This window comes from Malania oleifera, chromosome 1, assembly GCF_029873635.1.
Source record: "Malania oleifera isolate guangnan ecotype guangnan chromosome 1, ASM2987363v1, whole genome shotgun sequence".
Lineage (NCBI taxonomy): Eukaryota > Viridiplantae > Streptophyta > Magnoliopsida > Santalales > Ximeniaceae > Malania > Malania oleifera.
The window spans coordinates 3,868,391-4,012,569 of NC_080417.1; the positions used below are offsets into that span (position 1 = coordinate 3,868,391).

Below are 144,179 nucleotides of genomic sequence, written 5' to 3' on the forward strand. Positions count from 1 at the left end.
ATCAATGTATATTTATTTTAGAGGAAGGGAAACGACGTATGTATTTATATATGACTTATTTGCTGGATTTCTATATAAAGGGCTCTTGGTCCCTCTCACCACTCATTAATTAAGTTTGGTAGAATCTCCATTGCTAAGTCAAATATAAGAGTGAGAAAATATCAAGTAGTTTTCCGCATAATAAAGACTTGATTAACAGGAATAGAAGGAGATAAGAGCTAATTGTATCGAAATTCAGTTGTCTCGGTGGAAATAGGGTAATGTATATTTTGAATTGCATTTCTTATTCTTTCTTGGTTATGGTTCAGAAAATAAGCTGAAAAACCTTCTTATAGAAATTTATTTTAAGCTATAAATAAGAAATCTATAGATAAGCTAAAGCAAGCTTCCTTCCAATAATATCTTAAGGCTTATGACACCATTATTTCTTTCGAAGGACATGATGATGAATGTTCATCTAAAGATGGTGGGAGCGAGTTTGTATTTTTAATTTTATGTATGGATGGTATTTCTTTAATTTCTAAGAATTTTGTAGCGGAAGACATAAGAGATGCATTGTTATGTTGGACATTGAAATTTTTCATAGTAGGTTTAAGAGAATATCTATTTTTCTATAAAAACCTATATTTTAAATAAAAAGTTCTTTTAAGGTTTAATATTTAGTCCCTATAATGAAAATCTATTGATTAATTGAAAATCAAAGTTTTGTCAATGAAAGTGAATGAAAGCAAATGAAAAATATTTATATGCATTTTTTGCTTAGAGCATGTATTATGCATACATGTACTTGCACCAATATTTGTTATGCATTGGGAGTTGGAATTATATCATTGCCTCCCAAGTAATTTGGTTAAGGAATTTCATTTGGGACTTCTAGTGAATTTCATGTCAAGAACTATTAAAGTATTATATGATGATTTTTTCCCTAAAAAAACAACAAATATTAAGAAAGTCAAAACGCATAAATTTGAAAAATATTGTTGTTAGAGTGAGGGTGCGTGGTAAAAGGTGTTGATTGAATACATTAAGTGGCAAGATAATATTAGTAGACCCATTAATTAAAGTGTTGGCATGCATAATGAGCATATAAATTCAATGGGTTTGATTTATGTTTATAATTTATAAATGTGTTCGTTATTGATAATGAAAGATGATTGGAAAATGTTTATGGTGTTGACATTATTATGGGACTAGTTTATGATATGAACAATTTTACATAAAATTGTCATGATCCATATTAGTAATTTGATTGATTAAGAGTATAGTGAATGTTAATCAAATTAAAAGGTGCATGATTCTCGATGTGATCATTCAATCAAGTAAGAGAATGTTGAATATTTATATGTGTGTATGCGCATCTTCATGATCACATAGTGTGTGCCCTACATATAAATAATTAATTAAGTATAAGGCTATATATTAACTAATTAATGCATATATAAAAGTACCTTGACTAAAGTCAAATGCTTTATTTATTGGTATGTAAGACACAATGACCAAAGTCATGTATTTATAATGGTTAATAGAAAGCTCCCCAATCAAAATACATTGAAATAATTGAGAATTAAATTTCTATAGAATGAAAGTAATATTTAAATTAAGAGTAAGTTGCATGGCAATTCGGTTGTCCTAGTAGAAATAAAGTAAGGTATATTTAAATTATATTCTTATTCTTACTTGATTATGGTTCATAAAATAAGTTAAAAAGGTCTTTCCCATATAAACAATTACCAAAGCCTAATCCCTTCGTTGTAGTTCTTGTCAGCATGCTGCTTGCTGGCAATGGCGGTTCGCGCAGCACTCGCTCGCTCCGCTTCCATTTCCATCCGCCCAGTCCTCCGCTGCTCTCATTCGCGTTCCGTCATTTCTCCCAAACATCTTCTCAAATCCCGTCTCTGTCCCCTCTGGTCCTCTTCCTTCTCCTCCTGCCTCTCTTTACACTCTCCGGAAGTCCACCACACCTCCTCCTCTCCACATTTGCTCCTCTTCTTCCTCCGTCGCATCCACGGCCGCTCCCACCGTCGATCGCCCCGATGAAGGCAATCCTCTCCTGCAAGACTTCGATTTTCCGCCGTTCGACGCCGTCCGCGCCGACCACGTCGCCCCCGGGATCCGAACCCTCTTGAAGCGACTCGTATGATTCGATTAATCTCATTTGTGTTTTTGTGCGTGTTAATGCGATGTGTTGCAGGGGAGTGAGCTGGATGAGTTGGAGAGGACAGTGGAACCGTCGTGGCCTAAGTTGGTGGAGCCGTTGGAGAGGATTATCGATCGGTTGACGGTGGTTTGGGGGATGGTCAACCATCTCAAGTCCGTCAAGGATTCGCCTGAGCTTCGTTCCGCCATCGAAGATGTGCAGGTATATTCGCATGTTCTTAATTTATATGTGCGCGTCTGTGAAGTTTGATTTCGTATTTTTCTTGTATCTGAGAAATAACGGTGCTAAGGACAGAGAATCTCTAAGAGGAGCATATTGGCTATACCCAACCTTTTTGCCCCCACTATAGATTTGAGTACTTAGGTACCAAACGGAATATGGTGAGAATGGAATAGCTATTGTGTCAGGGAATAACAATTTATGAAGTGAAGCTGGTACCTTTTTAAGGTGAATTACTGCCAAAATTTATGATAGTCCAGTCTGTAGGGAATAGACTAATAACTATTTCTGAATTTCATCATTTGGACGTCTAAATCTTATGTTTTTTTCGTTTTTTGCTTTTTTTTTTTCCCATACAAAAAAGGAAGAAAATCTCTATTTGCAATATAGTTATACAAGATTTTATGTGTGAAAGATTTGAGTTTTCATATTTATTTTGTTTTCAAACAATTTCTTAGCAATAACTCACATTATGTGCGAGTAAGCCTCTGAAAGGGAGAATAATATTGGTGAAATTAGAAGCTTAAGAAAAATTGGGGACTGAAATCTTTTGTTTTGTCATGAATTCGTTCAATTTAACTTAAAACTAATGAAATTTGTATTCATCATAAGTGAAATTAAATGTTTTAATGGATGTCCATTAATCTAGTTGGGGTTTATTCTTTTAGATTAGAATTTTTGATGGTTAAGAATATGGTTTATTGGAAGATGATTTTGCGCATGGTTTTTTTGTTTCTATCTTGTTTTCTGGTTGTCACAATGCATTTTTTTTTTAATTTTTAATTTTTAATTTTCTTGTGCAGCCGGAGAAGGTTGAGTTTGATCTAAGGTTGGGGCAAAGCAAGCCTATTTATAATGCATTTAAAGCCATTCGAGAATCATCCAATTGGCAGACTCTGAGTGATGCTCGCAAACGTATAGTGGAATGTTGGTATATCACAAATTTCTTATCAGCCCTGTATTTGTAAAATTTACAATGCATATATGTTCCTTCTTGTTGCCTCTGATTGATTGAGTGGGTTATTGTTTTATGATTGGTACACACATTTGGAACGTGGTACACACATTTACTGCATTTTTTTAATTTTTTGGGTGCAATATTTTGTGCCTGGACAGCCTTTATTTCATCCATTTTGGTTTTGCCATATTTTGGCTTGGTGTTGAACATGGTTGTTAGAATCTTACGATTCTCAATTCGATTCATATGATTTGTATGAACTCCACACTAACTTGATTCGAATCTTACTAATGAATCTAAAAACTACTGAATTGTTGCTGTAGACACCTCGTTTTGTCCGGACCAAATATAATAGGATAAAATTATTATTATTACTGTGCATACAACAAAAAAAATACAAAAAAAGAGAAATACATCAGAAAAATAAAAAACATCATAAAAAATACAAAAAAAAATTAAAATACAGAAAAATTAGATAAAGTGTCTTGGGACTTTGCCGGTTCTTGCACACCTGCATGCCTGCACAAGAGACGAAAAAATTAATAGTTAGGAAAATCAGCAATAAATGAAATTGTTGGCTGATAGATAATTAATGAGCCGATGAAAATTGGCTGGCTGGGCGGTGAATTGGTTGGGAGCTTGAAATTTAAGGCTGGTGGCAAGTTGGTTGAGAGTTTAAAATTAAATGCCTCCCTGAGCTTATAAATTGGGATTCAAGGGAAGCAAAAATAGGGTGGGACATTCAGAATATTGAGAGCAGACAGTGTGTGAAGAAATTCGGTGTGAGAGCTATAGTGAGGAATTTGCGAAGTGTGAATTGCACACAATATTCATAAAAGCGATGAAGCATTTCGGTCACACACAAGTTCCACAAAAGCAAGGAAGACAACTTTCACATTGCAAGGAATTTGCACATAGCCAAGAGGTCATTCAAACAATTAGAATTCATAGTTGTTACTGATCGTGGGATTTTAAACGGGAATGTTGAAGACCGTAGGAGTGTGAAGACTGAGGTTAGTTTTTATTTTGTTTTATTTTTTATTTTATTTTAAATTACACAAATTTTGAAATTAAAATTCCATTTGCTTGAAATGAATATTTGTGTTTAAATTGAAAATTTTGATTCCAAAAATATAATTTTCAGGTTGTTTGGTTAACAAGAAAATTTGGGAAAATTTTTCTGAGAAAATGTAAACCAACTAGGAAATATAAAAAAAATAATAAAAATAAGGGAGCGAGGAACTTATTTGTTCAATCCGTTCTTGAAATTTCCTTTGTGGTCTGGAACCGCAAGAAATGAAAATAAAATATGAGATTAAAAAAAATAAGAGACCCGAGAGATGATTCAGAGAAGGTGAAATGAAAGAAAGAAAAGAAAGGAAAGAAAGAAAATAGAAGAAGATCGGAGAGAGAGGAAGAGCTGAATAGAACAGAGAAAGGGCCACAAGAAAAATACACGGCTAGAAGAAGAAGAAGAAGAAGACGAGGAGGAGGAGGAAGAGATGGGGAAAGAGAAAAAGGAAGATAAAGAAACTCTTACTCACACTTCCATATATATAATATCTCTCCACTTACATTCTCTCACTTACACACACCCACACTTCCATATATATATATATATATATATATATATAATTTCTCTCCACTTACACTTTCACTATATATATAGTTATTAACACATCATCATATTTATATATGTGTATTTATGAGCGTGTATATGAAGGTGTATTTGGTATGAGTATATATATATATATAATTGTTTGTGATTAATGTAGGTTCACTATATATACATGAGTGTTGGCATATGTGTTTATAATGCATTTAGTGTGAAATATATGTAGCAGTATGTGTGTGCTTGAAAGTTGTTTTTCACTATAGAATATAAAAATATAAAAATTAGAAAAAAAATCAGAAAAGTTTAAAAAAAATATATTTTAAGATTAGGAAATTATTTTTATGTACTTTTTACTTGGAAAGTAGAAATTGAGTTCCAAAAAATCTCCCAGAAAATTTTGAAAATGTTGTAAAATAGTTAGAAAAATTCTATAAAATTTTGAAATAAATCTGTGAGCTATTTTCGTAAAAATATTTTCTTGATTTTTAGAAGGGGTTTCCCCATAATTTCAAAAAAAGGGCATGGGCTTTTTAAGCCTCACATGTCTTAGCTCTGAGGGATACCCTATTTTGGATATATTCTAGGATAATGTATATGTTTGTATGCTTAATTAATTGTATATACTTTAAGCAATTTGTTCGTTTAAAAAGGAGTAAAATAAAGGGTTATTGAAATTAGTTTGGGATAATTTTTAATTAATTAGGTACTTTTTGTAGAACGGGTGTGTAGGGGGTGCTAGTATCTTCTCCTCACATAACCGAATTCTCGATTTCGATCATGGTATACACAGACTGATTCTACCCTTAATTGGGTAGTAATCATGTGACGCCCCGATTTTCATACCATTTTTTTTCCCTCTTCAATAAATAACAAATATTAATCAAACATCGACCACGTTAAAAACTCTGATACCATTTAAACATGATCCGACCCAAAGTGGGGTACAAGGTAATCAGTTCACCATATACACGCATTCTTAACAGCGGAAGTCAATATTTACAAACCATCTGGAATACAAATACCTAGAGTTCTATACAACCATATACATCCCCAAAAATCCACAATATACACTAGGAATCATATATCCCTAAACAAAACACTCACCCTGTCTATCAGGGTATTAGTTCCCCTCTATCACGGAGTTCTATCACCTGGTCTGTCACGGTTTCCTGAAATATTAGATATTTGGGTGAGACATATCTCAGTAAGATGGAATAAATTATTTAAAGTGTGTGACAGTATGAGTTTCGTTATATCATAATATACTCATTTCAGTGATAATACCATCTGAGAAAAATATACAAATTCATATTCATAATCATATAGGTATAGAACACAATCTTTTACAAGTTTTATTCCATTTCTCAAATCATGCACATGCAACCCATATTTATCAGCGAAAGTTCTCGATGATAGGGGAGATTACACGCCCAGACATGTAGCTCCCCTTTGCTCTAATATCGTTTGTAACCTTGCCAGAATAGTTCAGGTGCGGTTACAACTGATACTTATCAAGGCACTCATCCTACTTAGTAAGCCCTCAGGCGGAGAGTTTTACTTCGCCCAAATTATTTATGTAATTAAATTAACACTCTTTCATTTCTCATTTCCATTTCATAATCTAGCTCATGAGTGTCCACTGTAACCCATCCATTTGCTGCCTATAACTCATGACTGCCCTGAGGATATTCACCACGCCATGCTTCCCCCCATGGTCAGGGTTGTGCGGCCCGAAGATTGGATTTAAACCGCGGTTGGCCTACTCGTTTAGAACACAATAAGAAATCAAAATACAAAATCCATCGTTTGTAGTACGATTGACCTGCCTAACCTTGGTCCAGACTCTAGGGGGCAAAACTACTCTTCTCACTAACTCAATCGACTGCCATGCCACACTCTCCACGAGACCGTGTGGTTGCACTTATCATCCCACTAGCAACGGTATCGTGCTTTCAGAAATACTCCAGTCCATCAGGGTTCTCATTCCCACATTTCTATTTTCACAATTCAGTATTCACGTTCCATTATTTACATTGCAGTATTCACGTTGTAATATTCACATTTCAGTATTCACAACATACTATTCACATTATAATATTCACATTGCAGTATTCACATTTCAGTATATATTTCATTTCACGTATTTCAACATTTCTTAATAAAACATATCATCATTTCATATTTCCTCATTTATCATAAAAAACATTTCTATATTCATATTTATATTCCATCACTTTCCAGTATACATGTTGGTATAACATAATTCATCATTCTCAATAAAACAATTTTATTTACCACTTTCCATCATTTCCCATATTTCAAATCCCAAAACATCACAATTCAGTATAAATCATATGCCACACAATTTTATTTGATATTCGTATCATAATAATTTGAGGCAAAATATCATATTCTCATTTTCACGTAATAATTCAACCAGTAGTCCTCAAAATAGCTGTTATAATTTATTCCCCTTACCTGACTTACTGAGAGGTCTGCTAAAATACCCAATTCCACGCCTGCGGCATTCAAAACTCAAAACCCTGAAATTCACATTTCTCCCAAATCAATCAATTCAATTCCTAGAATAATAATTATTTTAATATTTCCTAGGCCCACACACTCCCAATACTAATTAAACTTAAAAAATAATTAACGGATATAATTCCATGATCCTATCCTAGCCTTGGAGTTGTGTCTAGGAAACTCAAATTAAAAATCTACTCTGATTAAAATGACGAGGATCAGAGTTAGGACCCCGTGGTGGTGTCTGATTGTCGATTTGACTAAAAGTTTAAGGAGAAATTGCGGAGAGAGTGAAAGGTTACCTTACCCTAGAAGTGTTGCCTACGTTGCTCGTACGACAAATCCACTTTGGTTAAAATGTTGGTGGCGGAGAATGGAACCCAGGGGTATCTTCAGTTTTTCGATCGGCGCCCGTTTGACCGAGGAAATCGAGAAGAGAGAGAAGGAGGGACGGAGGAGTGAGAGACGAGATTGGCGAGAGAGAGTGAGAGACGGAGAGTACAGAGAGAGACGTCTTTGTAATTATAATTTCAAGATTGATTATATGTGTATATATATATATTATATTATATCATATTATATTATAATATTATAATATTATAATATTATATTATATTAATATATTATTATATTAAATAATTAATTAATAATAATTATCATTTAAAAATAAATAAATAAATAAATAATATTAATTATTATTATTATTATTATTATTTTACATTTCCATGCATATTATTTTTGGGGTCGTTACAAATCATGTGTTCTAACCACACCCCAAAAGGTTAGTGACGACTCTAATACCCAATTTTCTTGAAAATTAAAACTATTATTTTTTATTCGCCACCCCGGGGCATCTTGCTCCCAAGACATCGTGACAGTTGCCAAATCTGTTGATTCACCTTATTAATCTAATGAATCGATCTAAACCTATCAATTCACATGATTCTAGACCTATCATATCCTAACAAACCCTACTTGTTTAAAACCTCCAAAGTAACATTTCTTTCTTTCTTCTCGCTTTTTTTTTTTACACGAATACCTTCCATTCCTTGTCTATGTTAGTTTTGTGCTAAAAAAGAGAAGAATAATGGAACTTCACATCTTATGTTGCCTTCCCAAATCCATTCTTCCCTCTAGGAGTATACTATTATGCTATTAAGAAGGGAAAGAACTCTCATTGGCTGATGTGGTACTCATGTTTCATTGTGTTAAGATTCAAGAGTTGGTTTTTGTGTTAGTTTGTTCAATTATTATCATATTTTCCCTTTTTTTTTTTATTCCCTCCTTTAAACAGTATAAAATTCATTTTTTACTGATATTTCTTGGCTCTTTGTCTTAGTTTTCATTTTCTTAGGGAAAACATACAAATGAAATATGATTTTTTTTTTTTTATTATTGTCAAAGTTTAAATGCACTTTACCATTTTGCTTCTTGATTGTATATCAATATATGCATGTGTTGGGGATGTGACTCATATTTTGAGTGGAACACATGCATGGGGGGAAAGCATCGTGAAGCGAGGAACAAGGAGAGAAGGATGCAGGAGGCAAACCGTCGACAGTTTTAGGGTGTTTTGCAGGAAATTGTTCTCGGGTTAAAACCGTCAACGGTTACGCTCGCGGACGTCACGGATTTTTGAATTGGAGATCAATAAATTGGGAGTTTTTGGAGGATTTTCCTCCGGGGGATCGCTACAGAATTGTTTTAGATTAAGTAATATTTAATCCTTATTATGTAACCCTAGTTTGATAAGCTTGATGTAAGCTTCATTGAGATAGTGAAAAACAGCCGCTGCTCCCGTGGGTGTAGGCAAATTGCCGAACCATGTAAATTCTTGTGTCTTTGATTGTTGCTTTCTTTTATTCTCATTGTTGAGTGATTGCTTGTTTAGTATATAGTTCATCATCCAGTGTTTGTCTTGCTTGTTCCATTCATTGTTTAGTGAGTTCGTGTAAGGTCTTCCGCTGCACACACTCGGCAACAACAATTGGTATTAGAGCACCAATTGTTTTCACATCAACATGTCATTTAGAACTAATTTTGGAAATTGTACTGAATCTTACGATTCCTTTCGATTCTCAATTCATATAATTGAAATTTTGATTCACGATTTGAACCTCCATTAGACAACTATGGTGTTGAATAACTAGACCACTTACACCCTTCCGTTTTAGTATGAGCATTTTTAGACATTCAAACAGAAATATTTTAATGTATATACCACATGATTACGTATATATAGATATAAGACTGAAAGTAATAACTAATAAGGAATGGTTTGATGCATATAGTAGGCATAAAATTGAATCTAGAACATCCATAAACCAAAAGAAACAAGAACTTATTACATCGACCCAAAACAGTGCATATAGAAGGCCAATTGAAGTCTGTCGCGTGTTATTGAAAAGGTCCCATTAATTAAACTTAACACCAATATGAGGTTCACATGTCTTACTTAAATGTAAGGGGAAATAAAGGTTTTCCAAATATTTTGTGCTTTATTGAACGTCATGCAGTCAAGTCAATATATTAGCAACATGTGTAATCCGTTCGTAATGTATCACAATTGGCTGAAAAAGCTTTGACAGGTTGAAGCCCCAAAAGCCCCTGAAAAATTTCAACCTTCTAGGCGTGAAGAACATCAAGAATTGGGCCTCTCAAGTGCTGAACTTCTAGTTTCTTTGTGAATCTCAAGCTATGTCAATCTTTTCTAACCAAAGGGCAGGAAATCTTTCTGCTCTTCCAACATCAAGTCATTCAGGCTCTTGGTACAATTTTTTAAAGAAGAAAATAATCTGAGGATACTACTTTTGTAAAGAAAAGTCCTGAGATTCTAAGTGCATTCCCAAAATCGGTAAAGCAATGTTTACTTAAATTCCTTGTCTACTTTGACTTCAAATTTTGTTCACAAAAATGTCACGTCAAATTAGAAATGCCTTAAATCTTTCAAAGGACAATCAACAGTGAAAGATTTGACAGATTCAAGCCCCAAAAGTCCCAGCTAACTTCAACCTTGAAGCCCTTGAGCCCTTAAGAACATCAAGAAGTATGCATCTCAATGCCGCACTTGAGTTTGTTCATGAGTTTCAAGCTACTTCGATCTTTTCCAACCAAGGTATTTTCAGAGATTCCAATCTCATTCCCAAGGTATTTTTCTTATCTATTTCGACTTAAAATTAGTGTGTACATAGGGGTCTCTTGATGGGTCAGTTCCTGATGAATCATATTGTATCATGCACATTTGGTTTCCTTTGTTTACTTTGTGTCTTATAAGCATGTTGTTTTACATTTGAATAGGTTGACTTTTGCCAATTATGTTTTCTTTTGATTTCAGCCCAAATAAAAGGGGCAGTTCTTAGTGGTGTTTCTCTTGAAGATGACAAAAGAGACAATTTCAATAAGATTCAACAGGTGTGCTTCGATATGAACTAGAGTGGCTGGATGCACTAAACTCGGGCTTCTCATGGACCTTATCTTGTATAGAATCCTCTCAAATTTTCTTTTATCTCGTAGTTTTTCCTTGTCATTTCATGGTTTTATTGGGGAATAAATTCACAATTTAATTGTTGTGTGAGATTTCCATTTAATCAATGAGACTGACCTCCCTATTTGTGTGCATGTGTGTGTGCGCGTGCATGCAGAAAAATGCATCAGGAAAGATTTTTGAAGAATTGCATGGAAAGACCAATTATTATTATTATTATGGAAATCTGTTAATCAATAGTATAGATGAATGGGTTTCATCAAGGAAAGAGAGGTTAGAGTTCTTTTGGAAAGAGGGAGAAAGAGAGGGTGGCTTGAAAGCCATTTGTTAAATGTTCAAATTGATATTGTTCTTTGTATGCATCTTATAAATTTTTGAGCAACAGAAACTGACTATGTCCCCATCATGGTACATGATTTTGCCTGCAGAGTGCAGATCGAAGATGGGAAAACAAGGGGCCATAGCACCAAATGAAAAATATTTGATTTGAACTTTGTTCACTTCCATAGTAGGGAGTTAATTATGTGTCTAAACCTTATGCATATTATATGTATAATAGATAGAGATTTAAGATTGTTTTAATTTCTGATTAATATTCTGCTGATTAATATTCTGCTTATCTATACAATAATTTACCTAAGTTATTTTTCCTGTCTTTTTGGATGTCCAGAAAGATTAAATTAATAAAAAAAAATTTAAATATGACCTGAAACTTGAGTCTGAGCATGCCGTGGGACTCTTTTTTTTGTTTGGTGTTTGGAGAGGGGTGGGCGAAGGGAGGTTAAGGTTGGCTTCTATAACAAGAATTTAATTATGAAAGATGGCACAGAACTATTTCTTTTATTATCCTAAAATTTATGAATAAGAAAAGCAAGCAGTAATCTTCTTGCATACCTGTTTTTCCTCCCATTTCTCCCCCCTTTTGTTCATTGTTAATTGAAATTTGTCATTTTTATTTAATTTATGTTTTTTTTGGCTGAAACAGGATGTAATCTTGGAAAAGGGTTTTGATCATCTGATCTGTGATTGCTTACTTTTCACCTTGAGTTGATTTGCAGGAGCTGGAAAAACTTTCAAAAAAATTTGAGGAGAATGTTTTGGATGCCACAAAGAAGTTTGAAAAGTTAATTACAGATAAGAAAGACGTTGAAGGGTTACCTGCTACTGCTCTTGGGTTGGGTGCACAAACAGCAGTGTCTAAGGTATTATTTGCTGAGACCTAACAGAGGATTTTGTCTTGTTTCGTTCATGCCTCAAGTCAGATATTGGCTTTTTTGTCTTGTGTATTTTTGTTTTATGCATCTTTGTAAATCCAACGAGGGGCACCGAAATGCTACTGCCGAAAATGGTCCCTGGGTCATCACATTGGATGCACCGAGTTTTCTATCTGTTATGCAACATGCTCAAAACCGGTCTTTGCGTGAGGAAGTTTACCGTGCTTATGAAACGCGTGCGTCTAGTGGAGATCTGGATAATACAGCAATTATTGATAAAATTCCTAACCTTAGATTGGAAAAGGCTAGGCTTCTTGGCTACAAGAACCATGCTGAGGTATAACTTATTGTATTCAGCATACTCCTCTTTCATGGACAAACTGAGGTATAATTTTTTGTCAGGTGAGCATGGCTACCAAAATGGCCACCATTCAAAAGGCGGAGGAACTCCTAGAAAAGCTTCGAAGTGCTTCCTGGAATCCTGCCATTCAAGGTTGTGCATTAAATATACGTTCTCTAAATTAAGACCCCATATTGTGTGAAGTGGTTACTTTGACAATCTCTAGGATGTTAAATGGATACCTTGTAATGGGGCTGCATTTGGTGGAAATGAATCTTGATCTCATAGTGCTTGCTTTTGTTATATTTTTAAACATTTTTATCATATGATAGGAGCATTGCCAACATAATTTAATTGTTATGTTGCAAATTAACTTCATATTTAGTAGCATGTAATGAAACCTTGCTATTGGCTAGGGCCGCAAATGTGCTGTGAGCTTGAATATGCTTGCTCAAGCTTGTTCATTTATGCAAGCGCATAAGTTGAGGAGCCCTTATCGACTAGAGCTTCTGAGATGCTCATTAATGGCTTGATTTTTTGGAACCTATCACTATAAGAGGCAAGAGGCTCTTTAGGTAAAAGGTAAAAAAGAGGCTCTAACTAATACTGTAATAGGGTTTTTTCGTTTCCCCCCTCCCCTCCAACAAAAGAAAAAAAGAGGCTATTGGCCTTGCACATTGGCCCTATCACCAAAATTCAAGTTTTCGAATTCAGCCTAAACATGAGGATCCCCATGCCAAGACAGTCCCTGCTTTTAAGCCCACTACAGTCTATTGAGCCTAATTTGACCTAATTAAATGAGCTGATAAATGAGCCTAATCAAAGCTTACTAAACGAGTCCAACTGAGCTTGTAAGCGAGCCATCCATTCATCTTTAGGTTCGACTTGTTTATTAAGCGAGCCTCAAAATTGGGCTTGAGAATCACTCATTTATATAAACGAGCGAGCCTGAACAGGCTCTTACTGAGCCGTTGGTTGTGTTCTCTATTACTTATGTTACTTCCTTTCTATTTAGAGAAAACTCTAGAATGGCTAATTTTCTCCTAAATCTAAAATGTTTTATGTTTTTAAAGAGAAGTGTTTGCTTGTATTGATACTTACTGTGGGCAAAAACTCTGTGTGCTCCACTACCATCTTAGACTTTCCGTTTTTCAGAGAAGGATAGAGGCTATGGAGAGTTAAGGAGATAATAAGAAATTATAAAATTTTTTGAGAAATTTAAAGTTGAAATTATTTTGTTAAATCACTTATGTATCCATGGTTTGTAAAGGTTGTAATTTAAATGATAACTTGAAAGGTTGAGAGCATTTTGGAAACAATGAGGAGGGAAAATGCTTTTCTTCCTGTAATTAATAGTGGAGATATTTCTGTTATGCCTGCTCCTGCATTGAAATTTTTTTAGAAATAGATTTTAGTAAAGTTTCCATTGTCCAATTTCCCATTTTTCAAATTCTTTCTTGAACAAATTTCTGTTGAACATGAAAAGCATTTGAGGACCAGGTGGGGCCTGATATTTACTTTGACATTTATAGATATGGAAGACCTTAAACATTTCTCAAAAAGTCAAGGAGCATTAGAAGCTAATGATTTGAACCATTGGGATTTAAGCTTTTGGAGCGAGAGGCTTCGTGAGTCAAAGTATGATATAAATGAGGTTAAATCTCTCTCTTCCCCTCTGCCTCTCTCATTCACGCTCACACGCACATTCTTACTTCAAACATCATACTCTATGGATTTGATTGTGTCCAAAATTTGGTAATTTAAATATCCTTTATTTCTGTTATATGTTTTTTTGGTTAGTTACTGTTATTGCTCATCAAATTTGATTATGTATCTTTTTTGGATTGAAAATTTAATTGGCCAATTGTTATGTGGGTTTCGTTAATAAGTTTTCCTTTTGGAAAGCCTTCGTTTTTGCATGGAAAAATTTATATGGTTTGGGAAAAAAATGCAGGAAGAACTACGCCCATATTTATCCTTGCCAAAAGTTATGGATGGCCTCTTCAACCTTGCAAATGAGATTTTTGGAATTGATATTGAGCCAGCCGATGGTCTAGCTCCAGTAATATATTTTCGCTGGTTCATTTGTGTCTCGTTGTTTTCTTGTAGGATAACTAGATGGTTTTTGCATACTAATAATTATGAGCTTCACTTAATAGGTCTGGAACAATGATGTTCGGTTCTACTGTGTTAAAGATTCTTCTGGTAATCCAATTGCATACTTCTATTTTGATCCATATTCTCGTCCATCTGAAAAACGAGGAGGTGCATGGATGGATGAGGTTGTTGCTCGAAGTCGTGTTATGTCACATGATGGTGCATCTGTGAGGTTGCCTGTAGCCCACATGGTTTGCAATCAAATGCCACCAGTGGGGGACAAGCCAAGCCTTATGACTTTCATAGAGGTAAATTTAATTTAATTTAAATTTTTTTTTTTTGATAAGGCAACTATATTGAAGAGGCATCAAGGGGATGCCAGCCCATGCTACACTGAATCATGCACCTGAAGGGTGTCACACAAATCAAAGATTACATCGAAATCATTAATAATAGTCCTATTTAATGATATTAAGGGAATTTAATTCTTATGCTTTATATTATTAGTTACTAACAACCTAACATGGTGCTAGCTGAGAAATCAGCAACTTGGCCTTTCCGGTCTAGGTTAGGATTGCCTTGGAGAGCCTTTGGGTCTAAATGAACATATATTGGTTAAATTGACGTTCACATCCTGGGACAAAATTATTGATTTGTGAATGTCTTGTTGCATGTACTGATTTTCTAGGTGCAATGAGATTGTTTGAATTTTGTATATGTTTGAAAGGCTTGAATGTTGAGGTGAATTTTATAGTGAAGTGCTACAGATTTTCTGGTGCTTGGAAACAAAGAAACCTCTGAAGCCACTTTAGATTAGTAAAGAGCCGTGGATTACTGCAGTTTCTGGCGGGCATAGTAGGATTGTATTGAATGACCATAATGTAATTTTAGATTTTTGTGACATCCTGCAGGAGGGATGACTCTGTAAATCTGGGTCGGAATCCCCTTGACACCCTTTTTTAGTAAAATCATTTTACTGATAAAAAAAAATTAAAATTCTGAACTGCGTTTGTCAACAAACATGAATAAAGGGGCTTTAGTCGACCTCTAAGTATTCTGAACTTGAGCAGCTATGATTCAGCCCTTAGCTACCATACCTCACCTTCTGGACCCAGTTAACTTAATTGCAAACCAATTATTGTACCAAATTTTATTTTTTATTAGTAATAAATTGGTTAAGAGGCACCCTTATTAATGAGTAATAATTAACTTAAGGGTGCCAAAAGGGGCTTAACCCATGTACATACCTGAACAACTCAGGAGCCAATATCAAGATGCTCCAAAAAATCTAGGAGGGACAATAAGTGCAAAAAGAGTTCCGAGTGGACAAAATACACAAGAAATGGAATCTATTAATGTAGCTTTCAGAGCATTTCAGCACTTCTTTTATGTCCAGTAACATTCTTAAATTTTCTCTAGTAGTTTTCTACTTTTTTAATGCTCATACAAATTTTAATTATCTTTAAAAAAAAAAAATTATCTGGAGCTGGTTTTTCTTCGAAAAATAAAAAATAAAAGGCATTGGGCCTGTTTGGTTGTGGTCTTGTGGAACATTATTTTCATTTTTGATTTCTTGTTTTCTAAATAATTGCAAAAATGGCTTCAGTTTTCTAAATTTCCAACATTTGTATTGGAAACTTGGAAGATATCTTTTTATTGTTTTTCTATTTACTCCGTGTGAATGTTGGCGAACTGAAAAGCAAGGTGGATTTTTGTATTTCTATGGAATATTGGAAATGGAAAATGAAACTGCTTTCCACCGCCAAACAGATCTATAGCTTTTGGTGACCTGGGGCCAGAAAAATGCCTTGAGGAAGGCTGGAGGCTGGTTGATCGTCATAATATTTGATAATGTACTGCATCGATCTGGTCAGAACCTCTACTCTCTTTAACTTCCATCTATGATTAAGACCTGTTGGCCCAAGTGGCAAGCTTGGAGGGGAGGTGAATTGGGTGTAACAAAATTAAAAACGCTTGATACAAAATTCAAGACAATTAAGACAATCAAGCCAATCACACAAAATGAAAGCAATTAAATCAAAGAGAGAAGGGAAGAGAGTTGTGCGAACTCTTTTATAGTGGTTCGGCAACCGGCCTACGTCAACTCTCTCAAGACCAACAGTCTTGAGGTTCCACTAATTCTCCTTGTTTTTATAGAAACCAAGGAAACTAATACAACCCCTAGTTTTACGGAGACAAAGCAACCACAATCATGGTTTTAAATAAAGGCCGAGACCGTTACGTTTTGGGTTATTGATACCGTTACACATTGCGAAATTGTTGAGAAGAAAAAATCACGGCTGTGGGGGCCGTTACGGACCGCAACCGTTACGTAAAGGCTGCTACAGCTGTTACGTAGCTGCTACAGGACTGTTACATCAAAAAATTTATTTTCTTTTTTACTTTTTGTTCTCACTTTTTCCCTCTCATTCATAAATCATTCTCAATATACCGTATTGCGAGAGGGGGAAAAGATTATAATGAGAATGACAATGATAGAAAATTTACTATTTCTTTAAATACTTACAAGAGATGCATTAATTAACAATTTGAAAAATACTAACTTAGGAAAATATTTTATTTTGACAATATTAGTAATGTGATATTTATGTTCTATATTTTTCAACTTCAACCTTCTTTCTTTTCTAACTATTTTATATTGGTATTATTCGTTTGTCTTATGTGTCTAATAGATTAATGGAGTGTATAATGTATTATATTTTATTAACTAATTTAGCACACATAAGAATTTATCACAGATAAGAACAATGAGAAGTATAAATACGTACACACACGTAATTTTTCTATCAATGGTGGTTTAAAACAAATGTAAACTTGTTGCCCTTACCAAAAAATTTAGTTACTCGAACTGAAGGATCCAAAATACACTAAAACTCTTTCTAAGAAGGGCTAAAAGCTTAAAACATGCAAGTACGCTAGTATGCACAAGGTTGTGCGTGCTTCAAAAAAATTCACGGTCATTATACCGCTTCCCGTTATGTAACATTTGCTACTCCCGCTTCCCGTTACACCCGTTACCGTTATGCTACGCTACCCGTTACCGCGATTTAAAACCATGACCACAATACACTCCTTGTTTTCTATAGAGACTATTGAAACCAAATTACACTCTTTATTTTGACGGAGATCAAGGAACCAATAAAAGAAAATTTTACAAACTCAAATTCCTCTCAAGAGTTTTCTCTCAAGGATGGGCAATTAGAGCACAAAGAAGATTGAGAGAGAATGAAAGCAAGAGCACTTGGATTTTCAGTTTAACGTTCTCAAGACTTTGGAGGGCATATATATAGAGTTTGGTTGAAAGCTAGCCTTTTTATGCCCTTTGGAGCCTTTTTGGCTTTTAGACCAATCGATCACTTACAGGTTCTAATGATAGCTTAATAGCCATTAGAGACAAAAAGAAGATCGTTGTAGGCAAAACTTGCCAGACCGGTCGACTGCCTTCAGCGACCACCCCTTGGCACAAGGCCGGGTTCGGTCTATGTTTTGTTCTCCTTTTGGCAATTTTGGTCCATTAATGCCATGCCTTATATTTTCTCATGGTTTTACAATTTGATGTACAATACAAATGAGAGAGACACTACAAACAAATTACATTATGGTCTTCTACTTCTCTCAATTCTTTAATTTCAATGAATTTAATCTTGTAGAGTACAACTTAATCACAAAGCTATTAATACTCATAGTTTGTTATTATCAAAATCAGGTTAATGAAACATTAGGGCTAACAATCTCCTCCTTTTTGAAGATGACAAACTATTCATTAAAATATGAACAAATAATACAGCATTTAAGTCAACCACAAGTTCTTATTTTTCCTATGTTGCCCCCTTTGACATCATCAAAACCAAAATAAGAGGGGTGAGACTAAAGATACTAACATTTAAGCACAATGTTTCATTTATATAAAAAAATGTTCATTATAAAAGATGTACCAATACGATCCACACATAAAAAATTAGCATGGTAAAAAAATATGACTATTGATGATACCAAATTTAATGCGTGGTCATATCACCCTTCAATGATACCTATGAGACTAGCGCATCGTTTCCATTGCTGCACCCCCACTAATGAGCTGGGAGTCCTGCTTCGGTGACATGGTCACAAGTGAGAGTTTCCATTGGTGCTCAGCCCCAAATAACGGTAGGGGTTAATTAGTTGTGATACTAATTGTTGGCCTAAGTGGTAACCTAAGGCGGGGGGGGGGGGGGGGGGGGTTGAATTGAGTTTAACAAAATTAAAAGCGCTTGATACAAAATTCAAGACAATTAAAACGATTGAGCAAATCACACAAAATGAAAGCAATTAAATCAAAGAAAAGGGAAGTGTGATGCACAAACTCTTTTATAGTGGTTCGGCAACCGGATTATGTACACTCTCTCTAGACCAACCGTCTTGAGGTTCCACTAATTCCCCTTATTTTAATGGAGACCAAGGAAAAAAATACAACCCCGTGTTTTATGGAGACAAGGCAACCACAATACACTCCTTGTTTTCTATGGAGACCAAGGAAACCAAATTACACTGCTTGTTTTGATTGAGACCAAGGAACCAATACAAGAAAATTTTACAAACTCAAATCCCTCATAAGTAAGATACATAATTAAAGCTTACACAATAAAATCTTAAGAATAAACAATTGAAAGCTCAAGAGAATTTTTTTTTTAATTTTTATTTTATTTTATTTTTTTAAGGATGAACAATTAGAACACAAAGAGAGATTGAGAGATAATGAAAGTAAGGGCACTTGGATTTTCTATATAGGTATGTTCTCTAACATTGTCAAGGCTTAGGAGGGCACATATATAGAGTTTGGATGAAAACTAACCGTTTTCTACCTTTAGGAGCATTTTTGGCTTTCAAATCCGTCGATCGCTTACTAACCGTTAGAAACATAAAGAAAACCGTTGCAAGCAAAACTTGCCAGACTGGTCGACCGCCTTTAGGGGCTGGTCGACTGCCTTTGGCCTCTGCCTGGGCCAATCGACCATCCGCTGAGGCCGGTCGACTGCTGCTTGGCACAAGGCCAGGTTCTTTCTACTTTGTCTTTTTTCCGATTTTGGCCCATTGGTGCTATGTTTTATATTTTCGCATAGTTGTACAAGTTGGAGTACAAGTGTACAACACAAATGAGAGAGAAACACTACAAATAAATCATATTAAGGTCTTCAACTTCTTCTCTCAGTTCTTCAACTTCAATGGCTTTAATCTTGTAGAACACACCTTTAGCACAGAGCCATTAGTACTCAATATAGTTTTTTATCATCAAAATTAGGTTAATGAAACCTTGGGCTAACAAAAGCGACATATACTTGTCACTGATTGTATGTTGTATTTGAAAAAGAAAAGTCATTTTCTATTTATATGATTTTCTGGGTTGTAGACTGGTTCTGTTCTGGGAGAGTTGTGGGCTTGGAGGGTTGTTGGAACAGAAAGAAAGAAAATCTTAGATCTGATCCTCCTGACCTGTTTTTTGATGGTTTGGAGGGAGAGATCATGGAGCTTTTGAAGGATTATATACTTCTATTAATATCATAAAGAATAGATGGCTTGCAACTTCCTTTTTTGTTTTGTTTTGTTTTGTTTGTTTTTGTTTTTTATTTATTTTTTAATTTTAATTTTAATTTTTGGTTTGATGGTCAACACTTTGTTAATGTTCAGGCCCCCATTGATTTTGTTGATACATTCTTCTTGTAATATCTGCTTCTGTAATTGGCTTGTGCTATTGCACCCTTTTGATGCCCTTCATGTCTTACTTTCTTTTGCCTATCCTAAAAATAAAACAAGTTTATTGATTTCTGAATAAAATATGTTTTTTATTTTTATTTTTATGTTTTGTTTTGTTATTTTTTTTTTCTTTGCAGAAAGATCATCATTTTGGGCAATCTTGCTTCTGCAAAGTGGGTGTTGCATTCATCTTAATTGACATCTAGATTTTTGTCACTTATTGCAGGTTGAGACTGTCTTCCATGAATTTGGTCACGCACTTCAGCATATGCTAACCAGGCAGGATGAGGGTTTGGTTTCTGGTATACGGGGGATAGAGTGCGATGCTGTTGAATTACCTTCCCAATTCATGGAAAATTGGTGTTACCAAAGGTAATTTCATCTAGCTAAAACCTGTGTTATAATTTCAAAAATTTTGCAATTACAGAAGTGATGCGATGCACGCATAGATTCAGAATTCATATTTTATTAAAATTCCAGCTTTTAAATGTTTTTACTCGTTAGATTACTCTGAAATTTTTTGTGGCATGTATGATCCTTGGTAACTACATGGGTCTTGACATAGGCCATGGGAATGGGTCTGCAAATGCTTGTAATTATCTTTATGCACTGTTTCTCCAATATGCTAACCATCTTGCAGGTGTCTGAAGAAGTGTCAAAAGATCTTGGGATTTACTTCTCTAAGAATGGCACTGTCGGCCCGAATAATAGATAATTTAATTCTTAGGATTAAATCTTAGGCTGCGGGTTCAAATGTGAATGTGGCATATAGCATTTGCTATAGTATAAATAATTTATAGTCTATATAATTAGAATAAAATTATTATATTTTCAAAAGTTATGAATAATGATAGAAAATATGTGTATGTACAAATTGTTATATAGAAGATGTGGTTACCACTGAGTATGGCCAAGGCTGCAAAAGAGCTAGCTGTTCATGTGCTACTCGGTGCTTGGCTTGATGATAGCTCATTCGAAATCATTACGATACATGAGCCAACCTTGAGCTTAGATTTTGAGTTTGAAAATTGTATGCAATGAGCTTAAGCTAGATGATACTTGGCTCCTAAGTTCACAAGCTAGCTTGTTTAACTGGCTTGCAACTTGGGTTGTTTATAAACTCAAATAATAGGCTTGTTTAATAGGATTAGGAGTTAACTAATGAAGTAAGTTCATTAACTTATTAGTATATATGGTCAAAAATAGATTTTTAGTATATATGATCAAAAATAGATTTGCCTATCCAACAACAACAACAACAACAAAACCAAGTCTTAGTCCCACGAAGTGGGGTCGGCTATATGAATCATTTTCCGCCAATTTATGCGATAATGTCCATTTCTTTTGATAGATTCAAGGATATTAAATCGTTACTCACTATCTCCTTCCAAGTTATTTTAGGTCTACCCCTATCCCTTCTACTGCCCCCCATAGTAATTAAGTCACTCTTCCTCACAGGTGCACTATAAGGCCTACGTTGCAAGTGTCCATACCATTTGAGTCGTCCCTCCCTTATCTTATCTTCTATAGGAGCTACACCTAACTTACCGCGGATATGTTCATTCCTTAATTTATCTTTCAATGTTATACCACTCATCCATCTAAGCATCCTCATCTCGGCAACTTTTACTTTTTGGATATTATGTTTCTTCGTCGCCCAACATTCTGATCCATATAGCATAGCTGGTCTTATAGCTATCCTATAAAACTTCCCTTACAATTGTAAGGGTATTCTACAATCACATAGAACACTTGAAGCACTTCTCCATTTTACCCAACTTGCTTTAACTCTATGCATTAAATTTCTCCTTCAGCTTGCATAATAAATCCAAGGTATCGAAATCTACAAGTGCCATTTATTTCTTCATCATCAAGTTTAACTTTATCTCCAATATTCCTCCTATCATTACTAAAATTACATTTCATATATTCTGTTTTATTTCTACTTATCTTAAAGCCTCTAGATTCCAAAGCTTCTCTCCATAATTCTAACTCAGCCTCTATTCCATCCCTAGTTTCGTCAATTAATACAATATCATCTGCAAACAACATACACCATGGAACCTCCTTTTGAATACTCTTGGTCAATTGGTCCATCACTAAAGCAAAAAGATAAGGACTCAAAGTAGATCCTTGATGTACACCTATGGTAATTGGAAATTCTCTAGCTTCTCCATCTGTAGTCTTTACATTAGTCATTACTCCATCGTACATATCCTTAATGACATCGGTATACCTACAACATACACCCTTTTTTTCTAAAACCCACCATAGAACTTCCCTAGGTATCCTATCATATGCTTTCTCAAGGTCAATAAATATCATATGCAAGTGTCCCTCTTCTTTTCCCGAACTTTTCCATTAATCTTCTTAAAAGATAAATAGCTTCTGTGGTCGACCTCTTTGGCATAAAACCAAATTGATTTTCTGAGATCTTCGTTTCTAACCTTAATCTTTGTTCAACTACTCTTTCTCATAGTTTCATCGTATGACTCATAAGTTTAATTCCACGATAGTTATTGCAATTTTGAATATTTCCTTTATTTTTGTATGTAGGTATTAAAGTACTTTTCCTCCATTCATCTGACATTTTCTTAGTTTTTACAATTGTATTAAATAAATTAGTTAACCATATAATTCCATTATCACCCAAGCATTTCCAAACTTCAATTGGGATGTTATTTGGTCCCATAACTTTACCATTTTTCATCTTTTTTAGTGCAAACTTAACCTCGTTAACTCTAATTTTGCGAATAAATCTTATATTTTTAGTCTTTTCCTCATTTGACAATTCCAAATTTAAGCCATCTATTTGGTTTTCGTTAAACAACTTAATAAAGTAACTTCGCCTTGTAGAGACTTATTTATATTCAATTTGTCTATCTGCATGTCTCTTTTCTCTTTAGTTACCACTAATCACATAGTTTTGTTTATCTTTTAAAAAAATTTAACAACAAATTAAGATTTAACTTTTATGTTTTAAATGATCTGAATCATTTGTTTGTTTATATCAATGAGCAATTTTAGATTTAATTTTAGAAGTCATCAATATATAATCAAAACTAGTGAGATTTTGATTAAATGAATGACCTAACTTGAAGATAGGTCTCTCCTTCTATTTATAATACAAATCAAATACATTTTTAAGACCATAACACCCTTTCTAACTCTCACTAGTTAACATACTAACACACTTAATAATAATAATTCTAAAATATTTAAATAACCTTTAAAACACCCCCTCAAGTTGGAGCATAAAATCATATGCTACTAGTCCCAGCTTGTTACAAGTAAATTTAACATGAGCACCCCCAAAGCTTTGGTAAAAAAAATCAACAAGCTACATATCGGGCATCACTTAAGTGGTGGTAATGAGCTTTTGCACAAGTTTCTCGTGAATAAAATGACAATCAACTCCAATGTGCTTCGTTTGCTCATGAAATACTAGGTTGGAGGCAATATGAAGAGCAACTTGATTATCACATATCACCTCCATAGACTGAGAATGTAGAAAACCCAATTCTTCCAGCATGTTCTTCAACCAAACAAGTTCACAAGTAGTGTTTAGCCGTAACTTTGTACTTTGATTCAACATTTGACTTGACCACCACAGTTTGTTTCTTACTCTTCCAAGAAACCAAATTACCGCCAACCAAGAGACAGTACCCCGCTCTGCATTTGTATATCCTCGAATATAAGCGTGACTCCGATCTAGATATAAAATAGCTATACCAGTGCACCTTTGAGATATCTCAAGATGTGAATTACTGCGTTCTAGTGACTTGTCCTTGGAGAATCCAAAAATTAACTTACAACACTTGTTGCACAAGATATGTTCAGTTGAGTTACTGTGAGATAATTCAACTTTCCAACAAGTCTCTGGTATTGTGTAGGATTAGCCAACAAATGAACTATTTCCAACATTAACTTGCTGTTAGGATCCATGGGTGTATTAATTGGTTTGGATCCCAACATAGGACCATAACAACGATATCTTTTTTTTAGTATATGATTAGCCTAGAAAGACACATTTTATAGCATAAGGATCCAACTTATCCACCTCGAAAGTTAGTTGATGAACAAAGGACTCACACCAGAATATACGAGGAGGTAGAGAGAGTAGAGGTGAATTACGAAAAAGAATGGAGTAGGGAATTTCATCACTAAGAATAGAGGATGACATGCATTTTATAAAGTAAGGTGTGAATGATTTCTAGTGTGAGCACAAGATGATTGATGAACAATACCAAATTGAGTCAAGTAGTGAATTGAGTACTGAAATACTTTTTGGCATTATCACTCCGAAGCATTCGAAGTGCCAAACCAAATTGAGTCTTTATTTCAGAACAAAAGACACAAAATATATGGGATAAATCAGAACAATCTTTTATTAAATATGGCCAAGTCATTCTTGAATAATCATCTACAAAGGTTACAAAGTACTAGAAATCCAACTTGGACACAATTATACTTGGACCCCAAACATTACAATGGACTAACATGAAAGGGCTTGCAGCCTGTTTATTGACTTGTGAAGCAAAAGGACCCGATTATGCTTATCCAACTAATAAGACTCACAATCAAGACTAGACCATGGTCTTAAATTTCTATGAAATTTTTGAAATTTTCGTTGAAATTTCCGATTTTCGTCACCCTTGAAATCAAAATGGAAGTCAATTTCCACCTTGCATAATTTCCATCAAAATCTCAACAAATCATTTGAAATTTATTGAAATCTTGAAATTTTAGCGAAACTTGTCAAAATTTTAACTATATGATGAAATTTTATTAGAATTCAAATGAGAAATTTAGGAGTGATGTGAAATTTTTATCTTAATTTGTTTTATTGATTTTATCGAAACAAAAGATTATTACAAGTGCTTTTGAAATTATATGGAAAAAAAACTTATAGTAACATTTTATTTAACCATTCATGTCTAAACTATCATTATTATTTGTGTACTAAATAATATTTAAATGATCTATGAATTTTATTTGTATTAATTGAATATGTTTAATGTACACATCTTACAAATATGTTTGATACCCATACTATTTTACAAGTTTTCCACCTCCTACAAAACATAGATGTATTTAATTTGTAATATATTAGTCCTAAAACTTATGTCGTTTTGTTTGCTAACCATTTCTAAAGTTTCACAAAGAATTCCATGCTTTATTACTAATTTCTGTTATTTTTTCAAATCGAAATCGAAATTTCTGTTGAAATTTTCATACTTTTGGAGCTTCAAAATTTTAGTCGAAATCGAAATTTAAGACCTTGGACTAGACATAGAATTCAAATAAGGAATTGGATGCTTCAACTTTTCCAATGAAGGATGACCGAAGTGACAATGAATTTGGAGAGGTGTGGCAGCAGCAGTGTAGGCGGTAGAAGGAGATAGCAGCTCAAGGTGATAGTCCACCAGCTTCACGCCATGGTTTTAAATTGCGGTTGTGGGTAATGTCTCATAACAGTTGCTGGATGTGGGAGAAGCGGGCGTTACATAACAGGAAGCGGTCATAGCGGCCGTGAATTCTTTTTCATGCATGCATAGCCAAAATTGAAGAATAAGCATGACTCCTTTAAAACATGATTTTTAATGAATTTTGACCACTTTTATTCAACGAATAAACACTTTTTAATATGCAACATGATTTTTATACTAATTTTAGTGCATTGTTTAATGATGAAAAAAAATTAGAAATGTAATTGAAAATGAAAACGAATTAATTAGAGACATAAAATGAGTCAATATACTATTATACCTACACAATATATTCATTAGTATTAGTATGTGAAATAGTTACATTTAATAGTTCCATATAATTTTCTCGTTTTCTAGAAATTTAATTCTAAAATTTTACTATTCAAAATAACGAGAAGTCAATAACGAAGCAAGCATAAAAATTTGGGACATTAGGGGTTAGGCAATTCAGGCCCATTAAGCAATTTAAAGACTAAATAGATAGTAGTTTCATTGTATTTAATATTTAATAGTTTAACATATTCTTTTATATTTTCTAACAATTTAAAATTTTAAGTTCTAATATTCAAAATTTCAGTAGCTATGCATAGCAATTTAGGCCATTAGGGATTAGGCAATTTAGACCCATTATGCAAATTAATTAGTTAAACTATAAGCATAGCAAATAAGCAATTAAAAGTATAAGTAACTAAGTACTAAGTAGTAATTGGAAATAGTTAAGTTATAAACATTGCATAAGCTTAAGCTATAAGTAGCAAATTAATTAATTAAGCACTTAAGCTATAAGCATTGTTTAAGCTTAAGTCATAAGTATCAAATTAATTAGTTAAGCTAATAAGTTGCTTAACTTGCTTTAGCAAAAAAGAAAAAAAGAAAAAAAGAAAAAGTGGGTGGAATAAATTGTTCATGCTAGCAGTAGGCAGACCCATGAACAGGAAGTCAGGACTCAGGAACTCACGAACACAAAGCATCTCCCATTCCTGAACCCTGTTTGAAGCTCAAAGCCTCAAATCCTCTTCGGATCTACCCAAATCCCAAGTTTCTAGCTTGATTTCTTACTCGAATCTACCAAATCACTTCCAAACTCAACAACTTTCTTCCCAAATGGATAAAATTTCGAAGGGAAGGGGGTGCAGTAGATCGCCTTCATATGGGGATTTCAAGCACAAAATTCTGTTTTGGCGGCCATTGATTACTGGATCTAAGCTAGACAACCTTGGGGAGAGGGAGAACTGCAGCAAAGCTCAGAAAAATCAGGAACAAATGAGGTATTTTTCAGTATATTGGACTGTTTGGCAGGGAACGATGGTGAAACGGGGTGTAACAACCCTTAATAGAAGCGTAAGGACCGCTATCGGCCGTTTATGGCCGTGATTTTTTCCCTCACCACTATAGCAGCCCATATCAGTATCGAGGCCTTGAAATTTTGTTATGTAAAGGCTATTACGCTACGTAACGGCTGTTATTTAAAACCATGCTTCATGCCCTCCGCCAATTGTCTTCTTCATCTTCAAATTCTAAATAACCACAGAATAAGGGAAGAATGTTACTAAACAATTCGTGGGTTTGGTAATCTTGCTAACGGACATAAGATTGAAAGGTAACTTTGAAATATACAAAATTGAAGGAAGAGAAATAGAAGAAGTGAGATTTGTTGTCCCAATTCCCTTAACGGCCGTGGTGGATCTATCAGCAAGAGTAACACAAGATAAATTTTTTAGGATACTGAAGAGTAGAGAATAAATTAGGTATACCTATGATATAATTAGTGGTAGAGAAGTCTATAACCTAAGGACTAGGATATGTACTAGATGATAGGCATGCCATGGGATTATCTGTTTGGGCAGGAGATGCAATGGGAAGAGAAGCTCGTTGTGATGTTTGATACTGTTGGAACTTGGAATACTCTTCCTCTAATATGGATGTGATATGTTGCCTCCCACTTGACCCCAAAGATGTGGAGTCAGTGGTGGCTGCATTGGCAACATGTGAAGGTCTACTGTGGAGATCCCAACATTGCTCAATAGTATGATTACCTTGTCCACAATGAGCGCACTTGCGAGGAGTGCCTCTACCTCGTAAATCTCTACCACCATGACTGCTTGGACCACCTCAACAACTTTTGCAGTTGTTTGGCAGAGAACTAGAATCACCATGTTTAGCAAAGGCTATTCTCTCATAGCTATTAACAAGAGTGGGACAATGTATGCTACAGGAAGCACGAAGGACACAAGAACAAACATCGGAAAATGATGGCAGTTTTGCACTACTAAGTATCTGGGACCAAACTGCTTCAAACTCGAGTTTCAAGCCCACTAGGACTTGCAGAGCTGTCACATATTCCCTCTGCTTTTGCATATCACGGATGTTGGCGATTATAGGTTGCATGATGTTAAGTTCCTCATGAATATGTTTCGTCTCTCCAAAATTATCAGCAATGCTTCTTTGTATTGTAACTGAAAGTACTCTTGGGATAAATCATACATGTGATGTTACTAGAGTACTGAAGCTTGACATAATTCCAAATCTCCTTGCGATATGCGGCTCCATTGGATTCGACGAAAGGGAAACAATCAAGGCATCTTCCTAAGTCCACACTTCTTTTTTCCTCTCATTAGAAGGATTAGATTGGAGCAAGTGGTTAGATTTTTTTAATCTTGCTAAATAAACCTGAACAACCTTAGACCACTAAATATAATTCTTTCCATCCAACTTTTCAGTTGTTATGTGTGGCAGCTATGAAGGAAACATGTTTTTGGGATTCATAGACTCCATCCCAACATTCACAAACTAGAAACCACGCTAATGTCAAACAAGAAGAAAAATCAAAATGAATTGGAGCCATAGTTGTTAGAAATTTTTGATTCACGGATCGATTCATATGATTCTCATCAATTCCACACCAATTGGTTCGAATCTTACTAGCGAATCTAAAATAAACTAAATCGCTACCAAATCTATTGATTCAATTCGTGAATCTAGCGAATCGATTTGAATCTATCAATGTACACAATTCTAGACCTATCATATCCTGACTAGCTTGACTTGTTTAAAAGCCCTTTTTAAAATTTAAAATTTTTTTTTTTCACATGACTAGCTTCCATTCCTCGTCCACATTAGTTTTTTGTGCAAAAAAAAAAAGGAGAACTTTTGGTTTAAAAAAGAGGAGAACTTTAGGTCATATGTTGCTTTCACAAAACCATTCTTCATTTTTTGAGTATAGTGCTCAACCAATGAGAAGAAGGGGTAGAACACATACTCACAATTTGCTATGTTGATAAGATTCAAAAGTTGGCTTTTTTTTTTTTGGTATTTTAAGTATATTGTTCAATTATTATCATTTTTAAAGTTAATTTTTTTTTCTTTTTAATTCGTGAAAAAATATGGATAAAATGTTTTTTTAATTGTTGATAAAAACTATAAGTTCAGTTTTATTTTTTTATTTTTTTCTCTCGATTCCTTCCCTTAATATTTCTTCCCTTAATACACATGAAATGTGATTTTTTTTTTCAATTGTCGTATTGTAAATGTATTGTACAATTTTGAGCCAAAAAGCAAAATATTGGCTAGGGAATTAATCAGAACATGATGGAGGAAAAAAAATCAGAAAAAGGTGGCTGGAATCTCTCACATGCACTAGTGCGTGGATCTGGACTGCCGGAATTCGGCTGGCTTACAGCAGTGTGTGGGGATGTTTCTGGCTATGGATTTTGTAGGGTTAAGTCTTAGAGGGTTTTGTTTTTGGCTATATGGTTGGTTTTGTGAAATAATGAAGGGTTGAAGTGGTTCTAAGAAGTGTGGCGACGGGAGGGTGTTTTCTGATAATGGCTGAGTGTGATAGGGTCTAGGTTGGATCATGCTCTGATGACTGATACCATGTTGGATTATCACTTTACCAAAAAGCTTAAGTTGTTATTTTGTGGGCCAACAATGTATATCAAGCTTTAAAACTCTCATGCAAGTGCAGCTCGACAGCTTGTAGAGCGATAAACACTTGATAGATTAACACTCTTTATAGGGAATACAATCATTTTTTAAATACTGCACAATAAACGTGGGTAATGAGCTAGAACCTAGGACCTCTTGGTAAGCAGCTCTGATATCATGTTGAGATTTTGATTAAGTGAATGACCTAACTTGAAGATAGGTCTCTCCCTCTATTTATAATACAAATCAAATGCATTCTAATGACCATAATACCCTCTCACTAATAAACATACTAACACACTTAATAATAATACTAAAATAATAAATAACCTTTAACAAAAACTTTAACAAGATTAGTCTTGGCTTGGTTAGGTTCGTTTTGAGCTTGATTAATAAATGAGCTGTACATGAGCAAGGTTGAGCTCGGCTAGTTTAGTTAACAAGCCCAGCTCAAGCTCATTTTTAAAGAATCATTTATTAAGTGAGCCAAGCTTGAGCATGCTAAAGCTTGGCTCGGCTCAGCTGAATTGCAGCCCTGGTATGGCTAACATGTTAATAGAAACAATTTCAAATTACCAAATCTTAAAAGGAACTTTATATGTTTGACATTGGCTTACAACATGATGGAAGATTTGTCAAAATTATCAAAGCTTTGTTTAAATTTTAAACACTCAGAATTGCCCAAATCAATTGATTTATTTAATGAAACTATTGTTTTTTTTTTTTTTTCAAAATTTTGTATGAGAAATATCAATTCCTAAAAATTTCTATCAAATTTTATAAAATGGTACTATATTAAGTTTTAGTATTGGGGGAATTTGAATCGCAATTTTTAATTTCAGAGAAATTTCATTTCGTAGTTAAGATTTCAAAAATTTGCGTCAAATTTTTGCAATCGTGATCAGTGTCAGATGATTTATGGAAATTTTGTGAGATTGAAATTGAAAGCTGTTTCAATTTCAAGAGTGGTGTATAGTGGAAACTAAAAATGGAATTTTGAAAATTTTTGTGGAAATTTAAGACCATGGAATGGCCCTTGTTCTCTTGGATAGTTTCATGAGTAGTTGGGTACGTGCATTTCATGGAATTTTCTTGACAGCATTCACTATTTATTTGGTTTTTCCTTGATGGATGCGACAGGGATACCTTGCTGAGCATTGCCAAGCACTATGAAACTGGTGAGAGCCTTCCTGAAGATGTGTTTTTGAAGCTCCTTGCTGCCAGGACCTTTCATGCAGGTTCCTTAAGTCTTGGCCAGGTTAGTGTTATGGGAGTGTTATTGCTTGTTTTCTGTTTGATTAAGCTATATATTTTTGTGTTCTTGATGTGGTTTAATTTTATTAATGAGGACATGTCTGGGCTTTCCCTAGGAGTTCCATTATGCATGTCCTTGTGTTGAGATGATTCACACACTGAAAGTACTTAAGCTGTTTTTAGCTCTATCCATTTTGTGCATCATTCCTAGCAGAAAAAGTTTTGTGCAACACTTTTTCCCTGGAAAATGATATATCTCTAGATTAGATATCGAGGCTTTGTTGTAGGATGGGACATGTATGCAGAAGTGTGTGTTTCAACACCCTGGACAGTATGGCTGTCCTGGCTATTGATTCTTGTGGTGCTCATTTTTTCACTTGATGGTTTGCTTGGAGGATCTAAGAAATGATGGTCTGATTTGGACTGTCAGTTGGTGTTTTTTTTTATTTTGCCTATTTGTACTTTCTCGGTAATCAAATTCAGTAGATTCCAAAATATATTTGCTACTTTAGCTATGAACATTTTGAGACTCTGAAACGAGCACATTTTAATTTTGGAAAAGTTAGGGGAGGTCACATTGGTGACAAGGCCTTCAGTTGTCTGGTGTAAAAATTGACATCAGCGTGCACTTCTGAGTGGAGCTTTGCATGTCCAGGGCACAATCACCTTGTATGACGTCTGAATACATGCTGAACTTGCCTTATATGCATTTGGAATTTCAAATAGATTTTTGACGTTGTGCAGGTGACAGACGCATCAAATGTTTGGTGATGCATCCAAACTTTTGATTTATGTAGGAAAGGAATTCAATTGTTAAGTAAAAAAAAATATGGAAGGACAAGATGATGGAGGTTTTATGTGTCGGCTTGTGTAGTTTTAGTTTATGCATATACTTATGATTTATTGATGTGTCCCTGGAGTGTCCATGATTTTTTTTTTCAAAAATCTGAGTACATGTGCCCATATTTTATCATTTTCATGTCCTGTATCCATGTGCATGCAATGTATTCCAGATGCAAGTTGTAACTATATCATAATACCACACGAGCAATTCTATTTGGATCTTTCACTTCATGCTAGAGTACCTATATCCGATGCTTGGATTTATTCATGAAAAATTCATGAAATAGGCAAACCCAGCACTTGACACACACATCCCACAGCTATAACTGAGTCTGTGCTGTATAGCTCAAGGTAGTATTATTTCAATCATCAAATTTTTGTGATACACAACTTGGGATTTGTTAACCTTCAAATTTTGTGTAAAGAATATCCGACTTAATTTCTTTTAGTAATGGAGAAGATGCTGTCAATTAGCTTGGCTACTTTGGATGCTGTAGTAGTCCTACCCACGGTCCTGGGTGAGGTGGTCCACATAGGCCCTGGGTTTGAACCAAGTAGCTGTGCTTCTTGAGGCACTTAACAGTTTATCCTGGCTATCCCCACCTCTGAGCTGCCCTATTTAGTTTAATAAATGGCTTCATTCTAAATTGTAGCATGTCCACACCTATAACAAGTTATGTCATTTTGGATGCAAGGCAAAGTAGTAATTAGGGGTGGAATAATTGAATTTTCAATTCTATGAATGCTACAATTTATAGTTTTCTCCCATGGTGTTGTAATATTGTAGATAAGATTTGCAACTGTTGACTTGAAGCTGCATACTGAGTATGTTCCTGGTGGCTCAGAATCCATTTATGATGTTGATCATAGGGTTTGTGAAAAAACACAAGTGATTCCTCCACTGCCAGAGGACAGATTCCTTTGTAGTTTTAGCCACATATTTGCTGGTATGCTATTCTTATTGAATTTTCAGGATTTTCTTCAGTGTTTCTGCTCCGTCTGCAGAACTTTTGCTTTTGCCAATTATTCATTCACCAATTTTTTTTTTTCATTCTCAGGTGAATATGCAGCAGGATACTACAGTTACAAGGTAATATATATTTTTTTCTTATTCTGCTGCTCTACCTCAATGCAGCTGTATATAAATGAACTGCAGGCATAGAATGTATTACTGCTTTCCATATCATTTCTTTTTACCACTATTTTTTGACAAAAAATATTCTAATTTTGCAGTGGGCAGAAGTGTTGTCTGCAGATGCTTTCTCAGCCTTCGAGGATGCTGGGTTGAATGACAAGAAGGTATTGTTTGAAGGGCCAGTCTGAATAGACTGTCCCTTCTTGTGTTTTTGAGCGATTTCTCTTGATTTGTTTCAAAGCGTAGTGTAACGGTCCTAGACCCAACTCCAATGAGGTATTATCCGCTTTGGCCCACTGGCCTCACGGATTTGTCCTATAAAAGGCGTCTCGCATAGTTGGAGTCCAAACCATCTTTATAAGCCAAAGATCTCCCTAGTGTACATCCGATGTGGGCCATGATAGGTTCTCCCGTCCGATCTCTGACGTCCTTGTTAGAGTGGCTTACACCTTTGTGTAGGATCCACCCACATGATAGTATCCCTGGGTTAGCTCTAATATCGAATATTAACGGTCTTGGACCTAACTCCGGTGAGGTATTGTCCGCTTTGGTACATTGGCTTCACTGATTTGTCCTATAAAAGGCGCTTCGCATAGTAGGAGTCCAAACCATCCTTATAAGCCTAAGATCTCCCTAGGACACATCCGATGTGGGACCATGACACATAGCATGTTATAGCTTCATATATGAAAGTTATTGCATTAATGAAAGGGTTATTTATACTCAAGGCAGATCCATTTTATATATGTATTGCATTGTATTATGCATTTCAATCATGGAAATTGAAATCACTAACAAATAATATTGAATCATGGAATGGCTTTGTTGTAAGTTAGTGATGGGAACAGTTGTCCCTTTGGAAATTGTTTGGGCCATACTATTTATGCTGCTGTTTAAATGAGTCTACTTGTCTGTGCCTGTCTTGTTTTGCTTTGGTGCATGTTTTAATTTTTAATTTTTTCCCTTTTCCTGTTGTGCCCCCTTAAAATTGTGTAGAATAGGGGCAAACAGTGAAAGAAGAGTTTATGAATTCCCACTAATTGTGAAATGTGGCTTTGTCGAGTTGACTTGTAGTTTTTTCATCTGTGTCTTCTTCTTCTTCCCCCCCCCCCCCTCCCCTCCTCTTTTCCTGTTGTGCCCCCTTAAAATTGTGCTTAGAATAGGGGCAAGCAGTGAAAGAAGAGTTTATGAAGTCTTACTAATTGTGAATTGAGTTTGTTCATTTGTGCTTCAACACCACCCCCCCTCCCCTACGCACGCAGAAATGCGGCTGCTACTGGGGGAGGTAGCTTAAGATTTGAACCAAGACCTTCAAAGTGGAAGTCCGAAGCAATCAGTGTTACGTCTCCTAGGAGACAACTTATAGCATGTTAACGCTAATATGCTCTTTTCTTTTTGCCTTTTCTATAAGAAAATTTAAAACATCCCATATTCTAATAATTATTGTTGTGTATGTATGTATATATATTTTCTTTTTTAAAGGTAAAAAGGAGAGTCATTTTCTCGTCAACTGTTGGTCTTATATTTTTTTTGATTAGCAAAGAAAGTAGTCTGGGTGTGATTTTTACTTCTTATAATTATGTGCTTTCTATAATGTGAGATTTGCTTCATTGCACATCGTTAACATGCTCTGTTTCTGTAATTTCAATCTTTGTTGAAGCAATTGAGCCATATTTACCCTTATATTTTTCCAAAATTATTTATCTGTCATGTCCCACAGGCTGTAGAAAAGACAGGTCACAGGTTCAGAGAAACCATACTTGCTTTAGGAGGAGGAAAAGAACCTCTGGAGGTTAGAGATGATAAACCCCTGTACATGTTTCCATATTTGCTGTTAATATTGTTGTATAAATTTCTTGCTGGAGGTGCTTTGATTGCCCTAACTTTTTTGGGAATATGCTGCAGTAGTTTTGATTCATGTTAAGTAATAAATATCTACGGAGTGTTCTTGTTGAGATTTAATTAGGGTTTGTTAGGATCAAAGATTTTGATTGGCGAAATCGAAGGAATTGAAAATAAGGAAGAAACTCATTTTTATTTTTGTATTTTTTTTTTCTATTAAATACTATCAAAAAGGAAAAAATATTTTAATATGATTGAAAATTAAGAAATTAAATATAAATGATGTATAAAATTAAAAGTTTGTTCATTAATTTAGTATATTATTTATTTATGTACTTTCTTTTGATGGATTTTTTTTTTCTTAATATTTTTCGGCTGCTCTTTAATGTGATCTCTCTTTCTGAGCATGCGGAGTTGATTTTTGTGAAAACAGGTATTTGTGGAATTCCGTGGGCGTGAACCTTCTCCGGAGGCACTGCTCAGGCACAACGGCCTATTACTAGTCACGGCCTCTGCATGAGTTCTAAAGATCTCCTTTCACAAATTTATGTGATGTTGTCCTGTGCATTCTTTACTGTATAAAAAACTCATTTTCGAAGGGGTAAAATAATAATTTCATGAAGAGAAAATTGTCACAAGGGCGCATCGACCATGAATATGTATATATGTATATAGATGATGACGTCAATATTAGTTCTTTCACTATTCACAAAGTACATAACACCAATGCTTTTACTGTTTAAATATTATCAACAATAATACGAGAGTAACATGAATTAAGAAACATAAATTAATTTTAATAAATAAAATTTTATTGAGTGGATGATAAAAGAGTTGTAGAATGGAGAGTAATGGCATCATGAATTTGTTGAGAGTAGATGTGTTAATTAGAAATAATAAACATAATCATCATTAAGTGAATAAATAAAGTATAAGCAGTGGAAACATATAATAATGAAGACGTGAAGAAGGGGAGTGCCAAAATTGAGAGAGAGAGAGATATGGCCCAGAGGGCAATGATGAGGGTTGAGGGTGAGAGTGCCCAAAATCATGTATTTCAAGCTCATTCTTTACCCAAGTATTTCAATCCAATTTCGATCTCAAATCGCTCTTGATATGATATCATGCCCCCTCCCCCTCCCCCTCCCCCTCCCTCTCCCTCCCTTTAAAGTTGCTCCCATACCCGAATCTGCGTTTTTTGATCCTGAAGCTGAAGAATCATTTCTTCAATATTATATAGCAGCATTTGATTGTTGAAACTGTATTTCTGCACCTTGATCTGGTTGAAGTTGCATTTTTCTACAATCGAAAATGCAATCGATCTCAAACTCACCATCTCTCGACTCATAATCTAACAGGCCTCTTAAAGTTGACACTGGTTAATTGGTCTTCAATAGCATTACTTCAGAAAAAATTTTACGAATTTTCATTCTTGATAGTTTTTGGTTGTGGCCTGTGTTTTGTTATTTAAAGTATAATTTTTTTACTGTGGTACTTGATCTGGGTATGAACTTTGATTGATTTTAATTTCACTTTTGCAAAGTTGTTACAAGTAGTGCAAGCTTTTGTGGCATACTGGGATTCAAATATGAATTCACTAATCATGTCATGAATTCTCTTTCAGAGGCTACAACAAAGAAAAAATTGGCATCATTGAATGAGAAGCTTGATACCCTGGAGCATCGTTTAGAGCTCCTTGAAGTCCAAGTGAGTACTGCATCGGCCAACCCGTCACTTTTTACATGATGCTTACTGGACCATGTCATTGTATAAAGTACTTTATCAGTAAGCACAAATTTATCTACATTTGTGAAAAGAATACTTGGTTTTAAAAACCAGTTTTGAAAGTTGGATGTCCAATTATATATATATATATAAAGCAGTAATACATTCATATAGTTAATGTGCATGTAGAATGTTTGAAAAGGGCGTCTGCTATGTTTTAGGTCTTTAAGCTACCTCTACAGATTTGGAATAAGGATTTTGGCATGTTTATGAAAACAGCTACATGTGCATTACTATTGACTGTTGAATGACACTACGAAATTGTTAATGAAAGGTTTTCATGAGATTTATGCAACTTTTGATTAATCATTCTCCCACCCACTCAGTATTAAACTATTTGGATTTTCTCCTCTTGTTTTTTTTCACTGTATCTTATTGGTTTGTATAATGATGGGCAACCATTGTCATGTTTTGACCAATGTGTTCTTGGCCTCCCCTTTTCCCCGTAAATCTGTCAAGCAGAATCATATCAATGTTTACCCATGTTATCGTCAGTCTTTCAAAATTGCTGAAAGCCTCGGACAATTCAGGTGATTTTTCTAGTCTCTCCTTCACTGGTTCTACCTCTTATTCATTGCAAATCCATTTATTTTTTACTTTTACCATTTCTTCTCTTGAAATCTTACCACTCATTCTCTTTATCTGGTCCAACATTTTTGTATGTTAATGCATGAAAGGGGACTGTTAGCACTGTAGTTTCCAGAGAATTATATACCCAGGTTGAGATTTAGCCCAAGGTCTAATCTTCATGAAGAGTGGTCTTTATAATACTACATAATTTTCATATAATTTTTCATTCCATTTCAATCTCAAATCTGCTTCGTTTCATTATACCTAATTATTAGATTATAATTTAGAGTTATAATAATTTAAGATTACTATTAATTTGATATTTAATATTTAAATTCTTATCTTGCACTATAATTTAGTCATTAAGTGTATGCTCAAACCTTATCATTCAACGCCATCATCTAATAATGGTTTAACAAATGGAGTTTTTTCCCATTTTATTATTAACGATAAATAAAATATTAAATAATACTTTGATTGGGAAAAAATTTCCCAAAGTAATGCTCACGTAATCTCGCAGCTTGATGCTGCGAGATTTAAAGTGATGGGCCGCTGGAAAGACGACGTGTGGCAAGGAGAGAACCAAATCTCGCAGCTTGGAGCTGCGAGATTTAAAGAGAATAGCCAATGGGAAGTTAACACGAGGCGCATAAGGGGAGAAAATCTCGCAGCTTGGAGCTGCGAGATTTAAACAGAGAAGCCTCCCGCTGATTGAGTTGCAGAGAACTTAACTGGATGCTGCCGGAGGTGGGAGAAGGCTGGAATGCGACGGCGATGACGGTGACGATGGTTGCCAAAGTTGTTTGCAGTTGTGTGGTGTCGTGGCCAGATCTGCTGGTTCGTCGGGTGAGGTGGTGAAGTTGCCGCAAGGGAGGCTGGGCGAGTGGAGCAAAGAGCGGCAGCGGCGGCGGCGGCTACTGTTGCTGCGAGTTGCCGAGAGGTGTGGGTCGTCATTGGAGTTGCAGAGGCTTGAACTGACGGCGAGGCTCGGCTCCTTTAAATCTCGCAGCTTGGTGCTGCGAGATTTTCTCCCCTCCGCCACATGTCACCTTCTCATTGCAGCAGCCAAAGAGGTTGAGGCCGGGCTCGGCGATGAGGTGGTCGAAGAGGGTGAGGTTGAAGTTGCCGGGGACAGAGAAGACGTCGTTGATGCCGATTTCGACGAGGTGGCGACCGAGGGTGGCATCGGAGGACGCAACGACGGAGGGCGCTACGGAGCTGTGCATTGCAGTGGCGGAGCCGTTCGGTGGGTTGCCTACGTCGCCATTGTTGGGATTGCAGGTGTCCAGCGCGCAGATCTTCGAGTCCATGGCCGACAAGAAATTTTTTCCACGCGTCACCCTAAATCTCGCAGCTCCAAGCTGCGAGATTTGCTCCCTACCACGTGTCAGCTTTCCAATGCCTACTTTCTTTAAATCTCGCAGCTTGGAGCTGCGAGATTTGGTTCTCTCCTTGCCACGCATCATCTTTTTAGTGGCCATCAATTTAAATCTCACAGCATCAAGCTGCGAGATTACGTAAGCATTAGTTTGGGAATTTTTTTCCCATTCAGAGTATTATTTAATATTTTATTTATCGTCAATAATAAAATGGGAAAAAACTCTTAACAAATGGGCAATAATGTCACATCCAATTATAAGTTTCATCTAAAAAATTTTGAAAAAAAAAAAAATTAGTGAAGGGTTGCTACTTATTATGTAAGAACTAGAATTAACTCACTTTCAATCACTGATGTGAAACTTTTGACTTAACATATTCAATCCCTTACTTTTTCTTTTTTTTTTTCTTCCCTCTATTTTTAGTTACTGTGTGAATGAAATAAGAGAAGTGGAATGAAACTATTTTTTTCTCGTGTCTTTTCTTTCAAATTTTCCCAATCGAATGCACCCTTAGTAAATTATCTTTTTTCTTATTACATAAACATTGGACCCTTTGCTTCTACTAAGGGACATTTTTGTCTAGAAAACTTCAAGGTATTTTTTTCATCATTCCTTACCATGTCCACTTGCCACCTGCTGTTTCTTTCATTTTTGGTTGCATTTTTTTCCCCTTTTCCGGAAGGGTATTTGCCCTACTTTCTAAAAAAATAATTAAAGACCTGAATTTTTTTTATTTTAATTTTTTTTTCATTCTATTATGATTATTATTAGCACGCCTTTCAACAGTCATGAATTTGTCACTTGAGCAACCTTGAGTCCTTTCTTTCTTTATTGGAGTCATTAAATTGAAGATCTGTTAAGAATAAACTCTCGAGTCCTTTTTTAAAATAACATTTTTGAAATTAATTCATGGCAAAATAAATAAAAGTCCATATTTACTTAAAAGGAAGAAAAAAAACAACAACAGATTTATAGGAATTGATAGGAACAACGCAGCAATGGGTGCGCACTAAAAAATTAATGTAAGTACATATATAAACAAAAAAGATAAAAGAAGAAACGAGAAAAACAACTACAGTGTGCATGAAATACAGATAAAAGTTTCCAAACCCTAGCTAAGACAACAAATACATGTGGACTCACTCAAACCCATCCAAAGAATAATATTAAGAATCATAGAGAATTCCGTGGGCTCCCACAACACACCAATGCATGCATTCAAAAGCACTTCAAGGTAGTAACCCAAAGCAGCCAGTCTGAAGCAGAGATAAAGAATAAAAGCTGGAAGTAAAATGCATGCCTCAAGGGCTGGTGGTTGATGGGTGTTGGAGCTTACAAGATGCCTTGGAGCAAGATCAAGAACCAAAACAAAATATATAAAGCAGTTATAACTAATATGTGTAGTTAGATTAGTTGTTCAATTGCTATTATTGTATCTATATATAAGAAGACTACTTGTATAATAAAAGTTCAGTTCAGTTTTTCTAATCAAAGTGAAGATAGTTGATTCTTTCTTCTTGCTTCTCAAAGGCATTCCTGTATTTTACATGGTATCAGAGCAATGGCTTCCAACAGACACATTGATTGAACTTCACAGGGAAATGCTTATTGCAGGAGTAGCATAGTCATCTTCAAAATTCGAAATTCAACTGCAGACACAGCTGTGGTTGATCAAGGGAGTTTTTCAAATTTCAGAAATTAATTGATTCAATTTCTGATTGTTGTTGTTGTTTTCTCTCTTTACTGTTCCATTTCTATGGTGGAACCTGAATCTTCTATGCATTCTGCTTCTATGGCAAATGCTGATGAATCTTCAAGAAATCCGTCGGATGATTCTTCAAGTGTATATTACTTGCATCCATCGGATAATCCTGGAGCTCTTTTAGTTTCTGAAATCTTGACTGGTGCAAATTATATTGCGTGGAGTAGATCTATCTCCATTGCTCTTACAGTTAAGAATAAAATTGCATTTATAGATGGTACTCTGCCTCAATCAAATTCTGGTGATTCTCGGATTCAAATTGCCTGGTTAAGAGCAAATAATCTCGTTTTATCTTGGCTAATGAATTCAATAGCAAAAGAAATTCGTGGAAGTCTGTTGTACTTCACAGCTGCGTGTGATGTTTGGGAAGAACTCAAAACAAGGTATCTTTGAAGTGATGGTCCAAGAGTCTTTACTCTAGAAAAATCTCTTAATTCAATTTCTCAAGGAGCAAGATCAGTCACTGAATATTTTAATGAATTCAAGACACTCTGGGATGAATATATTAGCTACAGACCAATTCCAAGTTGCAGATGTGGAATTCTTGATAGATGTTCTTGCAATCTTTTAAAGATTTTTACAGATAGGCAGCAATCAGATTATGTGATGAAATTTCTCATTGGTTTGCATGATTCTTACTCTATGATGCGAAGTCAATTACTTCTCCAATCACCTTTGCCTTCTATGAGCAAAGTTTTTTCTTTGCTACTACAAGAAGAACGTCAAAGATCATTGTCTAATGCTGTTGGTTTTTCCATGGATTCTCATGCTATGATTGCTGCACAAACACAGAAGTCTGTTATTACTAATGGTATTCGTTTCACAAAATCAAAAGCCAGAGGAAATATTATTTGTTCTCATTATGGATATACTGGTCACCTTGCAGATAAGTGTTTTCATTTGATTGGATTTCCACCTGGATGGAAAGGTCCACGAGGCAAGAAAATTATTACTCCTCAAAATGGAAATACAAATACAAATTTGTCCAATGCAAATGTTGCTTCTTCTTTGGAATTAAATTCAAGCATCTCAAATATATTTTCTCAAGAGCAAATTCAAAACATGTTGTCCCTTGCAAATAGCCTTTCAAATACAAATGTAACCCCTACAGCAAATACAGTCTCTACATCAGGTATCATTTCATGTCATGTTGTTTCAGCTGACAAAAACTCTTCTCCATGGATTCTTGATACAGGAGCTACAGATCATATGATTTGTTCTCCTCATTTTTTCACTTCAATTCATCTACCAAAACAACCAACTGCAGTTCATTTACCGAATGATCAATCTGCTCCTGTTATTTTTACTGGAACTGTTCATTTTTCAGCTGATATTATTTTACATAATGCTCTCTATATTCTTTCTTTCAGTGTTAATCTCATTTCTGCTTCAAAACTTACTAAAGAAAATTCTATTGGTTTATTTTTTCTTCAATCCAAATGTATTTTGCAGAACCTAATCAGCTGGAAGATGATTGGTCTTGCTGAAGTAAAATCTGGCCTATATCATCTACAACAATCTCCTGTTATAGCAAGGGATAAATCTGATCTCAAGTGTAAATCTTCTGTTTCTTCAGCAAATAATTGTACTATCAATGCTGATATTTGGCATTTTCGCCTAGGACATATTCCCTCTACCAGAATGAAATTTATCAATGCTATAAATTCCAATGTATCAGCAAATCCAATTCATATATGTGAAGTTTGTCCTTTAGCCAAACAGAAAAGGCTTGTATTTCCTGTATCAAGCAGCTATTCAAATAAAGCTTTTCAATTAATTCATTATGATATTTGGGGTCCTTTTTCACCTGTTTCATATTCTGGTTTTCATTATTTTCTCACTATTGTAGATGATTATACAAGATTTACTTGGCTTTATCTCATGAAAACCAAAACAGAAACTCATAATATTCTCTCAAAATTTGTTTCTTATGTTCATACTCAATTCAACACATTGATTCAAACTCTTAGAACCGATAATGGCCAGGAGTTTAACATGCCTGATTTTTACAGTAGTCATGGCATAATACATCAATTATCCTGTGTTGAAAGACCTCGACAAAATGATAAAGTTGAAAGAAAACATCTACATTTACTTAATGTGGCTAGAGCTTTGCTTTTTCAATCCAAATTGCCACTTTCTTGTTGGACAGATTGTGCGCTAACAGCCACACATCTTATCAATAGAACCCCTTCTTCTATTCTTCAAAATCAAACACCATACTTTCTTTTATTTCAAAAACATCCAACTTATAACTATCTAAAAGTTTTTGGGTGTCTGTGTTTTGCTAGCACACTCACTGCTCATAGAGGAAAATTCCAACCAAGAGCTTCGAAATGTATTTTTCTGGGTTATCCCCCAAATGTAAAAGGGTATAAACTTCTGGATCTTGTTACTCTCAAAACTTTTATTTCCAGAAATGTAGTTTTTCATGAATCCATATTTCCTTCCATACTAGACACAATTCATACACCTTTTGTTTTTCCTAATTTTCCCCAATATTTTGATTCTTTAAAGTCCACCCATTCTTCAACTTCTATTACACATATTCCCCATTCTGAGGACACTTCCATTGAACATACTCATATTGATACTCTCAGAAGATCTCAAAAGATCAGAAATCCTCCTGCATACTTAAAGAATTTTTATTGTGGTAATATGGCTCAAACACTTTCAGCCTCTCAATCATCTTCCAATTGCAGCTCAGGTTCTGTTAAAGGTAATCCTCATTCTATTCTTCATTATCTTTCTACTTCTCAGTTATCCCCTAAATATAAAACATTTGTTGCTGCTGTTACTTCCACTTTCGAACCTCACACATTTAAACAGGCTATTGTTCATCCTCAATGGCAAAATGCCATGGCAGACGAACTTAAAGCTCTTGAATTAAACAATACTTGGGATCTTGCTATTTTACCATCCAATAAGACTGCAATAGGTTGTAAATGGGTCTATCGTGTAAAGTTCAATGCTGATGGCACAATCGCCAGGCATAAAGCCAGACTAGTGGCCAAGGGCTATACTCAACAAGAAGGGTTAGATTTTTTTGATACTTACTCTCCTGTTGCTAAAATGACAACTGTGCGAACATTACTTGCGGTTGCTGCTATAAAACACTGGCATTTACATCAATTAGATGTAAATAATGCCTTCTTGCATGGAGATCTTAATGAAGAGGTATATATGCAATTACCACCAGGCTACTCTTCAGCAAATGACCCTCGTGTATGCAAACTCAAAAAGAGTATCTATGGATTAAAACAAGCATCATGCCAATGGTTTTCCAAGTTATCCACCTCTTTGCTGCAAATTGGTTTTACTCAGGGCAAATCAGATTCTTCTCTCTTTATCAAAACAACTCCCTCAGCTTTTATAGCTTTACTCATTTATGTTGATGATGTTATTATTGCTTCTGATAGTATTGATCAGATTAATGAAGTTAAGAAATTTCTCCATGATTCTTTTACAATCAAGGATCTTGGTGAATTAAAATACATCTTGGGTTTGGAAATAACCAGATCAGCTAAAGGCATTGCCATATCTCAGCGAAAATATGCCCTGGATATTCTCCAAGACAGTGGTTTCTCTGGCTGTAAACCAGCAAATTTTCCCATGGATTCTACTCTGAAACTCAGCACTGCAGATCTCTCTCCTTCCCTAATTGATCCTGCATCATTTCGAAGGCTTATAGGTCGATTGTTGTACTTAACTATAACTCGGCCTGATATTGCTTTTTCTGTTCAAGCATTAAGTCAGTTTATGGCTAATCCAAGTACACTTCATCTTCGAGCTGCTGAAAGAGTTCTTAGATACATTAAATCTACACCAGGTCAGGGTATTTTTATGTCTGCAAACTCATCTCTTCATCTCAAGGCATACTCAGACAGTGATTGGGGTGGTTGTTTGGATACTCGCAGAAGTGTGACTGGTTTTACAGTTTTTCTTGGCGATTCTCTTATTTCCTGGAAATCGAAGAAGCAACCTACTGTCAGTAGATCATCTGCTGAGTCTGTGTACAGAGCTTTAGCTACAACTACATGTGAAATTCAATGGCTTCTTTATCTGTTAGCTGATTTGCATATTTCTCATCCTCAAGCTGCTTTATTATACACAGATAGCAAACCAGCTTCTGAAATTGCCTCTAATCCTGTACATCATGAAAGGGCTAAGCACATTCAGCTGGATTGCCACCTGGTTCGAGAAAAACTGCAAGCAGGCCTCATCAATATAATTCATATTCCTTCTAAGCACCAACTAGCTGATATCTTAACCAAGCCTCTTGGTTCAATCCATTTTCATCATCTTATTCACAAGATGGGAATGATAAATATCCATTCTCATCTTGAGGGGGGGTGTTGGAGCTTACAAGATGCCTTGGAGCAAGATCAAGAACCAAAACAAAATACATAAAGCTGTTATAACTAATATGTGTAGTTAGATTAGTTGTTCAATTGCTGTTATTGTATCTATATATAAGAAGACTACTTGTATAATAAAAGTTCAGTTCAGTTTTTCTAATCAAAGTGAAGATAGTTGATTCTTTCTTCTTGCTTCTCAAAGGCATTCCTGAGAAAAACAACTACAGTGTGCATGAAATACAGATAAAAGTTTCCAAACCCTAGCTAAGACAACAAATACAAGTGGACTCAAACCCATCCAAAGAATAATATTAAGAATCATATAGAATTCCGTGGGCTCCCACAACACACCAATGCATGCATTCAAAAGCACTTCAAGGTAGTAACCCAAAGCAGCCAGTCTGAAGCAGAGATAAAGAATAAAAGCTGGAAGTAAAATGCATGCCTCAAGGGCTCGTGGTTGATGGGGGTGGAGAAAGGAAAGGCATTCCTGGAATTGTACTGGGAATTGTAGTTGGAATGTTTGTGGGAATTGTAGTTGGAATTGAGGGAAGTCCTGTGGTAGCCGGCAATGGAGGTAATGTCACCTTTGGTAGTGTTGTGGGCAGTGTGGGGAATACTGTTGGAACATTTGTCAAAGTAGGGAACTGAGTGTTTGGCAAAGGTGGCAATGCTGTGGGCTTTGGCAGAGTTGGGGCAGTTGGCAATGTTGGCATGGTAGTTGGCAATGGTGGCAATGTTGCTTTGGGCAGCGTTGGCATTGCGGGTAACGGAGGAATCGCAGCTGGATTCGGAAGAGATGGAATTGTGGGCAGTGTTGGCGCTGGTGGGGGTGTTGCAGCTGGTTCAGGGGTGTCGAGGAGGCGACGAGCAGCGAAGCTCCTATTGATGCCTAACAGTGACAATGTCATAATCAGGGCAAGACTGAAAAAATGCTTGGAGGTAGCCATTGTTTGTCAAGTGCTTAAGCCGCGTATAGAGAAAGAGAGCTAGCTTTTGTTGAGGTAATGCAAGGTAGTGATGGGAATTAAAGCAGGTGCTCAGGCCTACTTATAGAGAATGGATGCAGAATGAAGGATTGCGGGAGTGTGATTGAGGTTTAGTTGGGGAATGGTGGAGAAGCATTTTGTTAGTTCACCCTCCCAACTATAGTTTAGCTACAACTTCAGAGACTTCGTGAAGATCTTAGCCCTTGTATTTTTCACACACGCTACCCATTTACAAAGTTGCGTTGGAAGAATTTAGGTGAACAGGCAGTTTGGTCAAAACATGGCTGCATAGATTTGAGCATATGAATTTGTTTTTTTTTTTTTTTTTTTCCAATGATGTTCATTTCCAATTACATGACATTGAACACCATGGCAAATGCAAATTGTTTTATAGGAGTTTAGATTTGGAGTTGTATTATATTTGAATAAAATGTAGTATAAAATTGTATTGAAATTTATCCAAATTCAATTCTAAATCCAAAATCTGAAATTCACGCTTTCAAACACTACCTAAGTCTATACAAGCATGGAGTTTGAGTCTTTAATTTGTGTTTATTGAAAAATAAAACATTTGTTTAGTTGTGAATAACAATTGTAATTTCATTTTTTCAGTTCTATAAAGTCCTATTTGGAACTTGGAATATTAGGGAAATGAAAAGAAAAGGAAAATTTGGAGGAATCTATTTTTACATAGTTATCAAGGAGAATGGGAAAAATAATAAAGAAAAAAGTTAATGAAGAAAATTTTGATTTTGCGCATCATCAACAATTATTTTTTCTTCAGTATAAAAATAATACTAGAATAAATATTTATTTTTAATATTATTAAACTTTGAAAGAAAATATAATGAAAATTGAATTTCCTTCTTATTTTTCTCTATTTTATTTTTCTAAACAAAATCTTCCACCTAGGGAGGCCAGAAAGGATTATGAAAATGTGAATCTTATTGTGTAGTTTTCTGATATTTGTAAGGCCTCATCTTGAAAAAAATTAAATAAAAAATAAAAAAAGAAAAAATATAAAAAAATTTAACTTTTTTATCTTTGGTTATAATGCAAAGCACAACAACAAAACCAAGGCTTAAGCCTCATTAGGTGGGATGGTTATATGAATCATTTTCCGTCAATTTATGCAATCGTAGACCATTTCTTTTGACAAATTTAAGGCATTTTCTCAACAGAAATTTGATTTCACACTTCATTATTAGTTGATTTTTTTTTAAAATTTTAAATTATTTTAGAATAAAATTTCTATTTTTAATAGTAGTTGATATAGATAAATTTCCATCATATTTTATTTTTCATTTCTTCCCTCAAACAAAATTCTTGATCCGTATGGATCTTATAGAAAAACTTGAATGCTGGGAGCATGAATTTTGGATTATAGATTTGGATTTGAGTGAATTTGGACAAATTTCAGTATAATTTTTATCATGCCTTATCCAAATTCAATATAAATCTAAATGCAAGATCTCTCCAAACATACGGTAAAAGTTGTTTTAATTTTTTTTTTTAATATAAATGCTCGAAAAATAAAAATAAAAATAAAAATCATGGCATTTTTTATCATCTCTCGAATAACTGCAAATGAAAAATAAAACTATTTTCCACAAGCAACCAAACTATAAAGTTTTTTTATTGTCTATTTAAATTTATCCTCCCAAATTGAATGTTTAAACTTTATGCTCCCAAATTAAGGCTAAGATTCTTATGAAAATGCATCCTTGTGAAACACACACTCTTAGAGTATTTATATCTTCATACCAATAAAATCGACTAAGATGCAATTAGTTGGATTGAATTGGTACGGTTCAGTTTGATGGAAAGCACCTGGATTTTTGATTCATCAATTCATAAATGATTTTTTTTTTTTTTTAAACCAAGGAATAGAAAAGAAAAGAAAAGAAAAACATTAAGGTGTATAAGTTATAGGCATTTAACATTTAATGTTTTTTATTTACCTCTTGCTCAATTCTTTTCTCTTCTATTTTGAACAATTCACCATTATGAGAATGCCTTGCCCAATCCTTCAATCTTTACTACTAGTCAATTCATTGCTCGAGGTTTAATTTGCCTTTCTATCAACCTCCACTTCGATCATGATATTGGAATGTTGAAGTGTTTGACCATTATTGTTATTTTATTTCATTCAATCATGAACTAAGATATATGCATATATCGATTATTGAATATTGTGACAACAAGCATCACAATTTTCTCTAAAAGCATCACAAATTGATTATTTTCTAAAGATCAAACTTGTAGAAATTCAATAGCAACATTAACTAAGTACATGTATATATAAAAAAGGGGAATACTAATAATAAAAAAACAAAACAACTGCAGAGTGCATGAGATACATATATATAAACCCTCCCAAACGATGGCTAAGACAATAAATTAACACGTGTGGACTCACTCAAGTCTATAGAAAGAAATAATAATAAGAATCATGGACAACAGCATGGTTTCCCAACACTCTCGTATCCAGAAAGTAATCCAAAGCAATCAATCTGTGGCAAAGATGCATGACTCAAGGGCTTGTGGTTGATGGGGGTGGGGAAAGGAAAGGAATTCCTGGAATTGTAGGAATTGTAGTAGGAATTGTGGGAATTGTAGTTGGAATGTTTGTGGGAATTGAGGGAAGTCCTGTAGTAGCAGGCAATGGAGGTAATGTCACCTTTGGTAGTGTTGTGGGCAGTGTGGGGAGTGCTGTCGGAATATTTGGCAAAGGTGGCATTACAACTGTGGGCTTGGGCAGAGTTGGGGCTGTTGGCAATGTTGGGAGTGCAGTTGGCAATGGTGGCAATGTGGCTTTTGGCAGCGTCGGCATTGCGGGCAATGGAGGAATAGCTCCCGGCTTTAGAAGAGATGGAATTGTGGGCAGTGTTGGCGCTGGTGGTGGTGCAGCCGCTGGTTCAGGAGTGTCTAGCAGACGACGAGCGGCGAAGCTTGTGTCAATGCCTAACATTGACAATGTCATGATCAAAGTAAGAATGAGGCATTGCTTAGAGGTAGCCATTGTTTAATTGGTAGGGGCTGAAGCTGTATTGTGAGAGCTAGCTAGGTTTTGTTGAATTAATGCAAGGTAGTGATGGGAATTAAGGCAGGTGCTAAGGGCTATTTATAGAGAGTGAATGAAGGGTTGTAGGAGTGTGATGAGGTTTATTAGTTGAACTGTGGAGAAACACTTTGTTAGTTCACCCTCCCAACTAGTTTAGCTGCAACTTCAGAGACTTCATGAAAGATCTCAGCCCATTTGTTATTCACACACGCAACCCATTTACAAATTAATGTTGCATTGGAAGAGATATGGCTGGATTGATTGAAGCATATAAGTAGAAAAAATTATGGATGTTCATTTCCAATTACAGGGCATTGAACACCATCGCAAGTGCAAATTGCTTTATGTTAATAGGAGTATGGAATTTGAGTCTTTAAAATTTATACTTAAGTAGAGTTTCATAAAAAAAGTAAGCATTTGTTTTGTTGTCGAAAAAGAATTTGTTTTCCTTTTTCAGTTTCGTAAAGTCCTATTTGAACTTGAAAAATATTTTTTATAAATAAAAAAATTTGAAGGAATATGTTTTTATGTGTTTAATTAAGAGGGCTATAGGGAAGAAATTTCGACTTTGCCCTAATTGGAGTTGTTGCATTATTTGGTCTCAACATGGCCTTTCTAATCTCATCCGAATTCCGAAAAAAGGTTCCTAAATAAGAAAATGTGTCCTTAATTTGAAAATGAATCTCAAATGTCAAGTCATTTCTGAAGAAGGTTCTTTTAGTACGGAAGAAATAACTATCTATTCCCTCACAAGAATTATGACATGAGATGCCTCTTCCTCACGTGAGTAAGGGAATTCCTTTAGCACAACCAATTTATAGTTCAAGGAAAGTGAGTGAAAAAAACGATATAGAACAAATTAATTAATAAGATTTTGATTCGTAGATCATTAAAATTTTTTAATTTTTAATTATATTAGAATAAATTTTTTATTTTAGAATTATTAATTATTGAGAGAAAATATATTGAAAAAGAGTTTGTTTCTTATTTTCCTATCTCTTTTCCCAAAAAAAAAAAAATTATCAATCCAAACAGACCTAAAGGATCATTAAAATGGCAACTTTTTTTTTTATAGTTTTTCAATATTTGTAGGACCCCATATTGAATCAATTAAGGAAAGGAAAATAAAATGCAAGTGGATTCAATTTTTTATGTTTGGTTATAAAGAAAAGTGAAAAAGAAAACAATCAAATATTGAATAAAAAAATTTATTTACACATCATTAATATTTATTTTTTCTTAAATTTTAATACTATTTGATATAGAAAGAAAATCATTTTTTTTCCCTCAAATAAAATATTTTATCCAAACAGTACCTAAAGTAAAACTTGAAAACAATAAAAGTTGCTATCCATATTTTCTACATAAAATGTTACAAAATTGGGAAAAGTCGTGGCATTTTTATTATTTAGTGAAAAACTAAAGGTAAAAAATAAAACTGTTTTCCATGGGCAATCATGACTACACATTTTTTTTCTTTGACTATTTAAATTTGTCCAATCTCAAATTGAATGCTTAAACTTTGTACTCCCAAACTAACATAAAGATTCTTATGAAATTGCATATATTATTAGAAGATTATTGAATTTGTGTATGATATGTATCTCATACCTATAATGACCCCGACCCACCATGTGGGCCCGGAGTGTTACTTTAATGACGTCAGCGTACCTGATACCTTATTCATCAAATATAAAACACATATATACAGCAGAAATAAAATATAAAATCTTCAAATTACATTACTAGAATTCTAACTATTTTTACACACAAATATATCTACTTTCACATAATTACATTCCATAAAACTAAACAAAAATAAGATCTCTATTTACACACTACCTATATAAATTTACACCTCTAACCCGGCTCCTCTAACTCGTTAGACCTGATCTCTAGGATTTCTTAAAAAGATAATTTGTAAAGTAGAGGTGAGTCACCGTTCAGTTAGGGAAAGACTAAGTTAATGTCAATGTGTGGCCAACATGCATTTAGTGTATCGAAAATAACCAGTTCACTAAATAAATAAATACATTTATGAAAACATTCTTATTTTACACTCATATACACAATTAGCCGATGATAGGGAAAGCCAAATACTCAAACTTTAGTATTTCTTCAAGTACTACCTATTCTACAACTGTAGGAAAGCCAAATACTCAACATAAAGTCTTACCCTAAATTTGAGATGGAGTTCAAGTTAACCCCACCAACGATCTACTCCAATAGACTTGAAGAGAACTTCCCAAAGAGTAGCGTGGCGACTTCGGATCGTCGATTCAGTGAAGAATGGACCCAAAGTCCTAAAGAGAAGGGAGGAAAACCGAAGAGGAGTGAGAGAGAGGAGTTGTGCGTGTGATTTCTGTTGCAAAAATCGAGTTTAGGCTATTTATACACTTGCGCTCGTTGATGAGACACGTCACCTCGTCGACAAGGTCACGAAGGGAGTTCATCGACAAATGCTTATTTCTCGTCGACGAAATTCAGAACTAAAAATTATCTCTCGGTATCTTCTCGTTAACGAGACACGTGTCCTCGTTGATGATCCCATCAAGTGTGTTTGTTGACAAACGTGCTGCGTTCATCGACGAGACCACTGTTGAATTCCAAATTCAATTTCCTTTTCTCTCCTCCTATTATTTTATTAATATAATTCATCAGGTCTCTACAACATATATATGAAAATCCATAAATGATTTAAAAGGCCCGAAGCATGTAATCGAAAACTACGACAAATGTATTCTGTTAAATTATAAAGATCCTTGTATGGATTGAAACAATCTGGATGAATGTGGTACAATCGTTTAAGTGAATATTTGTTGAAAATTGGATATGATAATAATTTTATATGTCCTTGTGTTTTCATTAAGAAGATAAATTATGGATTTGCTATAGTCGTAGTTTATGATGATGACGTAAACATAGTAGGAACTCCAAAAGAGATCTTAATGATTGCAAACTACTTAATGAAAGAATTTGAGATGAAAGATCTTAGGAAGACAAAATTTTGCCTTGATTTTCAAGTTAAACATTTAACAAGTGGAATTCTTATTCATTAATCATCTTATATAGAAAAAAATCTTGAAACAATTTTATATGGATAAATCTTATCCATTAAGCTCCCCAATGGTTGTTTGTTCACTTGATTTGAAAAAAGATCTTTTTAGTCCTCGATAAGATGATGAATAAATTTTTAGTCCTAAAGTACCTTATCTTAGTGCAATAGGAGTACTCTTGTATCTTACGAATTGCACTAGACCATATTTGCTGATAAGGTTTAGTTATACACTAACTCAGAGACACTGGATTTAAGTAAAACATGTCATTCCTTATCTTCGCGGCATACCTGATATGAGTTTGTTTTACCCAAAGTGAGTAAAGTCAAAGTTGAAAGCATATGCTAATGTTGGATATCTTTCTGACCCTCATAAAGCTCGATCACATGTGGTGATACTGCTATCTCATGACGATCTGTAAAGCAAACGATCACCGTTACCTCTTCAAACCATTCAAAAATATTGGTAGTTCACGAAACAAGTCGTGAATATGTATGGTTAAGAATTATAATCCAACACATTAAACGGACAAGTGGATTATCATTGGAGAATGACACACCAATAATATTGTACAAGAATAATGCAGTATGTATTACACAAATCAAAGGTGGGTACATAAAAAGTGATAGAACTAAACATATTTCACTAAAATTCATTTACACTCATGAACTTCTGAAGAAAGGAGATGTTGACATTTGCAAAATTCGTTCAAGTGATAACTCAGCAGATATATTTACAAAAGCATTGCCAACTTCAATTTTCAAGAAGTATGTATATAACATTGGAATGCGATAACTTAAAGACATTTCTTAATTGATTATATTTTTTAGGGGAAGTATGATATTGTATTATTTTTCTTTTGTTAAGATTTTGTCCCACAGAGTTTTCCTTAGCGAAAGTTTTAATGAAACATATTTATAGTGTAGTCATCAAAGGAGAAGTGTTGTAAAACATGTATATTTATATAGATGACTATCTAAATAATAGGTTACAATCTTTGATATGCCTACATAATGGTTCATTATATGATTAACCTTTGGGATGCCAGCGTATCTACCTATATAAGGACATGCTTTATAATAAAATAAGATAATAAGATGATTAGTAACATTTAGCTTCTAAAAAATTAGATTGTTGAATTTCTATAAATCTAATTTTTTTTTTTCTCTTTTTAGTTTCATTTACAATACCTGTGTATATAAGAAATTGGCAATTTTTTTACAATGTGGACCTCACATGAGTAGCATATTTATATTATTAAAATATCCCTGCAGTATAAAATAATTACACCAAAGCTTTACCCTAAAAGAAAAAAAAAAAAAACAATAATCCGTCACAGAGCCAAACACAGCTCTACATTTCCTTGAATCAGGTCCAATGAAATTTCATCAAATTGGTAACATATCATCAATGAACGGCTCAGATTAAAATTAAGCGCGCACTAAATATAATAGAGTGAAGCCAGCCAAATCCTCAAATCAACGGAGACAGGAACAAAAGGACACCATGAACGCGCACACACCAAAACCTAATCCCTTCGTTGTAGTTCTTGTCAGCATGCTGCTGGCAATGGCGGTTCGCGCACCGCTCGCTCGCTCCGCTTCCATTTCCATCCGCCCAGTCCTCCGCTGCTCTCATTCGCTTTCCGTCATTTCTCCCAAACATCTTCTCAAATCCCGTCCTTGTCCCCTCTGGTCCTCTTCCTTCTCCTCCTGCCTCTCTCTTTACACTCTCCGGAAGTCCACCACACCTCCTCCTCTCCACATTTGCTCCTCTTCCTCCTCCGTCGCATCCATGGCCGCCCCCACCGTCGATCGCCCCGATGAAGCCAATCCTCTCCTGCAAGACTTCGATTTTCCGCCGTTCGACGCCGTCCGCGCCGACCACGTCGCCCCCGGGATCCGAACCCTCTTGAAGCGACTCGTATGATTCGATTACTCTCATTTGTGTTTTTGTGCGTGTTTTGAGTGTTAATGCGATGTGTTTCAGGGGAGTGAGCTGGATGAGTTGGAGAGGACAGTGGAACCGTCGTGGCCTAAGTTGGTGGAGCCGTTGGAGAGGGTTATCGATCGGTTGACGGTGGTTTGGGGGATGGTCAACCATCTCAAGTCCGTCAAGGATTCGCCTGAGCTTCGTTCCGCCATCGAAGATGTGCAGGTATATTCGCATGTTTTTAATTTATATGTGCGCGTCTGTGAAGTTTGATTTCGTATTTTTCTTGTATCTGAGAAATAAAGGTGCTAAGGACAGAGAATCTCTAAGAGAAGGAACATATTGGCTATACCCAACCTTTTTGCCCCCACTGTAGATTTCAGTAGTTAGGTACCAAACGGAATATGGTGAGAATGGAATAGCTATTGTGTCAGGGATAACAATTTATAAAGTGAAGCTGGTACCTTTTTAAGGTGAATGACTGTCAAAATTTATGATATTCCAATCTGTAGGGAATAGACTAACAACTATTTCTGAATTTCATCATTTGGACGTCTAAATCTTATGTTTTTTTTTTCGTTTTTCGCTTTTTTTTTTCAATACAGAAAAAGAAGAAAATCTCTATTTGCAATATAGTTATACAAGATTTTATGTGTGAAAGATTGAGTTTTCATATTTATTTTGTTTTCAAACAATTTCTCAGCAATAACTCACATTATGTGCGAGTAAGCCTCTGAAAGGGAGAATAATATTGGTGAAATTAGAAGCATACAAAAAATTGGGGACTGAAATCTTTTGTTTTGTCATGAATTCGTTCAATTTAACTTAAAACTGATGAAATTTGTATTCATCATAAGTGAAATTAAATGTTTTAATGGCTGTCCATTAATCTAGTTGGGGTTTATTCTTTTAGATTAGAATTTTTGATGGTTAAGAATATGGTTTATTGGAAGGTGATTTTGCGCATGGTTTTTGTTTCTATCTTGTTTTCTGGTTGTCGCAATGCATTTTTTTTAAATTTTTTTAATTTTCTTGTGCAGCCGGAGAAGGTTGAGTTTGATCTAAGGTTGGGGCAAAGCAAGCCTATTTATAATGCATTTAAAGCCATTCGAGAATCATCTGATTGGCAGACTCTGAGTGATGCTCGCAAACGTATAGTGGAATGTTGGTATCACAAATTTCTTATCAGCCCTGTATTTGTAAAATTTACAATGCATATATGTTTCTTCTTGTTGCCTTTGATTGATTGAGTGGGTTATTGTTTTATGATTGGTACACACATTTGGAACGTGGTACACACATTTACTGAATTTTGTTTATTTTTTGGGTGCAATATTTTGTGCCTGGACGGCCTTTATTTCATCCATTTTGGTTTTACCATATTTTGTCTTGGTGTTGAACATAGTTGTTAGAGTCTTACGATTCTCAATTCGATTCATACGATTTGTATGAACTCCACACTAACCAACTCCACACTAACTTGATTCGAATCTTACTAATGAATCTAAAAACTACTGAATTGTTGCTGTAGACACCCCATTTTGTCTGGGCCATATTTAATAGAAGAAAATTATTATTATTATTATTATACTGTGCATACAACCAAAAAAAATACAAAAAAAGAGAAATACATCATAAAAATAAAAAAAATCATAAAAATACAAAAAAAAAAAAACAGAAGAATTAAATAAAGTGTCTTGGGACTTTGCCGGTTCCTGCACACTTGCATGCCTGCACAAGAGACGAAAAAAATTAATAGTTAGGAAAATCAACAATAAATGAAATTGTGGGCTGATAGATAATTAATGAGCCGGTGAAAATTGGCTGGTTGGGCGGTGAATTGGTTGGGAGCTTAAAATTGAATGCCTCCCCGAGCTTATAAATTGGGATTCAAGGAAAGCAAAAATGGGGCGGGATATTCAGAATATTGAGAGTAGATAGTGTGTGAAGAAATTCGGTGTGAGAGCTATAGTGAGGAATTTGCAAAGTGTGAATTGCACACAATATTCATAGAAGCGAGGAAGCATTTCAGTCACACACAAGATCCACAAAAGCAAGGAAGACAACTTTCACATAACAAGGAATTTGCACACAGCTAGGAGGTCATTCAAACAATCAGAATTCATAGTTGTTTCAGATCGTGGGATTTTAAACGGAAACGTTGAAGACCGGAGGAGTGTGAAGACTGAGGTTAGTTTTTATTTTGTTTAATTTTTTATTTTATTTTAAATTACACAAATTTTGAAATTACAATTCCATTTGCTTGAAATGAATATTTATGTTTAAATTGAAAATTTTGACTCCAAAAATATAATTTTCAGGTTGTTTGGTTAACAAGAAAATTTGGGAAAATTTTTCCGAGAAAATGTAAACCAACCAGGAAAAAAAAAGAAAAAAAGGGAGCGAGGAACTTATCTGTTCAATCCGTTCTTGAAATTTCCTTTGTGGTCTAGATCTGCAAGAAATGAAAATAAAATATGAGATTAAAAAAAATAAGAGATTCGAGAGATGATTCGGAGAAGGTGAAATGAAAGAAAGAAAAGGAAGGAAAGAAAGAAAATAGAAGAAGATCGGAGAGAGAGGAAGAGCTGAAAAGAACAGAGAAAGGACCACAAGAAAAATACACGGCCAACAGAGGAAGAAGAAAAAGAAGAAGAAGAGGAGGAGGAAGAAATGGGGAAAGAGAAAAAGAAAGATAAAAAAACTCTTACGCACACCAACACTTCCATATATATATATATATATATATGTATAATATCTCTCCACTTACATTCTCTCACTTACACACACCCACACTTCCATATATATATATATATATATAAAATATCTCTCCACTTACACTCTTTCATTTACACACATAGATACGGGAATATATGTATAGTTATTAACATATCATCATATTTATATATGTGTATTTATGAGTGTGTATATGAATGTGTATTTGGTATGAGTATATATATATATATATATATATATATATATAATTGTTTGTGATTAATGTAGGTACACTATATATACATGAGTGTTGGCATGATGTGTTTATAATGCATTTAGTGTGAAATATATGTAGCAGTATGTGTGTGCTTGAAAGTTGTTTTTCACTATAGAATATAAAAATATAAAAATATAAAAATCAGAAAAGTTAAAAAAAAAAAAAATTTGTAAGATTAGGAAATTATTTTTATGTACTTTTTACTTGGAAAGTAGAAATTGAGTTCCAAAAAATCTCCCAGAAAATTTTGAAAATGTTGTAAAATAGTCAGAAAAATTCTATAAAATTTTGAAATAAATCTGGGAGCTATTGTCGTAAAAATATTTTCTTGATTTTTAGAAGGGGTTTGCCCATGATTTCAAAAAAAAGGGCATGGGCTTTTTAAGCCTCACATGTCTTAGCTTTGAGGGATACCCTATTTTAGATATATTCTATGATAATGTGTATGTTTGTATGCTTGCTTAATTGTATATACTTTAAGCAATTTGTTCATTTAAAAAGGAGTAAAATAAAGGGTTATTGAAATTAGTTTGGGATAATTTTTAATTAATTAGGTACCGTTCGTAGAACGGGTGTGTAGGGGGTGCAAGTACCTTCTCCTCACATAACCGAACTCTCGATTTCGATCATGGTGTGCGCATACCGATTCTGCCCATAATTGGATAGTAATCATGTGACGTCTTGATTTTCATACCATTTTTTTTTTCTCCTCTTCAATAAATAACGAATATTAATCAAACATCGGCCATGTCAAAAACTCTGATACCATTTAAATATAATCCGACCCAAAGTGGGGTACAGGGTCAAGTTCACCATATACACACATTCCTAACAACGGAAGTCAATATTTACAAACCATCCAGAATACAAATACCCAAAGTTCTATACAACCATACACATCCCCAAAAACCCACAATATACACTAGGAATCATATATCCCTAAACAAAACACTCACCCTGTCTATCAGGGTACCAGCTCCCCTCTATCATGGAGTTTTATCATCTAGTCTGTCACGGTTTCCTGAAATATTAGATATTTGGGTGAGACACATCTCAACAAAACGGAATAAATTATTTACAGTGTGTGACAGTATAAGTTTTATTATATCATAATATACTCATTTTAGTGATAATACTATCTGAGAAAGATATACAAATTCATATTCATAATCATATAGATATAAAACACAATCTTTTACAAGTTTTATTCCATTTCTCAAATTCATGCACATGCAACCCATATTTATCAGCAAAAGTTCCCGAGGATAGGGGAGATTACATGCTTATACATGTAGTTCCTCTCTGTTTTGATATCTTTTGTAACCTTGCCCGAATAGTTCAGGTGCGGCTACAACTGATATTTATTAGGGCACTCACCTTACTCAGTAAGCCCTTAGGTGGAGAGTTTTATTTCGCCAAAATTATTTATGCAATTAAATTCACACTCTTTCATTTCTCATTTCCATTTCACAATCTAACTCATGAGTGTCCACTGTAACCCATCCATGTGCCGTCTGTAACTCATAGCTGCCCTGAGAATATTCACCACGCCATGCTTCCCCTCATGGTTAGGGTTGTGCGGCCTGAAGATTGGATCTAAACCACGGTTGGCCTACCCGGTTAGATCAAAATAAGAAATCAAAATAAGAAATCCATTGTCTGTAGTACGATTGACCTGCCTAACCTTAGTCCGGACTCCAGGGGGCAAAACTACTCTTCTCATTGGCTCAATCGACTGTCACGCCACACTCTCTACGAGACCATGTGGTTGCACTTATCATCCCACTAGCAACGGTACCGTGCTTTTCGAAATACTCCAGTCCATCAGGGTTATCATTTCCACATTTCCATTTTCACAATTCAGTATTCACATTTCATTATTCACATTGCAGTATTCACGTTACAATATTCACATTTTAGTGCTCACATTTCAGTATTCACAACTCAGTATTCACATTGTAGTATTCACATTTTAGTATATATTCCATTTCATGTATTTCAACATTTCTCAATAAAACATATCATCATTTCATATTTTAATTTATTATAGAAAACATTTCTATATTCATATTTATATTCCATCACTTCTTGGTAAAATACACGTTGGTATAACATAATTCATCATTCTCAATAAAACAATTTTTTTATCACTTTTCATCATTTCCCATATTTCAAATCCCAAAACATCACAATTCAGTATAATTCATATGCCACACAATTTTATTTGTTATTCGTATCATAATAATTTCAGGAAAAATATTATATTCTTATTTTCACGTATTAATTCAACCAGTAGTCCTCAAAATAGCTGTTATAATTTATTCCCCTTACCTGCCTTACTGAGAGGCCTGCTAAAATACCCAATCCCACACCCGCGACGTTCAAAACTCGAAACCCTGAAATTCACATTTCTCCCAAATCAATCAATTCAATTCCCAGAATAATAATTATTTTAATACACACTCCCAATACTAATTAGGCTTTAAAAAATAATTAACGGATATAATTCCACTATCCTACCCTAGCCTTGGAGTGGTGCCTAGGAAATCCAAATTAAAAATTTACTTCGATTAAAATGACGAGGATCAGAGTTAGGACCCTGTGGTGGTGTCCGATCGTCAATGTGGCAAAAAATTTAAGGAGAAATTGAGGAGAGAGTGAGATGTTACCTTATCCCAAGAGTGGTGCCTACGTTGCTCTTACGACAAATCCACTCTAGTTAAAATTTCGGTGATGGAGAATGGAACCTAGGGGTATCTTTTGTTTTTGATCGACGCCCGTTCGGCCTAGAAAATCAAGGAGAGAGAGGAGGGACGGAGGAGTGAGAGATGAAGAGTACAGAGAGAGACGTCTCTGTAATTCTAATTTCAAGATTGATTATATGTGTATATATATATTTATATTATATTAATATATTATTGTATTATATTATATTATATTATATTAATATATTATTATATTAATTAATTAATTAATAATAATTATCATTTACAAATAAATAAATAAATAATTAATATTAATTATTATTATTATTATTATTATTATTATTATTATTATTATTTTTATTTTTACATTTCCATGCATATTATTTTTGGGGTCGTTACAAATCATGTGTTCTAATCATACTCCAAAAGGTTAGTGGCGGCTCCAACATCCAATTTTCTTGAAAATTAAAACTATTATTTTTTATTCGCCACCCCGGGGCACCTCACTCCCAAGACATCACGACAGTTGCCAAATCTATTGATTCACCTTATTAATTTAATGAATCAATCTAAACCTATCAATTCACATGATTCTAGACCTATCATATCCTAATAAACCCAACTTGTTTAAAACCCTAAAAATAACATTTCTTTCTTTCTTCTTGCTTTTTTTTTTTTTTTTAACATGATTACCTTCCATTCCTTGTCTATGTTAGTTTTGTGCTAAAAAAGAGAAGAAAAATAGAACTTCACATCTTATGTTGCCTTCCCAAATCCATTCTTCACTCTAGGAGTATACTATTATGCTATTAAGAAGGGAAAGAACTCTCATTGGCTGATGTGGTACTCATGTTTCATTGTGTTAAGATTCAAGAGTTGGTTTTAGTGTTAGTTTGTTCAATTATTATCATATTTTCCTATTTAGTCTGTGAAAGAATATATATAAAATATCATTATTTCTAGTTGTTGGTAAACACCAAAAGTTTGATTTTTTTTTATATTTTTTTTTGATTCCCTCCTTTAAACAATATAAAATTCATTTTTTACTGATATTTCTTGGCTCTTTGTCTTAGTTTTCATTTGCTTAGGGAAAACATACACATAAAATATGATTTTTTTTTTATTGTCAAAATTTAAATGCACTTTACCATTTTGCTTGTTGATTGTATATCAATATATGCATGTGTTGGGGATGTGACTCATATTTTGAGTGGAAGGCATGCATCGCGGGAAAGTATTGTGAAGCGAGGAACAAGGAGAGAAGGATGCAGGAGGCAAACTGTTGATGGTTTGGCCTAACCATTGACAGTTTCAGGGTGTTCTGTAGGAAATTGTTCTCGGGTTAAAACCGTCGACGGTTACGCTCGTGGACATCACGGATTTTCGAATCGGAGATGAGTACATTGGGAGTTTTTGGAGGATTTTCCTCTAGGGGATCGCTATAGAATTGTTTTAGATTAAGTAGAAGTCTTCTGTGCGGATTAAATTAATATTTAATCCTTATTATGTAACCCTAGTTTGATAAGCTTGGTGTAAGATTCATTGAGATAGTGAAAAACAGCCGCTGCTCCCGTGGGCGTAGGCAAATTGCCGAACCACGTAAATTCTTATGTCTTTGATTGTTGCTTTCTTTTATTCTCATTGTTGAGTGATTGCTTGTTTAGTATATAGTTCATCATTGAGTGTTTGTCTTGCTTGTTCCATTCATTGTTTAGTGAGTTCGTGTGAGGTCTTTCTCTGCGCACACTCGGCAACAACAATTGGTATCAGAACGCCAATTGTTTCACAACAACATGACATTTAGAACTAATTTTGGAAATTGTACTGAATCTTACGATTCCATTCGATTCTCGATTCCCAAAATTGGAATTTTGATTCACGATTTGAACCTCCATTTTACAACTATGGTGTTGAATAACTTGACCACTTGCACCCTTCTGTTTTAGTCTGAGCATTTAGATATTCAAACAGAAATATTTTAATGTATATACCACATGATTACGTATATATGGATATAAGACTGAAAGTAATAACTAACAAGGAATGGTTTGATGCATATAGTAGGCATAAAGTTGAATCTAGAACATCCATAAACCAAAAGAAACGAGAACTTATTACATCGACCCAAAACAGTGCATATAGAAGCCAGAAGGCCAATTGAAGTCTGTCGCATGTTATTGAAAAGGTCCCATTAATTAAGCTTAACACCAATACGAGGTTCACATGTCTTATTAAATGTAAGGGGAAATCAAGGTTTGCCAAATATTTTGTGCTTTATTAAACATCATGCAGTCAAGCCAATATATTAGCACCATGTGTAATCTGTTGGTAATGTATCACAATTGGCTGCAAAAGCTTTGACAGGTTCAAGCCCCAAAAGCCCCCTGAAATATTTCAACCTTCTAGGCCTGAAGAACATCAAGAATTGGGCCTCTCAAGTGCTGAACTTCTAGTTTCTTTGTGAATCTCAAGCTATGCCAATCTTTTCTAACCAAAGGGCAGGAAATCTTTTTGTTCTTCCAACATCAAGTCATTCAGGCTCTCCGTACAATTTTTTAAAGAAGAAAACAATCTGAGGATACTACTTTTGTAAAGAAAAGTCCTGAGATTCTAATTGCATTCCCAAAATCAGTAAAGCAATGTTTACTGAAATTCTTTGTCTACTTTGACTTCAAATTTTGTTCACAAAAATGTTACGTCAAAATAGAAATGCCTTGAAATCTTTCAAAGGACAATCAACAGTGAAAGACTTGACAGATTCAAGCCCCAAAAGTGCCAGCTAACTTCAATCTTGAAGCCCTCAAGCCCTCAAGAACATCAAGAAATATGCATCTCAATACCACACTTGAGTTTGTTCATGAGTTTCAAGCTACTTCGATCTTTTCCAACCAAAGGGGAGGAGATCTTCCCACTCTTCCAACATCAAGTCATTTAGACAATTAGACCCTTCAACAATTTTTTCAAGAAGAAAAGAATCAGAATATAAAATTTTTGTGAATAAATTTTCAGAGATTCCAACCTCATTCCCAAGGTATTTATCTTATCCATTTTGACTTAAAATTAGTGTGTACATAGTTGTCTCTTGATGGGTCAGTTCTTGATGAATCATATTGTATCATGCACATTTGGTTTCCTTTGTTTACTTTGTGTCTTATAAACATGTTATTTTACATTTGAATAGGTTGACTTTTGCCAATTATGTTTTCTTTTGATTTCAGCCCAAATAAAAGAGGCAGTTCTTAGTGGTGTTTCTCTTGAAGATGACAAAAGAGACAATTTCAATAAGATTCAACAGGTGTGCTTCGATACGAACTAGAGTGGCTGGATGCACTAAACTAGGGCTTCTTGTGGACCTTAACTTATATAGAATCCTCTCAAATTTTCTTTTATCTCATAGTTTTTCCTTGTCATTTCAAGGTTTTATTAGGGAATAAATTGGCAATTTTATTATTGTGTGAGATTTCCATTTAATCAATGAGACTGACCTCCCTATTTGTGTGCATGTGTGTGTGCGCGTGTGCGTGCAGAAAAATGCATCAGGAAAGATTTTTGAAGAATTTCATGGAAAGACCAATTATTATTATTATAATTATGATTATTATTATGGAAATGTGTTAATCAGTAGTACAGATGAATGGGTTTCATCAATGAAAGAGAGGTTAGAGTTCTTTTGGAAAGAGGGAGAAAGAGAGGGTGGCTTGAAAGCCATTTGTTAAATGTTCAAATTGATATTGTTCTTTGTATGCGTCTTATAAAATTTTGAGCAACTGAAATGGACTATGTTCCCATCATGGTACATGATTTTGCCTGCAGATCGAAGATGGGAAAACAAGGGGCCATGGCACCAAATGAAAAATATTTGATTTGAACTTTGTTCACTTCCATAGTAGGGAGTTAATTATGTGTCTAAACCTTAATTATGCATATTATATGTATAATAGATAGAGATTTAAGATTGTTTTAATTTCTGATTAATATTCTGCTTATCTATACAATAATTTACCTAAGTTATTTTTCCTGTCTTTTTGGATGTCCAGAAAGATTAAATTAATAAAAAAAAATTTAAATATTATCTGAAACTTGAGTCTGAGCATGCTGTGGGACTTTCTTTTTTGTTTGGTGTTTGGAGAGGGGTGGGCGAAGGGAGGTTAAGGTTGGCTTCTATAACAAGAATTTAATTATGAAAGATGGCACAGAACTATTTCTTTTATTATCCTAAAATTTATGAATAAGAAAAGCAAGCAGTAATCTTCTTGCATACCTATTTTTCCTCCCATTTCTCCCCCATTTTGTTCATTGTTAATTGAAATTTGTCATTTTTATTTAATTTATGTTTTTTTTGGCTGAAACAGGATGTAATCTTGGAAAAGGGTTTTGATCATCTGATCTGTGATTGCTTACTTTTCACCTTGAGTTGATTTGCAGGAGCTGGAAAAACTTTCAAAAAAATTTGAGGAGAATGTTTTGGATGCCACAAAGAAGTTTGAAAAGTTAATTACAGATAAGAAAGACGTTGAAGGGTTACCTGCTACTGCTCTTGGGTTGGGCGCACAAACAGCAGTGTCTAAGGTATTATTTGCTGAGACCTAACAGAGGATTTTGTCTTGTTTCTTTCATGCCTCAAGTCAGATATTGGCTTTTTTGTCTTGTGTATTTTTGTTTTATGCATCTTTGTAAATCCAACCAGGGGCACCAAAATGCTACTGCCGAGAATGGTCCCTGGGTCATCACATTGGATGCACCGAGTTTTCTATCTGTTATGCAACATGCTCAAAACCGGTCTTTGCGTGAGGAAGTTTACCGTGCTTATGTATCCCGTGCCTCTAGTGGAGATCTGGATAATACAGCAATTATTGATAAAATTCTTAATCTTAGATTGGAAAAGGCTAGGCTTCTTGGCTACAAGAACCATGCTGAGGTATAACTTTTTGTGTTCAGCATACTCCTCTTTTATGGACAAACTGAGGTATAATTTTTTGTCAGGTGAGCATGGCTACTAAAATGGCCACCATTCAAAAGGCAGAGGAACTCCTAGAAAAGCTTCGAAGTGCTTCCTGGAATCCTGCCATTCAAGGTTGTGCATTAAATATACGTTCTCTAAATTAAGACCCCATATTGTGTGAAGTGGTTACTTTGACATTCTCTAGCATGTTAAATGGATACCTTGCAATGGGGCTGCATTTGGTGGAAATGAATCGTGATCTCAGAGTGCTTGCTTTGTTATATTTTTACACATTTTTATCATATGATAGGAGCATTGCCAACATAATTTAATTGTTATGTTGCAAATTATTATGTCCTTCATATTTAGTAGCATGTAATGAAACCTTGCTATTGGCTAGGGCCGCAAATGTGCTGTGAGCTTGAATATGCTTGCTCAAGCTTGTTCATTTGTGCAAGCGCATAAGTTGAGGAGCCCTTATCGACTAGAGCTTCTGAGATGCTCATTAATGGCTTGATTTTTTGGAACCTATCACTATGAGAGACGAGAGGCTCTTTAGGTAAAAGGTAAAAAGAGGCTCTAACTAATACTGTATTAGGGTTTTTTTGTTCCACCCCCTCCACCCCAACAAAAAAAAAAAAAAAGAGGCTATTGGCCTTACACATTGGCCCTATCACCGAAATTCAAGTTTTTGATTTCAGCCTAAACATGAGGATCCGCATGCCAAGACAGTCGCTGCTTTTAAGCCAACTACAGCCTATTGAGCCTAATTTGACCTAATTAAATGAGCTGATAAATGAGTCTAATCAAAGCTTACTAAATGAGTCAAACTGAGCTTGTAAGTGAGCCATCCATTCATCTTTAGGTTCGACTTGTTTATTAAGCGAGCCTCAAAATTGGGCTTGAGAATCACTCATTTTTATAAACGAGCGAGTGCGAACAAGCTCTTGCTGAGCCATTTGCTGTGTTCTCTATTACTTATGTTACTTCCTTTCTATTTAGAGAAAGCTCTAGAATGGCTGATTTGCTCATAAATCTAAAATGTTTATGTTTTTAAAGAGAAGTGTTTGCTTGTGTTGATACTTACTGTGGGCAAACAGTGTGTGCTCCACCGTCTTTGACTTTCTGTTTTTCAGAGAAGGATAGAGGCTATGGAGAGTTAGGGAGATAATAAGAAATTGTAAATTTTTTTGAGAAATTTAAAGTTGAAATTATTTTGTTGAATCACTTATGTATCCTTGGTTTGTGAAGGTTGTAATTTAAATGATAACTTGAAAGGTTGAGAGTATTTTGGGAACAATGAGGAGGAAAAATGCTTTTCTTCCTGTAATTAATAGTAGAGATATTTCTGTTATGCCTGCTTCTGCGTTGAAATTTTTTTAGAAATAGATTTTAGTAAAGTTTCCACTGTCCAATTCCCCATTTTTTAAATTCTTTCTTGAACAAATTTCTGTTGAACTTGAAAAGCATTTGAGGACCAGGTGGGGCCTGATATTTACTTTGACATTTATAGATATGGAAGACCTTAAACATTTCTCAAAAAGTCAAGGAGCATTAGAAGCTAATGATTTGAACCATTGGGATTTTAGCTTTTGGAGTGAGAGGCTTCGCGAGTCAAAGTATGATATAAATGAGGTTAGATCTCTCTCTTCCCCTCTATCTCTCTCATTCACGCTCACATGCACATTCTTACTTCGAACATCATACTCTCTGGATTTGATTGTGTCCGAAATTTGGTAATTTAAATATCCTTTATTTCTGTTATATGTTTTTTTGGTTAGTTACAGTTAATAATTTTTCCTTTTGGAAAGCCTTCGTTTTTGCATGGAAAAATTTATATGGTTTGGGAAAAAATGGCAGGAAGAACTACGCCCATATTTCTCATTGCCAAAAGTTATGGATGGCCTCTTCAACCTTGCAAATGGGATTTTTGGAATTGATATTGAGCCAGCTGATGGTCTAGCTCCAGTAATATATTTTCACTGGTTCATTCGTGTCTCATTGTTTTCTTGTAGGATAACTAGATGGTTTTTGCATACTAATAATTATGAGGTTCACTTAATAGGTCTGGAACAATGATGTTCAGTTCTACTGTGTTAAAGATTCTTCTGGTAATCCAATTGCATACTTCTATTTTGATCCATATTCTCGTCCATCTGAAAAACGAGGAGGTGCATGGATGGATGAGGTTGTTGCTCGAAGTCGTGTTATGTCACATGATGGTGCATCTGTGAGGTTGCCTGTAGCCCACATGGTTTGCAATCAAATGCCCCCAGTGGGGGACAAGCCAAGCCTTATGACATTCAGAGAGGTAAGTTTAATTTAATTTAATTTTTTTTGATAAGGCAACTATATTGAAGAGGCATCAAGGGGATGCCAGCCCATGCTACACTGAATCAAGCACCCTGAAGGATGTCACAAATCAAAGATTACATCAAAATCATTAATAACAGTCCTATTAAATGCATTTGCTTTAATATTAAGGGACTGTAATTCTTATGCTTTATATTATTAGTTGCTAACAACCTAACATGGTGCTAGCTGAGAAATCAGCAACTTGGCCTTTCCGGTCTAGGTTAGGATTGCCTTGGAGAGCCTTTGGGTCTAAATGAACATATATTGGTTAAATTGACGTTCACATCCTGTGACAAAATTATTGATTTGTGAATGTCTTGTTGCATGTACTGATGTTCTAGGTGCAATGAGATTGTTTGAATTTTGTATATGTTTGAAAGGCTTGAATATTGAGGTGAATTTTATAGTGAAGTGCTACAGATTTTCTGGTGCTTGGAAACAAAGAAACCTCTGAAGCCACTTTAGATTAGTAAAGAGCAGTGGATTACTGCAGTTTCTGACTGGCATGGTAGGATTGTATTGAATGATCATAATGTAATTTTAGATTTTTGTCACATCCTGCAGGAGGGATGACTCTGTAAATCTGGTTCCGAATCCCCTTGACACCCTTTTAGTAAATTCTTTTTACTGATAAAAAATAAAATTCTGAACTGCGTTTGTCAACCAACATGAATAAAGGGGCTTTAGTTGACCTCTTTAAGTATTCTGAACTTGAGCAGCTATGATTCAACCCTTAGCTACCGTACCTCACCTTCTGGACCCAATTAACTTAATTGCCAACCAATTATTGCACCAAATTTTATTTTTTATTAGTAATAAATTGGTTAAGAGGCACCCTTATTAATGAGGAATAATTAACTGAAGGGTGCCAAAAGGGGCTTAACCCATATACATACCTGAACAACTCAGGAGCCAATATCAAGATGCTCCAAAAAATCTAGGAGGGACAATAAGTGGAAAGACAAAAAGAGTTCCAAGTGGACAAAATACACAAGAAATGGAATCTATTAATGTAGCTTTCAGAGCATTTCAGCATTTCTTTTATGTCCAGTAACATTCTTAAATTTTCTCTAGTAGTTTTCTACTTTTTTAATGCTTATACAAATTTTAATTATCTTTAAAAAAAAAAATTATCTGGGGGCTGGTTTTTCTTAGAAAAATAAAAAATAAAAGGCATTGGGCCTGTTTGGTTGTGGTCTTGTGGAACATTATTTTCATTTTAGATTTCTTGTTTTCTAAATAATTGCAAAAATGGCATCAGTTTTCTAAATTTCCAACATTTGTATTGGAAACTTGGAAGATATCTTTTTATTGTTTTTCTATTTACTCCATGTGAATGTTGGAGAACTGAAAAACAAGGTGGATTTGTGTATTTCTATGGAATATTGGAAATGGAAAATGAAACTGCTTTCCAACGCCAAACATCTCCATAGCTTTTGGTGACTAGGGGCCGGAAAAATGCCTTGAGGAAGGCTGGAGGCTGGCTGATCAGCATAATATTTGATAATGTACTGCATTGATCTGGTCGGAACCTCTACTTCCTTTAACTTCCATCTTTGAGTAAGACCTGTTGGCCCAAGCGGCAACCTTGGAGGGGAGGTGAAATGGGTTTAACAAAATTAAAAACGCTTGATACAAAATTCAAGACAATTAAGACAATCAAGCGAATCACACAAAATAAAAGCAATTAAATCAAAGAGAGAAGGGAAGAGAGTTGCGCAAACTCTTTTATAGTGGTTCGGCAACCGGCCTACGTCAACTCTCTCAAGACCAACAGTCTTGAGGTTCCACTAATTCTCCTTTTTTTTAATAGAAACCAAGGAAACTGATACAACCCCTAGTTTTACGGAGACAAGGCAACCACAATCATGATTTTAAATAAAGGCTGAGACCATTACGTTTTGGGTTACTGATACCGTTACACACCGCGAAATTGTTGAGAAGAAAAATCACGGCTGTAGCGGCCGTTACGGACCGTGACCGTTACATAAAGGCCGCTATGGCTGTTACATAGCTGCTACTAAACTGTTACATCAAAAAAATTATTTTCTTTTTTACTTTTTCTTCTCAGTTTTTCCTTCTCATTCATAAATCAATCTCAATATACCATATGGCGTGAGGGGGAAAAGATTATAATGAGGATGAGAGTGATACAAAATTTATTATTTCTTTAAATACTCAGAAGAGATGCATTAATTAACAATTTGAAAAATACTAACTTAGGAAAATATTTTATTTTGACAATATTAGTAATGTGATATTTATGTTCTATATTTTTCAACTTCAACCTTCTTTCTTTTCTAACTATTTTATATTTGTATTATTCGTATGTGTTATGTGTCTAATAGATTAATGGAGTGTATAATTTGTTTTTTTTATTAATTAATTTAGCACACATAAGAATTTATCACAGATAAGAACAATGAAAAGTATAAATATGTACACATGCTTAATTTTTCTATCAATGGTGGTTTAAAACAAATGTAAACTTGTTGCCCTTACCAAAAATTTTAGTTACTCGAACTAAAGGATCCAAAAGACACTAAAACTCTTTCTAAGAAGGGCTAAAAGCTTAAAACATGCAAGTACGCTAATATGCACAAGGTTGTGCGTGCTTCAAAAAAATTCACGGTCATTATACCGCTTCTCATTATGTAATATCTGCTACTCCCGCTTCCCGTTACACCCGTTACCGTTACGCTACGCTACCCGTTACCGCGATTTAAAACTATGACCACAATACAGTCCTTGTTTTCTATAGAGACTATTGAAACCAAATTACACTCTTTATTTTGACGAGATCAAGGAACGAATGAAAGAAAATTTTACAAACTCAAATTCCTCTCAAGAGTTTTCTCTCAAGGATGAGCAATTAGAGCACAAAGAAAATTGAGAGAGAATGAAAGCAAGAACACTTGGATTTTCAGTTTAATGTTCTCAAGACTTTGGAGGGCATATATATAGAGTTTGGTTGAAAACTAGCCATTTTATGCCCATTGGAGTCTTTTTGGCTTTTAGACCAATCGATCGCTTACAAGTTCTAATGATAGCTTAATAGCCATTAGAGACAAAAAGAAGGCCGTTGTGGGAAAAACTTGCTAGACCGGTCGACTGCCTTCAGCGATTGGTCGACCACCCTTTGGCACAAGGCCGGGTTCGGTCTATTTTTTGTTCTCCTTTTACCAATTTGGTCCATTAATGCCATGCCTTATATTTTCTCATGGTTTTACAAGTTGATGTACAATACAAATGAGAGAGACACTACTAACAAATTACATTAAGGTCTTCCACTTCTCTCAATTCTTTAATTTCAATGAATTTAATCCTGTAAAGTACAACTTAAGCACAAAGCTATTAATACTCAATATAGTTTGTTATCATCGAAATCAGGTTAATGAAACATTAGGGCTAACAATCTCCTCTTTTTTGAGGATGACAAACTATTCATTAAAATATGAACAAATAATAAAGCATTTATGTAACGACCAGCTTAACTTATCAAATAATAATCATAAATAATAACAACATCAACCCGAACCGGTGGGTAGTAGGGATAGCGTTGTCATAAATAGCGGAAACCTAAACAACAGTAAGTATAAAATTACAATTATCCAACCAATATAACATAATACCAGAGTGTACTTACACCAAAATAACATACATGTATTTTCAATCTTCCATAACATTCCGAGTACAATTAGGATCTCACAACAAAATAATCCTGATCCTAGTATAAAATCTTACCCTCCTAGTGAGGTAACTCAACAAACTCAACGGCGGCCATGACCTGTCGGTCTCTCAGGGTCCCTTGAAAAATTAATTAAATTCGGGGGTGAGACACATCTCTGTAAGGGAAAATAAACTAAATATAGATGTGTGACAACATGAACATTTAACGCAATTATATATATATAGTACATTTCATATTTCTATAAACGTTCATCATATCGTACTGAATAATCATATACTTTCATATTTGCTAATAAATCATATCGTTCATAAAACATCTGTTATAGCTAATAATACTGAAAGCATACCTAGGATGAATAGCTAGCTGATGTCATGTATTACCCCCCATGACGGGTTGTGCAGTCCGAAGGCAGGATCCGACAATGGCTGGTCGACTACTGTCGAGTTAAAAATGTCTGTAAGTACGATGGACCCGCCACACCCTGGTTCGGACTGCCAGGTGGACATCTACAACTCTACACTGAAAGCCACATTGACTATTCATCTCCCACCCCCTCGTGGGGTGGTTAACACAAATCTGAACATCGATATTTGATCTATATGGCTATGGTACCGAGCTCTTGAAACTGAACTAAACTAACATCCGGGTTCTGATAACATATAATATATGATATAATAACATTTTTCATAATTTCATAAATACGGTTTCGTGCCGAAATCATTTCATAATTACAGTCTCGCGTCGAACATTTCATAAATACGGCCTCATGCCGAAATCATTTCATATATACGGTCTCGCGTCGAACATTTCATAAATACGGCCTCGCGTCGAAATCATTTTATATATGCGGCCTCACGCTGAACATTTCATACATATCATGCTGAAAATAATCAATTATTATGTACTTGTCAAAATCATCATAATATACTGTATCTTTTCATAATTCCTGAAAACATGCTTAATTCGTAAAATTTGTCATATCATTACTTTTCATAAAAATAACATTCATGCCACACACAATTGAATAATTCCGTACATTTCATTCTAAAATCTCATTTTCCGTATAATAGCAGTATTTTCCCAATAATATACATTTTCTTAATAATATTCAAATATCATGTATATTCCTTGAAAATTACTTTGCTGATAATAATAATAATACATGTGGAAAAATAACTGCTTTACTTTATTCCTTTACTTGGCAACTAAAAAGCCCCTATGTATTCCTGGACTCACACCCGTAGAATTTCCTGATCAATACCTTGAAAATGAAAACTCCTAGTACTAAACTTCAGTATTTTCATGTGCATATCATTTCCTATATCTATAGTAAGATCAAATTCGACATAAAAAACCTTACCTCAACTCAGGGATGAATTTCAACGGAGTTCTACCGACGATTTGCTCCGGCAGATATGCAGAGAACTTCTCCAGTAGCGTCGTGGTGACTTCAGATCCTCGAACCGGCGAAAATCCGTCCCAAATCGAAGAGAGAGGGGAGAGAAACCGAAGGGAGAGAGTGATATTTTCTTAATTTTCTGCATTTAAATGCGGGTTTTTGCTATTTATAGGGTCGGATTTGTCGACGAGACACGTTACCTCGTCGACGAGTCCTGTAGAAAGTTCGTCGACAAACTTGCACTTTCGTCGACGAATTTCAGATTCCAAAAATCCTCTCTCGGTATCTTCTCGTCGACGAATCCGCTGTGTTCGTCGACGAGGACTTGATTAATTTTCTTGGTTATTTCTCCCAAAATACGAAGCGTTCGTCGACGAAGTCTATTGCCTCTTTTTGTTTCTGTTTTTCATTTCCCTTCCTCTCTATTTAAATACCATTTTTATTATTCGGGTCATTACAATTTAAGTCAACCACAAGTACTTATTTTTCTTATGTTGCCCCCTTTGACATCATCAAAACCAAAATAAGAGGGGTGAGACTAAAGATACTAACGTTTAAGCACAATGTTTCATTTATATAAAAAAATGTTCATTATAAAAGGTGTACCAATACGATCCACACATAAAAATTAGCATGGTAAAAAAATATGACTATTGATGATACCAAATTTAATGCATGGTCATATCACCCTTCAATGATACCTATCACGCTAGCAGGCCATCGTCTCCATTGATGCACCCACACTAATGAGCGGAGAGTCCTGCTTCGGTGACACGGTCACAAGTGAGAGTTTCCATTGGTACTCAGCCCCAAATAATGGTAGGGGTTAATTAGCTCTGAGACTAATTGTTGGCCTAAGTAGTAACCTAAGGGGGGCGGGGGGTTTGAATTGAGTTTAACAAAATTAAAAGCGCTTGATACAAAATTCAAGACAATTAAAACAATCAAGCAAATCACACAAAATGAAAGCAATTAAATCAAAGAAAAGAGAAGAGAGATGCACAAACTCTTTTATAGTGGTTCGGCAAACCGGATTACGTGCACTCTCTCAAGACCAACCGTCTTGAGGTTCCACTAATTCCCCTTTTTTTAATGGAGACAAAGGAAACAAAAACAACCCCGTGTTTTATGGAGACGAGGCAACCACAATACACTCCTTGTTTTCTATGGAGACCAAGGAAACCAAATTACACTCCTTGTTTTGATTGAGACCAAGGAACCAATACAATAAATTTTTACAAACTCAAATCCCTTATAAGTAAGATACACAATTAAAGCTTACACAATAAAATCTTAAGAATAAACAATTGAAAGCTCAAGAGATTTTTGTTTTTTTTAAAAGGATGAACAATTAGAGCACAAAGAGAGATTGAGAGATAATGAAAGTGAGGGCACTTGGATTTTCAGTATAGGTATGTTCTCTAACGTTGTCAAGGCTGAGGGGGGCATATATATAGAGTTCGGATGAAAACTAGCCGTTTTCTACCCTTAGGAGCTTTTTTGGCTTTCAAATCTGTTGATTACTTACTAACCATTAGAAACAAAAAGAAAACCGTTGCAAACAAAACTTGCCAGATTGGTCAACCGCCTTTAGGGGTTGGTCGACTGCCTTTGGCCTCTGCCTGTGCCAATCGACCACCCCCTGAGGCCGGTCGACTGCCCCTTGGCACAAGGCCAGGTTCGTTCTACTTTCTCCTTTTTCCGGTTTTGGCCCATTGGTGCTATGTTGTATATTTTCTCATAGTTTTACAAGTTGGAGTACAAGTGTACAACACAAATGAGAGAGAAACACGACAAATAAATCATATTAATGTCTTCAACTTCTTCTCTCAATTCTTCAACTTCAATGGCTTTAATCTTGTAGAACCCAACTTTAGCACAGAGCCATTAGTACTCAATATAGTTTTTTATCATCAAAATGAGGTTAATGAAACCTTGGGCTAACAAAAGCGACATATACTTGTCACTGATTGTATGTTGTTGTTGAAAAAGAAAAGTCATTTTCTATTTATATGATTTTCTGGGTTGTAGACTGGTTCTGTTCTGGGAGAGTTGTGGGCTTGGAGGGGTGTTGGAACAGAAAGAAAGGAAGAAAATCTTAGATCTGATCCTCCTGACCTGTTTTTTGATGGTTTGGAGGGAGAGATCATGGAGCTTTTGAAGGATTATAGACTTCTATTAATATCATAAAGAATAGATGGCTTGCAACATCCTTTTTTGTTTTGTTTTGTTTGTTTTTGTTTTTGTTTTTTATTTTTTATTTTTATTTTTATTTTTGGTTTGATGGTCAACACTTTGTTAATGTTCAGGCCCCCACTGATTTTGTTGATACATTCTTGTTGTAATATCTGCATCTGTACTCGGGGTTGTGCTATTGCACCCTTTTGATGCCGTTCATGTCTTACTTTCTTTTGCCTATCCTAAAAATAAACAAGTTTATTGATTTCTGAATAAAATATGTTTTTTATTTTTATTTTTATGTTTTGTTTTGTTATTTTTTTTTTCTTTGCAGAAAGATCACCATATTGGGCAATCTTGCTTCTGCAAAGTGGGTGTTGCATTCATCTTATTTGACATCTAGATTTTTGTCACTTATTGCAGGTTGAGACTGTCTTCCATGAATTTGGTCATGCACTTCAGCATATGCTAACCAGGCAGGATGAGGGTTTGGTTTCTGGTATACGGGGGATAGAGTGGGATGCTGTTGAATTACCTTCCCAATTCATGGAAAATTGGTGTTACCAAAGGTAATTTCATCTAGCTAAAACCTGTGTGTTATAATTTCAAAAATTTTGCAATTACAGAAGTGATGCGATGCACGCATAGATTCAGAATTCGTATTTTAATGACATTCCAGCTTTTAAATGATTTTACTCATTAGATTACTCTGATTTTTTTTGTGGCATGTATGATCCTTGGTAACTACATGGGTCTTGACATAGGCTATGGGAATGGGTCTGCAAATGCTTGTAATAATCTTTATGCACTGTTTCTCCAATATGTTAACCATCTTGCAGGTGTCTGAAGAAGTGTCAAAAAATCTTGGGATTTACTTCTCTAAGAGTGGCACTGTTGGCCCCAATAATAGATAATTTAATTCTTAGGATTAAATCTTAGGCTGCAGGTTCAAATGTGAATGTGGCATATTGCATTTGCTATAATATAAATAATTTATAGTCTAAATAATTAGAATAAAATTATTATTTTTTCAAAAATTATGAATAATGATAGAAAATATGTATGTACAAATTGTTATATAGAAGATGAGGTTACCACTGAGTATGGCCAAGGCTGCAAAAGAGCTAGCTGTTCATGTGCTACTCGGTGCTTGGCTTGATGATAGCTCGTTCGAGATCATTATGATAAATGAGCCAACCTTGTGCTTAGATTTTGAGTTTGAAAATTGTATGCGATGAGCTTGAGCTAGATGATCTATACTTGGCTCCTAAGCTCACAAGCTAGCTCGTTTAACTGGCTCGCAACTTGGGTTGTTTATAAACTCAAATAATAGGCTTGTTTAATAGGATTAGGAGTTAACTAAGGAAGTAAGTTCATTAACTTATTAGTATATATGGTCAAAAATAGATTTTTAGTATATATGATCAAAAATAGATTTGCCTATCCACCGATCCAAAAAAGTAAAAATAAAAATTTGTCTATATGCTTGTAGAGACTTATTTATATTTGATTTTTCTATCGGCTTGTCTATTTTCTCTTTGGTCCCCACTAATCACATAGTAAAAAAATTTAATGACAATTTAAGATATTAACTTTTATGTTTTAAATGACCTGAATCATTTTGTTTGTTTATATCAATGAGCAATTTTAGATTTAATTTTAGAAGTCATCAATATATAATCAAAACTATTTAGATTTTGATTAAATGAATGACCTAACTTGAAGATAGGTCTCTCCTTCTATTTATAATACAAATCAAATACATTTTGAAGACCATAACACCCTTTCTAACTCTCACTAGTTAACATACAAACACACTTAATGATAATAATACTAAAAGATTTAAATAACCTTTAAAACACCCCCTCAAGTTGGAGCATAAAATCATATGCTACTAGTCCTAGCTTGTTACAAGTAAATTTAACATGAGCACCCCCAAAGCTTTGGTAAAAAAATCAACAAGCTACGTATCTGGCATCACATAAGTGGTGGTAATGAGCTTTTGCACAAGTTTCTCGTGAATAAAATGACAATCAACTCCAATGTGCTTCGTTTGCTCATGAAATACTGGGTTGGAGGCAATTTGAAGAGCAACTTGATTATCACATATCACCTCCACAGACTGAGAATGTAGAAAACCCAATTCTTCCAGCATGTTCTTCAACCAAACAAGTTCACAAGTAGTGTTTAGCTGTAACTCTGTACTTTGATTCAACACTTGACCTGACCACCACAGTTTGTTTCTTACTCTTCCAAGAAACCAAATTACCACGAATGAAGAGACAGTACCCCGCTCTGCATTTGTATATCCCCAAATATAAGCATGACTCTGATCTGGATATAAAATAGCTATACCAGTGCACCTTTGAGATATCTCAAGGTGCGAATTACTGCGTTCTAGTGACTTGTCCTTGGGGAATCCAAAAATTAACTTACAACACTTGTTGCACAAGATATGTTCGGCAGAGTGACTGTTAGATAATTCAACTGTCCAACAAGTCTCTAGTATCGTATAGGATTAGCCAACAAATAAACTATTTCCAACATTAACTTGCTGTTAGGATCCATGAGTGTATTAATTGGTTTGGATCTCAACATAGGACCATAACAACGATATCCCTTTTTTAGTATATGATTAGCCCAAAAAGACACATTTTATAGCGTAAGGATCCAACTTATCCACCTCGAAAGTTAGTTGATGAACAAAGGACTCAAACCGGAATATACGGGGAGGTAGAGAGAGTAGAGGTGAATTAGGGAAAAGAATGGAGTAGGGAATTTCATCACTAAGAATTGAGGATGACATGCATTTTATAATGTAAGGTGTGAATGATTTCAAGGATATGTCTATTTTTCCTCTTTGCAACCCCATCTTGTTGGGGAGTGTGAGCACAGGATGATTGATGAACAGTACTAAATTGAGTCAAGTAGTGAATTGAGTACTAAAATACCTTTTGGCATTTTCACTCCGAAGCATTCGAAGTGGCAAACCAAATTGAGTCTTTATTTCAGAACAAAAGACACAAATATTTGAGATAAATCAGATTATCTTTTATTAAATATGGCCAAGTCATTCTTGAATAAACATCTACAAAGGTTACAAAGTACTAGAAATCCAACTTGGACACAACTATACTTGGACCCCAAACATTACAATGTACTAACATGAAAGGGCTTGCAGCCTGTTTATTGACTTGTAAAGCAAAAGGACACGATGATGCTTATCCAACTAATAAGACTCAGAATCAAGACTAGACCATGGTCTTAAATTTCTGTTGAAATTTCAGATTTTCGTCACCCTCGAAATCGAAATGGAAGTCGATTTCCGCCTTGCATAATTTTTGTCAAATCTCAACAAATCATCCGAAATTTATCGAAATCTTGAAATTTTAGCGAAACTTGTTGAAATTTTAACTATATGATGAAATTTCATTAGAATTCAAATGAAAAATTTAGGAGTGATGTGAAATTTCTATCTTAATTTATTTTATTGAAACAAAAGATTATTACAAGTGCTTTTGAAATTATATGAAAAAATAAACTTACACTAACATTTTATTTAACCATTCATGTCTAAACTATCATTATTTGTGTACTAAATAATATTTAAATGATCTATGAATTTCATTTGTATTAATTGAATACATTTAATGTACATTATCTTACAAATATGTTTGATGCACATACTATTTTTCAAGTTTTCCACCTCCTACAAAACATAGATGTATTTAATTTGTAATATATTAGTCCTAAAACTTGTGTTATTATGTTTGTTAACCATTTCGAAAGTTTCACATAGAATTCCATGCTTTATTACTAATTTATGTTATTTTTTGAAATCGAAATCCAAATTTCCGTACTTTTGGAGCTTCGAAATTTCAGTCGAAATCGAAATTTAAGACCTTGGACTAGAAATAGAATTCAAATAAGGAATTGGACACTTCAACTTTTCCAATGAAGGATGACCGAGGTGACAATGCATTTGGAGAGGTGTGGCAGCAGCAGTGTAGGCGGTTGAAGGAGATAGCGGCTCAAGGTGATAGTCCACCAGCTTCACTCCGTGGTTTTAAATTGCGGTTGTTGGTAATGTCTCATAACAGTTGCGGGATGTGGGAGAAGCGGGCGTTACATAACAGGAAGCGGTCGTAGCGACCGTGAATTCTTTTTCATGCATGCACCGCCAAAATTGAAGAATAAGCATGAATCCTTTAAAACATGATTTTTAATGAATTTTGACCACTTTTATTCAACGAACAAACACTTTTTAATATGCAACATGATTTTTATACTAATTTTAGTGCATTGTTTAATGATTAAAAAAAAATAGAAATGTAATTTAAAATGAAAACCAATTAGTTAGAGACATAAAATGAGTCAATATACAATTATACCTACACAATATATTCATTAGTATTAGTATGTGAAATAGTTACATTTAATAGTTCCATATAATTTTCTCGTTTTCTAGAAATTTAATTTTAAAATTTTACCATTCAAAATAACAAGAAGTCAATAATGAAGCAAGCATAAAAATTTGGGACATTAGGGGTTAGGCAGTTCAGGCCCATTAAGCAATTTAAAGACTAAATAGATAGTAGTTTCATTGTATTTAATATTTAATAGTTACATATTCTTTTATATTTTCTAACAATTTAAAATTTTAAGTTCTAATATTCAAAATTTCAGTAGCTATGCATAGCAATTTAGGCCATTAGGGATTAGGCAATTTAGACCCATTATGCAAATTAATTAGTTAAACTATAAGCATAGCAAATAAGCAATTAAAAGTATAAGTAACTAAGTACTAAGTAGTAATTGGAAATAGTTAAGTTATAAACATTGCATAAGCTTAAGCTATAAGTAGCTAATTAGTTAATTAAGCACTTAAGCTATAAGCATTGTTTAAGCTTAAGTCATAAGTATCAAATTAATTAGTTAAGCTAATAAGTTGCTTAACTTGCTATAGCAAAAAAGAAAAAAGGAAAAAAAAAAGTGGGTGGAATAAATTGTACATGGTAGCAGATCCATGAACAGGAAGTCAGGACGCAGGAACTCACGAACACAAAGCATCTCCCATTCCTGAACCCTGTTTGAAGCTCAAAGCCTCAAATCCTCTTCGGATCTACCCTAATCCCAAGTTTCTAGCTTGATTTCTTAATCATCTACCAAATCACTTCCAAACAGCAACAACTTTCTTCGCAAATGGATAAAATTTCGAAGGGAGTCAGGACTCAGGAACTCACGAACGCAAAGCTTCTCCTATTCCAACCCTGTTTGAAGCTCAAAGCCTCAAATCCTCTTCGGATCTACCCTAATCCCAAGTTTCTAGCTTGATTTCTTACTCAAATCTACCAAATCACATCCAAACAGCAACAACTTTCTTTGCAAATGGATAAAATTTCGAAGGGAAGGGGGTGCAGTAGATCGCCTTCATATGGGGATTTCAAGCACAAAATTCTGTTTTGGCGGCCATAGGTTATTCGATCTAAGCTGGACAACCTTGGGGAGAGGGAGAATTGCAGCGAAGCTCAGAAAAATCAGGAACAAATGAGGTATTTTTCAGTATATTAGACTGTCGGCAGGGAATGATGGTGAAACGGGGTGTAACAACCCTTAACGGAAGCGTAAGGGCCGCTATCGGCCGTTTACGGCTGTGATTTTTTCCCTCACTGCTATAGCAGCCCATATCAGTATCGAGGCCTTGAAATTTTGTTATGTAAAGGCTATTACATGACGTAATGGCTGTTATTTAAAACCATTTCTCATGCCCTCCGCCAATTGTCTTCCTCATCTTCAAATTCTAAATAACCACAGAATAAGGGAAGAATGTTACTAAACAATTTGTGGATTTGGTAGTCTTGCTAATGGACATAAGATTGAAAGAAAACTTTGAAATATACAAAATTGAAGGAAGAGAAATAGAAGAAGTGAGATTTATAGTCTCAATTCCCTTAACGGCAGTGGTGGATCTATCAGCAAGAGTAACACAAGATAAATTTTTAGGATACTGAAGAGTAGAGAATAAATTAGGTATACCTATGATATAATCAGTGGCAGAGAAGTCTATAACCTAAGGACTAGGATATGTACTAGATGATAGGCATGCCATGGGATCATCGGTTTGGGCAGGAGATGCAATGGGAAGAGAAGCTTGTTGTGTTGTTTGATACTGTTGGAACTTGGAATACTCTTCCTCTGATATGGACGCGATATGTTGCCTCCCACTTGGCCCCAAAGGTGTGGAGTCGGTGGTGGTTGCATTGGCAACATGTGAAGGTCTACCGTGGAGATCTCAACATTGCTCATTAGTATGATTACCTTGTCTGCAATGAGCGCTCTTGCGAGGAGTGCCTCTACCTCGTTAATCTCTACCACGATGACCACTTGAACCGCCTCAACAACTTTTGTAGTTGTTTGAAGAGAACTAGAATCACCATGTGTAGCAAAGGCTGTTCTCTCATAGCCATTAACAAGAGTGGGAGAATGTATGCTACAGAAAGCTCGAAGGACACGAGAACAAACATCGGAAAATGGATGGCAATTTTGCACTACTAAGTATCTGGGACCAGACTGCCTCAAACTCGAGTTTCAAGCCCGCTAGGACCTGAAGAGATGTCACATATTTCCTCTGCTTTTGCATATCACGAATGTTGGCGATTATAGGTTGCATGATGTTAAGTTCCTCATGAATATGTTTCATCTCTCCAAAATTATCTGCAATGCTTCAGTCTTTGTATTGTAACTGAAAGTACTCTTGGGATAAATCATAAATGTGATGTTACTAGAGTACAGAAGTTTGACATGATTCCAAATCTCCTTGCATGTATTTAGATGCATGCACATCCGTGCGATATGCGGCTCCATTGGATTCCACGAAAGGGAAACGATCAAGGCATCTTCCTAAGTCCACACTTCTTTTCTCCTCTCATTAGAAGGATTAGATTGGAGTGAGTGGTTAGATTTTCCTAATCCTGCTAAATAAACCTGAACTACCTTAGACCACTAAATATAATTCTTTCCATCCAACTTTTCAGTTGTTATGTGTGGCAGCGATGAATGAAACTTGTTTTTGGGATTCATAGACTCCATCCCAACATTCACAAACTAGCAACCACGCTAATGTCAAACAAGAAGAATAATCAAAACGAATTGGAGCCATAGTTAGAAACTTTTGATTCACGGATCGATTCATATGATTCTCATCAATGCCACACCAAATCGGTTCGAATCTTACTAGCGAATCTAAAATCAACTAAATTGCTACCAAATCTATTGATTCAACTCGTGAATCTAGCGAATCGATTTGAATCTATCAATTTACACAATTCTAGACTTATCATATCCTGACTAGCTTGACTTGTTTAAAAGCCCCTTTTAAAATTAAAATTTTTATTTTTTCACATGATTAGCTTCCATTCCTCGTCCACATTAGTTTCTTTGTGCCCCCCCCCCCCAAAAAAAAAGGGAGAACTTTTGGTTTAAAAAAGAGGAGAACTTTAGGTCATATGTTGCTTTCACAAAACCATTCTTCATTTTTTGAGTATAGTGCTCAACCATTGAGGGGTAGAACACATGCTCACAATTTGCTATGTTGATAAGATTCAAAAGAATTTTTTTTTAAAATTATATTGTTCAATTATTATCATTTTTAAAGTTAACTTTTTTTTCTTTTTAATTCATGAAAGAATATGCATATAATGTTTTTTTAATTGTTGATAAACATTATAAGTTCAGTTTTATTTTTATTTATTTATTTTTTTCTCGATTCCTTCCCTTAATATTTCTTGACTCATTTTTTTTCCCCAAGGAAAGCATACACATGAAATGTGATTTTTTTTTTTTTTTTCAATTGTCGAAATGTAAATGTATTGTACAATTTTGAACCAAAAAGCATAATATGGTCTAGGGAATTAATTAGAACATGATGGAGTAAAAAAATCAGAAAAAGGTGGCTGGAATCTCTCACATGCACCAGCGCGTGGATCAGGACTGCCGGAAGTCGGCTGGCTTGCAGCGGTGTGTGGGGATGTTTCCGGCTATGGGATTTTGTAGGGTTATATCTTAGAGGGTTTTGTTTTTGGCTATATGTTGGTTGTGTGAAATAATGAAGGGTTGAGGTGGTTCTAAGAAGTGCAGCAGTGGGAGGGTGTTTTCTGATAATGGCCGAGTGTGATAGGGTCTAGGTTGGATCATGCTTTGATGATTGATACCATGTTAGATTATCACTTTACCAAAAAGTTCAAGTCGTTAGGTTGTGAGCCAACAATGTATATCGAGCTTTAAAACTCCCCTGCAAGTGCAGCTCGACAGCTTGTAGAGAGATAAACACTTGATAGATAACACTCTTATAGGGAATACAATCATTTTTTAAATACCACACAATAAACGTGGGTAATGAGCTAGAACCTAGGACCTCTTGGTAAGCAGCTCTGATACCACGTTGAGATTTTGATTAAGTGAATGACCTAACTTGAAGATAGGTCTCTCCCTCTATTTATAATACAAATCAAATGCATTCTAATGACCATAATACCTTGTCACTAATAAACATACTAACACACTTAATAATAATACTAAAAGACTAAATAACCTTTAACAAGATTAGTCTTGGCTTGCTTAGGTTTGTTTTGAGCTTGATTAATAAATGATCTGTACATGAGCAAGGTTGAGCTCGGCTAGTTTAGTTAACAAGCCCAGCTCAAGCTCATTTTTAAAGAATCATTTATTGAGTGAGCCAAGCTTGAACATGCTAAAGCTTGGCTCGGCTCGGCTCAGCTGAATTGCAGCCCTAGTTTGGCTAACATGTTAATAGAAACAATTTCAAATTACCAAATCTTAAAAGGAACTTTATATGTTTGACATTGGCTTACAACATGATGGAAGATTTGTCAAAATTATCAAAGCTTTGTTTAAATTTTAAACACTCAGAATTGCCCAAATCAATTGATTTATTTAATGAAACTATTGTTTTTTTTTTTTTTTTTTAAAAATTTTGTGTGAGAAATATCAAATCCTAAAAATTTCTATCAAAATTTATAAAATGGTACTATATTTAGTTTTAGTATTGGGGGAATTTGAATCTCAATTTTTAATTTCAGAGAAATTTCATTTCGTAGTTAAGATTTCAAAAATTTGCATCAAATTTTTGCAATCGTGATCAGTGTCAGATGATTTATGGAAATTTTGTAAGATTGAAATTGAAAGCTGTTTCAATTTCAAGAGTGGTGTATAGTGGAAACTAAAAATGGAATTTTGAAAAATTTTGTGGAAATTTAAGACCATGGAATGGCCCTTGTTCTCTTGGATAGTTTCATGAGTAGTTGAGTACATGCATTTCATGGAATTTTCTTGACAGCATTCACAATTTTTTTGGTTTTTCCTTAATGGATGCGACAGGGATACCTTGATGAGCATTGCCAAGCACTATGAAACTGGTGAGAGCCTTCCTGAAGATGTGTTTTTGAAGCTCCTTGCTGCCAGGACCTTTCGTGCAGGTTCTTTAAGTCTTCGCCAGGTTAGTGTTATGCGAGTGTTATTGCTTGTTTTCTTTTTGATTAAGCTATATATTTTTGTGTTCTTGATGTGGTTTGATTTTATTAATGAGGACATGTCTGGGATTTCCCTAGGAGTTCCATTATGCATGTCCTTGTGTTGAGATGATTCACACACTGAAAGTACTTAAGCTGTTTTTAGCTCTATCCATTTTGTGCATCATTCCTAGCTGCAGAAAAAGTTCTTGTGCAACACTCTTTCCTTGGAAAATGATTTATCTCTAGACTAGATATTGAGGCTTTGTAGCGTAGGATGGGACATGTATGCAGAAGTGTGTGTTTCAACACCCTGGACAGTGTGGCTATCCTGGCTATTGATTCTTGTGGTGCTCATTTTTTCACTTGATGTTTTGCTTGGAGGATCTAAGAAATGATGGTCTGATTTGGACTGTCAGTTGGTGTTTTTGTGATTTTGCCTATTTGTACTTTCTCGGTAACTAAATTCAGTAGATTCCACAATATATTTGCTACTTTAGCTATGAACATTTTGAGACTCTGAAACGAGCACATTTTAATTTTGGAAAAGTTAGGGGAGGTCACGTTATTGGTGACAAGGCCTTCAGTTGTCTAGTGTAAAAATTGACATCAGCATGCACTTCTGAGTGGAGCTTTGCATGTTGTCACGAGCTAAGCTTGTTCAGGGCATTATGCTTGCCTGTGACCGCTTGCCTCGTGTGTTTGGGATGGGTTTCCATCATGTAAATACTAGTGTAGGGTTATTTTCCAGTATTTACTTCATTGTAAGCCAAATAAGGCAGTATGACTCCTCGGTCGCTTTGATGTTTCCTAGTGCCAGAGTGAGAATGGCCCAGAAAGCTCTTTAGGGGAGGGTGAGTGTTCATCAGTCATTGTAAAACTCACTAGCAATTGTCAATGTGTTTAGCCTACTTGCCTCCCTCGCTAAGTACAACATGTCAACGGAGGATTTGTTAATGAATTACGTTTGCTTCAATATTTACTGCTTGGTGGCCACGGCTTTCATGAATTGATTATTATTTCCGCTGCTATCTGATTGAATGTTAGTGAAAGTGCTTCGTGGATGAATGTTGGTAAACAATAGGCTGGCTAGTTAAGCAAGAGTGCTTTAGCTAGCGCCGTACGGCCCTTCACAACGGTGTGAAAAAGGCGGACCGTGACACATGTCCATGGCACAATCACCTTGTATGACGTCTGAATATATGCTAAACTTGCCTTATATGCATTTGGAATTTCAAATAGATTTTCAATGTTGTGTAGGTGACAGACGTATCAAATGTTTGGTGATGCATCCAAACTGTTGATTTATTTAGGAAAGGAATTCAATTGTTAAGTAAAAAAAAATATGGAAGGACAAGATGATGGAGTTTTTATGTGTCCGCTTTTGTGTAGTTTTAGTTTATGCATATACTTACGATTTATTGATGTGTCCCTGGAGTGTCCATGATATTTTTTTTTTTCAAAAATCTGAGTACATGTGCCCATATTTTATCATTTTCATGTCCTGTATCCATGTGCATACAACGTATTCCAGATGCAAGTTGTAACTATATCATAATATCACACGAGCAATTCTATTTGGATCTTTCACTTCATGCTAGAGTACCTATATCCAATGCTTGGTTTTATTCATGAAAAATTCATGAAATAGGCAAACCCAACACTAGACACACAAAGCCGACAGCTATAACTGAGTCTGTGCTATATAGCACAAGGTAGTATTATTTCAATCATCAAATTTTTGTGATACACAACTTGGGATTTGTTAACCTTCAAATTTTTTGTAAAGAATATCCGACTTAATTTCTTTTAGTAATGGGGAAGATGCTGTAAATTAGCTTGACTACTTTGGATGCTGTAGTAGTCCTACCCACGGTCCTGGGTGAGGTGGTCCACATAGGCCCTGGGTTTGAATCAAGTAGCTGTGCTTCTTGAGGCACTTACAGTTTATCCTGGCTATCCCCACCACTGTGCTGCCCTATTTAGTTTAATAAATGGCTTCATTCTAAATTGTAGCATGTCTACACATATACCAAGTTATGTCAATTTTGGATGCAGGGCAAAGTAGTAATTAGGGGTGAAATAATTGAATTTTCAGTTCTATGAATGCTACAATTAATAGTTTTCTCCCATCGTGTTGTAATATTGTAGATAAAATTTGCAACTGTAGACTTGAAGCTGCATACTGAGTATGTTCCCGGTGGCTCAGAATCCATCTATGATGTTGATCATAGGGTTTCTGAAAAAACACAAGTGATTCCTCCCCTGCCAGAGGACAGATTCCTTTGTAGTTTCAGCCACATATTTGCTGGTATTCTTATTGAATTTTCAGGATTTTCTTCAGTGTTTCTGCTCCGTCTGCAGAACTTTTGCTTTTGCCAATTATTCATTCACCAACTTTTTTTTTTCATGCTCAGGTGGATATGCAGCAGGATACTACAGTTACAAGGTAATATATTTTTTTTCCTATTCCACTGCTCTCCCTCAATGCAGCTGTATATAAATGAACTGCAGGCATATTATGTATTACTGCTTTCCATATCATTTCTTTTTACCAGTATTTTCTGACAAAAGTGTTCTAATTTTTCAGTGGGCAGAAGTGTTGTCTGCAGATGCTTTCTCAGCCTTCGAGGATGCTGGGTTGAATGACAAGAAGGTATTGTTTGAAGGGCCAGTCTGAATGGACTGCCCCTTCTAGTGTTTTTGAGCTATTTCACTTGATTTGTTTCAAAGCATAGTGTAACAGTCCTAGACCAAACTCCGATGAGGTATTATCCACTTTGGCTCACTGGCCTCACGGATTTGTCCTATAAAATGTGTTTCGCATAGTTGGAGTCCAAACCATCCTTATAAGCCAAAGATCTCCCTAGTATACATCTGATGTGGGACCATGATAGGACAGGTTCTCTCGTTCGATCTCTGACGCCCTCGCTAGAGTGGCTTATACCTTTGTGTAGGATCCACCCACATGATAGTATCCCTGGGTTAGCTCTAATATCGTATATTAACGGTCCTGGACCTAATTCCGGTGAGGTATTGTCCGCTTTGGTATACTGGCTTCACAGATTTGTCCTATAAAAGGCGCTTCGCATAGTAGGAGTCTAAACCATCCTTATAAGCTTAAGATCTCCTTAGTACACATCCGATGTGGGACCATGACACATAGCATGTGATAGCTTCATATATGAAAGTTATTGCATTAATTAAAGCGTTATTTATACTCAAGGCAGATCCATTTTATATATGTATTGCATTGTATTATGTATTTCAATCATGGAAATTGAAATCACTAACAAATAATATTGAATCATGGAATGGCTTTGTAGTAAGTGATGGGAATATGTCCCATTGGAAATTGTTTGGGCCATACTATTTATGCTGCTGTTTAAATGAGTCTACTTGTCTGTGTCTGTCTTGTTCTGCTTTGGTGCATCTTTTAATTTTTTATCTTTTCCCTTTTCCTGTTGTGCCCCCTTAAAATTGTGTGTAGAATAGGGGCAAACAGTGAAAGAAGAGTTTATGAATTCCCACTAATTGTGAAACGTGGCTTTGTCTAGTTGACTTGTAGTTTGTTCATTTGTGTCTTCTTCTTCTTCTTCCCCCCCCCCCCCCCCTCCCTCTCTCCCTTTTCCTGTTGTGCCCCCTTAAAATTGTGCGTAGAATAGGGGCAAGCAGTGAAAGAAGAGTTTATGAAGTCCCACTAATTGTGAAATGTGGCTTTGTCGAGTTTACTTTGTAGTTTGTTCATTTGAACCGAGACCTTCAAAATGGAAGTCCGAAGCAATCAGTGGATGAAAAGAGCATATTAGCGTTGACATGCTAGGAGACAACTTATAGCATGTCATCGCTAATATGCTCTTTTCTTTTTGCCTTTTCTATAAGAAAATTTAAAACATCCCATATTCTAATAATTATTGTTGTACGTATGTATATATATTTTGATAAGCATATGGAAGACTTGAAAGAGTCATTTTCTCGTCAACTGTTGGTCTTATATATTTTTTGATATTTACCCTTATATTTTTCCAAAATTATTTATCTGTCATGTCCCACAGGCTGTAGAAAAGACAGGTCACAGGTTCAGAGAAACCATACTTGCTTTGGGAGGAGGAAAAGAGCCTCTTGAGGTTAGACATGATAAACCCCTGTACATGTTTCCATATTTCCTGTTAATATTGTTCTATAAATTTCTTGCTGGAGATGCTTTGATTGCCCCAACTTTTTCCGGGAATATGCTGCAGTAGTTTTGATTCATGTTAAGTAATAAATATCTGCGGTGTTCTTGTTCAGATTTAATTAGGGTTCGTTTAGATCAAAGATTTTGATTGGAGAATTGAAGGAATAGAAAATAAGGAAGCAACTCATTTTTATTTATATATGTTTCTTTTCTATTAAACACTATCAAAAAGAAAAAATTATTATAATATAATTAAAAATTAAGAAATGAAATATTAATGATGTATAAAATTAAAATTTTGTTCATAGATTTAGTATATTATTTATTTATTTACTTTCTTTTGATGATCAAACATAAAAATATGGATTTTTTTTTTCTTAACATTTTTCGACTGCCCATTAATGTGATCTCTCTTTCTGAGCATGCGGAGTTGATTTTTGTGAAAACAGGTATTTGTGGAATTCCGTGGGCGTGAACCTTCTCCGGAGGCACTGCTCAGGCACAACGGCCTATTACCAGTCACGGCCTCTGCATGAGTTCTAAGGATCTCCTTTCACAATCTCTTTGATGACATGCTTTTCGTTTTCTTTTTGGTTTTCCCAATACAAGTCGTAATCCAGACTAGAATTTCATGTTCACAAACCTATCATAAATTATTAATGTTTTTTCACATATCGTTGCAAATCATAAATTTAATTTTGCACACCCTCCCTCTCTTTTTTATTAGGCAAAAAGGTGCTCCCCTATTTTGGGGTTTGATAAAAAAATAAATTATTTTTGAAGATTTAAAAAATATTACACACCTTTTTGAGGTTTCAAAAATGTAAGATATCCTTTTTGAGGTTTGACGAAAAGGTAGATATTTATTTTAAAAATGATCATTTTGTAAAATATGTAAGGACATTTGTATCTTTTCGTCAGGGAGATTCTTGCTTGAAAGGTTCTTAAATTTTTGAATTCATTGGGGGAGCTAATTGCCCTAGAGGGTGTTAGTGTCTTTTATTTTTTATTATTTTTTTATGAAACTTATTTTAATTCCAATATGTGAAGTAATTAAATAAATCAATCCTGAATACGGCAGAAACAAACACAATCGCAACGTCATTTAAATTCTTCTTTCTTGTTTTATAATTTTTTTTTTTGAGACTTGTCACGTGTTTAAAATATAACATGATGAAATATAATTGTATAAATTATGCAAAAATATTTCTTACATAATCATTTTCTCCCAACCCATGTTAACAATATTTCCTGATATATTTCCAAACATCAACCCATGTTAAAAAGTCTTGTTCCTTCATGAGACTATGCATCTAATTTGTGTTAGATACTTGGTTTTTGATAATGAATTCTACTTTAGTTAAAAATAAATTCTTAAGTTAAAACAATTAAATCAAAATTGTAAGGCTCACTATTATGTAATTATTGTCTACAAATTATGATCTCTTTAAGATATCTCAATAAATAAAAATTAAAAATTTAGATTAAGGTGTTGCCTTTAGAGAAGGTAAGGAGGATGAAAGATAAAGGTGTCTCTCATCTTGTGATTCGAGCCCAAATTTTCAATGAGTCAAACAAAAAAGAATTAAATACTAGATAGATGAACATGTGAAATAATAAGTATTAAGTATTAATCATGTAATCACTTATTTAATTTAATTAAATATTAATATTTCATTCCACAAGTTTTAAACTTTAAATTTATATTTAAATTAATATAAATTTGAAAAATTTAATATAATTTTATATTATAATACGCAAAACCCAAATCTGAACTCTGTATTGGTTAAGATGGTAAGAGTTGCTTCAAAGTTCAAGAACATTGCTCAATGCTCACCCTCCCTTGCTTCTTACTCTTCAGTTTCTTCTCTTATCTGAATACTCTCTCTCTCTCTCTCTCTCTCTCTCTCTCTCTCTCTCTCTCTCTCTCTCTCTCTCTCTCTCTCTCTCCGCGGCAAAGCAAATGGCGAGGGCGGGAGGAATCACGAACGCAGTAAATGTGGGTATAGCAGTGCAAGCGGATTGGGAGAACCGGGAGTTCATCTCTCACATCTCTCTCAATGTTCGTCGCCTTTTCGATTTCCTTGTCCAATTCGGTAATGAGTTTCGCTCCTTTTTCCCCCCTTTGATTTTATTTTATTTGTTCTCTGCTGTTGTTTTCTGGTGTGGTAGGATCTGGATTTTCTGATTTTGTGTCGTTGTACTGTAATTAGTTTGGGAAAAAAAGAATCAGAAATTTTTGTACCGGGAGAGTCCTGAAGTTCATACCAAATGCTAGATGGTGGGATTTGTGGTCTTGTTATGACTTGATTTCTGGTGGGACAGCGACAAAACTGAGTGAATGTGGTTAATTGCTTGATAATTGTAATTCCGCTCCTTTTATTCCCTGATTGTCTCCTTCCAATTTTCTGTCCGAGGATAGTAATAAAACAAAAACATTCGGCTCAATTGGTTTGGTGAAGTTTGGGGAGAATGAGTTTGAATTATAGGCAAGCACTAATTTTTATTTATTTTTTATTTTTTGGGATTTTTGAAGTTGAGCCTATGAATACAGTTGGGGCCAAATAGTATAGGATTATATTTGTGTTTTGTATGTACTATAAGATCTTGAGAGTTAAACCTATGCATGCAACCTTAGTCAAGTCTGTCTGAGTTAAATCTCAAGTGCAGATCCATTGCTCCACCATGGCTGTAAGAATGCCTACACTAGCTTTGTCCTGAACCTCTTCTCTGTAAGAGCCCCTTACCTGTGATCCAATTTATCAGGACTCTATTGGGTTGAGTAATATTCCAAACATTGGCAGGTTCAATTGAGCCCTAATTAACTGTGGTTCTGTTCACTCAAACTTAAGAGCGAACAAGTTGGCTTTTGATCCTGCTCGATGAAGCCTGACTTGCAGTCATAGTTGCAACTTGCCTCCCGCATAGTCGTGATGTTCTAATCCTATGTTTGGAGAGGCCTTATATTTAGATTTATATTGGATTTGAATAAGAAGTAATATAAAATTGTATTAAAATTTATTCAAATCTAGTCTAATCCAAATCCAAGATCCGAAATCCATGCTCCCAAATGCAGCATAAGTTTATTTGGAATTGAAACAGTTCTCTTCCTTAATTTTGGTGCAGTATGTAGTTTCACGATGGTAAAAGTCTTGGCTATATAGCCTGGGTTTGCAACTTTTGGGTCTTGAGAATGGCCACTTTATGCAAAAATGCTCAAAAAGTAGAGATTAATCACGTAGTGGGCAAAATCAAATGCAGCTAAGTTAAAAAAAAAAATGAAGCAACACAAAAACACCCAAGATTGATGTGGTTTGGCTTGGAGGTCCATTTCTAGGGGACCACAGGTGACGGAGGAAAGAAAGCTCACTCAGAGTGGCATACAAGTAATGATAATTCTGGCTCAAATTCTATTCCCAATACCCCTAAACTCACAAAAAATGAATATAGTTGCCTGAAAATCCTCCAAACATAGAAAATATGTGTAGGTTGTAACACATATTGGGTCGGGTCAAATCTGTAATGCAGGGCAGACTGAGGACCATTTTCAGATTACCATTCTCAAGATCCTTCTCAGTGAAAGTGACACTGGTTAATTGGTCCTCAATGGCATTACTTTTAGAATGAAATTTTGATCTGTTTGGGAACCGGAATTTGGTACTGTGTATTTGAATTTGGGAAGTCCAAATACAAATACAAAGTTTGGGGTAACATTTAGAAGAATGTATTTGAATTTATGTAAAATTCAAGGTGAATTTCATACACCCAAAATCATGTAGTTCAAGCTCATTCTTTACCCATGTATTTCAATCCAATTTCGATCTCAAATCGTTCTTGATATGATATCCTGCCCCCTCCCCTTGCCCCTCCCCCTCCCTTTAAAGTTGCTTCCATACCTGAATCTGCGTTTTTTGATCCTGAAGCTGAAGAATCATTTCTTCAATATTATATAGCAACATTGGATTTTTGAAACTGTATTTCTGCACCTTGATCTGGTTGAATTTGCATTTTTCTACAATTGAAAATGCAAACGATCTCAAACTCACCATCTCTCGACTCATAATCTAACAGCCCTCTTAAAGTTGACACTGGTTAATTGGTCTTCAATGGCATTACTTCAGAAAAAAAATTATGAATTTTCATTCCTGATAGTTTTTGGTTGTGGCCTGTGTTTTGTTATTTAAAGTATATTTGTTTTACTGTGGTACTTGACCTGGATTTGAACTTTGATTGATTTTAATTTCACTTTTGCAAAGTTGTTACAAGTAGTGTAAGCTTTTGTGTGATACAGGGATTCAAATGTGAATTCACTAATCATGTCATGAATTCTTTTTCAGAGGCTACAACAAAGAGCAAATTGGCATCATTGAATGAGAAGCTTGATACCCTGGAGCGTCGTTTAGAGCTCCTTGAAGTCCAAGTGAGTACTGCATCGGCGAACCCATCACTTTTTACATGATGCTTACTGGACCATGTCATTGTATAAAGTACTTTATCTGTAAGCACAAATTTATCTACATTTGTGAAAAGAATACTTGGTTTTAAAACCCAGTTTTGAAAGTTGGATGTCCATGTATCTTTTGTAATTTTATTTCAATATTTTTCTTTAAAATATATATATATATATATATATATATATATAAAGCAGTAATACATTCATATAGTTAATGTGCATGTAGAATATTTGAAAAGGGTGTCTGCTATGTTTTAGGTCTTTAAGCTACCTCTACAGATTTGGAATAAGAATTTTGGCATGTTTATGAAAACAGCTACATGTGCATTACTATTGACTGTTGAATGACACTACGAAATTGTTAATGAAAGGTTTTCATGAGATTTATGCAACTTTTGATTAATCATTCTCCCACCCACTCAGTATTAAACAATTTGGATATTTTCCTCTTGTTTTTTTTTACTGTATACTATTGGTTTGTATAATGATGGGCAACCATTGTCATGTTTTGACCAATGTGTTCTTGGCCTCCCCTTTTTCCTCGTAAATCTGTCAAGCAGAATCATATCAATATTTACCCATGTTATCATCAGTCTTTCAAAATTGCTGAAAGCCTTCGACAATTCAGGTGATTTTTCTCGTCTCTCCTTCATTGGTTCTACCTCTTATTCATTGCAAATCCATTTATTTTTGAATTTTTCCATTTCTTCTCTTGAAATCTTACCACTCATTATCTTTACCTGGTCCAACATTTTTGTATATTAATGCATGAAAGGGGACTGTTAGCACCTTAGTTTCCAGAGAATTATATACCCAAGTTGAGATTTAGCCCAAGGTCTAATCTTCATGAAGAGTGGTTGAAATTATCTTCATTATCGTTCTTAGCCTGGGGCAATGATAAGGATAATCACTAGTGATAGAACTGTCTAGTTCATGCCGTCCATGGATCTCTCTATTTAGGACCATGCATGCAAAATGCAATGATTGTACTGAGCTCCAATTTTTTTTTTTTTCAATTTGGCACTAGAATTCGTACTTCATTGAGTGTGCATGCATTTATTATGGCATTTCATACCGAAAACCCTTTAGCTTGATTAAATGTGGATGAAGGGCAAATGAAATATATAGTTGGTTGCATTGGGAGCATGAACTTTAAACGTGGTACACTAGTACGTAGATTTATGAACAAATTTTGAAGCAATGTTTGTGTACAATTTTGTCGAAATTCATACAGTTTTAAGTTTGTTTCTGACATGCTTACTAAATGCGGATATAGAATTAACTTTTTCTTTGTTGAAATTTTGACACTTGTTTGACTCAATTAATTAGTTTTATGTTAGGGAGTCCACAACGGGCGCAAACCCCTATAGTTCCAAATTTCCACCAATTTCTCAAGTATATTTCAAGCATAAACATTGGCTAAGATTTGATATCATATAATCATCATGATGATGCACAAGGTCCAACATCATCATCACATCAACTACATCTTCTATGTTATTACTATAGTATTTGGTATGAGGTTTCTCGGCCATTTTGCCATCTGTTTTGTCTGTTTCAATCATTTGTGTAGTCTGTTGTACCACTTTCTATGCATTTGGATTTTCCTCTATTAGAGAAGATATGGCTGCAACAGCCAATTCGTGAGGGGTTATGACAAAAATGAAAATCAGATTTATAGAAATGACAACAATGACGATACCCACTCCAAAAGAAAACAAATACATGTGGACTCACTCAAAGCTCATTCAAAGAATAATAAAAATCATGGACAATTCCAAGATTTCTCAAGACTTCAATACATTCAAAAGTACTTCAAGCTAGTAGCTAACTAGGAATCCAAAGCAACCAGTCTGTGAAGAGTTGAATAATAAATCTATGACAAAGATGCATGCCTCAAGGGCTAGCGGTCGATGGGGGTGGGGAAAGGGAAGGAATTGTGGGAATTGTGATTGGAATGTTGGGAATTGTGGTTGGAATTGAAGTGGGAATAGAGGGTAGTCCTGTAGCAGCCAGCAATGGAGGTAAGGTGACCTTGGGTGTGGTGGGCAGAGTGGGAAGTGTTGGGTTTGGAAGAGTAGGGAATTGGGTGCTGGGCAAAGGTGGCATTGCTGCCGGCTTTGGCAGAGTTGGGGCTGTTGGAAATGTCGGCAGAGTAGTCAGCAATGGTGGCAATGTGGCTTTCGGCAGTGTTGGCATAGCCGGCAATGGAGGAATCCCTGTCGGCCTGGGAAGTGATGGAATTGAAGGCAGTGTTGTTGCTGGTGGTGGTGCTGTTGCTGGATTAGGGGTGTCCAGAAGGTGACGAGCAGCGAAACTTGTATCAATGCCTAACAGTGACACTGCCATGATCAGGGTAAGTACCAAAAAATGCTTAGAGGTTGCCATTGTTTGTTACAAGCTGAAGCTGTATAAAAAGAGCTGGCTAGTTTTTCTTGAATGCTGGTCGCTGATTTTGTTTGTTTTTGAGTTGAAGGGAATAGGAGGTGCAAAGGGCTATTTATAGAGAATCAATATCAAAGGGTTTAGGAGTTTGATGAGATGTAGTTGGGAAATTGTGGAGAAGCACTGGTTAGTTCACCACCTCAACTTGATTAGCTACAAATTCAAAGACTTTGTGAACAAGCCTACTCCAAATCTTCACGAACTAACCTACTTATGGAAGACAAAGCCCCATGAAGAGAATTCTTCTGAACAGGCAATTGGGTCAATATATGAGCAGATAGATTGGAGCATATAAGTTTTTTAAAAAATGCAGAACTCTTTAGACTCTAGTAAACTGACTTGTTTGTATAATTTAAAAATTGAGTTTTTGGATTTGAGGCAGATTTTTTTTTTTAATTTACATGACATTGAAACCCTTGCCAAATGCAACTTTTTTGCATTGCATTTAGGAGCATGAAATTTCATTGTATTTGTAATTATGTGAAATTCAACAAAACAGAGTATACATTCATATTAGTTTTGCTTAAAATTATGCAATTGCAAATCGATAGTTTAAAAATCATCCATCTTTGTATCTATATAGAATTTTATCTCGGCCCTTTTCAAATATTCTTTAGATACCTATCAAATATTTATCATACACACACACACACACACACACACACACACACATTGAGGACCACGTATGTATATTTGATGTTTTGAGAATATTGAAAATATAAAAAAATTGTGTTGTATTCTTTATTGAGTGAAAGTATTTTAGTCCCAAATTATTAAATAATTAAAGAAATCAATACAAGGTAGGAGAAAGAAAAGAAACATCCTTTATATATTAATATTTGTGCTTCATAGATGCATCCCATCATATGCCCCTAGAAAACATGTGATTTGGTTGTTATGTTGTTTACTTTTTTGCATTTGATTAGAAAACTTGGATTTATATACACAGACACATCAAACATCAGTTGAGCATTTTGATGAAAAAAGCAAAAATATAGACTAAAATTTACTTTTTACCCTTATGATTTGTTTGGTATGCAAGAAACAAAATAACCAAATTGGTCTTTATAATACTACATATTTTTCATATAATTTTTCATTCCATTTCAATCTCAAATCTGTTTTGTTTTATTATACCCAATTATTAGATTATAATTTAGAGTTATAATAATTTAGGATTACTATTAATTTGATATTTAATATTTAAATTTTTATCTTGCACTATAATTTAGTCATTAAGTGTATGCTCAAGCCTTATCATTCAACGCCATCTTCTAATGATGGTTTAACAAATGGGCAATAATGTCATGTCCAATTATAAGTTTCATCCAAGAAATTTTTGAAAAAAATTCGTGAAGAAGGATTGCTACGTATTATATAAGAACTAGAATTAACTCACTTTCGATCACTGATGTGAAACTTTTGACTTAACATATTCAATCCCATACTTTTTTGTTTTTTCCCTCTATTTGTAGTTACTGTGTGAATGAAATAAGAGAAGTGGAATGAAACTATTTTTTTCTCGTCTTTTCCTTCAAATTTTCCCCAATCGAATGCACCCTTAGTAAATTATCTTTTTTCTTATCACATAAACATTGGAAATTTTAGGTTCCTTAATGAAAAATGTTACAAATACATGTTCAAGAAGGAAAATTGAAAAAGTGTTCCCAAAACAAGTGCTTTGATAATATTTATTGTGTCCTACTATCTTGTGTTGAAGAGCACTTCACTCGCCTCATTCTTCTTGAAAATGATTCTAACTAGGACCCTTTGCTTCTACTAAGGGAGATTTTCGCGGAAAACAGATTTATAGGAATTGATAGGAACAACGCAGCAATGGCTGCGCACTAAAAAATTAATGCAATTACATATATAAACAAAAAAGATAAAAGAAGAAATGAGGAAAACAACTACAGTGTGCATGAAATACAGATAAAAGTTTCCATACCCTAGCTAAGACAACAAATACATGTGGACTCACTCAAACCCATCCAAAGAATAATATTAAGAATCATGGAGAATTCCGTGGTCTCCCACAACACACCAATGCATGCATTCAAAAGCACTTCAAGGTAGTAACCCAAAGCAGCCAGTCTGAAGCAGAGATTAAGAATAGATAAAGAATAAAAGCTGGAAGTAAAATGCATGCCTCAAGGGCTCGTGGTTGATGGGGGTGGAGAAAGGAAAGGCATTCCTGGAATTGTACTGGGAATTGTAGTTGGAATGTTTGTGGGAATTGTAGTTGGAATTGAGGGAAGTCCTGTGGTAGCTGGCAATGGAGGTAATGTCACCTTTGGTAGTGTTGTGGGCAGTGTGGGGAATACTGTTGGAACATTTGGCAAAGTAGGGAACTGAGTGTTTGGCAAAGGTGGCAATGCTGTGGGCTTTGGCAGGGTTGGGGCAGTTGGCAATGTTGGCATGGTAGTTGGCAATGGTGGCAATGTTGCTTTGGGCAGCGTTGGCATTGCGGGCAACGGAGGAATCGCAGCTGGATTCAGAAGAGATGGAATTGTGGGCAGTGTTGGCGCTGGTGGGGGTGTTGCGGCTGGTTCAGGGGTGTCGAGGAGGCGACGAGCAGCGAAGCTCGTATTGATGCCTAACAGTGACAATGTCATAATCAGGGCAAGACTGAAAAAATGCTTGGAGGTAGCCATTGTTTGGCAAGTGCTTAAGCCGCTGTATAGAGAAAGAGAGCTAGCTTTTGTTGAGGTAATGCAAGGTAGTGATGGGAATTAAAGCAGGTGCTCAGGCCTACTTATAGAGAAGCGATGCAGAATGAAGGATTGCGGGAGTGTGATTGAGGTTTAGTTGGGGAATGGTGGAGAAGCATTTTGTTAGTTCACCCTCCCAACTATAGTTTAGCTACAACTTCAGAGACTTCGTGAAGATCTTAGCCCTTGTATTTTTCACACACGCTACCCATTTACAAAGTTGCGTTGGAAGAATTTAGGTGAACGGGCAGTTTGGTCAAAACATGGCTGCATAGATTTGAGCATATGAATTTGTTTTTTTTTTTTTTTTTCCAATGATGTTCATTTCCAATTACATGACATTGAACACCATGGCAAATGCAAATTGTTTTATAGGAGTTTAGATTTGGAGTTGTATTATATTTGAATAAAATGTAGTATAAAATTGTATTGAAATTTATCCAAATCCAAATCTAAATCCAAAATCTGAAATTCATGCTTTCAAACACTACCTAAGTCTATACAAGCACGGAGTTTGAGTCTTTAATTTGTGTTTATGTGAAAAATAAAACATTTGTTTAGTTGTGAATAACAATTGTAATTTCATTTTTTCAGTTCTATAAAGTCCTATTTGGAACTTGGAATATTAGGGAAATGAAAAGAAAAGGAAAATTTGGAGGAATCTATTTTTACATAGTTATCAAGGAGAATGAGAAAAATAATAAAGAAAAAAGTTAATGAATAAAATTTTGATTTTGCGCATCATCAACAATTATTTTTTCTTCAGTTTAAAAATAATACTAGAATAAATATTTATTTTTAATATTATTAAACTTTGAAAGAAAATATAATGAAAATTGAATTTCCTTCTTATTTTTCTCTATTTTATTTTTCTAAACAAAATCTTCCACCTAGGGAGGCCATAAAGGATTATGAAAATGTCAATCTTATTGTGTAGTTTTCTGATATTTGTAAGGCCTCATCTTGAAAAAAATTAAATAAAAAAATAAAAAATATAAAAAAATTTAACCTTTTTATCTTTGGTTATAATGCAAAGCACAACAACAAAACCAAGGCTTAAGCCTCATTAGGTGGGATGGTTATATGAATCATTTTCCGTCAATTTATGCAATCGTAGACCATTTCTTTTGACAAATTTAAGGCATTTTCTCAACAGAAATTTGATTTCACACTTCATTATTAGTTGATTTTTTTTAAAATTTTAAATTATTTTAGAATAAAATTTCTATTTTTAATAGTAGTTGATATAGATAAATTTCCATCATATTTTATTTTTCATTTCTTCCCTCAAACAAAATTCTTGATCCGTATGGATCTTATAGAAAAACTTGAATGCTGGGAGCATGAATTTTGGATTATAGATTTGGATTTGAGTGAATTTGGACAAATTTCAGTATAATTTTTATCATGCCTTATCCAAATTCAATATAAATCTAAATGCAAGATCTCTCCAAACATACGGTAAAAGTTGTTTTAATTTTTTTTTTAATATAAATGCTCGAAAAATAAAAATAAAAATAAAAATCATGGCATTTTTTATCATCTCTCGAATAACTGCATATGAAAAATAAAACTATTTTCCACAAGCAACCAAACTATAAAGTTTTTTTATTGTCTATTTAAATTTATCCTCCCAAATTGAATGTTTAAACTTTATGCTCCCAAATTAAGGCTAAGATTCTTATGAAAATGCATCCTTGTGAAACACACACTCTTAGAGTATTTATATCTTCATACCAATAAAATCGACTAAGATGCAATTAGTTGGATTGAATTGGTACGGTTCAGTTTGATGGAAAGCACCTGGATTTTTGATTCATCAATTCATAAATGATTTTTTTTTTTTTTTAAACCAAGGAATAGAAAAGAAAAGAAAAGAAAAACATTAAGGTGTATAAGTTATAGGCATTTAACATTTAATGTTTTTTATTTACCTCTTGCTCAATTCTTTTCTCTTCTATTTTGAACAATTCACCATTATGAGAATGCCTTGCCCAATCCTTCAATCTTTACTACTAGTCAATTCATTGCTCGAGGTTTAATTTGCCTTTCTATCAACCTCCACTTCGATCATGATATTGGAATGTTGAAGTGTTTGACCATTATTGTTATTTTATTTCATTCAATCATGAACTAAGATATATGCATATATCGATTATTGAATATTGTGACAACAAGCATCACAATTTTCTCTAAAAGCATCACAAATTGATTATTTTCTAAAGATCAAACTTGTAGAAATTCAATAGCAACATTAACTAAGTACATGTATATATAAAAAAGGGGAATACTAATAATAAAAAAACAAAACAACTGCAGAGTGCATGAGATACATATATATAAACCCTCCCAAACGATGGCTAAGACAATAAATTAACACGTGTGGACTCACTCAAGTCTATAGAAAGAAATAATAATAAGAATCATGGACAACAGCATGGTTTCCCAACACTCTCGTATCCAGAAAGTAATCCAAAGCAATCAATCTGTGGCAAAGATGCATGACTCAAGGGCTTGTGGTTGATGGGGGTGGGGAAAGGAAAGGAATTCCTGGAATTGTAGGAATTGTAGTAGGAATTGTGGGAATTGTAGTTGGAATGTTTGTGGGAATTGAGGGAAGTCCTGTAGTAGCAGGCAATGGAGGTAATGTCACCTTTGGTAGTGTTGTGGGCAGTGTGGGGAGTGCTGTCGGAATATTTGGCAAAGGTGGCATTACAACTGTGGGCTTGGGCAGAGTTGGGGCTGTTGGCAATGTTGGGAGTGCAGTTGGCAATGGTGGCAATGTGGCTTTTGGCAGCGTCGGCATTGCGGGCAATGGAGGAATAGCTCCCGGCTTTAGAAGAGATGGAATTGTGGGCAGTGTTGGCGCTGGTGGTGGTGCAGCCGCTGGTTCAGGAGTGTCTAGCAGACGACGAGCGGCGAAGCTTGTGTCAATGCCTAACATTGACAATGTCATGATCAAAGTAAGAATGAGGCATTGCTTAGAGGTAGCCATTGTTTAATTGGTAGGGGCTGAAGCTGTATTGTGAGAGCTAGCTAGGTTTTGTTGAATTAATGCAAGGTAGTGATGGGAATTAAGGCAGGTGCTAAGGGCTATTTATAGAGAGTGAATGAAGGGTTGTAGGAGTGTGATGAGGTTTATTAGTTGAACTGTGGAGAAACACTTTGTTAGTTCACCCTCCCAACTAGTTTAGCTGCAACTTCAGAGACTTCATGAAAGATCTCAGCCCATTTGTTATTCACACACGCAACCCATTTACAAATTAATGTTGCATTGGAAGAGATATGGCTGGATTGATTGAAGCATATAAGTAGAAAAAATTATGGATGTTCATTTCCAATTACAGGGCATTGAACACCATCGCAAGTGCAAATTGCTTTATGTTAATAGGAGTATGGAATTTGAGTCTTTAAAATTTATACTTAAGTAGAGTTTCATAAAAAAAGTAAGCATTTGTTTTGTTGTCGAAAAAGAATTTGTTTTCCTTTTTCAGTTTCGTAAAGTCCTATTTGAACTTGAAAAATATTTTTTAAAAATAAAAAAAATTTGAAGGAATATGTTTTTATGCGTTTAATTAAGAGGGCTATAGGGAAGAAATTTCGGCTTTGCCCTAATTGGAGTTGTTGCATTATTTGGTCTCAACATGGCCTTTCTAATCTCATCCGAATTCCGAAAAAAGGTTCCTAAATAAGAAAATGTGTCCTTAATTTGAAAATGAATCTCAAATGTCAAGTCATTTCTGAAGAAGATTCTTTTAGTACGGAAGAAATAACTATCTATTCCCTCACAAGAACTATGACATGAGATGCCTCTTCCTCACGTGAGTAAGGGAATTCCTTTAGCACAACCAATTTATAGTTCAAGGAAAGTGAGTGAAAAAAACGATATAGAACAAATTAATTAATAAGATTTTGATTCGTACATCATTAAAATTTTTTAATTTTTAATTATATTAGAATAAATTTTTTATTTTAGAATTATTAATTACTGAGAGAAAATATATTGAAAAAGAGTTTTTTTTTTTCTTATTTTCCTATCTCTTTTCCCAAAAAATAAAAATTATCAATCCAAACAGACCATAAAGGATCATTAAAATAGCAACTTTATTTTATAGTTTTTCAATATTTGTAGGACCCCATATTGAATCAATTAAGGAAAGGCAAATGAAATGCAAGGGAATTCAATTTTTTATGTTTGGTTATAAAGAAAAGTAAAAAATAAAATAATCAAATATTGAATAAAAAAAATTATTTTACACATCATTAACTTAATTTTTAATGCTATTTGATATAGAAAGAAAATACAATGACAAATAAATTTCCTTCTCAATTGTGTTTTTTTTGTTTTTTTCCCTCAAATAAAATATTTTATCCAAACAGTACCTGAAGTAAAACTTGAAAACAATAAAGTTGCTATCCATATTTTCTACATAAAATGTTACAAAATTGGGAAAAGTCGTGGCATTTTTATTATTTAGTGAAAAACAAAAGTTAAAAAATAAAACTGTCTTCCATGGGCAATCATGACTACACATTTTTTTCTATGTTTATTTAAATTTGTCCAATCTCAAATTGAATGCTTAAACTTTGTACTCCCAAATTAACATAATGATTCTTATGAAAATGCATCCTTGTGAAACACCAAGATATTATTAGAAGATTATTGAATCTGTGTATGATATGTATCTCATACCAATAGAGTAGACCAAAATGCAATTGGTTTGATTAAATTGGTAATTTGGGCCGTTTGGAGGAAAATATTTAGATTTTTTGATTCATCAATCTAGATTTAAAAAAAAAAAAAAAAACCAACTAAAGAAAAAGGAAGAAAAGAAAAAAAGATTTAGGCATGTAAGTTATAGACATTTAATATTTCTTGTGTATTTTTTCTCTTGGCTCATTCTTTTTTTCTTCTATTACTAACTATTGCCCAATGATATATGTCTTATCCGATTCTTCAACCTTTATTACTGGTCAATTCATCAACTCGAGGCTTTGCCTTCCTTTCAACCTCCACACTTCAACTACGATGTTGGATTCTTGAAGTGTTTGACCATTATTGTTTTATTTCATTCAATGGTGAGGTAAGATATATGCTTGTAGCGGTTATTTGTGATAATTTATTGGTATTTTTCTCAAAGCATTATAGACGATTATTTGTGAAGGCTTAGTTACTCATGTAAACACATAACAATTTGTGCTATTTAAGTTATTATTAATTTGTGAAATTTTCATTTCTCACAAAAAAAATCATATTTGTTATAGTGATTCTTGTGTCTTCTTCTTTTTCTTCATATAACGAAACACAAAGAATATGAGATTTTTTAATTTATGGACATGAGTAGGACATCTCAACATAGATGTCTTTGTTGGTGAATTTGAATTTTGTGAATTTGAGATCCTTCAATTCATTCTATAAATTAGGCTTGATTTTCAACGTTTTTAGTCCATTTTGTGAACTTCATATGCAACTCGGTCCATTTTATAAATTAGACATGGTGTTCAATGCTTTTATCGATTCAGTTTTTTGGGTTCTTAAATTGACCGTATCAATCATGTTGGTTTGGATAAATCACGCACATGTTGTTTAGTTTAATTGAATTCAATAGTAAACTTAAAAAATTTAATCTTGTCAATTTTCAAGTTGAATTGACTAAACTGACGGATTGCACAGGCTTAGAGTATCACATATCCATACTCGAATAATACCCATTACATATGTGCCAAATACTTGAACAAATGTATTAGATACTTCAAGAAAACATACATTGACATGTCCATGATGTATGGTAGATTATATTTGTGATATTTTGGCAATATTCAAAACTTCAAGTATTTGCAAAGTATCCTTTTGCAGAGTATCCCATTTTATAGCTTGGTACATATTTTATTATTACCGCATTGGTCCACAAAGGATAGAAAGGGTACAAAGTGTTACTTATCTCTACACTTTTATTGGACACGGAATTATTTATGTTATAATTTGCATTTATTTTTATTATTATTATTTTTATATACTTGCCGCCATTTTTTTTGTCTTAAATTGTTTTCTTTCATTTAGGGTCTTTGCCCCATTGCTTAACAAATTACTGAAGACCTGAATTTTATTTTTATTCGTTTTAATTTTCTTCAAGTTGATTTTTTTATTATTATTATTCTCGATGGAATTGTATTGGGGTCCTCAAGCACTTAACTAAGAAATCGAGATTATGAGGCTCGTTCCTCTACTCATTTAAAGAGTCACAAGCCTCAAGTTTACCACTCAAGCAACCTTGGATCCTTCTCTTTCTTTGTTAGAGTCATGAAAAATCAAATACTTGAACTCATAAGATCAATTCACTACATAATCAATTTTTTTTTTCTTTAAAAAAATCAGGCCTTTTTTTCAAAAAATAAAATGAAAGATCAAATTTATGGGAATTTAATAGCAACAATAACAACAAGAAGGGCACCGGCAGACTCCAAAATTAAAATAAATAACTAAGCATATATATATGTATATATAAAGAGGGAAAAAAGAAAAAAAAGAAAAAACAACTGCAAAGTGCATGAGATACATGTATATAAAGCCTCCCAAACCATGGCTAAGACAATAATTAACACATGTGGACTCACTCAAGTCTATAGAAAGAATTAATAATAAGAATCATGGACAATCGCATGATTTCCCAACACTCAGCATCTAGAAAGTACTCCAGAGCAATCAATCTGTGGCAAAGATGCATGATTCAAGGGCTTGTGGTTGATGGGGGTGGGGAAAGGAAAGGAATTCCTGGAATACTAGGAATTGTAATAGGAATTGTGGGAATTGTAGTTGGAATGTTTGTGGGAATTGAGGGAAGTCCTGTAGTAGCAGGCAATGGAGGTAATGTCACCTTTGGTAGTGTTGTGGGCAGTGTGGGGATTGCTGTCGGAATATTTGGCAAAGGTGGCAATGCTGTGGGCTTTGGCAGAGTTGGGGCTGTTGGCAATGTCGGCAGAGATGTCGGTAATGGTGGCAATGTGGCTTTTGGCAGAGTTGGCATCCCGGGCAGCGGGGGAATAGCTCCTGGCTTCGGAAGAGATGGAATAGTGGGCAGTGTTGGCGCTGGTGGTGGTGCCGCCGCTGGTTCTGGGGTGTCCAGGAGGCGACGAGTGGCGAAGCTCGTATCCATGCTTGACAGTGACAATGCCATGATCAAAGTAAGAGCGAGGCATTGCTTGTAGGCAGCCATTTTTTAATTGGTAGGAGCTGAAGCTGTTTGTTAGGAAGTGATTGGATATATTTTTTGAGCTGGAAGGAAAGCAGGTGCTGATGGCTATTTATAGAGAATGAATGTAGAAGGGTCGCATAGGAGTCTGATGAGATGTAGTTGGGGAATTGTAGAGAAGTGCTTGTTAGTTTACCCTCTCAGCTGAACTCACCTATATATCTTCACCCAAGCAACCCATTTAAAATGTTCAATGAAGAGAGTTTAGGTGAACAGGCAACTTGGTCAAAACATGGCTAGATAGATTCGACATATAATTAAGTTTTTTTTTCGAAAGTATGGAGATTCATTTCCAATGTACTAAGCATTGAATACAATGGGCAAATGCAAATAAATTATGGAGATTACAATGGACAAATGCAAATTTTTTACATTGAGTTTAGGAGAATGGATTTTGGGCCCTTAATTTGTAGTTACATGAAATTTCACAAGACAAATATAATTTTTTATTATATTTTATATAAATATGTTCATTTTCAAAATTGAAAGGCTTAAACTTCATGCTCTCAAGTATAGCACTAAGACTTGCGACATAAAGATGCTCTTGAGGGTAAACATATCTATATTTAAATTGATCAATATCAACTAGCATGAATTAATTCAGTTCAAAAGGTTATGTTACATTAAACTTTTGGTTCATTGATTTAAAGGCATTTTTCCTTTTCTTTAGAATTAATTGAACCAAATAAATCAATTAATGAATATATGTCACATGTATGTGTTGGGAGAGATATCAACAAACAACCACAGCAGAATAATTCTTCTTGCTATATGCAAGCAAATATAATGTATCTCTACTTTTATACGTGCTGAAAATAATAAGAAAAATAATCAATCACACCAAACCATAAGAATACAAGCAATTTTTTATGTGGAAAATTTCCCCAGTATGAGGAAGAAAAATTATGGGACCTAGTCCAATTGAAACCTCCACTATCAACTAAATAATGAGTACACCAAGTCTTCCCTAATCACAATTAGAGGCTATAAATATATCTCATCAAGATATCAATAATCTTGACAAATACAAAGAGAATTTGAGAGAATATACCAAAATCGCGATTATTATTTTCGAGCAAAAATCCCAACCCCCAAGCTCAAAATTCGATCTCCACCGTTCATATTGTAACTCTTCGAGTCATGAACCTCTCCTCCAAATTTCAATTTGATCGGACCATAGACGAAGCATGATCAAAGTCTTGATGAAATCTGGATAGCATGAGAAAAATCACGTTTTTCTCTCTTTCTTTTGAGAAGTGACGGCTCCTCCCTTATTCCCTCTCTTTTTATGACTTTCTTTAGGTTATCACACTAAAGGGTTGAGCTTTGGGCTTTTAATAAAGCCCGCTTAGGCTTTCCTCCACATGGAAGGAAATAACCCAACAAATCTCCCCCTTTATGACTAGGTGGAGGGAATCGCCATCCCGGCGATCGAACAACAAATTTCAAGTTTCTCCCTTGGTAGTGTCTTTGTCAATATATCAGAATCATTATCATCAGTGTGGATCTTTTCAAGTTCTAGTAACCTATCGTTCAATGCATCTCTGATCCAATGATATCGTACATCAATGTGCTTCAATCTTGTATGGAAATTGGAATTCTTAGTAAGATGAATAATATTCTGACTATCACAAAACAACACATACCTCTACTTCTTGAAACCAAGTTCTCTCAAGAACTTCTTTACCCATAGCAACTCTTTAAACGCTTCCGTTGCTGCAATGAACTTTGCCTCTGATGTAGACAGAGCAATACACATTTGACGTCTCGATTGCCACGCTATAACCTTACCTGCAAAAGTTATCAAATAGCCCGAAGTAGACTTACGAGTATTCACATCCCTAGCTATATCTGCATCTGTGTAGCCAACTAACAATGGTTGTCTGTTTCCCAAATCAAGTCTCAAACTAGAAGTGCCTTGAAGATGCCCCATGATCCACTTCATTGCATTCTAGTGCTCTTTTCTCGGATTTGACAAGAATCAACTAACTACACCAACTGCATAAGCTATATCTGGTATTGTGCAAACCATTGCATATATTAAACTTCCTACTGCTGAGGCGTAAGGAATCCTTTCCATATCTTCCTTTTCCTTATCTGTAGAAAATCATTCATTTGTACTTAATATGAAGTGGGTAGCAATGTAATGTCCTCAAAATTCTCACCATTTATATATATAACCATATCTATGCAGTAGATATACAAGTCATACAACCATATATACTAAACAATATCAGAATTCAGGACATTCAGACCATAGCCATATACAATAACTGCCTCCAGTATCATCTACCCCAAGAAATACAAAACCCTGTCACAAACTTACCCTACAATTAGGGTAACCAAGTCAACTCTTTATCTGCGAGTCTGGTCTACTCGTCTAGTTGGCTCACCTGAAAAAGTGGTAAAGTAATGGGGTGAGACGACGCTCAGTAAGTGGAAATATGCTATTACTAGTGTGTGGCGACTGAATCGTAAAACTATAATAATAGTATTTAAAATTGCATGATCTGCCAAATCTGTAAAACACATGTATAGTAGCTTAAAACATTTGTATCATCTGAACTTTCTATCATTCATACTACTATATCATACTACATACGACAAAAGCTGTAAAACTATACACATATACGTATACATTACTGTGCTCTTCGCCTGGGACTCTGTATGTCATGATTTGACCCCTCATGACAGGGTTTTGCTGCCTGTAGGTAGGACTTAATTCTGGTCGGCCTTCTAGGTAAGTCATCATACTCTACACTACCTTAACCCAGCCAAACTGCATCCACTCCTAAACTTGGGATTGACTGCTACCTCATCAAACTAGCCCCCTCAACCCAGTGAACTGGGGAGCTGCATCCTCTCCGAGCACAATTTGGCGGTACCCACACACTATCTGAGATATGTGGTTGCACTCTATTCTGTATATAGTAAACGGTACCATGCTATGTAACTATATCTGTCTATAATCTTTCTACAGGGATCTGATACTATATACATATATACTATACTCTTTTTACTGTTTTCATTATATTTCTAAAATAACCATAACACATTTAATCTGAATTGTAAATACTGTAATATCTGTAGCATCTTCATGCTATAACTGAATAATTTATCTGTACTTTCTATCTGTGTAATCTGTCTGTATACTTTGAGTGTTATGACATTTAAGAAAACATAACATTCTGTAAATACTATGTATACTGATCTGAATAACTATCTGTGTACATATATATATATATATATATATATATATATATTGTAATGACCCAAAAAATAATGGTATTTAAATAATAAAGAGAGAGGGAAATGAAAATAGAAACAGAAGGAGGCAGCAAACTTCGTTAACGAATGCGAATGCACTGTGGATGTAACAACTCAGAAGATTTACACAAGGCCTCATCGACGAACACTCGTCGACGAGCGCATAAGGAGACCTCTTCGACGAAACCATGTCTCGTTGACGAGAAGATACCGAGAGAGGTTTCGGGCAGTCTAAAATTCGTCACCGAGGAGGTAAGGTTCGTCGACAAAATCACTTAAGAACTCGTCGACGAGATGACGTGTCTCGTCAACGAATTCGGCTCTATAAATAGTGAAAACCTGGATTTTTTGACATATTTTCGGGGCAAATTACCTCTCTCTCTCTCTCTCTCCCTCTCTAAAACGTCTTCCACCCCTTCTCTTTTCGATCCTGACTTCGTTTTTTGCCGGATCGACGATCTGAAGCCACCACGATGTTTCTAGTAAAGTTCTCTACAAATCTACCGGAGCAGATCAACGGTGGAGGTGGTTTGAAATTCATCCCAAATTCAAGGTAAGGTGTTTTATTCAGAATTTGCTTTGCCTATAGTTATAGGAAATGTTGTATGTAAGAAAATACTGATATTTTGTTCTGGGGGATGTCGTTTTCAGGGTGTTGAGTTGAGAACTCTGCGGGTGTAGGGTCAGAGTTCAGCGAGGACTTTTCAGAAACTAAGTAAGAGAAATGTGCTATGTTAGGAAATTTGATTATGTTAATAGAAATTTTATAGTTGGATGTATACCAATTATTATGTAGTTTTACAAAATATGAGATTTTTAAAGTAAGTGTGTCCTAAGTAGATATTATTTGATGTAGAATTTTATACAGTTTTCCAGCATATGATGTTATACAAAACATATAGATATAGCCAGATATTCACAGATTTTATACAGACAGACACATGTATACATATACAGTTTTATTTACATAGTTTCAAAGATGAATATATATATACACACACACAAATATTTATTCAAATCAGTATTTATGGTATTTATAGAATGTTATGTTTTCCTAAATGCCATAACACTCAAATTCTATAAAAAGAAAGTACAGACATATTATAGAGATAGAAAGTACAGATAAATTATACAGAAAGAAAGTACAGACAGAGTATACAGTTCTAGCATCAAGATGCTACAAATATTACATTATTTACAGTACAAAATAACAATGTTATGGTTATTTTGGAAATATAATGAAAATAGTATGAAGAGTAATGTATATATATATTGTATCAGATCCCTATGGAAAGATTACAGATAGATACAGTGCAAATACAAAATACAAAATACAGAGCACGGTACCGTTGCTATATACATAATAGAGTACAACTACATATCTCAGATAATGTGTGGGTACTGTCAAACTGTGCTCGGAGAGGATGCAGCTCCCCAGATTATTGGGTTGAGAGGGTCAGTTTGACGAGGTAGCAGTCAGTCCCGAGCTTAGGAGTGGATGCAGTTTGGCTAGGTTAGAGTAGTGTAGAGTATGATGACTTACCTGGAGGGCTGATCAGGTTATGTCTCGCCTACGGGCCGCACAATCCTGTCATAAGGGGTCAAATCATGACATATAGAGTCCTAGAAAAAGAGCATAGTTATGTATACGTATAAGTATACAATTTTACAGCTTTTGTGGTATATATTATGATATTAACAGTATGAATGATAGAAAGTTCAGATAATACAAATGATTTAAGCTGCTATACATGTGTTTTACAGGTTTGCCAGATCATGCAGTTTTAAATACTATTATTATAGTTCTACGACTCGGTCGCCACACACTAGTAATAGCATATTTCCCTTTACTGAGCGTCGACTCACCCCATTATTTTATCATTTTTCAGGTGAGCCAGTTAGGCGAACAGATCAGGCTTGCGGATAGAGAGTTGACTTTGTTACCCTGGTTGTAGGGTAAGTTTGTGACAAAATTTTGTATTTTTGGGGTAGATGATACTGGAGGGAGTTATTGTATATTACTACGATCTGTATGTACCGAATTCTGGTATTGTATAGTATATATGGTTGTATGACTTATGTTTCCGCTGCATAGGTATGGATATATATATATATATATATATATATATATATATAAAGAAAAAAAATGATGTCAATTTTTAGGATGTTACATTTTTGGTATCAGAGCCTATGTTGTTAGGTTTTACAGACTTTAGAGTGCAGCGGGAAACAATACCAGAATATAGGAAAAGAATTTGAGGTTTTATTCTATGATCTGGATACAGGATTTTCATGGTGGTTTCTGTGATTTTCCTGGGGTGACGAATTCAGGAAAGTCATAGTAAACTATCGACGAGTTATGTATTTAGGTTATGGGATGTGATTTGGGGTTAGGATCAGGAGGAATGGTTAATAGAGAATTTGGAGTTTTAGTTGAATAAGTTAGGTTTGTATGGGAATTAGGATTCTGAAACGGTGTTCTATATATTTATAGGATGGATACAGGAGGCAGTAGTACTCACGCCAGTGGGGATGATGGAGCTGGACCTTCTGGCGCAGGAGGTGGAGATTCCAATGTTGTGTTACGTAGTGTGGCTCAACAAGTTATGGTTGAAATAGCGCAGAGTTCTAGAGAGCAGGGAGGTCCATCTCCAGTTCAAGGGTGTACCATAGAGAAATTTATAAAGATGAATCCATTAGCATTTTTTGGAGTAGTTGATCCTACAGTTGTTAAGAATTGGGTGTAGGAGATAAAGAAGATTCTGATAGTATTTCACTGCACCGATGAGCAGAAGGTCTTATATGCTACATATAGGCTGGCGGGGGAGGCCGAGAGATGGTGGTAAGCTACCAGACTGTTGGAAGAGCAGAGGGCGATTCCAATACCGATGACTTAAGCACGATTCAGGGACGTGTTCTTCGATAGATACGATCCTGCCTCAGTCAGAGAGGCTCGGGTACAGGAGTTTCAGAGTCTGTCCCAGGGATCATTGACTGTCCAGCAGTACGCTGCGGGATTTATCGAGCTATCGCGTTTCTGCCCCTATATTGTCCCAGACGAAGTGAAGAAGATGAGAATGTTTGATAGGAATCCGAGGCGAGATATTTACAGGCAGGTGACAATATTGAGGATCTAGGATTTTATAGAATTGGTTGACAGGGCTTCTATAACAGAAGAGAGTCTACTCAGGGAGATTGAGACGCAAAGTCAGAGGAAGAAGACCGCGCCCTCGAGTTTTTAGGCGGGTCCCAATCAAGGCCCTTGGAGAGGAGGTAGATTTGGCGGAGGCCAGAGACATATGGTAGAGTACAGTGGATTTTAGGGCGGACAGCTTCCTGCCATTTGTCCTAGATGCGGACGGAGACATCTTGGCGAGTGCCGAATGGGGGAGAATGTTTGCTATTGTTGTGGGAGGCCCGGTCATATGGCTCGATCGTGTCAGATGCCGTTGAATTATACTCAAGCTCCCAGTCCGTTTCGAGGTGGATATTAGGCGCCCCGCGGTGGTCAGCAGAGGAACACTGTGCCGGTGAGGGTTTATACGTTGACGCTGGGAGACGCTGAGACGGCTGGAGACGTGGTCACAGGTACCCTTACTGCTTTACCATATAAAATTATGATTTTGTTTGATACATGTGCCACCTACTCTTTAATATCGGCGGGGTATGTCAGAATAACTGGGGTAGAGACTCAGCTACTAGATGTAGAATTATCTGTGGATACGCCGATGGGATTAGTGGTAAAATGCAAGAAGGTGCTGCGAAATTTTTTAGTAAGTATTCAGGAGAGGGTGCTGTTAGCCGATCTTGTGGTCCTAAATATGCAGGAGTTTGATGTGATACTGGGCATGGATTGGCTAGCTACTCATCACGCTAGCATAGATTGCCATCAGAAAGAAGTGATTTTCAGACCTTTGGGTGAGTAAGAATACAGATTCGTGGGTTTACGCGTACGTGCTACGCCACATTTAGTGTCAGCCATTCAGGTGAGGAGGTTGCTGCAGGATGGTTGCCAGGGGTATGTCGCATATATAAAAGAATTGCCAAAAGAAGAGTTGAAACAAGCTGACATACCAGTAGTGAGGGAGTTCCCAGATGTCTTTACAGAAGAATTGCCTGGTTTGCCTCCTGATCGTGAGATTCAGTTTACTGTAGATCTGTTGTCAGGATCTACATCAATATCTAAAGCATCGTACCGTATGGCTCTAGTTGAATTGAAAGAATTGAAAGATCAGTTACAGGAATTGGTGGACAAGGGTTTTATTAGACCCATTGTATCGCCTTGAAGAGCACCAGTTTTGTTCGTGAAAAAGAAAGATGGAACCATGAGATTATGCATCGATTATAGGAAGATAAACAAACTAACAGTTAAAAATAAATATCCTCTCCCTAGGATTGATAATTTATTTGATCAGCTTCAGGGTACCCAGGTTTATTCTAAAATTGACCTGCGGTCAGGTTACCATCAGGTGAAGGTTAGAGTAGAAGATATATCGAAAACTGCATTTCGAACCAGATATGGGCATTACGAATTCTTAGTGATGCCATTTGGGTTGATTAACGCACCAATAGTATTCATGGATTTGATTAATTGAGTGTTCCATCAGTATTAGTACCTATTTGTGGTTGTATTTATTGATGATATATTGGTCTACTCGAGAAATTTTGAGGAGCACGAGCATCATTTGAAGCTAGTGTTGCAGATATTGAGAGAAAGGAAATTGTATGCAAAATTCAAGAAATGTGAGTTCTAGCTAAGGCAAGGCAAAATTCAAGAAATGTGAGTTCTGGCTAAGGCAAGTTACCTTTCTCGGCCATGTGATCTCTAAAGCAGGTGTATCAGTTGATCCGACTAAAATAGAGGCGGTAGTAAGTTGGGAAAGGCCAGACAGTATTCAGGAGGTTAGGAGTTTTCTAGAATTAGCAGGCTATTACCGGCACTTCGTAGATGGCTTCTCCAGACTATTAGGTCCATTAACACGACTTATGAGGAAAAATGCGAAGTTTAATTGGATCGACGGCTGTGAATAGAGTTTTCAGGAGTTAAAGCGGCAGTTAGTTTCAGCTCTAGTATTAGCTATTCCATCAGGAGAGGACGAGTTTATAATATACAGTGATGCCTCTTTGAAGGGTCTTGGATGCGTGTTGATGCAGCACGATAGAGTTATTGCGTATGCGTCTAGACAACTTAAATAATATGAGAAGAATTATCCTGTCAATGATTTAGAGCTTGCTGCGGTGGTGTATGCCTTCAAGATCTAGAGACATTACCTATATGGTGAAAAATGTGAGATTTTCACAGATCACAAGAGCCTAAAGTATTTCTTTACTCAGAAGAAACAAAATATGAGACAAAGAAGGTGGTTAGAGCTTATTAAAGACTATGATTGCACCATTAGCTGACACCTAGGGAAAGCAATTATGGTAGCTGATGCTTTGAGTAGGAAATCAATGAGACTAGTACTAGCAGCCATGTAGATTCCCCATTCAATTTTGATAGATTTGGATAGGCTCAGCATAAAATTAATAGAGGAAAGTCCTCAGGCAACCATTGCCACTCTAGTAGTTCAACCTACGCTTTACGAGAGGATTAAAACAGCTCATGGTGATGATGTAGAGTTGGTAGAGGTAATGGTTAGGGTGTGAGATGGTCAGGGTGAGGAATTCAGCATATCAGATGACGAAGCCTTGCAGTTCCGTACTAGGCTCTGCATTCCTATAGATACCGAGATTAGGAGAATTATACTGGAGAAGGCTCACAGATCCCTATACACTGTACATCTAGGTAGCACTAAAATGTACAGGGATCTACGAGAGTACTTTTGGTGGAGTGGAATGAAGAGAGAGATAGTCGAGTTTGTACAGCAGTGCTTGACATGCCAGCAGGTTAAGGCTGAGCACTAGAGACCAGCGGGGCAGTTGCAGCCATTGTTTATTCTAGAGTGGAAATGGGATCACATTTCGATGGATTTCGTTACGAGATTACCACCGGCGCGACAAGAACTGAATGCAATTTGGGTGGTTGTGGATCGTTTGACGAAGACTGCTAATTTTATCCCTATTAAAATCAGCTATTCCATGGACAAACTGGCAGCAATATATATTTAGAAGATAGTTTATGTTCATGGAGTACCAGTATCCATAGTCTCGGACCGAGATCCTCGGTTTACTTCACGATTTCGAAAAAGTTTTCAGGAGACTATGGGTACACAGTTAGCATTTAGCACTGCTTTCCATCCCTAGACAGATGGACAGACTGAGAGGACGATCGAGACATTAGAAGATATGCTTCGTGCGTGCGTGCTGGATTTCGGGGGTAGCTAGACTTAGTTTCTACCACTAGTTGAGTTTGCTTATAATAATAGCTACCAGACTAGTATCAGCATGACTCCATACGAGGCATTATATGGTAGGAGATGTCGTTCTCCTCTCTTCTGGGATGAGGTAGGCGAAAGGCGAGTTTTGGGTCCAGATATAGTACAACAGGTTTGTGACAAGGTTCGACTAATTAAAGAAAGAATCAGTACTGCGCAAAATTGACAGAAAAGCTGCGCAGACACTTGTCGCCGAGAACTAGAGTTTGATGTGGGAGATCGAGTATTTTTAAAGATAGCCCCTTTGAAAGGAGTTATGAGGTTTGAAAAGAAGGGCAAGTTGAGCCCTAGATATATTGGCCCTTTTGAGATACTAGAGAGAATAGGGTCAGTTGCCTATAGGCTAACTTTGCCGGCAGCTTTGGCTCGAATTCATTACGTGTTTTATGTTGCTATGTTAAGGAAATACGTCCCAGACCCGTCTCATGTAATCAGCTATGTAGAGTTAGAACTCAAGGATTCACTAGCTTATAAAGAGACACTAGTGCAGATTTTAGACAGAAAGACACAAGAACTGCGTACTAAAGAAATTCAGTTAGTGAAGATTTTGTGGAGGAACCATGCTATGGAAGAAGCCTCATGGGAACTCGAGGATGAAATTAAAAAGAAATACCCATATTTGTTCCAAGAGTAATCAGGTGATGTAAATAGTTAGGTAATGTTTTTTTTGTAGGTATATGTACTATTTAGTTAGTAAGTAGTTTTTAATTTTATTTGTGTAATCTCCCAAAACATAGAATGTAACCACGGTATTCCTCCGCCATAGGTGAGGGTAGGTAATAAAATAAGTAGACCATTTGTTTTTATGAAATGATAGAAGGTAATACATATAGTAAATTTCGAGGACGAAATTTTATAAGAAGGGGAGAATGTAATGACCCGAAGAATAATGATATTTAAATAATAAAGAGGGAGGGAAATGGAAACTGAAACATAACGAGATGACGTGTCTCGTCGACGAATCCTACTATATAAATAATGAAAACCTAGATTTTTTGACAGATTTTTGGCGCAAATTACCTCTCTCTCTCTCTCTCTCTCTCTCTCTCTCTTTCTAAAACATCTTCCACCCCTTCTCCCTTCGATCCCGGCTCCGTTTCTTGCTAGATCGACGATCTAACGCCACCACGACCTCTTGACGAAGTTCTCTGCAAGTCTGCCGAAGCGGATCAATGGTGGAAGTGATTTGAAATTCATCCCAAATTTAAGGTAAGGTATTTTATTCAGAATCTGCTTTCCCTACAGTTATAGGAAATGTTGTATGTAAAAAAATACTGATATTTTGTTATGAGAGATGTCATTTTTAGGGTGTTGAGTGGAGAACCCTGCAGGTGTAGGGCCAGAGTTCAGCGAGGGCTTTTCAGAAACTAAGGGAAATATGCTATGTTAAGAAATTTGATTATGTTAACAGAAATTTTACAGTTGCATGTATACCAATTATTATGTAGTTTTATAGAATATGAGATTTTTAAAGTAAGTGTAGTCTGAGTAGATATTATTTGATGTAGAATTTTATACAGTTTTCCAGTATATGATGTTATACAGAACATATAGATATAGCCAGATATTCACAGATTTTATACAGACAGGCACGTGTATATATATATAGTTTTATTTACATAGTTTCACAGATGAATATATATATATATATATATACACAAATATTTATTCAGATCAATATTTATGGTATTTACAGAATATTATGTTTTCCTAAATACCATAATACTCAAATTATATAGAAAGAAAGTACATACAGATTATAGAGATAGAAAGTACAGATAGATTATATAGAAAAGAAAGTATAGATAGAGTATACAGTTCTAGCATCAAAATGCTGCAGATATTACCGTATTTACGGTACAGAATGACAGTGTTATTGTAATGACCCGAAGCATAATGATATTTAAATAATAAGAGGGAGGAAAATGGAAACAGTAACAAAAGGAGGCAGCCGACTTCGTCGACGAAAGTTTCGTGCTCGTCAACGACGTTGCACTTTGGAATGTAATCCAAGAAATTTTTTTAGGCCTCGTCGACAAACACAAGGGTTTCGTCGACGAGGGTTCTTCAGGATCTCGTCGACGAGGTTCCGTCTCATCAACGAAAAGATACCAAGAGAGGATCTTTGGGAAATCTGAAATTCGTCGACAGAGGTGTAGGTTCGTCGACGAACTTTCTACAGGACTTGTCGACGAGGTGACGTGGCTCGTCGACAAATCCCGCAGTATAAATAGCCCGAACTTCATTTTTAAGCTTAATTTTTGGCGCAGAACACCCTCTCTCTCTCTCTCCTCCCTTCAGTTCCCCTCCCTTTTCTCTTCCATTTCGGGCCGGATTTTCGCTGGTTCGAGGATTTAAAGCCACCACGACGCTCCTGGAGAAGTTCTCTGCATATCTGCCGGAGCGGATCATCGGTGGAACTCCGTTGAAATTCATCCTTGAGTTGAGGTAAGACTTTTTATGCCGAATTTGACCTTTTCATAGTTATAGGAAACGATATACAACTGAAAATATTGACGTTTAGTTCTAGGGATTATTGAATTTAGGGTATTGAACGGGGAATCCTGCGGGTGCAGGACGAGTGAAATTAGGGGATTTTTTTTCAGTACCATGTAAGGGAATAAACAAAAAAAATTATTTTCTATGCAATTTATTATTATTTTTCAGCAAACAATTTTTTAGGAAAACATGTTTTATATTGGTATATTATGGTAAAAATGCATACTTGGGAAAATACTGTTGTTATACAAAAAATGCAATTTTAGAATGAAATGTACGGATTTACTCAGTTTTGTGTGACATGAATATTATTTTCATGAAAAGTATTATGATATGACAATTTTATGAATAAACATGTTTTCAAGAATTATGAAATAATGTAGTATATGATATTTTTGAAGTACATGATAAATGACTTATTTATACTATGTCTAATTTATAGAATGGACCAAAAGTAGCATATGAAGTTCACGAAATGGACCAAAAACCGATGAAAATCAAGCTTAATTTACAGAATGAATTGAAGGATCTCAAATTCACAAAATCCAAATTCACCAATAAACCCTAATTTAAAAGCATTGAAGACCATGTCTAATGACTTAAACAGCACAAATTGTTATGTGTGATGCATTTACATGTGTAACTAAGTCTTCGCAAATAATGTTGCACAAATAATCATCCATAATGCTTTTAGAAAATTTCCACCAAGTTATCCCAAATAACTGCTACAAGCATATATCTTTCCTCATCATTGAATGAAATAAAACAATAACGGTCAAACATTTCAAGAATCCAACATCGTGGTTGAAAGGAAGGCAAAGCCTCAAGTTGATGAATTGACTAGTAGTAAAGGTTAAAGGATTGGATAAGGCATATTTTGTAAGAATAATAAATAGAGAAAATGTTGCAGATTAGAAAATACTTCAAGGCACGTTACAATTTCATTTTCCTTAAAACATTATTTGCTCTAACCAGATCGGTGCGTATTGAGTCAGCAAATACGTTTCCAAGATATAATGAAGCCCAGAATATGATGTGATATTAGTTTGCGTTATACAAAACCGAAAACTGATCACAAACACCTTTAGAATAAACTAAACAAATTTTTTGGAATTCTATTTCTATAGAAAATAAAATTCAGATTCGAAAAAGATATAATTTGTGGAAGGTTTTTTTTAAGAAAGAGAAGGAGATAATGATGATTTTTTGTATATTTCGTGGAGTTAATTCTGTCTTTAAATAAATAGAATTATGTCTTTTCTGAAAGGTTGCATCTATTCAAATTGCAAAGCAAATTCGACTCGATCGTGCCCTGATCAAGACTTTCAGGAAAATCGATTATTCATTCATGTTTAGTAGATGGTACCGTCGACCAGGTCGCACCTAGTCTTCTGGTCGCGCCACTTGATCGTAAAAAATATAAGAATAATTTTAAGTCATCCGATCATGATCAACGGGTCACGATCTTGCAACGATGCAAGTGTGCTAAGTGCTTGTGCGCCACTGGCGCCCTACAACCCACGCTAGTGGAGCACAATAGTATTCCACCTAACACTTTCTAAATCAACTTTAAGGGATTATTCCACCTTATCATTTATTAATGATCTTTCATTTTTCACTTTTTCCAATATGGGACAAACTCATATACATTAAATACTACTCATGAATGCTTTAAAAAATTCATAAAATGAAGACTTTGAAAATCCATAAAATAATATATTTTAGAAAATATTTCAACATATTTCATTGGCCAATAGTTAGTAATAGAAGAAAAAAGAGGAAAAATACACATGAAATATTAAATGTCTATGACTTACACACCTTAATATTTTTTCTTTTTTCCTTTTTTGGCCTAGTTGGTCTTTTTTTTAATTCTAGATTGATGAATCAAAAGTATAAATACTTTCCTCCAAACGGCCCAAATTACCAATTTAATTGAACCAATTGCATCTTGGTCTATTCTATTGGTATGAAGATACATATTATATGTGGATCCAATAATCTTTTAAAGTGTTTTGGTGTTTCACAAGGATGCGTTTTCATTAGAATCTTTATGTTAATTTGGGAGCACAAAGTTTAAGCATTCAATTTGAGCTTGGACAAATTTAAATAAACAGAAAAAAACTTTACCTTCATGACTGCTTATGGAGAATAGTTTTATTCTTTACCTTTATTTTTTCACTGAATAATGAAAATGCCACGATTTTTTCCAATTTTATAACATTTCATGTAGAAAATATGGATAGCGACTTTTATTGTTTTCAATCAATCCAGCCATATTTCTTCCAATGCAACTTTAATTTGTCAATGGGTTGCGTGTGTGAAGAACAAATGGGCTGAGATATTTCACGAAGTCTCTGAAGTTGCAACTAAACGTTTGGGAGGGTGAACTAACAAAAGTGTTTCTCCACGATGCCCCAGCTAAGAAATCTCATCGCGCTCCTGCAGCCCTTCATTCTGCATTCATTCACTCTCTATAAATAGCCCTTAGCACCTGCTTTAATTCCCATCACTACCTTGCATTAATTCAACAAAACCTAGCTAGCTCTCATAATACAGCTTCAGCCCCTACCAATTAAACAATGGCTGCCCCTGAGCAATGCCTCATTCTTACTTTGATCATGGCATTGTCAATGTCAGGCATTGAAACAAGCTTCGCCGCTCGTCATCTGCTAGACACCCCTGAACCAGCGGCTGCGCCACCACCGGTGCCAACACTGCCCACAATTCCGTCTCTTCTGAAGCCGGGAGCTATTCCTCCATTGCCTGCGACGCCGACGCTGCCAAAAGCCACATTGCCACCATTGCCAACAGCACTCCCAACATTGCCAACAGCCCCAACTCTGCCCAAACCCGCAGTTGTAATGCCACCTTTGCCAAATATTCCGACAGCACTCCCCACACTGCCCACAACACTACCAAAGGTGACATTACCTCCATTGCCTGCTACTACAGGACTTCCCTCAATTCCCACAAACATTCCAACTACAATTCCCACGATTCCTATTACAATTCCTAGTATTCCAGGAATTCCTTTCCTTTCCCCACCCCCATCAACCACAAGCCCTTGAATCATGCATCTTTGCCACAGATTGATTGCTCTGGAGTACTTTCTAGATACTAGAGTGCTGGGAAATCAGCGATTGTCCATGATTCTTATTATTAATTCTTTCTATAGACTTGAGCGAGTCCACATGTGTTAATTTATTGTCTTAGCCATGGGTTGGGAGGCTTTATATATATGTATCTCATGCACTCTGCAGTTGTTTTTTATTTATTTATTTATTTATTATTATTTCCCTTTTCTATATATACATGCACTTAGTTATTGTTGCTATTGAATTTCTACAAGTTTGATCTTTATTTTATTTTTTGAAAAAGAATTCTGATTTAAAAAAAAAAAAAGAAGAAATAATGTCGCAAACTAATAATAATTTAAGCATCAGAAATTGTATTTTGTGATGCACTCACATGTGTCACCAATTCCTTAGAAATAATGCTAACATAAAAGTAATCATCTGTGATGTTTTTAGAAAATTGCAGTTAAGTTGTCACAATAATCAATAATTGATACATGCATATATCTTACCTCATGATTGAATGGAATAAAATAACAATAAGTGGAGGTTGAATGGAAGGCAAATTAAGCCTGTAGCGATAAATTGATTAGTAGTAGAGATTGAAGGATTGGGCAAGGCATTCTCATAATGGTGAATTGTTTGCCATAGAAGAGAAAAGAATGAGCAAGAGAAAAAAAACATTAAATGTTATGTATATAACTTATACACCTTAATGTTTTTCTTTTCTTTTCTTTTATGTTCATTAGTTTTTGTTAGGATCGGAGGAGCCCATGGGTGGGCTTGATACACATGGCTGAACACCAACTTGACCCTCCTCTCAAGTTGGTATTTAGTCATGTGTATCAAGCCCACCCATGGGCTCCTCTGGTCCTAACAAGTGGTATCAGAGCCGACGGTTCATAACTCTCGGTGAGCGACATTATAAAAGTCGAGTCTTGAAGCTAATTCTCTTGACGTGCTTACAGTTGGAGAATTGGGCTTACTCTTAGAATGGAAATGATTTATGTTCAAGGGGGAGCGGTTGGAACTCACAAGTGAGGGGGAGATTGTTGAGAATTCTACTTGTGAGCTTGTCCCACATTGAAAAATTAGAGTGGATGATGGGTGCTTATGTAACGACCTGCTTAATTTTCACCCTTTTTTTTTAAATAATAATAACATACCAACATAATAAATTCAGCAGATCATAATCAATCTGAACCCGTGGGTACCAGGGATATAACAGAAACACAAAACGGAAGCCTAAACAGCAGAAAACATAAAATCATAATATCATAAACCTAATATCATTTGTCTCCATACTAGAGTTACTATATCCACTATATTTATATACACATTCCAAAAAGAATCCTAGAGCCTCTCCTCACCAAATCCATTTGGCCCTAAAAAATACTTACCATTTAGAAAGGGCAGGTCAACTGTATCTATTTCAGCAAAACTTTATCAGCTCTCCTAGCACGGGCTCCTGAAAAGTTCATATAATTTGGGGTGAGACACCTCTCAGTAAGGGAAATAAACTAATATTAGTATGTAACAACATGAGCATTTATGTGATATACATATAATCATTTACATAACATAACCAGTAAAACCGTATGTATCATTTCTGGAAAAAAAAAAAAAACATGTACAATCATAGCATAGCAAAACATACAAAATTTTCATAGCATAATTCATCTCGTATCAATATAATACAAAAACAATCCTAGTATGTTAGCAGGCTGTTGTCATGTATTGCCCCTAAATGACTGGGTTGTGTGGCCCGAAGGCGGGACCTGATAATGGTTGGCCAACCACTACCAAGTCAAAAGTATAGTCTGTAAGTCCGATGAGTCTTCCAAACTTGGTCCGTACATTAGGGGCGTCTACACTCCTTAAAACCACATCAACTATTCGTCCTCACACTACTCCGTATAGTAACGTTAACGCAATATCATGATGATCATGAACACATAGCAGCGGTACCGTGCAAGTGCTAGCCTAAATCAAGCCAACAGGTTCTGATAACGTATAACATATAATCAAATTGTGATACATGAATATTTCATACTATAATTGTCAAATCAATATCATCACATCATTTTGTATATTTATATATATACCATGAAAATCATTGACCCGTACGCTGGCATTTCATATTTTACCATAGTTCGGCTCATACGCCGGTAAATCATATCCATAGCTCGCCCGTACGCCAATTTTTCATTATAAAAATCCATATCATTATCATATTCACAGAAACCAGTATTATCGTAAATTCTACTTATGTCACACAAAATGGGTATTATGTATATTCAGAAAATATCATCATATTCAACAGTATTTTCCAACATAATATATATATATATATATATATATACATATATTTTCTTGAAATCAAATGTTATAAAATTATACTTATATTTTCATAAAACAATTAGTTTAGTTTATCCCTTTACCTGATTCCTAAAAAGCCCCTAAAAAAATTGTAATGACCTGCTATTTATTTACCAGTTTTTTTTTTTTATTACTATAAAAATTTATAATGTTTTGATACCAAATTGAATTAAACCAAACCATCAACCTAAGTAGCAAGAAGCTGAATTCATATAAACACAATCAAGAGAATATACAATACGAGAATGCTAAAATGTTCACCAAAATATACATATATGACTGTTTCCCAAAATACCCTCAACTGGGCTACGACTATACATAAATACTCCTAAAAATACTCACTTGATTGACAAGACGGTACTGAAGCCCCTCTACTTGCGAGCTTGATATGCTCGCCTACCTGGATCATCTGAAAAATGTTAAAGTAATAGAATGAGCCAAGGTTCAGTAAGATGAAATATGTTATTACTAGTGAGTGGCAAATAAGTTACAATACTAAAAAGATATGTTTGTATATAATCATGTATAACTGAATCTGTAAATATAGTACAAATAATATAACCACCACCTTTCCCATGTTACTTAACATATCTGTATTTTAGGTTTCTATACATAATACTTTTAGTATAGATATACATATATTCCCTGTTTCTTTGAAATTGTACATACATAATAATAGCTAAAAACTTCCCTGGATGGATAACTATATGTCATGATTTAACCCCTCATGATAAGATTGTGTGGCCCGTAGGCAGTGTGACGACCTGCTTAATTTCACATTTTTTTTTATATTACAAAATCACAAAACTCAACTCAGCAGATCATAATTCGCTCGGACTCATGGGTACCAGGGATACATCAGAACACGCAACGGAAGTTTAAGCAGCAGGAAACATACAATCACAATATTATAAATACGAAAACATTCATTACATTACCATAAATACCAGTCACTATATCCACTGTATTTCAGTATATACATCCCAAAAACAAAATCTAGGGACATTTTCCACAAAATCCAACTGTCCCTACTAAAACTTACCCTTCAAAAAGGGCAGACAAACAGCACTAGATCAGCGGGGATTTTCTCGCTCTCCTATCTGGGGCTCCTGAAAAGTTTATAAAATTTTGGGATGAGACATCTCTCAGTAAGGGAAATAAACTAATACCAGTGTGTGGCAACATGAGTATTATGTGTTATACATATACCATACAGAATATATTCAGTAACTATTTTTTCAAATTTGGGAAAACATATATATTATCAAAACATGACAAAACATACTACATTTTCATAAACATATTTCATCTCATATAATAATAATAATACAAAAACATTCCTAGTAGGTTAGTTGGCTGTTGTCATGTATTACCCCCACATGACTGGGTTGTGTGGCCCGAAGGCGGGACCTGACAATGGTTGGTCGACCACTGCCAAGTCAAAAGTACAGCGTGTAAGTTTGATGGGTCTACCTGACCTAGTCCGTACACCAAGGGCGCTCACACACTTCTTAAAATCACATCGACCATCCAATATCACACCACTCCGTACAGCGGCGTTAACATAAATATCATGATCATGAAGACCATGAACACATAGCAACGGTACCGTGCAAATGCTAGTTTAGACCAAACCAATCAGGTTTTGATATCATATAACATATACTGAAACTGTGATACATGGATATCTCATAGCATTAATTATCAGATCAATCATATCATTTTGCATATTTACGTATATCATGAAAAATCATTGGCCCATACGTCGGTATTTCACATTTTACCATAACTCGGCCCGTACGCTGGCAAATCATAGCACAGCCTATACACTGGCAAATCATTTCCATAACTCGGTCCGTACGCCGGCAAATCATACACATAGCTCGGCCCATACGCCAGCAAATATATCAAAATCTCGGCCCACACGCCGATTTTTCATTATAAAAATCCGTATCATTCACATTCCCATAAACAGTATTTTATAACAATTTTTACTCATACTACACTAAATAGGTTTTTCATATATTCAACATACCATCATTTTTAACAGTGTTTTCTCAAATATAAATCATATATATAAATATATTTACTTTCCTGAAATCAAATGCTATATATACATACATTTTCTTAAAAGAACTAGCTTAATTTATTCCCTTACCTGATTTCTGAAAAGCCCCTAAGAAAGTTTGTCTCGCACTCGCAGGGTTCCCCGTTCAACACCCTAAAAATGGAATTTCCTAGAACTAAAGTTCAGTATTCCTACGTGTACTATGCTTCCTTCAAATGTCAAAAATCCAAATATTGAGTAAAATGTCTTACCTTGGATTTGGGATGATTTCCACCTCAGTCCCACCGACGATCCGCTTCGGTAGACTTGCAGAGAACTTTCTCAGGAGCGTCATGGTGGCTTCAGATCGTCGAATCGGTGAAAATCCAGCCCGAAATCAAAGAGAGAAGGAAGAGAAACCATGTGAGGAGAGAGAGAGAGATATTCGGTGCAAGAAAATGAAGTGAAAATCACGTTTAACCCTATTTATACTGCGGGATTCGTCGACGAGCCACGTCACCTCATCGACGAGTCCTGTAGAAAGTTCATCGACGAACTCCAACCCTCGTCAACGAATTTCAGGCTTCCAAAAATCTCTCTTGGTATCTTCTCGTCGACGAATCCTATCCTCGTCGACGGGCTCCTGTTATACCCTCGTTGACGAGTCCCCTGTATTCGCCGACGAGGAAGTGAAAAATTCCTCGAGATTATCATTTCCAAAATGCAACATCGTCGATGAAGTTGACTGCCTCCTTCTATTTTCGGTTTCCATTTCCCTTTATTTTTATTATTTAAATATCATTATTCTTCAGGTCGTTACAGGCGGGATCTATCCTGACTGGCCGACCAGGATAAACCACTATACTCCATTAGTCTGATCAGCCCTCCTCAACCCATATCTGATGGGGAGCCTGTCCACTCGTGGGCATTTGATTGACCTACTTACCACGTATTATCTAAATAGGTGGTTACACTCTATACTGTATGTAGCAACGATACTGTGATCTGTAAACTGTATCTGTAAACTGTATCTGTAATGGTCCATCAGGGTCTGATACTATATAATACATCTCTATATAAAACTATCTGTTTTACCATGATTTTGTAATAACTGTATCAACCATGATGTTGTGATAAACTGTATCTATATCAACTGTATTTCTGAAATGAACTGTAAAACTGTATGTCATGGTACTATAAACTGTATGATCATAGTATTCTGTAATTACTATAAAACATATCCACTGTTTGTATATTGTGTAAACATAACTCTGAAAAATACTGTAAAACATATTCTCTGTCTGTATATTCGGTAGAGCAAAATTCTAAAAATACTATACATCAAGTTGCTGTTCCATATCCATATTCTCATGTCACACAGTAGTTTAAAACACCTTAAACATAAAGATAAACTGCATAAATTCCTGCTGTGAATAATAATATGGTAAAATATATATAATTTTATACTAAAATCATACTCGTATAGCCTAGCATAGTATATTTCCCTTACCTTATCTCTGAAAGTTCCTACTATACTCTGGTCCTATATTCGCAGGGTTCTCCACTCAATACCCTAAAAACGACATTCCTCAGAACAAAACATTACTATTTCTACGTCTACAACATTTCCTACAACTACTGGAAAGTCAAATTTCAACAAAAATGCCTTACCCTGAATCTGGGATGAAATCCAACTTCGTCCCACTGATGATCTACTCCAGCAGACTAGGAGAGAACTTTCCCAAAAGCGTCGTGATGGCCTCAAATTGTCGATCCGGTGACTAATGGAGCCAAAATAGAAGAGAGAGGAGGGAAAGACCGTAAAAAAGGAGAGAGAGAGTGTTCCACCGACTTTTCTGCGTGAAAAACTGAGTTTATCACTATCTATACTGCGGGCTTCGTCGACGAGCCACATCATCTCGTTGACGAGGTCCAGAAGGAGGTTCGTCGACGAATACTATCTCCTCGTTGACGAAATTCAAAATTTGAAAAACAATCACTCGGTATTTTCTCGTTGACGAAATGCTTCTTCGTCGATGAGGTCCTCATGTACCCTCGTCAACAAATCCCCTATGTTTGTCGACGAGGCCCTAGGAAAAATTCTTGGGTTATTACATCCCAAAGTGTAACGTCATCGATGAACGCTCTGCTGGCTTCTTCTGTTTTTGTTTCTGTTTCCCTCTCTCTTTATTATTTAAATATCATTATTCTTTGGGTCATTACAAAAATGGTCCTGCACCCGCAGGGTTTCTCATTCAACACCCTGAAAATGAGATTTCACTGAACTAAACTTTAGTATTTCTACGTGTACTGCATTTTCTACAACTGTAGGAAAGACTAAATACTGAATAAAAGCCTTACCTTGAATCTGCGATGGATTCCAAACTCGTCCCACTAGCGATCCACTCCAGTAGATATGCAGAGAACTTCTCCAAAAGTGTCGTGGTGGCTTTAGATCATCGAATCGGCAAAAGATCAGCTCGAAATCCTAGAGAGAATGATGGGAAACCGAAGAGGAGAGAGAAAATGCAAATTATGCGTGAGTTTTTGACCAAAAATGAAGATTTTGCCTATTTATACACTGACCTACGTCGACGAGCCACGTCACACCGTCGACGAGGTCAAGAAGACAGTTCGTCGACGAACTCTCTCCTCGTCAAAGAAATTCAGAATCACCCAAAATCCTGTCTCAGTATTTTTTCATCGACAAAGCACACCCTCATCAACGAGCCCAATATGTCACGTCCCCCTTTTAATTCCCTTTTCTCCCTTTCTTTTATTATTTAAATATTATAATTTCTCTGGATAACCACAACTTATATACATGGTTGAGCCCAAGACCCAATAGACTTAAACTTTTGGGTCAAGTTAGTGTTCACCCATGTGTATCAAGTCCACCGAAGCCCACCCATGGACTTCTCCGATCCCATTTCCACCAAACTAAAGCGTACCAATTCAATCGAACTAATTGCAACTTGATTTTATTGGTACGAAGATATAGATATGATAATTCTCCAAGAGTATGTTTCACAAGGAAGCATTTTCACAAGAATCTTAGCTTTAATTTGGGAGCATAAAGTCTAAACATCCAATTTGGGATAGGATAAATTTAAATAGACATAGTAAAAAAAATTTATAGTTGTGGTTTCTAGTGGAAAATAATTTTAATTTTCACTTGCAGTTTTTCGAGAGATGATAAAAATGCCACGATTTTTTCAATTTTCTATAATTTATATAAAAAATTTAGAAAACAACTTTTACCCTATATTTGGAGAGGTCTTAGATTTAGATTGTATTGGATTTGGATAAAGTTCCAAATTCACGCAATTCTAAATTTAAGATCCGGAATTTATGCTCCCAACCACAGCATTCAAGCTTTTCTTTAAGATCCATTTCGATCAAGAATTTTATTTGAGGGAAAGAAATGAAAAATAATATATGAAGGAAATTTATCTATATCAACCACTATTAAAAATAGAAATTTTATTCTAAAATAATTAAAAATTAAGAAAAATCAAATACTAATGATGTGTGAAATCAAATTTTTGTTCATTATTTAATTTTTTTCTTCTTCACTTTCCTAGGTAATCAAACATAAAAAATTAATTTTCTTTTTGCATTTGTTCTTTCTTTTCTTTAATGTTTTTCAAGATGGCTCCCTACAAATATTGCAAAACTACAAAATAAGGTTGGCATTTTCATAATTGTTTACGGTATGTCTGGATCAAGGATTTTGTTCAGAAAAAGAAAATAGAAAAAAATAAGGAAATTTATTTTTCATTATATTTTATTTCAAATTTAAATAATATTAAAAATAAATATTTATTCTAGTATGATTTTTAAACTGAAGAAAAAATAATTGCTTATGATGTACAAAATAAAAATTTTATTCATTAATTTTTTCTTTATTATTTTTCTCATTCTCCTTGATAACTATGTAAAAATAGATTCCTTCAAATTTTTCTTTTCTTTTCCTTTCCCTAATATTTTCAAGTTCCAAATGAGAGTTTATAGAACTAAAAAAGGAAATTACAATTGTTTATCACAACTAAACAAATGTTTTATTTTTCAAATAAACATAAATAAAAGACTCAAACTCCATGCTCGTATAAACTTAGGTAATGTTTTGAATCATGAATTTCAGACCTTGGTTTTATATTTGAATTTGAATAAATTTCAATACAATTTTATATTATATTTTATTCAAATCTAATACAAGTCGAGACCCAACACTCTTCCAAATGTAGGCTTAATTTAAAGCTACTTGCATATGCCATGGTGTTCAATGACATGTAATTGGAAATGAACATCATTTAAAAAAAAAAAAACTCACCTAAATTTCGACCAAACTGCCTGTTCACCTAAATTCTTCCAACGCAACTTTGTAATTGGGTGGCGTGTGTGAAGAATACAAGGGCTAAGATCTTCACGAAGTCTTTGAAATAGTAGCTAAACTGTTGTTGGGAGGGTGAGCTAACAAAATGCTTCCCCGCCATCCCCCATCTAAACCTCAATCACATTCCCACAATTCATTCTGCATTCATTCTCTATAAATAGGCCTGAGCACCTGCTTTAATTCCTGTCACTACCTTGCATTAACTCAACAAAAGCTAGCTCTCTTTCTATACGGCGGCTTAAGCACTTGCCAAACAATGGCTGCCTCCAGGCATTTTTTCATTCTTACCCTGATTATGACATTGTCACTGTTAGGCATCAATACGAGCTTCGCTGCTCGTCACCTTCTCGACACCCCCGAACCAGCTGCGACACCCCCACCAGCGCCAACGCTGCCCACAATTCCTTCTCTTCCGAATCCAGTTGCAATTCCTCCGTTGCCCGCAATGCCAACGCTGCCCAAAGCAACATTGCCACCATTGCCAACTACCATGCCAACATTGCCAACTGCCCCAACTCTGCCAAAGCCCACAGCATTGCCACCTTTGCCAAACACCCAGTTCCCTACTTTGCCAAATGTTCCAACAGTACTCCCCACACTGCCCACAACACTACCAAAGGTGACGTTACCTCCATTACCTGCTACAACAGGACTTCCCTCAATTCCAACTACAATTCCCACAAACATTCCAACCACAATTCCAACTACAATTCCAGGAATTCCTTTCCTTTCTCCACCTCCATCAACCACTAGCCCTTGAGGCATGCATCTTACTTCCAGCTTTTATTCTTTATCTCTGCTTCAGACTGGCTGCTTTGGGTTACTACCTTGAAGTGCTTTTGAATGCATGCATTGGTGTGTTGTGGGAGACCACGGAATTCTCCGTGATTCTTAATATTATTCTTTGGATGGGTTTGAGTGTGTCCACATGTATTTGTTGCCTTAGTTAGGGTTCGGAACCTTTTAAGTGTGTCTCATGCACACTGCAGTTGCTTTTCTCCTTTTCTTCTTTTATCTTTTTTTGTTTATATATGTACTTACATTAATTTTTTAGTGCGCACCCATTGCTGCTTTGTTGCTCCTATAAATTCCCATAAATCTTTTTTTTTTTTGATTAAATATGGACTTTTATTTATTTTGTGATGAATCAATTTCAAGTGTTTTTTTTAATAAAAAAGGACTCAAGAGTTTATTCCTAACATATCTTCAATTTAATGACTCTGATAAAGAAAGAAAGGACCCAATATTGCTCCAGTGATAAATTCATGACTGTTGAAAGGCGTGCTAATAATAATAATAATAATAATAATAATAATAATAATAATAATAATAATAATAAAGGGGGAAAAGTTGCAACACAAGATTTGGAGCACAACACTTCCATCTTGGAGGTTTTGTTGTGCAAACCTAGTGAACCTCCATGACGCAACCAACCAAAAAAAAAACAGGTGGGAAGTCGACATGGTAAGGAATGATGAAAAAAAATACCTAGAAGTTTTCTGGACAAAAATCTCCCTTAGTAGGAACAAAGGGTCCTAGTTAGAATCATTTTCAAGAAGAATGAGGCGAGTGAGGTGTTCTTCAACACAAGATACTAGGACAAAAAATATATCATAATCAAATCACATGCTTGAGAACACTTTTTCAATTTTCCTTCTTGAACATTTATCATCAAGGAACCTAAAACTTACAATGTTTAGGTGACAAGAAAAAAGATAATTTACTAAGGGTGCATTCAATTGGGGAAAATTTGAAAGAAAAGACGAGAAAAAAATAGTTTCTTTCCACTTCGCTTATTTGATTCGCACGGTAACTCAAAATAGAGAAGAAGAAAAAAAAGTGAGGGATTAAATATGTGAAGTCCAAAGTTTCTCATTAATGAACTAAAACCTAAAAAAAAAAAAATGAGGTGGGATAAAAAGTGAGTCAATTCAAGTTCCTATGTAATAAGTAGCGACCCCTTTTCACTATTTTTTTTTTTTTCAAAATTTTTTGGATGAAACTTATAATTCGGCATGACATTATTGTCCATTTGTTAAGCCCTAAATGGTAAGGTCTGAGCTTCACTCAATGACTAAATTATAACAACAATAAAAAAGGACAGTCTGGTGTACAAAGTTCTCGTGTATGACTAAATTATAATGCAAGAGAAAAATTTAAATATTAAATATCAAATTAATAGCAAGCCTAAATTATAACCTGATAATTGGTATAATGAAACAAAACACATTAAGATTGAAATGGAATGAAAAATATGTTGTATTATAGAGGACCAATTTCATAACTTTCTTGCATACCAAACAAATCATAAGAGTGAAAAGTAAATTTCAGTCTATATTTTTTCTTTTTTCATCAAAATGCTAAGATGCTTTAGTTTGATGTGTCTGTGTAAATAAATCCAAGTTTTTTTTTTTAATATATAGAAAACTTCAATATTTTAATCAAATGCAAAAAAGTAAACATAACAACCAAATCACATGTTTTCTAGAGGCATTTGATGAGATGCATCTTGTATTGATTTCTTTAATCATTTAATATTTTGGAACTAAAATATTTTCACTCAATAAAGAATACCACACAATCTTTTATATTTTTCAATATTGTCAAAACATCAAATATACATATAACCTTATGATAAAATGCGGTCCTCGTGTCTGTGTCTATATATGATAAATATTTGATAGGTATCTAAAGAATGTTTGAAAAGGGTCGAGATAAAATGCTACATAGATACAAGTATACAACCACCCTTTCACAAAATGGATGATTTTTAAACTATCGATTTGCAATTGCATAATTTTAAGCAAAACTAATATGAATGCATACTCTGTTTTGTTGAATTTCATATAATTACAAATACAATTAAATTTCATGCTCCTAAACGCAATGCAAAAAAGTTGCATTTGGCAAGGGTTTCAATAGTAATTTAAATTAGAAATGAAATTCTACCACAAATCCAAAAACTCAATTTTTAAATTACACAAACGAGCGAGTTTACTAGAGTCTAAAGAGTTCTGTATTTTTAAAAAACTTATATGCTCCAATCTATCTACTCAAAAGTGCTAGAGGACTCTATGTTTCGTTTCGCACAATTTTTAGATTTTCCTAACTATTGTTCGAATGAGGCAATGGGAGGTAAATTGTGGGTAATGTGGAATGAGCATGATGATTTTGAAATAATGAGTATGTCAAATCAAATGATCACGGGATGGGTGATCTTAAATGGGACAAAAGTGCTTGTCACCTTTGTTTTTGCAAAATGCTCCTTTATGAGCGTAGGCGTCTTTGGAAAGATTTAGAAGTTCTACAAGTAGTGTTGAATCCTTGGATTGTTGTGGGGGACTTTAACATTATTTAGGAAGATGGGGAACGAATTGAGGGGCAACCTAGACCTTTGGCTGCTATGGAGGGGTTTAATAAATGTTTAAACAATAGTGGTGTTGTTGATTTAAAATATCACGGTGGGCATATGTCCTGGTTTAATGAGCATGTTAGTCCGACTAGGAGATGGGCGAACCTTGACCGGGCTCTTGTGAATGTTTTGCTTATTAATCGTTTTCAAACTGTTAGGCTAGAATACTTGGCAAGGAAGACGTCAGACCACAAACCTATACTGATACACTTCTCAAATCACTCAACAAGATATGAGTCACCTCCTTTTAGGTATCAAAATATGTGGAGTTCCCATGAAATTTTTTTTCCTTTTATACAATAGATTTGGATGGAACCAGTTCAGGTTTCGGGCATGTGTAAGTTGGTTGCTAAGCTCAAAAAGGCTAAAGTTGCTTTAAAAATGTGGAATGTAGAGGTCTTTGGTCGAGTGGACCTTAATATCAAGGACTTAGAGAATCGAATGATAGACCTGGAGGAGCAGTTACAAAAAGGATATAGTCAGGAGGTGGAGATAGACTTCCTAGTTACAAAATGTGAACTGGGTTGTTGGAAAAAAGAGAGGAAACACATGTTACTCAACTTGCGAAGAAGCGATGATTGGTGGAGGGTGATCAAAATTCTAAGTTTTTTCATGCGGCTATTAATCAAAAAAAGGAATTCTTTGATGATTAACTCTACGGTCTTAGAGGACGGTACGATTCTGTTGTCCCCCAAGGAGATTCATGAAGGTGTAATTAAGCATTTTCAAAAATTTCTCAGAACAATCTACTAGAGCATTACCTGATTTGAACCAGCTTATCTCTATGGAGATATCGGATGAAGAAAATGAGTATTTGGTCAAAGATCCTTCGAAAATGGAGCTGAAAACATCTCTAAATTCTATCTCAAAAGATAGTAGTCTAGAACTCAATGGTTTTGGATCAGGATTTCACAAATCTTGTTGGGACTTTGTTAAAGAAGATTTGCTAGAAGCTGCCAAAGAACTTTTCAGTGGAGCACCTCTACCCATATTTTCCATGTCTTCATTGTAACACCCTGACCCCGAGGGGCCTGGGATATTAACTTTTTACTACTAATTTACAGCGGAAGCAAAATAAACTCAATTGTTATTAAATCAGAGCGCTAATCATCCATATTACAATCATTTATTTCAAAAGAAGAAAAATTTCACAAACATAAATATCTTAAACCATACTAATATTTATAATCAATCTTTATTTTTCTAATCCCCACCCGCATGCTTGCTAAGCTTGATTTCCGACATGTCCTTCAGAGTTATCTGAAATAAAAATATGATTGGAGTGAGACGACGCTCAGTAAGTAAATAAGATTATTATTAGTGTGTGGCAAAAATGAGCTTTTTAAAAATTTCGTAAAGCAATATTTAACATTATAACTTCGAAACTGTCTCTAGAATAAATATAAGTTTAAAAATTTCTACATAAAACTTTTACCATTAACTATAACAGTAAAATTTTATAATCATATACTATAACTGTTAAATTAAACTTTTAACTTTAAAACTGTATAAATATTTAATGATATGTATACATATACTTTTCCTTATACGTTTTATTTAGATCGTCATTTAAGCACTAAAATGATCATTTTCACATAAACATATACTTTTCCTTCAAATCATTAGTAACTTTGTACACGTAATTAAATATGTATAAACATATATTGTAAAAACCACCCTTAGGCCTGTTTGCCGTAAGTCATGTTTACCCCCATGACTGGGTTGTGCGGTCCGAAGACTGGACTTAGCTGGCTGGCCGACCAAACTAAATCAACTTACGTAAACTTTAAGTGAGATTTTCCTTATTAAGTCCTGGTCCAGAACCAGGTGTGCACTCAGGAGAAATCCACTAACATAAATAACCACTCTATAAACAGTGTGAGTGCACTCTGATCCGTATAAACTTTAAGTTGCGGTACCGAGCATCTGTAACTTTGAACTTTCGTTGCCATAAGGGGTTTTAAAATCATCTTATTATAATTTATGCAATTCAAAATAATATCGTGAAAATCTCATCTTTACTCATATTTACATAAAAAAAAAAAGTAACGTAGAAATAAACTCATGCCACACAATTTTTGTGTTAAAAATATATATAATTTTATTTTTGAATAGAAATAAATGCTGAAAATTTACCCGAGGGGATTAGAACATTTCTTAACCCAAAAATAGATGCAAGTATATTAAAGATAGAACTGGTATAATTAAATACGCGTAAAAATAAACTCATGAAAATTTTATGGAACTAATTAACATAATTGAAATTTACTTATAAAATAAATTCGGGTATAAATTTTAAATAAAAAAAAAACTAACATAATCAAAATTTACTTACTTTCTTCTTTTACCATATGCTACAAACACAATAACTATCTTTAAGAAATGAGATCGGAAAGAGTGGGTAAGTGAGAACTTACTCAAAATTCTCTCTCCACCACAAATTCTTTCACTCACTAATCCTTCTCTTCCTTGGAAAAATTGTTGTGAAAAATGAAGGTTGAGAGCTTCCTATTTATAGGAAAATTTTGGGGAAGAAATGGAATTTATAAAAGTATGGGGAGATGGGTGAAATTATAATTTTTTTAAAATTAAAGAATGGGCAATGGATGGGCAAGATATGGGTTGAGTATGGGATGGGAATGGAGACCATGTGGGAGTGCTTGCCACCATTCCCATTAAATAAATTTTTAATTAACCACTTACCTAATTAATTAATCAATTAGTTAATTAATTATTTTATTATTTTATTATTTTTCTTAATCATTATTATCATTATTATTATCATTGTTATTACTTTTAAACTATTTTTAGTATTTATTTATTTTATTATTTATTTTTGAATAAGAATTAAATTTAAATTTTGAAAACTCATGTGGGCCCCACATGGTCTTGTGGGCCCCACACAACTTCGAGATCCGAATGGATCCTACGTAACTCAAATAACTCTTATACAATTTTATGCATCTTACATAACTTTGAGACTCGTGTAAACCTCCATACGATTTCGGGACTCATGTAAGCCCCGCATAGTCTTGTGAGCCCCGCATAGGATACCTATATTATTATTATTTTATCATATATTTCTACAAATTATATTAGTCAAAACATTTTATGTACTTATTTACGTATATAAACAGTGTCTTGTGGCTTCGGAACTCATGTGAACCCCACATAGTCTTGTGGGCCCCACATATGATACCTATATTATTATCATCTTATTATGTATTTCTACAAATTATGTCTGTCAAAACACTATTTTATCTATATATACTTATTTACATGTACAAACAGTGTCTATCCTGTTTATCCTATGAAATTCCATTTTGACTAGACCGACCTCCAGGGAGCGACTGAGCCGCAATGGTCTCTGAGCACTCGTTTAGACAAGGTCTTTCTTAGGCATCAAACATGGAATCAAGGATCCTACAGAAAAACACTTTTGTATTGATATTAAGTCAATGACCATTTTTATTATTTTATTATTATTGTGCTTTAATCATATATATATATTTGGGTCATCACATTCATATTTGGTTCTTATCCCTAAGATGAAGGATCCAAGAAGCTTTGAAAAGTTTAGACCAATTAGCCTGTGTTATGTCGCATACAAAATTTTTTCAAAAATTATTGTAGGTTGATTGACGCGTTGCCTAAATAGAATTATCTCTTCGGAGCAAGAGGCTTTTCTCCCTGGTAGAAGTATTTTTGGAAAATATTACTCTGATGCAAGAAATGGTTCACTTAATCAACAGAAAGAATAAAGGGGGATATGTAGTATTAAAAGAAGATATGGCAAAGGCTTATGATAGGGTTGAGTGGAGATTTTTTATTTGGGTCTTGGAGAGTGTTGGCTTCTCTAGTCATGTTTGTATCTTAATAGCAAAATGTGTTAAGACTCCATAGCTTTCGATCATGATGAATGGTACATATAGGGGTTTCTTCAAGTCTTAACGGGGCTTTCGGTAAGGTGATCCTATATCTCCATATTTATTTATTTTAATGGAAGAAATTCTTTCTAGATTATTTAAAAAAAAAAATTGAGGAAGGTAGGATTGGAAATTTTTATCTTCCGAGGGGAGCTCATTTAATCTCTCATTTATTATATACGGATGACTTGCTTGTTTTTACTAACGAAGAAAGGAGATTGTTAGCCTTGGTGGCTACATAATCATATTTAATGTGTTTTGATGATATTAACCTATTTGTTGTTCCAAGTGTATTCCATCTTTGCAGATCAAGTATAGGTACAAGTGACAAATACATGAAGTACTGGATCAAATGCAAAGATCGAACCGAGTAAATGCTCGAATAGGAAAGATCAAAAGGACACTCACTCGGAAGAATTCAAGCAAATCCAAAGGAAGCTAATGTAGAATTATATGTAATAGGGAGTGTTTGAGGTAGTGTTTATTGTAACTCTTGCGGTTTTTTATTTTTCACGCATGATTTCTAAGCAAAAGTTGAGCAAATTGCATATGCACACTAGGACATAAGAGAATATAGGATATCACTTGAATGAAAAATAAGTTTTTTCATTGTTTCATACTTAAGATTTTTAAAAGGCAAAATCATGACTTAAATAAAAATATCATATACTCAACTTTGAATAAAATGGAACAAGTGTTAAGTGGTCTTAATATTGTGAACTTTAATATACCTAGTCTCAATTCAGTGAAAACTATTTTTATGTGCCTAAAGATTCAATTAAATCAAGTATAATTTCATAAGGACAAGTTTTAAATCATATTAGTGTAATAATCTTTTACAAACTTGGTCTTGGTTTAAAACCTCAGTTATGTACCTATCAAATTTCCTAAACACCCTTTTGTATTTAGGGCAAACCTTTTGACTAGAAAAGTCCAAAAAGGATGATCTTGGTATCTATGGAAAGTAAAGAAAAAATCTCACAACTCTCATGTTGATGACTTTTTCTAGTTAGAGGTGATCATCGACAATTTCAGGCAAAATGTGGTCCAGATAAAACAGTTGACGAATTGGGTCAAATAGTGTACGATTTGCGTCAGGATTCAGTTCCCAACTGTAGTGACCCGAAGAATAATAGTATTTTAATAATAATGAGGGAGAGAAATGGAAACAGAAATAGAAGGAGGCAGTAGACTTCGTCGAAGAATGTCTTAAGGATCTCGTCGACAAGGTCACGTTTCGTCGATGAAAAAATACCGAGCGAGGATTTTGGGCAACTCTGAATTTCATCGACGAATGGAAAGATTCGTCGATGAAGTTACTGAAAGACTCGTCGACGAGGTAACGTGTCTCGTCGACGAATCTGGCCTTATAAATAGTGCAAACTCGGATTTTTATTCAAATTTCAGTCCTCTCTCTCTCTCTCCTATGGTCTCTCTCCCTACTCTTTTTGATTTCGGCACCTCCAGTCGCCAGATCGACAATTCGAAGCCACCACGATGCTCTTGGTAAAGTTCTTTGCAAGTCTGTCAGAGCGGATCGTTGGTGAAACGAAGTTGGATTTCATTTCAAATTGTAAGGTCTTTTATTCAGTTTTTGGCTTCCTGACAGTTGTAGGAAATGATATAGGCCAAGAAATATTGATGTTTTGTTCTAAAATTTATGATTTTCAGGGTGTTGAGTGGAGAACCCTGCGGGTGTTGGACCCATTATAGTAGGGGATTTTTAGTAGGAAAAATGTAAGGGAAATATGCTATGCTAAGTTATTTGAGAATGTTTTCAGTATAAAATTATAAATGTTTCAGCAGAGTATTGTTCTACAACAGAGATTTATGCAGTTATCAAATATGATTAATATGTTTTAAAATTACTGTGTGGCTTGAGAATATGTACCTAGTATAGAAACATGTTTTACAATATTTTTCAAAGATGTGTTTTACAGAATATACAGATAGTGAATGTATTTTTCAGCAATTACAGAAATACCATGATTATATAGTTTTATAGTACCATGACATACAGATTTTATAGTTAATTACAGAAATACAATTGATATAAAGATACATTTTTCCATAGCATCATGGTTTATACAGTTATTACTGCAAGGATGAGGGATTGTTTTTCAAGAGGATTGCAGTTGATATTGGTGATTGAACTAGTCTCCAAGTGGGAGATTTGTTGGGCTTTTGTGGAGTCTAGTTGTGTTTTAATTTGGATAATGACCTGACCCCTATTTAATTAGAGATTTTTATCCTAAGGCTTAATCTATGGAGCGAAGGCTTGGGGCGTGAGGCCCAAGCCGCAGCGCTCATGGACTAAGCGGTACAAGCCGTACTCGTTGCCCCCGGGAAAATTTTTGTAGCCCATTCGGAACGGAACCCTAGGCGCAACATATAAAAGGGATGCTTTCGAGTGATTAGGGCTGTGTGTGGTTGTATCCGCGAGAGAGCGCGAGTGAGAGAATTGTATCGCCGCACTCTCTGTGCTTTCTTTCTGATAATATTGAAATCCCTGCAACTCCATGGACGTAGGCAAAATTGTCGAACCACGTAAATATTGTCTTGTGCGTGTGATTGAATTTTTTCTTTGGCTTTATTCTTTCTCTATTTGTTTCTCACAGGTTTCGGGAATTTGTTCGTTTATTCCCAACAATTACAGAATCATGGTAAAACAGATAGTTGTATATAAAGGTATATAACATAGTATCAGACTCTGTTGGACTATACAGTTACAGAGCACGGTACCATAGTTACATACAGTTTATAGAGTGCAACCACTTATTCAAATAATACGTGGTATAAAGGTCGATCGCATAGAGCTCACGAGTGGACAGGCTCCCCATCAGATATGAGTTGAGAAGGGCTGATCAAACTATGGAGTATAGTGATTTATTCCTAGTTGACCAGTTAGGGTAAATCCCGCCTACAGGCCGCACAACTCTGTCAAGAGGGGTTAAATCATGATACACAGTTATCCACAGGGAAGTTTACAGTTATTATTATGTTTATACAGCCTTATAGAAACAGAAAATATATACATATATTAGCAGTATTTTGAATAGAAACCTAAAGTACAAAAATGTTAAGCAACAAGTAAAAGATGAAGATTATATTTCTAGTATTGTACTTTACAGATTCAGTGATACATGACTATATAGTAATAGATTTTCTCAGTATTGTAACTCAATTGTCACACACTAGTAATAGCATATTTTGTCTTACTGAGCTTTGGCTCATCCCAGTGTTGAATTATTTTTCAGGTGAGCCAGTTGGGTGAGCGGACCAGACTCACAAATAGAGGGGTCACAATACTGCCCTGTCAGAGAGAGTGAGTATTTTTGTATAGCCCTCATCGGTTGAGGATAATGGGGGAATAGTCAAATATGTGTATTTTGGGAAACCTATTAGCACTCTAGTATTGTATATAATTATATATAAATATGTTTATTTGATTTCTGCTTCTTACTACTTAGGTTAATGATTGGGTTCAACCCAGTATGGTATCAGAGTATGTAGAATATCATAGTATAAAATAAAAAATAAAAAAAAAAACCCAATTAATTAAGCAGGTTGTTACACCAACAGTCATAAAATGACTAGTAGCCTATTTTACCTATAAATACAAGTCCAAAGACTTATTTAAACATAGATTTTAGTAATTTTACATTATTCCCAAGCACACTTCATTTTAGTTCATTATCCTTGTGCTCAACATCTCTTTTACTCTTTATTCTAGTTGTGATTCATTACTTTGAGAGAGTTGTGAGGCTTTTATTGTATCAAATATCAACTCATTCAATGAGCATTTTTGTTGTATTGCATATCCATCTTATAAGGGTTTGGTTCCCTTGAAAAGGCTCTTGGTGAGCCTAAAGGGTTTTGTTCCTACGTGAAGGCTCTTGGTGAGCATTAAGGGATCTGTTCCCTTATTGTGTAAAGGCTTCTCCGATAGTGAAGGAGTTTATAGTGGATTGTAGAATCCTTGAGTTGGTCTCAAAGCGTGGACGTAGGCTTGGTGTCGAACCACTTAAGCTTTCTTTACCCTACACTCTTTTATTTATGTCTTATGCATGATTTATATTTTATATATTATGATATAATTGTTTGTATCTTGCTAAGAATTATTATTTTATAGAGATAAGTGAAAACACACAAAAGAGTCCATTCACCCCCCTTCTAGACTATTTATCCCACCAGATCGATAATTGGTATCAGAGCAGGGCGCTTAATTTCTCGGAGTAAAATCTAGAGCGAAAAGATCAAATGATGTATTTGGTGGACACTTCTTCCCAAGAACAATCTGTGACCAGACCACCAATGTTAAACGACTCCAACTATCCAGCATGGAAAAGTCGAATGACCATCTTCATCTAATCACACAATCTTCAAATGTAGCGAGTCATCACAAAGGGAGATTACAAATTCAAAAATGACAAAGGTGAACTAAAACAACTTAAGGAGACGTCAAACACCGAAATGAGGCTAGTACAACTTAATTTTAAAACCAAAAACTTTCTTTATTGTGTTGTAAGTGATGAAGAATACAATCGGATTTGCGCATGTGAAACCAAAAAAGAAATATGGAAACAGCTTGTAGTCACATATGAAGGTACATCCCAAGTTAAGAAGTCCAAAATATACATGCTAGTTAATGAGTATGAAATGTTTAAAATGGATAAGGGAGAATCAATCACATTCATGTTCACTCGACTCACACACATCATAAATAGATTAAAAGCACTTGGTAGAACTTATTCTATGAGGGATAATGTACAAAAAGTTCTTTGATCTTTACCCGAGTCATGACATGCTAAATCAACCGCCATTGAAGAAGCAAAAGATGTAACCAAAGTCACACTTGATGAGTTAATTGGGTCACATATGACTCTGGATCTTGAGAAGCCTAGGAAGGATATAGGCATTGCATTAAAATCATCTAGTCCAAAATACAAAGAAAAACTAGAAGATGATGAGGATAGTGAGAATGAGATAGAATCACTCACAAGAAAATTTAGGAAACTCCTTATAAAAGGACCTCGGTTTAGTAAGCAAGCTAGAGATGATGAAATAGAAAAAGAAGCACATTTGTGCTTCATGGCAGATGAACAAGAAGAGGAAATAAGTTCTGATGATGAGGAGGATTATACTCCTTCATATGATGAAGTAGCGAATAATTGTGCTAAATTATTTGATGAATTAGTTTCAGTAAAAAGAAAGAACAAAAAGATTGAGAAATAGATTGCTTTGTTTAAACAAAGGGAATCCTCATTGAAAGAAGAAAATGATTCTTTTAAAAAGAAGAATGAGGAGCTTATTATTAATACTCAAAAAGAGCATGAAACTTTTAAAGTAAAAATAAAAAATTTGGAAGATAAATTGTCAAAATGCAAACAAAAGAAACCTTGTCTTTGTTCCATCTTGAAAGAAGAAAATAATTCCTTGAAGAGGCAAAATAAGGAATTTATAGCAAATGCCAAAGATTTAAAAATACCCTAAAAGAAAATATCCTCTTGAAAAAGAAAATTGAAGATTTTGGGAAAATGACTTGTAAAATCACAAATGGGAAAGAAAACTTTAATAAGCCCTTAGGAACCCAAAGAAATAGATTTTACAAAAAGAATTTTAAATCCTCTTTTAAATCACACAGTTATGCCTCATCAAGCAAAAATAGTGTAAATAAGTCAAAACCCTCACACACAAACAAAATTTGTTTATATTGTGAGAGAAAGGGTCACATCCGGTATTCTTGCCCCTTTAAGGGTGCTAGAGGCAAAGAAAGGAAGTTAGAATGAGGTGATTAAGAAGACAAACCCCTTGGGATCCAAAGAAGAATGGGTGCCAAAGCAAACTACCTAAATTTTAGACTAATGTCTCCTTAGAACCTAGGATTAGGAAATAGGATTTAGGTAAATTTAACCACACCTAGGTAAAAAGGGATTGGGATGACTAAGATATTGCTCAAGGTATAAAATCCTAGTTTATGCATATTAAATTGTTTGATTACTATGCTTCGAACTTTAGAAAAGCAAGCCAATATTGATAAATTCAAATGTTAAAACCAATATGATCCCTTTAACCGTATATTTTGTGTTAATTGGTTTTTTTTTTTTTTTTTAAGTATTAGCTATTGCTCATGGGATGAAATAGCATGCACACCCTCACAAGCTCTTTATTTAAAGCTTGTACTTTAGGAATAGACTTATGTTTGACAAATTGAAAAACCTTGTAATGTGAATAACTTAGGTGTTCAAAAGCATGTTATGATAGGTAAGTCCATCTCTTATGGAAAAGAGATATGTTCTTTAGTTACATAATCTGTTTTGATGATATATGCTTAAATTTGGAAACATAGTAAAGATATCTATAGCATAGCACAACTTATATCATACATGAGATTAAGTTTTAGTGAAGTGAATCACCTTTAATTAGGTAAAGTATATCTTTGAGAATCATATATGAAAGCTCATAAGATGAAAGGAAACCTTCTAGGTACTCATACGTGCCAAACATTGAATAAACTAGGGAATTCATCTTACCAACATCTCAAAGCAAATAATGAGTTCTCCAAATGAAAATTCATTCTTATCTAAGAAACACACACTCAACTATGAGCATCAATGTGTTTGTGATATGTAATTTCGAGCATACACAAATTTTATGGTTGACTCAAACAAAAGAAAAATTTCTTCTTATACTCTTATGTAATGATCCGAAGAATAATGATATTTAAATAATAAAGAGGGAGGGAAATGAAAACAGAAACAGGCAGACTTCGTCGACGAATGCGAATTGGGCTCGTTGACGAAGGTGTCCTTCGTCGACGAGTAGATATCGAGAAAAAATCCGGGCGACTCTAAATTTCTTCGACGAGGGAGGAAGTTCGTCGATGAGTTGCCTTCTTGACCTCATCAACGAGGTGACATGACTCGTCAACGAGGGCCAGTGTATAAATAGTATTAAACGAGGATTTTTACGCAGAAATTCAGCAGGACTCTCTCTTTCTCTCTTCTCTCTCTACGATTCCTCCTCCCTCTCTCCTCGATTTCGACCACGTCGACCACCGAATCGACAATCTAAGGCTACTACAACGCTCCTAGGAAAGTTCTCTCCAAGTCTGCCGGAGCGGATCGTCAGTGGGGCTGAGTTGAATTTCATCATAGTTCATGGTAAGGTTTTTTATTCAAAATTAGGTTTCACAGCAGTTGTAAGAAATGTAGTAGATGTAGAAATAGTGATATTTTGTTCTGGTAAATGTTATTTTCAGGGTATTGAGTGGGGAACCCTACGAGTGTAGGACCCATCACAATAGGGGATTTTCACAGGAATCAAGTAAGGGAAATATGCTATGCTAGGCAGTTCTAATATGATTTTCAATATAAAATATGTATTTTTACCAGATTATTATTCACAGTAAGAATTTTATATAGTTATCAGTTATATTTAAGATGTTTTAATTACTATGTGGCATGAGAATATGGATATAGTACAGATATATGTCTTACAATATTTTTAAGATTGTGTTTTACAGAATATACAGACAGGGAATATGTTTTACAGTATTTTTCAGAATACCATGATTATTTAGTTTTACAATACCATGACATACAGATTTATAGTTAATTTCATAAACACAGTTAATATAAATACAATTTATTACAGCGTCATGGTTAATACAGTTATTACGGAATCATGGTAAAACAGATAGTTGTATATAGAAACATATTATATAGTATCAGACCCTGATGGACCATTACAGATACAGTTTACAGAGCACGGTACTGTAGCTATATACAGTTCAGAATACAACCATATATTTAGATAATACGTGGTAGATAAGTCGATCGTGCCTATGTTGTGGATAGACTCTCCATCAGATATGGGTTGAGGAGGACCGATCTGACTAACGAAGTATAGTGGTTTATCCTGGTAGGCCAGCCAGTGATAAATCCCACCTACGGGCCGCACAACCATGTCATGAGGGGTTATATCATGACATAAAGTTATCCATCCAGGGAAGTTTTCAGTTTACAGAAACAAGGAGTATACCTATGTACAATAGAAGTAATATGAATAGAAACTTAGTAATACGGGAATGTAAGCAACATGGATAAAGGGAGTGGTTCATATTATCTTGTACCGTGTTTACAAATTTCAGTTATACATGATTATATAGAATCAGATTTTCATAGTTTTGTAACTCATTTGCCACACACTAGCAATAGCATATTTCGTC

General features: G+C 35.0%; 7 protein-coding genes and 1 pseudogene across 8 annotated transcripts; 5 read left to right on the forward strand and 3 right to left on the reverse strand.

The window, feature by feature from the left end:
• The first annotated feature begins 1,750 nt into the window (after positions 1-1,750).
• On the forward strand, positions 1,751-35,596 carry LOC131153329 (probable cytosolic oligopeptidase A; annotated as a pseudogene).
• A 9,551-nt stretch (positions 35,597-45,147) lies between these two features.
• Positions 45,148-45,699, forward strand: LOC131166330 (uncharacterized). The gene is made up of 2 exons (XM_058124789.1): positions 45,148-45,283; positions 45,371-45,699. The coding sequence occupies exons 1-2, from the start codon at positions 45,148-45,150 to the stop codon at positions 45,697-45,699; spliced, it is 465 nt and encodes a 154-aa protein (XP_057980772.1).
• A 2,524-nt stretch (positions 45,700-48,223) lies between these two features.
• LOC131166481 (uncharacterized) lies at positions 48,224-48,724 on the forward strand. The gene has a single exon (XM_058125085.1). It carries the CDS (start codon positions 48,224-48,226, stop codon positions 48,722-48,724), a length of 501 nt encoding a protein of 166 aa, XP_057981068.1.
• Positions 48,725-53,293: 4,569 nt separating this feature from the next.
• LOC131153336 (probable cytosolic oligopeptidase A) lies at positions 53,294-88,380 on the forward strand. Of its 2 annotated transcripts, XM_058105583.1 has the most exons (17): positions 53,294-53,738; positions 53,805-53,972; positions 54,788-54,911; positions 62,663-62,739; positions 63,870-64,013; positions 64,132-64,362; positions 64,428-64,518; positions 65,900-66,021; positions 66,247-66,354; positions 66,452-66,697; positions 74,433-74,578; positions 83,406-83,523; positions 85,688-85,847; positions 85,954-85,985; positions 86,127-86,192; positions 87,592-87,663; positions 88,163-88,380. In XM_058105583.1, exons 1-17 carry the CDS (start codon positions 53,322-53,324, stop codon positions 88,247-88,249), a joined length of 2,409 nt encoding a protein of 802 aa, XP_057961566.1. In that variant the 5' UTR covers positions 53,294-53,321; the 3' UTR covers positions 88,250-88,380. The 2 variants fall into 2 exon arrangements, with proteins under 2 accessions (XP_057961566.1, XP_057961555.1); XM_058105572.1 differs by having other exon boundaries at positions 87,592-88,380.
• A 151-nt stretch (positions 88,381-88,531) lies between these two features.
• On the forward strand, positions 88,532-92,273 carry LOC131153345 (protein BRICK 1). Its single transcript, XM_058105595.1, has 2 exons — positions 88,532-89,809; positions 92,051-92,273. Exons 1-2 carry the CDS (start codon positions 89,677-89,679, stop codon positions 92,170-92,172), a joined length of 255 nt encoding a protein of 84 aa, XP_057961578.1. The 5' UTR covers positions 88,532-89,676; the 3' UTR covers positions 92,173-92,273.
• Positions 92,274-103,732: 11,459 nt separating this feature from the next.
• On the reverse strand, positions 103,733-104,591 carry LOC131153349 (uncharacterized). The gene has a single exon (XM_058105608.1). The coding sequence runs from the start codon at positions 104,534-104,536 to the stop codon at positions 104,051-104,053; it is 486 nt and encodes a 161-aa protein (XP_057961591.1). The 5' UTR covers positions 104,537-104,591; the 3' UTR covers positions 103,733-104,050.
• A 14,786-nt stretch (positions 104,592-119,377) lies between these two features.
• LOC131166520 (uncharacterized) lies at positions 119,378-119,788 on the reverse strand. The gene has a single exon (XM_058125117.1). The coding sequence runs from the start codon at positions 119,786-119,788 to the stop codon at positions 119,378-119,380; it is 411 nt and encodes a 136-aa protein (XP_057981100.1).
• A 9,162-nt stretch (positions 119,789-128,950) lies between these two features.
• LOC131166567 (uncharacterized) lies at positions 128,951-129,376 on the reverse strand. The gene has a single exon (XM_058125159.1). The coding sequence runs from the start codon at positions 129,374-129,376 to the stop codon at positions 128,951-128,953; it is 426 nt and encodes a 141-aa protein (XP_057981142.1).
• Between the last annotated feature and the right edge of the window lie 14,803 nt (positions 129,377-144,179).

Bases quoted from the DNA above. Each gene is read 5' to 3' on its own strand.
- LOC131166520 (XM_058125117.1), bottom strand. From the start codon at position 119,788: ATGATTCAAGGGCTTGTGGTTGATGGGGGTGGGGAAAGGAAAGGAATT.
- LOC131166330 (XM_058124789.1), top strand. From the start codon at position 45,148: ATGCCTCAAGGGCTCGTGGTTGATGGGGGTGGAGAAAGGAAAGGCATT. The intron at 45,284-45,370 runs GTAATGTCACCT...TGTTTGGCAAAG, and splicing joins TGTGGTAGCCGGCAATGGAG to GTGGCAATGCTGTGGGCTTT.
- LOC131153345 (XM_058105595.1), top strand. From the start codon at position 89,677: ATGGCGAGGGCGGGAGGAATCACGAACGCAGTAAATGTGGGTATAGCA. The intron at 89,810-92,050 runs GTAATGAGTTTC...ATTCTTTTTCAG, and splicing joins CGATTTCCTTGTCCAATTCG to AGGCTACAACAAAGAGCAAA.
- LOC131166567 (XM_058125159.1), bottom strand. From the start codon at position 129,376: ATGCCTCAAGGGCTAGTGGTTGATGGAGGTGGAGAAAGGAAAGGAATT.
- LOC131153349 (XM_058105608.1), bottom strand. From the start codon at position 104,536: ATGGCTGCCTACAAGCAATGCCTCGCTCTTACTTTGATCATGGCATTG.
- LOC131153336 (XM_058105572.1), top strand. From the start codon at position 53,322: ATGAACGCGCACACACCAAAACCTAATCCCTTCGTTGTAGTTCTTGTC. The intron at 62,740-63,869 runs GTGTGCTTCGAT...GTTGATTTGCAG, and splicing joins ATTTCAATAAGATTCAACAG to GAGCTGGAAAAACTTTCAAA. The intron at 85,986-86,126 runs GTAATATATTTT...CTAATTTTTCAG, and splicing joins CAGGATACTACAGTTACAAG to TGGGCAGAAGTGTTGTCTGC.
- LOC131166481 (XM_058125085.1), top strand. From the start codon at position 48,224: ATGACTCAAGGGCTTGTGGTTGATGGGGGTGGGGAAAGGAAAGGAATT.